Raw genomic sequence first — 144,179 nt, 5'->3', positions numbered from 1 at the left:
TAGGTGGGCTCTAAACCCAATGGCAGGTGTCATATAACAGACGGTAGAGGAGAGAACAGCGAGAAGAGAAGATCATGTGAAGACAAAGGCAGGGAGAGACTGGCATAGTGTAGCCACAGATAGTGCCAACATCCACAAGGAGCTGAAAGAGGCAAGGGATTCTCCCCTAGGGCCTCCAGAGGGAGCATGGCCTGGCCTTGATTTCAGACTTCTGGCCTCCAGAATTGTGAGAGAATTAATTTCTGTTGTTTTAAGCCACCCAGTTTGTGGTCATTAGTATGGTGGCTTCAAGAAACAAATACAGTCCTGGCTGGTATGGCTCAGTGGATTGAGCATCGGCTTGCAAACTGAAAGGTCGCTGGTTTGATTTCCAGTCAGGGCACATGCCTGGGTTGTGGGCCAGGTTCCCAGCTGGGGGTATGTGAGAGACAACTGATCCATGTATCTCTTGCACATTACTGTTTCTCCCCCTCTCTTCCTTCCTTCCTTACCCCTCTCTAAAAGTAAATAAATAAAATCTTAAAAAAAAAAGAAACAAATACGTCTTCAATGATTCATTCTGTAAGCAGCAACTTTCCTATATTAAAACCCCTGCTGCTTAAAATAGCTGGAGTGGTTTCTGTTTCTTGCACTGAACCCTGAGTGGTACAGCTCCTTTCTCATCCTCTAAATGGAAGACCAAGCAAGCCAGAAAGCATATTGTGAATAGGACTCAGGGACATACTCAGATTTGAGGTGCATAAACTGGTACCATACGTGGTTCTGCTGTCAACCTTACAGGCAGGTGCGTTTCTCACAGTTCGGCAGAAACCTTGATCCTGACAGAGTCTTATTCTCATTGCCAGTGTGGCAGCAAGAGTTTATTCTTACTTCAAATTATTCTTCAGCCAGCACCCCCAGCTCACCTCTGCCAAGAGCCCAGTACCTCTGCACTGTGGGAACATGGAGCCAGGCAGGACCCAGAGATGCCTGTCTCTCATTCTTTTATCCTGCAAAGTCCAAAAAAGAGCTGGAAACCACAAGACAAGATTGAGAGTCTTTATCCCAATACCAGCAAGAGGCTCTAGCCATAGTCACTTCTGAAAGTGCAGGTTGTCTTGGTTGGCTTTCTTTCTCCAAACCAAGACCCTAGGTTTTCATGGAGATGCAGGTGGTGTTTGTACAAGGGTGTCTCTGAATCTGTATGTCTGTGATTCTATGTGTGTGTCTGTGTGTGCATTTCTGGGAACTTGGGTTTGGTGTTTGGATGTGTATGTATTTCTGTGTGTGTGTGTGTGTGTGCGTGTGTTTAATTGTGCATGTGTATGTATATATGTGTGGAGAGAAGGTGTCAGCAGAAGTGAAGTGGCTGTGGTTACTATTAATACCATAAACTTGAGATATTGTCTTCATAAATAGGAGGCCGGAGATGGTCTCTTGCTGCTCTTACCACTGTGCTGTTGAAATTATATTGCTGTGGAAGAATCCTTCTTTCTTTCTGCAAGCATAACCACATCAACCAGGATGGGCGAATTCCACTCCACGGAAACCCAGGTGGGGCCTGCTTCTCCACGGAGTTCCTAAGCGTCAGTGCTATAGCACCCTGTGGCCTTTATGTTGAGGGTCAATATCAAAACCATGGAAATCTCTGCTAGTAAAGGTGACATCACTGCTGTGCTTCTCGATAAATCCCTGGTGGTGCCAGTGTTGATGGTTATTTATTAAGCATACCTTTTGTACCAGGAGATGTAAAGGCACTGGCTTTACTGAGAGAAGTCCATCCCCCTTCGGGCCTCAGGAAGATCTTGACCTGCTGTGGCGCGATCAACACTGGGCACAGCAGGGGACAGGGAGTCATGAAGCTGCTGGTGGCTCAGGCCAGTTCTGTCCCTCCTACCTTGAGCCCAGGTCTCTGGAAATGGGTCTTCGTGACCAAGCCCCTGCCTTGGGCATGTTCCCTAAAGGAATTTTGCTTCACCCTCTGGTTACTTTCAAAGGGACAGGAGGGTCACAGTGATGTCTGCATGCCTTCAGAATCCTGACCCTGAATCCCCCTCATTGGGCCTGGGACCCTGCTGGCACCTACCCTTCTTCATCCCCAGTGGCACACCCCTCCATCAGCTGGGCCACACCAGGCCCCCGATGTCTGCCCAACTGGTTCCCCCTGTACTTGCTGCTGAAGTGGCAGCTGGAAATGTCTGGAGCTTGGGGCCTGGCCACACTCACTGTCCCATCTGAATATTCCCAAGCCCTGGTTCTGAAAGCAGCAATGGCAGAATCTCATATAAAACTTCAGCCTTCCCTCAGACCCTTGCCCACTAGCCACACTGCTCCTGAAAGGGCAGTGATGCCTAAAAACCAGCCCCATGCCCCCTGAGCATTACCCAGGGTTGAGTAAGCACCGTGACCCTGGCGCTCAGGCAGGGGATGCAGCAAAGCCAGGGTTTCCAAGTGAGTCCAGAGGAACAAAAAGCAAAGAATAGAAGCCAAGGGCTGGAGTCGGGGCTGAGGAAGGTGGAGGGAGCACAGCTGGAGCACCCAATCCTCCAGAACCTCACATCCTGCGGGAGGGAAAATTAGCAGCAGTGGCTCTCGGTTGCTGAGTGCTCTCCACGTACTAAGTGGAGGATATGCCGCTTCTCACCAGGCCTCACAACAGCATGGATTATTCCTGCCTGTGAAGTGAGGAAACTGAGAAACACAGCTCGACTGACCTGCCCACCGTTAGAAATGTGGTCTGATTCCCACGTGTTCCCTTGGGCCACCGTGGCTGATACTCCGCTACAGATGTCTCCGACCCGCTGGTGGTGCAGGGCCCCTGCCTGAGTCTGGACTGGTGGAGCGTGGGGACAAACATAAATGGTTCTGTCCCTCCTCCAGGCTCAGCTCTGTCTCCCGTCACTGGCACCTGGGCTCTGGCCCCTTCTTCCCTCCCTCCTTGAGGCTCAGAGCATTAAGGTTGCCATCAGGGCCAGGGCTTCCGGCAGCCTCTGGGCTGATTCCTCTGTCATTCATCATGGGGGCTCTCTTGGACGTCTGTGCTGAGAAACAAATGTGCTCCCCCTTTAGTAAATCATGTGAAACATCACACACAGAGACAGCTGGTTAGAACACAAGCTACCACTTTCCTACAAGGTGAGGACATTGAAGACACAAAATGTATGCAGGGCTGCACACGGGCAGTGCCCAGCCTGCCAGCTCAGCACATCCTGGCTTCCCTGAAGGTGCCCCTCTGCCTCGGGCTCCAGGCCAGCTAGGCACCGTGTCTCCCTCCCCAGCCCTTGAGGAAACAAGGTCGTCTTTCCGGTTGGTTACCGGGACACAGGCAGGCCGGGCAGACACAGCTCCTCCAGGCACCTCCCCAACACCTCAGCTTGATTGGCCTTTCCTCTCCGCTCCTCGAAACCAGAAATCTCACCAATGTCGTTCCTCTGTCAGAAGGGAGGAGAGGGGAGAGGAGTAGTGGATAAAGCAACATTGGGCTGCGGACTAATCACGCTACTGGCCTCTTTTATAACCCCTGACCTTTGGGTGCTCTTTCTCTCCATCTTCAGGCTCCTAGACCCAGGCTCCCAGCCTAAGAAAACTTATTGTTTGGAATAAATCTCATGTTAGTTATTTACACCTTAGTATGACTTTAAGTCAATGAACTAATTCTATATCCCAGGAGGATTTGCATTTAAATCTTTCTGGGTGGAAATCATTATACAATAAGAGATTTTGACTTTTAATCCCATAGAGAGGCATTTTAGGGGTTACAATGTTTCCACAGACTAGAAATCCCACAACTTTATCCACCCATCTTGTTTCCAAACTGTCTAGCATAGGTCAGCTTCTTCCCTCTGTGCTCTCTTACTGTCTCCAACCTAAAGCGATCCTGGGGTTTGAGATTTTGTGTTGACTACCTTTATGATTCATCGAAGAATCATTAAGATTTCAGGTCTGGCAGGAGGTCGAAGATCAAATAGTGCAAGTTTTTAGATGAAGAAAGAGGAACTCAGAGAGAGAGAACAGTGAGATGCTCAAGATCCCAAAGCAAGTAACATCAAATATGGGAGCAGACCCCAGGTTTCCTGGCTCCTAGCAGTGTCTTGCGCTATGCCACACCAAGACTGATAAATAGCTCTCAACCAAATACCAGCACTGTTTGCAAAGTGAAGCCCAGGCAGAGGCACTTTGTTTTGCTAAACTACAGAGCATGGGCCTGGACCAGGGGTCTGGCCCTTCCAGCCTTAATGAACATTGTGTGTGGCTTACAAGGAACATTCCTAGAAGCATTTGATCTACAAAAGGAGGCTCATGGAGCTCCCCTTATTGCAGACAAGTGTAGAGGCTGAAGAGACCTGAGCGAAGTTCACTGTTTTCATTCAAACACCTCTTCTGAATTTTGCAACAAGAGGCTTTAGTTTTGTCTTCCAAACAACCTAAAGCCCCTCATCCTTCAAAAGCAAAGTCAGCCTTGGCCACACCCACCAAACCAACTTTCTTAGTTACTTCCCTCACCAGCCAGCACAAGGGCCTCTCACCTATTTGAGACCAGCCTTTGCCTAAATTTGACTTGAATTTATCTCAGAAGTATAGGCCAAAGGATAAGAACCAAAATCAATAAGTGTTCCAGTGGATTATCAGAAACAGAAACAGATTGCTTGGATTCAAATCTCATCTCTGCCACCTCCCAGCTCTGTGTCTTTGTGCTGTTCACTTAGCCTCTCCGTGCATCAGAACCCTCATTGTCAGGTAGGGAGAATTCGGACACCTGCCTCCAGGGCTGTGGTGACAGTTAAATTAAGTCTATACAAGAAAATCACTTGGAACTGTGCTGGCACATAGTAAGTGCTCATTTAAAGTTACTCATAATGCTGTTGGTGCCTCCTTTCAAAACCATGCATATGTCTCTTCACCTCTCCACCTGAAACTAAGCACTATGAGCTTTGGTTTAAAAAGGAGGATACATTAAAAGGACACTGTGTAGAAATTTCTGAACTTTATCTAAAAAACTGAAATATATTGGCCATATGCACTTTACCCTAACATCAAGCTAAACTAACCAAACAACAACAAAAAACCCAATAAGATAAACAGTCCTAATGAGATATGGAATGTGTGTGTGTGTTTGTGTGTCAGAGTTGTGGGGTTATCCTCCCTGCTTGAAATTAACATTATTCTATATCAGCTCATTATTCCATAATCTTTTTTGACATGTTCTTTGTTTCTAACATACAGGTTAGTGCTGAGAAATAAAATAATGAGGAAAAGAGGGTAGAATGCTCTGAGGGAGCCAATGCTACATAAATATTTTAACTTTCAAACAAACTTGAATTATGTGTACACCACTCTATTTATTCTCCCTTGTTTACACTATTATGCACTAAACCTGTGTAGCTCTGAACTGGCCACCCCAGCAGCTCAGAATCATCACCTTCTCCCCTTCTGCATCATCTGGGTACTGATTCTCAGTAATGGCTGGGGAACCACTGTGTGGAAGCTGCTGTCCAGGCTGCTTTAAGAGCCCCAGTGGCCACAGTTTGGTGTTTATGGGCTCAGGGTAGACAGAACAGCCAGCTGTCTGCAGCAGGAAAGTCCCTTGGCTGAAAACTATATCCCCTACTGGCCTGTGGTAAATGCCTGAAATTCCACCATTAGCAATGCATTCTTTTGGTTATGCCACGCCATTCTCAGGCCACAATTTTCAAGTGAAAATGCCCCTCAGGGGAGTGACACGTGAAGACCATGACACTTTTGATGAATGAGTGTTTCAGATCATTCCTGTGAGAGGAGGTAAGCATTGGCTGGGGACAGAGGAAGAGTATGACAGAAAGGGTGGAGGCATGGAGGGCCGAGGGCAAACTTGGACAGCTGGGCTGTTATGATACTTTTAAAACATGGCTTTAATTTTTTGACACTCTTTCCAATGAAAGATGGGATTTATGTCCTCACCCCTTAAAGCTGGGTGGGCTTATGACTGCTTCAACCAATGGAGGATAGATGAAGCACCTGGTGTCATCTCTGAGACTTTATGGTCATAGAAGGCCATGCAGCTTCCTCCTGCTTCTCCGTAACACTCACTTTTACTTTATTTTCATTTATTTATTTCTATTTTTAAATTGACTTTAGATAGAGGGAGAGAAAGAGATAGAGAGAAACATTGATTTGTTGGTCCACTTATTTATGCATTGGTTGATTCTTCTATGCACCCTGACTGGGGATTGAACTTATAACTTTGGCATACGGGGATGATGCTCTAACCAACTGAGCTACCTGGCCAGGGCTGTAACACTCACTTTTAGAGCTCTGGATCATCATGTGAGAAGACCAACTACTCTGAGACTACTTGCTGGAAAGACCACTCTGAAGCTCACCACCAGCCATCCCTGCCACAGTTCTAGATGAGTGAAGCCTCCAGAACGATTCATCTGCCATCTAAATATCACTGAGAGACCTCCCTCAATGTCTCAAGGTGCAGAAGAGTTGCACAGTCAAACCCTACCTGAGTTGCTGACCTATGAAATTGTAAAATATAATAGAACAGTTGTTTTAAGCCACTCAGGAATGGGGTAGTTTATTATGAAGAAATAGATGACTGGAACAGCCATGTGCCCAGAACTGGCCTGACAGAGTCAGTCTCAGAGACAGTGGATAGGGGTGCATCTGGGAATTGTATGTGAGGGAGAGTTTGTTCTCCCAGATAGAACAAGCTGATCCATAAGAAACCAACAAACTAACCTCAAGTGTCTGGAAATAATGCTCAGCCCACACTTGGGGTCTGCACCTCTGGCCCACTATGGGCCACTTACTGGTATCTGCCAGCCCACAGAATCTTGCATGCATCCACGGTTAGAAGTGGAATTTGGGGAATTATGCTCATCTTCCTTGACAGACAAGGATGCTGAGCTTCTGAGATGAAACTTCCAGCTCCCCTGTCCTGGTTCAGGACAGGGCCTGGTGTCTGGTTCTTCAGACCCCTAAAGGATCAGTGTCAGGGTCTAAAATGAGTCACCCGGAGCTCAAGAGAAATTTCTGCCCCAGCCTCCAACTACCTAGAAAAATTTGAAATAGAGGCTTTGCCCACAATAAGCTATTATCAGAGATAACTTCTTTTGACCTATCTATGGAGCAGGGCAAACTTCTATATACCAAAGTTATGCTTTTCTTATCATCCTGCAATGGCCCTTTGAAGCATTACCTCATCCCTAGCTCAGTAGGCCTTATATACCTCAATCCCCCTTTCTAGCCCTGAGCCTCTCCTGCATGTGGGGCCTTTGACTCTCTCGTGTATGTGGGGTTCCCATACATGTGTATGTATTAAATTTGGTTATTTTCTCTTGTTTTAACACTAAGAAATTGTAACCCACCCCACCATTCTTTGGACATTATTTCTGTAAGTGTGGACTCTGACTGATATGTAACTTTTAGATGAACAGTATGTTTATATAAGAATCCTAGGAACCAACTTCAAAAGCTACAGACCCTGACTGTCAAACATCCCAGCTCCAGGAGATTTGCTGACTGTCAGCCATGGAGCCAGGATGTTATGAAGCTGGGATAATGCGAAGCCAGGATGATTAAACCAGGATGATACACAATGGATCATCACGGTCCTTATCGCAATGGACTGTGCTGGTCTGCACGTAGAGAACTTTTCAACCACCACCCTTTATCTTTTTGTTCTGTTCCCCGCTCCCTCCCCTCGTTGTAAAAACCTTGGCCTCCACTGAGAGGTGGAGATGGGCTTCGTGACACGGGTTCCCCCCATCTTTCCAGGAGATGGGCTTTGAGATGGGAATCCCCCATCTTCGAGATGGCCGGCATCAGCAAATAAACCACTTCCCTTTACATCGGCACCTGCCTCTAGAGTATTGGCTTTCATAGCGGCAGCCAGCCCAACCTGCTTTTGGTTACATTGCCAGTCTGTCTCATGTCTCTTTAATTATTAGACCAGCAAGAAGAATGTTGAGGGTAGAGAAAAGTTTGTTTCTCTCCCACAGCAGTGTGAGGTTTGTGAGAAAAGCATGGGCATGAGCTCAGAAACCTAAAGGCCTGGGTTTAAGACCTGTCTTCCTCATCATTTGGCTTTGTTGGTTTTGGCCAAATGACTCAGTTTCCTCATCTGTGAAATAGGGACAACATCCCCATTCATAAGGTTGATGCCAGAGTTACATGAGGTGGTATACAGGACAGCCTTGCCACATACAAGTCACCTTCACCCCATCCCTCCTTCCCTCTCCATGGTCCTTTCCACCTCACCACGCAAGACCCTCAGCCTCCCTCTCTCATTCTTCCTTATCTCTGGGCTGTTGCTGTGGCAGGAAGATAGAATAAAGAGACCTGTGGGGAACACTGGAAATGAGGCTGAGTTACCCTTCTGAGTGTTTCCTGGGGTCCATCAGCTTCTCCTTGGTTATCTCCTAGCCCAGACCAGCTCCCTCAGAGCACCCTCTTATCAAGAGAGAGCCATGGGGTACAGGCTCCTTCTTTGCACAATCAACATGTTGTTTTAGACCTCGGGTTTTCCATTTCTCCCCTGGGTCACCTCTGAAACAGTTGTCAGATGGGGTTAGAACAAGAAATAAAGTAAAGAAATTAAAAGTCCTCCAAACTATCCACAGCCAATCCTGATGGTGGCCCTTTAAAACCTGTCCTCCAGATGGCTGAAGACCATGAATTGGCAAGGGCCCCTCTTGCATAAAGAATCTAAAAATTCCAAATCTATGAGAGGGTGAAGGGATAAAGAAGTAATGAAGGGCCTGAACCATAGGAAAGGCCCTGTCTCCCCAACCTGCCGGGTACCCACCAGTCCCAGGCCTTAGGCCCAGGGCGGGGACAGGGAGTCGGGTGGCGGCCAGCAGCACGTGGCAGGCAGCCAGTGACACTTTCCAGGCTGCCCTGGGCTGGGCTGGGCAGGGCAGGGCGGAGTTGGGTGGGCCCTCCGGAGGCCTCCTGCCATCAGGAAATCTTTTCACTTGGTTGAGTAAGTTCTGTTAGCATGCTGTTCCTGTTCTGGAAAAACAGAGATTGTTCATAAGGGAAAGAGGGTGGAGTTGGAAGGGGTTTTTGTTTGTTTGTTTGTTTGTTTTTAGAAGGAGACTTTGATAGACATAAACATAACACCTTTTTACCTCTGTGTAAGTTGTAGGCACCATGTTTACAGTTCTCCTGGGGTGTTTTCCAGTCTCTTCCTTTCCTCACTTCTCCAGATCTTATTTTCCATTTTGACTTAGTTTGGGGTCCCTCCAAAGCAGACTGTGAGATAAAAATCTGAGCTCAACTGGTTTATTTGGAGGAAAGGCAGTGGAGTAGGGAAGGTGAAATCAGGAAGGGATGGACGCATTATCAAAAAAGTTACCCTGCTGCAGCCACAGGGTTCAAGGTGCCTGCCTTAGCCTCCCACCTCGGGGCCAGGGAGCTGAGGTAACAAACTTTTAACTCCTGTGGTCTCCTGCTGAGCCTGGCCTGCACACAGGCATCTGGCAAGCCCTCCAGCAGAGGTCACCCAAGCTCACAGTTGGATTTCAGGGGCATACACAGAAGCTGGGAGCACCAGGGACACACCTGCGCCTGCTGCAGCTTCCTTCCTTCAGACCTGTCTCTCTGACTTCTCTCTCAGCTCTTTATTCACACAGATCAGATGAGGAGTCACTTGCCACAATCTCTGCATCCATTTCTCAAGAACCTCAAACTGAGCAAAAGTCACCGTAATCCCCTAGATTCTCCCTCTAAGTTACTGAGAAGAAAGGAATGGGATCAGCCTCCCTGCCTTGGAGAATGGCAATAACAGACTGTTCCCTCCTGTGTGTGAACAGGACTCCCCTTTCTCCCCCTTTCTGGCCTTTCAACGAGGCCGGCCCTGGCTGCAAGCTGCCCTTGGCTGTCTTTCCAGAACGGCCCGGCCCCATTCCGCGTTCTCCCTGCACGCCTTAGAGCCTGAGGGTGGGCTTGGCATGCCCTCAGCCTTCTCTTTGGCAGGCCCCAGACTTCACCTCGCTTTGTTAAGCCTCCACACTCTGCCGAGTTGGGCCCAGCTATCATTTCTGTGGCCAAGCCTTGACATGGAGAGGTGAGGTTTGTTTTTATTTTCCGTTTCTAAGGCTCCTTCTCTACCAGGAGCAGGAGGTGCTGGGGAAGCTGTAATTTGCTAAACAGGCATTAAACTTCACATCAATCCCAAGAGGCAGGTAGAGCTTTTCAGTCAAAACACACAGGGTTGTGATTAGATGAAGTTGGAAGGAGAATGCACAGGGATTTGTACATCCCCAGCCAAGTTTTGGCTTCCCAGGGGCAGAGCTGCCCGACTTCACCCTTGGGCTGTGGCCCACAGAGAACATTCTCTTTGCAGAAGGGCAGGAGAGCCAGGCGTCAAAGGCCATTCCACTGCTCTTTCAGCCCCCTCAGTGTCTCCCCAGCACTTCCTTCTTGGGCAGGGTCAAGAAAAACTGGCATGGCTTTAGAGGAATACTGACCTGCATTTGAATCATACTGTCACTTTTTTCCATTCAACGAATTGCAGTAGGCAGTTAAACAGACATGAGCAGAGCAAGGACTATGGGCCAGGTACAGAAACCCCTGGATGCCTAGCAATGGGCAAAACTGGGAAAACAAGGACCTGGCCCCAAGGATAACCTTTTTCTCCGCTAGCACATCGCAGGTTGTTCGGTTTAGACCCCCTGGCTTTTTATATTGTTGGTCATGCAGTTCAGACCCTCCCCCTGACCTTTCCTCCCCTGTCATATTGCTAGTCATGCAGGTTAGACCCCCTTAGAGAAGGAACAAACAAGGGGGCCAGAGAAGAGCCCTTAAACATTAAGCCTCAGGACAATGAGGTTCTGACCCACCTCAGATACATCTAGGCCTCAGTTGTGTTTCAGCTCCAGGCCCAGAAAAGCAGCAAAACCAGACAAGTGACATCATGACTGCCTCAGGACCAGCTGCAATGACTAATGACCCCCTGCCCTGGTACCAGCCAATCAGTGGAGACCAAGCCCTGAAAGGACACACCTGGAAAGATGATGCATAGTCTATTGGGATCCTCCCCTGGGTTCTCCCCTAAAATCACCACCCTTAAGAGCCCTTAGGATGGAGGGCCCAGGGTGCTCTCTGTCCCCGGAGCCAGAGCACACCCCCGTGCCTTTCACCTCTCCCTGCTCTTTTTCCCAAGCATGCTACCTTTACTTTTCTTTCTCCTAAGCTCCCAAGGTCTCTTCTTTTGCCTCTGTAACTTGTTTCCTGAGTCCATTTTTTCTACAATTCACTTCTTCTACCTCTGTGACTTTCTAAATAAACTGTCTCTTAACGGTTGAGTCTTGGCTCTGAATTCTTTCCTAGCTAGAACTTAAGTACTGAGGTTGCCGAACCAAGGTCCAGTCTGACCCCACCAGTCTAACACCTGGTGCCATTTTCACTGCCAACAAAATATGAATGAGTCCTTGTTATGTCCTGGCACTTTTTGGTTCTGAGATACGGTGAGAGATATTGAGGTTTCAAGAGAAACAGTTAATAACATTCTTTTCCTCTCCTCTCAATCAACTGAGAAGTGGACATAGAAGTCCAAAAGGTAGAGTTCACCAAGATGTCCTTTATTACCGAAAGGGTTATATTGGCGGATGTGGCTCAAGGTCTGTCACAACAATTTGCTTTTCTGACACTTTCCCTAGCATTGATCTGACCCACTCAGTTATAGGCTGAACTAAAGACCACAGGGAGCTGAGATGACATGCTTTTCCTAGGTAGGCTGCCTCCCAGAGTGGACCCAGAAGGGGCTGAGCTCCCTGGGACTGGATTCTTTGCCCCAACTCATCAATCAGATAAATCACCTGCTTCATTTGGGCCCCTAAAGGTAATCCCTGAGATAAGGATGTGAGTTCAAATGAAGTATTTGAGAAGGCACCCCAGGAAACATGTAGAGGGCATGTGGCATGACCAAGAGTCACAGAGTCTGTCACATACGAGGTGCTTAATAAACAATCTTTATCACTCACCCTTCAGTCTTTTGGCAGGTACAGGTGACCTCAGGATGTGGCAGTTTGGCTGCCCCACCATCCTGATGCTTGGGAGCGGGGACAGGTGATATTATTGGCAATAGAGATACTGGCACTTGGGTGCCCACATCCCTGATCAACAGTGACATGGCAATGAAGACTTCTGGTCAAGATGAAGGCATAGGTAAATACAGCTCAACTCCTTGCACAACCACAGCAAAAATTACAACTACACTACAAAACAATTATCACCCAGAACCATCAGAAAATGGAGCTGTACGGAAATCTGACAACCAAGGAATTAAAGAAGTCACACTCATTCAGAGGAGTGGGAGGGGTCGAGATGTGGAGGTGCAGAACAGGCCAGTCTCACACCCACATATGGTGGATAAAAATCAGAAGCAATATCTCAGGAGCAAGGGATCCCTGCCCCACACCAGACCACCCAGCCCAGGGTTCCAGTGCCAGGAGGATAAGTCTCCATAATTTCTGGCTGTAAAAACCAGTGGGTGTTGGGGTAACAGAAGAAACTGTGGGATTCTCAGGCATCTCATCTTAAAGGGCCCACAACAGACTTAGAGCTGATGCAATCTCACATCTTCTGGGCTCCAGCACTGAGACTGCAGCTTGAAACATACAGGGAGAGACTTCTGGACAAGATGGAGACATAGGTAGATGCACTTTGTCTCCTTGCACAACCAAAAAAAGGACAACAACAAATTTAAAAACAAAAAATAACCAGAACTACCAGAAAACTGAACTGCATGGAAGTCCGACAATCAAGGAATTAAAGAAGAAACACTCATCCAGATTGGTAGGAGGGGCAGAGGCAGGCAGCCAGGGTAGAGAGAACTCACGGCAAGGCGGCAGCTGGAGGACAGGGTGGTCCCACATTTGTGTGCAGATAAACCAGGAGGAACAGCTGGGGGGCAAGACAGACTGCGCAACCCAGGGTACCAGTGTGGGAAAAGAAAGCCTCAAAACCTCTGGCTATAAAAATCTGTGGGGGTTGCGGTGGTGGGAGAAACTCCCAGCCTCACAGGAGAGTTAGGTGGAGAGACCCACAGGGTCCTACAATGTACACAAACCTGCCCACCCAGGAATTGGCACCAGAAGGGCCAAATTTGCCTGTGGGTAGAAGGGGAAGTGACTGAAAGCCAGTTGAGAGCCCCACAAGTGGCACTGTTCCCTCTCACACCCTGCCCCCATATACAGCATCACAACGCAGCAACCTGGGTTGCCCTGCCCTGGCAAATACCTAAGGCTCTGTCCCTTCTAATGTAACAGGCACTGTTGAGACAAAGAAATATGTCCCAAATGAAAGAACAGATCAAAGCTCCAAAAATAGAACTAAGTGATGAACAGATAGCCAACCTATCAGATGCACAGTTCAAAACACTGGTAATCTGGATGTTCACTGAATTGGTGGAGTAGGGTCGCAAAAGAGAGGAAAAAGTGAAGGCTATGTAAAGTGAAATGAAGAAAAACATACAGGGAACCAACAGTAAAGGGAAGAAAACCACGACTCAAATCAACGATTTGGACCAAAAGGAAGAGATAAACATTAAACCAGAACAGAATGAAGAAACAAGAAGTCAAAAAAATGAGGAGAAGCTTAGGAGCCTCTGGGACAACTTTAAACATTCCAACATCTGAGTGATAGGGGTGCCAGAAGGAGAAGAAGAAGAGCGAGAAATTGAAAACTTATTTGAAGAAATAATGAAGGAGAACTTCCCCAATCCGGCAAAGGAAATAGACTTTCAGGAAGTCCAGGAAGTCAGAGAGTCCCAAAGAAGTTGGACCCAAGGAAGCACACACCAAGGAACATTTTAATTACATTCCCCAAGATTAAAGATAAGGAGAGAATCTTAAAAGCAGCAAGAGAAAAGGAGACAGTTACCTACAAAGGAGTTCCCATAAGACTAGCAGCTGATTTCTCAAAAGAAACCTTGCAGGCAAGAAGGGGCTGGAAAGAAGTATTCGAAGTCATGAAAGCCAAAGACCTACATCCAAGATGACTCTATCCAGCAAACCTATCACTTAGAATGGAAGGGCAGATTAAGCGCTTCCCAGATAAAGTCAAGTTAAAGGAGTTCATCATCACAAGCACTTATTCTATGAAATGTTAAAGGGACTTATCTAAGAAAAAGAAGAAGATAAAAAAAACTATGAACAGTTAAATGACAACAAACTCACAACTATAAAAACTGAACAAAAAAAAGCTAAATAAACAACTAGAACAGGAATAGAATAACAGAAATGGGGCTCACAGGGGAGGGGGAGGGGGATGAATGGGGGAAAAGGTACAGGGAATAAGAAGCATAAATAGTAGGTATAAAATAGACAAGGGGAGGTTAAGAATAGTATAGGAAATGGAGAAGCCAAAGAACTTGTATGTACAACTCATGGACATGAACTAAAGTTGGGGGGATGCTGGTGGGTGGGGAGGTGCAGGGCAGAGGGGAATAAAGGGGAGAAAAAAAATGGGACAACTGTAATAGCAGAATCAATAAAATATATATTAAAAAATTAAAAAAAACATAAGGGGAGAAACTGAAGTGTCTAGCATCAGAGCAAGTGCTTGGGAACAGCTTCCTCCTGGACAAAACTCCAGAGGCCAGGCAGCAGCCATTATCCCTTTTCTGAGCCCTCCCCCGCATGGAGCCACAGAGCAGTGGCATCATATCTCAGACTCCATCAACCTGGTTCACACGGGTTGCCCTGCCCTGGTGATTACCTAAGACTCCACCCCATCCAACTTACAGGTGAACTTTTCTACATTAGGCCATACTACTAAGACAGAAAATCAAAGCAGCTCTACCTTTGATACAAACAAACAAACACAGAAAGAAACAAACACAGAAAGGCTGCCAAAATTAGGAGACAAAGAAATATGTCCCAAATGAAAGAATAGATCAAAACTCCCGAAGAAGAACTAAACAAAATGGAGATAAGCAATCTATCAGATGCAGAGTTTAAAACACTGGTTATAAGGATGCTCAAGGACCGCATTGGGTATGTCAACAACATAAAAAAGATCCAGGCAGAAATGAAGTTTACACTAACAACAGGGACACAACAGTCGAGTGCATGAAGCCAGGAATCAAGTCAATGATTTGGAATACAAAGAAGATAAAAACATTCAATCAGAACAAGAAGAAAAAACAATCCAAAGAAATGAGGATAGGGTAAATAGCCTCTGGGACAACTTCAAATGTACCAACATTTAAATCATAGGGGTGCCAGAAAGAGAATAGAAAGAGCAAGAAATTGAAAACTTATTTGAAAATATATTGAAAGAAAACTTCTCTAATTGGGTGAAGGAAATAGACATACAAGTCCAGAAAGCACAGAGAGTCCCAAACAAGATGGATGCAAAGAGAACCCATTCCAAGACACATTATAATTAAAATGCCAAAGGTTAAAGATAAAGAGAGAATCTTAAAAGCAGTAAGAGAAAAGCATAAAGTTGCCTACAAAGGAGTTCCCATAAGACTGTCAGCTGATTTCTCAAAAGAAGCTTTGCAGACTAGAAGGGACTGGCAAGAAATATTCAAAGTGATGAAAAACAAGGACCTACAACCTAGATTGCTCTATCCAGCAAAGCTATCATTTAGAATCAAAGAGCAGATAAAGTGTTTCCCAGACAAGGTAAAGCTGAAAGAGTTCATCACCAAGCCATTTTTATATTAAATGTTAAAGAGATTTATTTAAGAAAAAGAAGAAAACCAAAACCATGAACATTAAAATGCCAATAAACTCACAACTATCAACAATTGAATCTAAAAAACAAACTAAGCAAACAAGCAGAACAGAAACAGAATCATAGATATGGAGATCATTTGGAGGGTTACCAGTTGGGAGTGAGAAGGGGGAGAATAGGGAAAGGTGCAGGGATTAAGAAGTATAAATTCGTAGGTACAGAATAGGCAAAGGGATGTTAAGAACAGTACAAGAAATGGAGTAGCCAAAGAATTTATATGCATGATCCATGAACATGAATTAAGCGGGGGACTGCTGGAGGAAATGGGAGGTACCACATGGAGGGGAGCAAAGGGGGAAAATTTGGACAACTGTAATAGCATAACCAATAAAATATATTTAAAAAAACAGTGTCATGGCAAAGATGAGGGTGGGAAGGACAAAGGTGAGGTGATCGGAAGAATGGAGCCCCTGCTTTTGACTTGAGGGGGAACTAGAGACACTAAATGCCTTGAGGACTCCGCATTCCAAAGTTTACCTCTAGCTCATAGACCTACAGACTTGACTGTGGTCCAAAATTAGTCTTCCCTCCGCACCAGAGATTTCATAGTGTAGGTGAAGTTTGTATATACACGTGCACACACAAGTATATGCAAATACAGACATGCAAACATATATATCTGCAAACAACAAGCAAATCATCCATATTCACACATATGCAACACATGTTCATATATACACAAACACACAGGCACATACAATCCCACATACACATAGTCACCCCCACAAACGCACTTCTGCTGGGTTCTGTGATCCCATCAGTTAGGAAAGGTCTTAAAGGACAGCCTTAGGAATGTGATTTCTTCAACAAGAATCAGCCTTTGTTGGTGTAATGGTTTCTACCCTCCCTTCTACCCACACACCCTACCCTCCAACCCCCAAGAGCTACTTCTGCCATTTCTGCCACAAATGCACAGCTCAGGAGGCATTCTAAGTGAGGGCGTCTCCCTGGAACGTGACCTGGTGGCCCAGCAGCTGTGGCATTCTTTTTTCCCTCAGTCAGGGGCTCTCCCCTTACAAGGGAAAGGTAAGAACAAGGCTCAAGGCCGGGCCTCTTCTGGGCTGGGCTGCTGTTCTGGGTTCCAGGCCAGTGCTCACCAACCATGTCTGCATTTAGTCATAGGACACTCAGAGGTAAACTTGTTTGCCCACCAGACATGGCCAGGGCCACTCCCTGTCCCTGCTACTGGACGGTGGCTGTAACTTCAGCACAGTCAAATGGCGCCAGGTATATACCCATCTTATCCAATGGGCAGGTCAGCCTTGCTCAGAAAGGACCTGGGCCCTATTGCCAATTTGGCTTCAGAAAAGAAATAGGCATTCTGGGGGCTGGCTAAAGGTCTAAGGGAGAGAGACAGATGCTGGTCATTCAGAAAAAGGGAGGCAAAGATCACTTGCTTTTGGGACCCCAAAAGCTGGTGTCTTATCATAAATGAGCATGGAAGAGGCCATTTTTTCTAGATCCAACTACTCTAGGTTTCCTTGACTTGGCTGGCTGCAGTGGGAGAGCACCTATGTTTTTCAGGCTGGCAGTTCATGGAGAGTGGAGATGGAGTCTAGAATGTGCTAGGCTAGGGCGCCTCAGGAAAATGTCCATCAGGCCGGCAAGAAGGGAAGCTACCAGCCTATGCACTGGTCCAATACCCAGTTGCCCCCCAGGGCAAGGGGTCTGCTCCATGGCTTGCATTAAACTCAACCCCTTGGGAGGCCACTCCATCCATTAAAATGAATTTACAATCTGAAGACTGACCTTAAATTAGAAACAAGAAGATCAAAGGTTTTTGAGTTCCTTTCGGTAGTCCCATCATGCAAAAGCCTCCAACAGGGGTGGAAAGTGAACTTAGCTTTGCCAGCAGAACATCAGGGTCAAAGTTGGGAACTGCTCTAGGCTGGGAATCAGCCAGACAGTAGAGCATGAGTAGCCCACCAGAAGCTCAGGTAGGGGCTACTCACAGGGAACACCAAAAGCTGGAACACTATGTCAGTTAACTTTCGTTGTGAAACAAATCACCCCAAAATGTAGTGGCATCTATCTAGCTCATGCTCTATGATTAGCTCAGCAGGGTCCCTCATGCACAATGAGGGACAAGTGAGAATGAGCGTTTACTGAGCACCTAGTATGAACCAGGCTCTGTGTGTCTTGGCCTGTGGACTTTCTCTGTCCTCCAGGGCCTGGGTTAGGCTACAGGTGAGTTGACAGCCCCACAGGAACATTCCTCAATCAAGGACCGAAGAAAGCTGGAAGATAACTAGGTGGTCCCTGTACCCATCAGGAGGATATCTCTGAAGCATGAAGTCTGCACTGTCCCTCAGTGGTCCCCAGTAGAATTAGGCTCCAGGTGTCCCCCAGTGGGGACCTGCTCATAAATGGTGTTTCCTTTATTGACTGCCCCCTATCCTGGCCCACAGCCCATGGTCATCCAGGAAGCTCTGTGTCTGGAGATCGGCTGGTGTAGGAAAGGGATAACTGGGCCACGGCTGTCATCCTCCAGCAGGCTGGCCTGAGTTTGTTCCTCTGGTGCCCGAAGATTCCCAAAGCAGCAAGTGGACTAACACCACCGCATAAGTGCTTTTCAAGCCTCAGTTTATCTTACATTTGTAACTTGCTAAAGCAAGTCCCTGGCTAAGTCCAAGGTCAGAGTGGGAGAACACGATCAAAGGGCAGGGAAGAATTTGGGGCAACTCTGCAATTCACCACAGGGAGTGTGACAGGTGTCACCACATAGCATAGTGAGGAGGGTCTACTAGCACAGTCTTTCTCCAGCCACACCTCTGAGCAAGCTGTGGGCTTATGCAGGACAGGGCTGTGTCACTCTTATGTCCCCAGCCCCAGATCTCAGCACAAGGTGGCCATGTCAAAAAGGCTTTTCTAGTCCATGTATAGAAATTGAATACACATCACTTCTGGCAGCAAGGTGGACAATAAGAAGATTTTAGCCTCATCCTGATTCTCCAAAGCTCTCTGTGGCCAAGTCGGGGGCAGCCTCATCAGGCGTCCTTGTTCCAGACCAGGGACACCCAGGGTTTGTGCCGACAAATGATTGCTTTCACCTCTCTCTTTTGAAAAATGGCCCATATTTAAGGATTCATAAAACTTAGGGAATGCATCACTGAGCCTATAATGCCGTGAGAGGCCCATGTAGAGAATGACTTAAAAAGAAAATTCATCAAACTAATTACTTCTCCCCCCACCTCTGCCCCCACCCCACCCCTCTGTCTGCTTGGCCTGCTCAGAAAGATGTACAGTCTTAAAGGCTGGGGCCTGTTTGTGTGGAAGAGGCATGGAACACTCTGGGCCTTCATCTTTCTCTGGATTTCTGGGCAGACAAGAGTTTTTTCTACTCATTCATCTATTCCATAGGCTGTGGCAAGGCCAGGGTACCCAAGGAGTGGGAAGAGAGAAGGAGGGGAAGGAAATATTGGGACACAGGAAGGCTGCCTGTCATGCATCTCTCTAGAGAAGTTTCTACACGACTCCATATGCTGTCTCATGCCGTGTCCCCTGGACTTACCTTTGGGTTCACCTACAGCCATGGTAGACCATTACTGAGCCTGCCGACTGCCCATGTAAAATGACTGCCTCTCCTTTTCTGGTTTCCTGCCTGAACCAGGGGCTTTCTGTGGATGCACAGTAACCAAGCTCAGTGCTAGGGTTTGACACCCAGCCAGTGAGGGATGAGAGTCTGTGCCAAAATACTTCAGCTTCACATCTGCCATGGATTGAATAGTGACCCTAACCATATCCATCCAGAATCTATGAATGAGACCTTATTTGGCATAATGGTCTTTCTAGACATAATCAAGTTAAGACTCTCGAGGTGGGATCATTCTGGATTATCCAAGTGGACCTTAAATCCAATGACAACTGTCCTTAGAAGAGAAGAGAGGAAGACACGGAGGTGACATGAAGACGGAGGCAAAGATTGGAATGGTGTGTCTATAAGCCAAGGAACACCAAGGATTGTCAACAGTCATAAGAAGCTGGGAGAGAGTCATGGAAAGTATTCTCCCTCAAAGTCTCCAGAAGGAAGCCACCCTGCCGACACCTGGATTTTAGACTTCCAGCCTCCAGATTTGTGAGGCAATACATTCTGTTGCTGTAAGCCACCAAGTGGGATGATTCTCAGATGTGTTCAAAACAGTTCCTAAAATGGTTCCCCAATGGGATTAAGCCCCACTTTCCTACAGGGGCAACCAGCTTATAAATCTTTATAGGCTTTCGCCCTTCCTTGTCTCACTTCCCCACTGCCCTACCTAGGTTCCCTGGGATCACCTCCAAGTAAACCACCTGCACCCAAGACCGTATCTGCTTTTGAGAACACCCAAACTAAGGGCCCACTGTTCCACACCACTCATTCCTTCACTAATTCATCCCATCACCATTTTATAAGGGAGACGGCACAGAGAGTGACTGTAGTAGAGTAAATGATGGACTCCAGAGATATTCTCATCTTAATTCTCAAAACTTGCAAGTGTTATCTTACATGGCAAAAGGGACTTTGCAGATGTAATGATGTTAAGGATCTTGAGATAGAGAAATAGTTTTGGCTTATTCAAGTGAGCCTGATATAATCACCAGGGTCTTTGTAAGAGAGAGTCAAGAGGTCAGAGTAGTAGGAGGTTATGTGGCCACAGAATCAGAGGTTGGAGAAATGCAGCCAGGAGTCAAAGAATGCCAACAGCCTCTAGAAACAGGAAGGAGCAAAGAATAGATTCTCCTTTGGAACCTCCAGAAGGAACCAGCTCTGCCAACACCTTGATTACAGCCCCATAAGGCTCATTTCAGACTCCTGACCTCCAGAACTATAAAATGATAAGTTTGTGTTGTTTTAAGCTACTAACTTTTGGTAATTTGTTATGGTAGCAATAGGAAATTCATACAGTGATTGAGAATACAAGTGTTGAGATTGGTCATCACCAAGCTGAAGTCTTGGTTCTGCCACTCATTGTTATGGACCTTGGACAAGTTACTTACCCTCTGTATGCATCAGTTTCCTCAGCTGTCAGATGAGAATAGTCATGATATAGCTCCCTGATCCTGCAGTTGTGTGCACCACAGGAGGCCATATGGCAGGTCAGTAGTCAAGTCCATGCTGATAAGTCCTTGAACAGTTACTATTAACCAGTCACTGTGCTCCACCTGTTGGAATATAAGGTCAAATATGATACAATCCTTGCCTTTGGTAAACAAAATGTGATGCTGCTCTTTAAAAAGATCACAGCCTAGAAGCATGAGTGAGACAACCAACGCCAGGGAAAAGGGGATTTCTGAGTCACTGCCCCCATTAGAACAAAGGTGGCTTGGGTTCCGGCAGTTAGAGCCTCAGAGGTGCAACTTCTCCACATTCTCCCCTCTCCCCCCCCCGTCACCCATTGGTATAAAGGCTCAGTAGTGATAATAGCCATAGTGCTAATAGTAGTAATAGTTACTACCATCACAGTTCTAACCTCACCAATGCCCCAACCCTTGCTCAGAAGCCCTCCTTGTTGTCCCAGAGTCACTCAGAATGGCAGCTATTTTGGGTCCCTGAACTCGATTTCAATGTTTGTGTATAAAGGGGTCCCCCACATCACCAACAAGTGATGTTCCAGTCACCAGCTGGGTGTCTTACAATTCAACTCAATTCTAACACTACCGGGAGACAGCATCACATCCCACAGGTGAAGGGATGGGTCCTACAAAGCTGCCCTCACCTCCTCACTTTAGGTGCCAGTTGTAAGCCCTGCACTTCTGACCAATAGCTATAAATCAGAGGTTCCCATGACCCTCTCATTCCTTGGGTTTGATTTATTTGCCTGAGCATCTCACAGAACTAAGAGGAACATTTTACTTATTAGATCATTGGTTTATTATAAAACGATATAAACTCAGAAACAGCCAAATGGAAGAGATGCATAGAACAAGGTGTGAAGAAATGACAAGGAGCCAGGTCTTCCCCAGGCACACCACTATCCTGAAATCTCCAGGCATTGAGCAACCCAGAACCTCTCTGAATCCTGTCCTTTTGGGTTTTAATGGAGGCTTCATTACACAGGCATGATTGATCAAATCATTGGCCACTGGCAATTGATTCAAGCTCCAGCCCCTCTCTCCTCCCCATTTGAAAGTTTCAGGTGGGACTTTCAACTCCTTGATGGTATGGTTGGTTTTCCTGGCAACCAACCCTCAAGATTAGGTTATCTAAGGGCTTTCAAAAAGTCACCTCATTAACATAACAAAAGGCACATTTTTCATCCTATAGAAGGAAATTCCCAGGATTGTAGGAACTCTGTGCCAAGAGCAATATCACAGTAGCCATGCTCACTGCAAAGAGTGGACTCCCTCAAGTCCTAGAAACTGTCTCAACTGGGGTAAATCCTGTATGTGGTGTGGGGTGTTCATAGAAGGTTCCAGATGGACTTTAGAGCTGCTCCTTCTCTCTCCTCTTTCCTTCTCTGAGTCAGACGCCCACCTCTTCCCGCCCAATGAGTCTGATGTGGCACCTTGGAAAGCTGGGCTTGGAAACTACAGGGCACACAGTGATACTTCCCTTTTGTAAATGAAATGCAGTCATTGCCTTAGGAGACCGATTAGCCTACAAACATGAATGAAACAACCTCACCAACGTGAAAAGTGGTTCCCAAGCTCCAGAGGGACCCCTTCTGTCTAGAATCAAGGAAGGAACCATGCACGAAGTAGCATTCACACTGGGAACATGCAGGAATGGTGGCAGGGGGATCCAAGGGTGAATCACAGGAAGAGGGGGAGACAGGATGGGATTTGCCGACACCCAAGAAGGAACTGTGTCAAGTGATCTCCCTGTGTCTGGTCACAGAAGGAGTCCACTTATTACCAATCCAAAGTCCATGTGCACAATGCTTCAAGAGGCAAAACTCAAAACGTCAGAATTTGGAATAAGAAAAGTTTTATTGATCAAGATATTGCCAATGAGAAGATAGGAACCCTAGTAATATGTCAAATCCATCTTACCAAAGTAGACAGTCCAGGCTTCTTTCATGTCAAGTGATGGGGAAATGAGAGGAGCAAGAGGTGATTGACCACCACACACTTCTGGGCACCAGCAGGGGTCCAAGGAACACTGTGCTACTTGAGGTGAGTCTGGTCACAAGTTTCCTGAAAATCTTTGATAAACAATACATACTCCTCTTATCTTCTCGAGCTGCAAGCAGAATTCCTTTAATGATTAGCCTGTCTACATGCAAGACTAAGCAGAAGCTATTAGCCTGAAGGCTGTGGGAACAAATGAGGCTTGGACAAGATGGAGTTAAATAGACTGAACATTTCACTCTGTTACACCCTGAGCTCATCCCCAATCCTGACCATGCATGTCCAAAGGCCTGGCCACACCCCACCAAGGCAGCAGGTACCCTCAAAAGACAATGGCCCAGACAGGCCAGCAACAGGTCTGGGAGACAAGTGGAGGGGAGCACCCCATGTAGCCCACTTCATTTTTCTTGGGGCTGGTCTGGCTTGCCAGCCATGGAGATCTTCAGGAAGGGGGTAAAGTGACTAGAGGACAGAGAGGAGACTTAAGTAGTGCCCGCTGTCGTTGATCTCTGCTCTTCAACCTGGTGGGATGGTATGTCCTCACAAGCTTTCTGAAGGGCAATTTCGCAATGGTTCAAAAGCTTTCAAATTGACCCAGCAATTGTCCAAAGTCCTCACAGTTGAGCTCATCACAATGTAGTTTATAATCATGAAAACTTGCAAATGACCTAAATGAACCATAAGAGGTACACTTAATAAGTGATAATGTTTTCATACAGTAGAACACTGGGCAGCCAACTCAATGTGGATTATTTTTATTGAGGAAAATACTCTCGATCCGTTATTAAGTAAATAATACAGTTTCTGAACTAGCTCATATGGCATACCCTAATTTTGTTTGAATAAATATGTCTATATGTATATTTGCATAGGTGAAAATTCAATGAGATTAAGGGGAGCACAGTTTGCCATGCCAAAACATGTCAGTTTGAGACATTGTGTTAAGTTGGTTAATTTAAGAAATAGGACCCTTTGTAAAGGACATTTACATTGTACAGGAACTCTCCATCTGTAAGGGTGTTTTCCTCACTATCCCAGGCCTGCCCTCACTATCAACGGAGAAGGCTTGGATTTAAATCTGCATAACAATCTTACCCTTGTTTACTGTGCTTTTCCTGGTCACCTCCCATAACTAACTTCCCACCCCCAGCATCTTTTGTCTTTAGCTGAAAGTGGTATTTAAGGCGATAACTTCCATCATTTTGGCAAGTTACTCAGTGTTCCTGAGTCTCTCCCATGTATACAGGATGTATACATATTATTAAACTTTATTTTTCCCCTGCTAATGTTTCATGTCAATTTGATTATTATGCCAGCCAGAAGAACTTAAAAAAATGGGAGAAAAATTACTTTAATGCCTCAACATTAATGGGTCATTATTAACATGTCATTAACATTATGTCATTTTAAAAGGCAAGGATTTCTACTGGTATTTCCTCACCTGTGATGGCATTTAGATTCTCCCACCTGGGCCTTCGTGAGCTCCCCCCAGGAAAAATGCCACAATGTGGACTCTGAGAGTCCTGGGTTGACACGGTGTGTGGTCAGGATGGCCCACAGAGGCCAAGGGACCAGAGTCCCAGCTGTAGTGAGGGACAATCATGATGGTCACTTTTGTCTGAGGGGCAAGAGCAGGCTGAAACAACACACAAATCACACTGACCAGCTAAAATTTGATTCTGCTCCCTTACAGCAGATCAGTGATTAATTTTACAGAGACAGCACTGAACATGTGCCACCCCTGTCCATCTGCACCCGGAACCAAAGTCTTGCCTCTCCCCATGGAACCGAAGGATCAGGACATGGTGGGAACTTGAACATCCTTTTGGAAGCAAAGGATCTGTTGTCCAGGAAGATCCAGTGCTGAAGCCCCTTGCCATAAATGGCCAAGTTCTAAGGTCCTGCAGTTAAAACTCAACCCGCCAGCACAACAACACAGCTGTTCCCCTAACTCCTTAAAACCCTCTGATTGCAAACCATCAGGGAGTTTGGATTTTAAGGCGTATAGCTTCCTGTTCTCGTTCCTTAGCACTCTGCAAATAAAGCAACTCTAATTTCTCCACTGCAGTACTCAGTGTTCAGTGTTTGGCTCTGCTGTTCATTGGGTGGGGCGCGGTGGCAGGGGTACAACAATGATGAACAACTATCTAGCCATTTGGTTACAAGGCCATAAACTCAGAGGGAGGTTGGAGGGCAGAAGGTAGAGGTTGGAAGGGAGGGCAAGGGGGCCCGAGGCTGTAACCAGCAGTGAGGGACAGAGGTCTCCATGTCCTGGCCAGGTCACTCAGGAGAGCCTGGGCCATCAAGCAGCCACACAAGCCTGGGCACAAAGAGCTGCTTCGTGCTGTTTGAGCTTGGCATCCTCAGTAACTCCAGAGTGACAAAAAAGGAATTAACATCAAGAATCTTCCGGTGGAAGCTGCTCAGAGTGCGAAGCTGCATTTGTGAAAAATGGGCTCAATTTGATATTTGGAGAGCAATGAAATTGAAATCATTTCAAATTTTAAATGCCCAACATATTGACTCCCACCCTCTGATAGATCTTCCAAATTAGTTTTCAAGCTCTCCATGCCTAGCTCCAGGAGGGGATTCACTTCTTTGCCAAAAATGTTCCTCTCCTTGAGTTGGAAAACAAGAGGCTCAGGGTTGGCGGGTCTCCCTGAGCCTGAGCCCTGGGTGTGCTACCAAGCGCCTTCTGCACGGGGCTGGAGGAGTGTGTTTTTCTTCTTCTCTTAGGTAATGAATTTGATCTAATGGGGCTGTCTAAATGCCCAGATACCATGGTGATAGGCACCCCGCAAACACAGAGATAAACAGGTAGAGAGATATATGGAGGTTAGCATAATATGCTTCTAAGTGCCTTTTCACTAGTATAAATACAGCAAGAAAATAAAGTTATTGGAGGCACTTGCAACACTAATGTAAAGAGGAAATTAAGTGCTAATTACAGCATTAAGGATAGATGAAAAGGCCCACCGTGTGTGTGTGTGTGTGTGTGTGTGTGTGTGTGTGTGTGTGTGTGTGTGTGTGTAGGGGGCAGAGATAGCAGAGGTGAGAGAAAAGGTACTGGGCTGGTGTAGCTGCACCCTTCTCCCAAGAGCTTCGCACCGGAAGTCATTTGCAAACAGTTTGTGGTTTCCTGTGGCCTCTCTGCCGGAAGGCATTCTCCAGGCCCACGGGGGCATGATTTGGTGGGTTGAGGAGTCAGGGGCAGGTTGGGTGTTAATGCCCCAGAAGTCTGGACCCACCCTCAGCCAATGAGGAACGCAAGTTGAAAGATAAATAACCCAATTTCCAGGACCTCTCGGTAGAAGGGTGATTCCAGTGTCTTCATAGCCCCTCAGAGGGCCCCCAGGAAGGATTGCACCCCAGGTGTTCATGGGGTAATTCACCCATTAACAGACCTGAGCTGACTTTCCCCACTTCCCTTTCTTTCTTCCCTACCCCTAACAACTTACCTACATCCTTGGTTTGAGGGAAACTCAAACCAAGACAGGCAGTCTCCCACCAGCTGACCAGTGAATTAGTTGGTCAGGATGTACAGCCTGAAGCCTGAGGAAAGCGTTGCAGAAGCACTGGGTTGGCTCTCAGAAGGGCCCCATGCTTGGTTTAATACTCTGCTGTCTCCATCTGGAAATTCTTCATAAATTTATCTTGAACCTGTGTTTTATAAGTGGCATCTGGTGGGACAACAGAGCATGCTCGTAAACAGCACAGATACATTGGGTGGCCACTCCGGCTCTGCAGACAGCACAGCCCAAGTGATTCCCTGGCAACTCAGGGCAAACACACACCCATGCCTGGGGTAGTCAGGGCACCGCAGAGCCCCAAGGCCCAGATTGGTTGTGATGATGGTGGCAGAAGTAGCAGCCAAGACAGAAGAGAGAGGAGCGGCTCTGCATGAGGTTAACGCTGGGACCACAGTGGGAGGTCAACTTGCCCATCAGTGCCTGGACCCCATCCCTGCGACATCTGCACAATTATTAACTCTCCAGCCTGAGCTCTGGGACAGAAACTGCTGGAGCCCAGACAGTAAACTTTGTCAGTAAATTATTTAAAAATCAAAGCATTCACATAGATGTTTCAACAAAGCATATCAGGGAGTTGGTAGAGCTTTTCAGCGTTAAGAATCTTGGGTTTTGAAAACCACAGCAACATTGCATGACAAATATCCACAGGCTTAGAAATAGAAATTAAATTTAAAGATCATCAAATTCAACTGAAAAGAACACTATTTTCATCGGAAGCTTCAGATGAACCAATTATTAACAACGAAGACAATTTTTTAAATTGATTTTTTCTTTGTGATTGAAGATACAGTAATAGAATGCATAAATGGGCATTTTGATTACATATAAATCATGAAGCCACTTTCAATTTCTTCTATGACCTCCCCAGTTACAGGAAATGTCAGAAAAAATATTTAAATGCCATTGTATAAATTTATGTTTAAAATTAAATTCAGACTTACATGAAACTGATCTTACAGTGAAGTTTTTTAATTGTTTTGTGAGAATCATCAGCTCCAGGTATGCTAACACCTTTAAATTTCAAAATATTAGAAATAATCTATTAAAAATTTATCACAATGTTGTCACAGCCTATAAAAATTCTCTTAACAGCTCTAGTAACAGTTGCGTCGGTAGAAAGAGCCTTTTCAAAATTAAACATTATCAAAGTTACCTGCAATCTTGCATTTGCCAAGAGTAACTGATGTCGCTTTCAATTTATATTGATTGAAAATGAAATTGCTAAAAGTGTAAATTTTGATGACCTAATAAATGAATTTGTAAATAAGTGAGCCAGAAAAAAATATGACCAATCAAGAAATCACATTAATAAAGTATTATTTATTGTAGTACCTAAAATTTTGATACCCAAAATAATTGTCTTGCAATTTATGTAAATTTCTATTGTTATTCCTGTATTACTATTGCTCCTATTGTGCTTACTATGTAATAAAACATTTTTAAAGGAAAAACATTTATACTTCAGTAACTTTAACAGTATTTTTTTTCCTGTTTTCTGAACAAGGTGCCCTGCATTTTCATTTTGCACTGAGCCCCACAAATTATGTAAGCAACCCTGACTGCTGAGCTTGCTTACCAACCAAGTTTTCCAACACAGCTAGGTTAGGCCTATGGCCTCCAGGCCTGACACTGACTGTCTTTTTAGTCTAGTTGCAGTACTCCTTCCATTCTTGCTCTCATACTTGGCAACAGTAATTAGAAGAGGTAAAGTATAAGGACTGCAGAGAAAGGAGTTCTTAATCCTGAGACCTTCTCTAACTTTTGTTTCACAAACTAGGTCTTTGTCATCCAGTCCTTGGCTGTAGGTTTCCCTTGGGAAGGAGCATAACTTTGAACAAGTAACTTCACTGTAGCTGAGGACAATTCCCATTAAGGGACATAGCTGTGAGCCATCCCCAGGTGGGAGCTGGTAGGTTGGCCCTGAAGAGGATCTGGGTAGAACACACAGTAAACACGGCACAAAACCTTATTGTTTTCCCTAATGTAATCAGCCCTCCTCTGAGAACCAAAATCTATAGATTCACATTATGGGGACCAGAAGCACAAACTCCCCAAGTAGATCAATGGGATCAATATTAACTGGGCCACTCTTACTTCTCCCTCTTTTTTCCTGGATACACACATCCTACTACCAGGGCTATAGCACCATATGATCATTGTTGTTTTAGAGTATGTACAATGTCCTAGCGAATAGTATCCCATCCTTACAGAATATTTTCTCCAAACTGATGCATCATTGGTACCATTAACAGGCCGTTTCTCCGCTTTATCATGCCAGCAGCTCCTGAGTGGTACAGCATGTGACAGAACCAGGGCATTCTGTGGTCGTGTGCTCAATGTCATGTCTCATTTGCTCTAAAGAGGATTTTTCTGTCTAAGGTGATGGTATGTAAGATCCCATGTTAGTGACGCAAGCGCTCTGTAAGCATTCAGAAAGTGGTGCTAGCTGAGGCTCAGTGGACAGGAAAGGTAAACCCATACTGTAAATATGTATTGATCCTAGTCAAGATGAACCATTTCCCTTTCCAAGGTGGAAATCAACTTGCTACCAAATGAACAACTGGTGTCCTTGAGGAATGGTGCCATATTTAGTTTAGCATTGGTCTCTATTAATGACAGGTTGGACATTCAACAGTGCCAGTAGTTAGGTCCGCCTTAATGAGGGGGAGCCCATGTGGTTGGGCTCATGGGTAACCTCCATTGCTGCTGCCATGACTACTTCATTCATATGTCTATTATGTCATTATGTCAGCATTGGGGTGACCAATGACAGAGGATAGCTGATATCAACTGGCAGAGTCATTTTGTCTACATGGTTGTTTAGTGCCTCTTCTGTGGTAGCTGCTCTCTGGTAGATATTTATGTCTGATACAAAGATCTTCATACTTTGTGCATACCCCCATAGGTCTCTCCACATTCCTCTTCCCCAGATCTGTTTGTTCCTGATCTTCTAATCTTCTGCTTCCTGGACTCTGATCAACCAGCCTGGCCATTTGCCACTGCTTATGAGTCTATATATTTTCTTACTTCAGGCTATTCTCTTTCTGTACAAGGTAAATTATCAGGTGCATCATCTATATCTCTGTTCATTGGGAGAATTTTTCCTCAGTCTTGTCTTTCAGAGCCACCATGGACTGAGGCTATAGTGTGGCAGCAATTCATTATTGACTTGCACCAGCACACCCAGTTGACCTATCTGTGATTCAAACTCAGCCTTCATCCTTATCCATCAGCTGGTCATGAGGGATCCCCCAAATGTGGCTATCTGAGATCAGATGAAGGAGAGATGCCTGTGCAACAGTGGCAGATGACATGTGCACCTAGGCCACCTGTTCATGCATTTTTTTACTTGTGCTCTCTGGTCCTACTTGCATCTAATCCAAGAGTACCATTTTCATCATCATACAATGAATGGGTTGCTTCTGGGCCTGCCCAAACTTATCATTTGGTATGTCTTACAGTCTTACCTTTTGATGTGCAGTTCTGGTAATATGGTCAGTTGATACCCCATATTTAGGCGCTCCATGTTGATCATGGCCCAGTAGCATGCAGGGAACTGCCTTCTGCATAGCATGGCATGGCCTTGCTCCAGAAGCTGGATACAAGCAGCTACACTGTTATTCTTCTATTCACATTGGGGCTTGCTATAAGCTCCATCCACCATCTTTTCTCACTACACTTATCTCAGGTAATAAGCCATATAGCCCAAGTCACAGGAATGCCAGCACCACAATCTGGACTTGCTACAGAGTTCTATTCTCCTCTGGGTCCCACTCAAAGCTGGCAGCTTTCTGTATCACCCAGTTAACAGGTATCTCCAAGTGCAGAGCATGCTGCCCAAGACCCTGAGGAGGCTTACCAAACATGCTCCTTTCTTAGTGGTGGAATTAAATGAAATAAGTTGTCTTTTACTTTGCAGGGGATGTCTCAACATGCCTCAGCCCACTGGGTCCCTCAGCCTTCACTGATGTGCTTGGGTCCTAATTTTCACAGGTTTATCTCCCATTCCTTGGAGCTCATGTGTCTTATCAAGACCTCCAATATATGTACCACTTCTTGCTCATCTGGTCAGATTAACATGACACCATCAACATGATGCATGCCTGTGATGTTTTACAGAATGTCCATAAGGTCAGAGCCCTTCAGCCCTTCATATTAGAGAGGGTAGGAAAGATAACATAGCCCTGGAGCAAGACCATCCATGTCTACCATTGTCCAGCCCACACAAATGCAAGCCATTAAAGATGGAAAAGAAAGTATTTGCCAGATCCATGGCCATGTACCTTGTGCCAGAAGCAAAGATACCACATTGGGCAAACAAGCTGCAAGTGGGGCTTTTGTTTAACTAAGTGATGTACTTTCATTCACCATGATCCATCCAGTTCTGTTAGGAGTCAGACTGGTAAATTAAATGGGAGTATGTCGGGGACCACCAACCCTGCATTCTTTACATCACTGAGGGTGGCCCAAATCTCTGCCACCCTCCCAGGATGTCATACTGCTTATGATTCACCCTCTTGGCTTGGTGTGTGAGGTGGGTATTTCAGAGGCTTCTACCTCATCTATTTCATTGTGGTACCACTTACTCCATAAGCCAAAGAACCAATGTAGATGGGGTTCTGCTAACCAGTAAGTATGTTCACCCCATTTAGACATTCAAGGACCAGAGAAATGACCACTTGGTAGATTCATGGACCCAATGGTACCACCACCATTTATTATCTGACCCACCCCTGTGCTTCCCATTCTAATAATGTGGTCCATGGTGGAATTTTGTATACCTGGTATCAATGTCTTTACTAACAATCCTTGAAAAGTCTGTGTAGTCTCATTTTTTGGTCTTTTTCAAAACAGCTTTATTGAAGTATAATTTAAATACCATACTTCCATCCATTTTAAATGTACAATTCAGTAAGTTTTTTTACTGCATTTAAAGAGTTGTGCAACCATCCTCACAATCCAGGTCTAGATTTTCATCTTCCCCTCTAAAAAAATCCTGTATTTATTAGCAATAATTCCCCATTTCCCCATCTCCCCAGCTCTAAGCAACTGCTGATCTACTTTTTAAAAAATACTTTTTTATTTTTCAATTATAGTTGATATACAATATTATATTAATTTTACATGTACAACACAGTTATTAAACATTTTATGTACCTTACAAAGTGATCATCCTGGTGGCACCATACATAGTAATTAGAATATTATTGACTAATCCACTTTTTGTCTCCATGAATTTTCCCATTCTGGACATTTCATATAATGGAAGCATATAGAATGTGCTCTTTTGTGTCTGGCTTTTTTCACATAGCATAAGGTTTTGAGGTTTATCCATGTTGCAGCATTTATCAGGACTTTGCTGCAAACATTGTCTTTATAGCATTGAAAGAGAAAGTATGAATGACTGATGAGAAAGCTTCTTTCTCGCTCTTCATCTTTAGAGGTTTCTCACTGAAAACCTTAGATAGTTGGATTATGGATGACATTTGGGGAAGGTAATATCAGGACTGTTAGATCTTCAGGAAAATTAATCAGGTCCTTTGTGGAAGTCCAGAAGTACCAGCACCCTTTACCAGTTTGTTGAAGGATATGATAAGGATATATGTGAACATTCAAATGGAAGAGATGCACAGGACAAGGTGTGAGGAAAGGATGCAGAGCTTCCATGCCCCCTCCTGATCTACCAGTCTCCCCGCATCTTACATGTTCACCAATCCAGATGCCCTAGTCTCATTTTCCTAAGGCTGTGTTACCCAAGTAAGTGGCTACAGGACTATTTGGAATAGGAAAGTGCCTCAACCAACAAGAGTTGAGAATTGAGCCCTAGCTGGTATGGCACAGTTGGTTGGGCATCGTCCTACAAACTGAAAGGTCACAGGTTCAGTTCCCCGTCAGGGCACGTGTCTGGGTTTAGGATTCGGTCCCCTGTCCAGGGATGCATGAAAGCAATCAATCAGTGTTTCTCTCTCACATCAATGATTCTCTCACTCTCTTTCTCCCTCCCTTCCCCTCTCTCTAAAATCAATAAGCATGTCCTTGAGTTAGGATAAAAAGTAAAATTTTTAAAAAAGAGTTAGGAATTGATAGCTAAGTACTCTAGCTTCCTTGTTTGTTTGGGAGAACAATTATGCTCCACACTGCTCCCAGAGATTCCCCAGTGAATTTGTGCCCATTACCCACAGATGTCGCCTGCTGTTTAGCTTACCTTTGATTGGTCTTCCTCCATACTCTGGCTCATTTTCCCAGTCCACCACCATGCTTCTTGGGACCTCTTTCCAAGTGAATGAGCTACTTGTACCCACATGCTTTGGGCCTCAGGGAACCCATATTAAGACAACAGTACAGAAATAAAATGACCTTAGGAGTCATGTCATCTCTTCTCAGTCTTTAGGCACTCCCAGCCTGCCTGCACAGCTATGCCTATGCAGAAAAGGTTCTAGCAGCCTCCATGGTGACCCAGTCTAACGTTCACTCCTCATTTTCATCCCTTTTCGTTTTTTTCTCTACCCTTAATTCCTCCTGTTGGAATGTAAAACTACTTCATCGCCTTCGATTTTTTTTCTTTTTCTGAGAGATGGGGAATAGCTGAGCACCAGCTTCAGTGTGAGAGCCCCTTATATACTTGAGGGTGGGTATTAATCTTTACTTCTCCAGGCCAAATAATCCAGAGTCTTCTAAAGAGTGCCCGTCCGTCCTATTTTCTGGGCTTTTAATCATCTTCACGGCTGTCAGCTGTCACCTACAGCTGCTCACCATGGACCAGCCTGCAGGCTTCTGGAGACCATCAGATGCATGTTTTAACCCAGAGAAGTTCACAGGAGGGGAGGTGCCCCGGGTGCTGTAAATCACCCCCTCCCTTGTCTCCTCCCCAAAGCCAGAGAACAAGTCCCAGCTTGCTGTTGAAGGCCATAAAACTTCTATTCTTTAAAGGGCCCCTTTGTCGGGCATGTTCATTGTAGTAGGCGTGCAAGTCCACCAAGGGCCCATAAAACTTGCCCAAGCTTTGTGCAAATGACCCCATGGGCCTATGCCTTAGGATCCCACCCTTAAGCCCACAATGAAACAGTTGCTGGGTTCACCCAGAAACAGACTGGACTCAATTTGCCTTGTGATTTGTTTGTTAGCTTTACAAATGGCTTTTGAGGCCAGACAACCCTTCCTAACCCTGACTACTTGATGGGTGGAAGCTCAGGGACTTCCCAAGGAACTGTGGGGGCTCTCAGGTCTCCATGGAGATTGCAAAAAAATTCACCTCAGGGGAAACACTGGTGCTGCCCTTGAAGGGTGAGCCAGTATTCAGATGGCGATGGGCTGTCCTGTCTCTGGTGGGCAAAGGTGTTTCATCTCTTGCCCTCACCAGCATGGTCCAGGGCCCATTCTCTAAGAAACCCCAAGGCCCTCACCTGGTCCCTGATGATGGATCCAGTCCAGGAATCCTACCAGCTTTGGTAAACAACATCCATGCAAAGTCAATCAGCAGAAGGATGATATTGATCTCACACGTAGAGTAGTAGTTAAGAGCACAGATTTAGAACAGCCCAAAAGGTCCTTCTGCAATAGAATGGATTACCATACAGTGGGATATAAAAGAACAAAACAGGAGAGTAGATCTTAAAAGTTCTCATTACAAGAAAAAAATTTTTTTAACTGTATGATGACAGATGTTAACTAGACTTAATGTGGTGATTATTTCACAAAATACACAAATATCAAATCATTATGTTGTACATCTGATATGTTATATGTCACTTATACCTCAATAAAAAAACTGAAATTTTTTTTAAAAAAACAAAGCATGGATACACACAATCACATGAGTGAATCACATAGACACTCTACCAAATGAAAGAAGCCAGACATATGAGTAAATACTACATGCTTCCACTTATATGAAGCTTTAAAACAGACAAAACTTAATCTACAGTAGTAAAAAAGTCATAGCAGTTACCTCTGGGAAGCTAAGGGGGTTAGTATTGACTGGAAAGGGACACAGGAGAGCTCTCTAGGGGAGATAGAAATGTTCCCTATCTTGATTTGAGTGCTGGTCATGTAGGTATATGAGGCCTGTCTAGAAAGTATCAAGCCATGTAACATGAAAAATAGAGATATTTATTGAAGAAGATATAAGATACAAGAAACATTGTACATAAGACAATGATGCCTCAGTCCCCTTCAAAGTTTTGACCTTCTTGAGGAAATCTGGTCCATCGGGAGCAGTTTGAATCAAGTCATTAGCAACTGCAGTATGATGTTCCTTCTGCTCTGGTAGAAGAAGCCACAGAACAAATTTTGCCACGATGCATTTCATGCCAAGATCCTGTGTCAAAATCTTGGACACTGTAGTTTTTGGAATCCCCAGATCAGCTTCTAGTCCTCACACTGTCAGTTGCTGATCTTTGTTGACTGCAGCCCATACACGTTCAACATTCTCAGATGTTCTGCTTATTGTAACCCTTCCAGAATGTGGATCACTTTCAACAGATTCTCAACCATCTCTGAAGCACTTGTGCCACACTTTTATTGGCACTGCACTCATTGCATCATCCCTGAAAACCTGGATCATCCAAATAATTTCCACAGAGGAATGTTCAAGCTTAACGCAAAATTTGACGCAGATTCGTTGCTCTACTCACTCAGTCATTTTGAATGCAACAGCCACACAGTACACATGCTCACTCAACAGTGTCTACTGCCCCCACTGACTAGTATAGTGAAGTCGTCATTGTCCATGCATGTGCATTGCAGTCCACCCTCCTTGGTTGCCAGGTTACATTGATGTAAGTTAATATAATGGCTTATATTATATGCAAACCATTCTCATTATATTAACAGTGGCTGGGCTTTTTCTGGACAGAACTTGTAAACACATAGAAAAAGTAATCAAGCTCCCTGCTAAGATCTGTGCTCTTTCCAGCCTGCAAATTATACACTAGCATAGTACTGGGGGGAAAGCCCCAATTTCTGACCTACAGAACTGTGAGCAATAAATGGCTGCTGTTTTAAGCTGTTAAATTTGTGGTAACCTGTTACACAGCCATAGAAAACTAGTACATTTTGGTTCTAACATTGGTCCTGCTTCTAGTTTACCGTGTAACCAAGGGTGTGTCACAACTTTTCTAAGCTTCAGCTGCCACAAACAATGAAAACAGTAACTCATTTCCTGCCTGCAGGATTAATGTGAAAATCAAATTAGTTAATATATGTGAAAGCACTTGGAAAGTTATAAAGCAGCTTATAAATGGAAAGTTTATTATTGTCATATTAAAAATAACCCCCCAGCTTTGACCACAAGAAATGATTTTGAATCAACCAACCCAGGGCTGATAAGCCTCTCTTTTGTTATAGGCCTTCAGCCATAACATCAGCTGGATGTGGGCTTGTTCAGCACTGGATCTGGCAAGCTTGGGGAATGAATGATGTCAAATGCACTCCTTCTGAACACTGCCACCTGCATACCATTTTGTCTCTGCCATGGATGTGACACAGGCAGATGCCTTCACATTTATTTACTACTACATTGTTTTTTTACTTTCCCAAAGTAAAAAGTATAAGAATTTTATTTTTCACTTGCTAGAAAGTTCTATGCCTTCTAGAACCCTGCAGCTCTCCCTCTGACAGAGAAATATTGCTTTATCCAAATGACTGTAAGCTAGCCCCAAATCCTATGATTGTTGCCCTCTTAAAATATTATCACTATATATTTTTTACAAGTTAAAATCTTTAAAGGACTAAAAATATCTTTCAATTATGATGATCAAATTAAAGCATAATACTTAATCCATCAATCTATTTTTTCCTTAAATTTTTCTCATTTCTCCTCTTGCTTTTTTAACATACCTGTGTGTTTCTCTCCCCATCCCCATGCTCCCAATAGTTATATTGTACTTTTGATTAGATTGCTATTCAGTGTTTATCTTACTAAATGCTTCAATGTTTTATAAATATTATTTTATACAGCTGATTCATGTTGCGAATTATGGTTATTTTTTTCTTGTACAACCTTCCTGGATTAATAGTTATTTTCCTTTTGGTATTTTTAGTTTTCTACACGCTAATCAGTAACACAACTGTAAACATTGCCAGATAGCTAAATCGCCTCTGAAGACATCCAGACATGTCAAGTATTCGATCAATTTCATCTTGTGGGAAATCTCTCTTCTGGAGACTCTCATCTGTCCCGTGTGGAGCAGCTACCCTCCAGGCGCAGTACACCCATGATTTAGGACTATGTATTGAGCCGTCATTCTGTGCCAGGCATTGTGATATTTGAGAATCACTACAGCCTTATGTTACATATTCCTATTCCCAGGATAGTAAGTTTCAAAAATGTTAAATAACCCAATTAAAAGACGGCTGATGAGTGGCAGAACCAGGATTTTAACCCATGATCATTTAACTCCAAAGCTCTGTATTAGTTGATTCGAAATCATTTCCTGTGCTCAAAATTGGGATTATTTTTAATATGACAATAATAAACTTTCCGTTTATAAGCCGCTTTATAACTTTCCACGTGTTTTCACATCTATTAACTAATTTAATTTTCACATTAATCCTGCAAGCAGAAAATGAGTTATTGGCCTTATTAAGTGTGGCAGTTAAAGTTCAGAGAGGTTAAGTGACACACCCTTAGTCACAGAGTAAACTGAAGGCAGGACCAATGTTAGAACCAAGATGTATTAGTTTTCTATGGCTGTGTAACAGATTACCACAAATTCAGCAGCTTAAACCACAGCCAATTTACTAGTTCATCGTTTTGTAGGTCAGAAGTTATGGCCTGTGTGGCTGGATTCTCAGCTCAGGTTCTCCCAAGGCTAAAATCAAGGTGTCAGCCAGGACTGCAATCTTACCTGGAGCTCAGTGTTCCTTTCAGGTTCATTCAGGTTGTTGGCAGGATTCAGTTTCTTGTTGTAGGACTGAGGAGCACATTTCTGCCTGTTGGGTAGGGGTCACTGTCAGCACCTAGAGGCCACTTTCCGGTCCTTGACACATGACTGCTATCATTGAAAGCCAGGAATGGAGAATCTCCCTGACACCCAATGTCTCTCAGGTGTTGGCTCTTTCTCATTAGGAGGAGCCCAGTCCCTTTTAAAGCCTGACCTGATTAGGTCAGGCCCATCCAGGGTAATCTTCCTTTCTTAAAGCTGACTGTGCAATACAGCATAACCTCATCATAGGAGTGTTATGTTGCCCTATGTGTAAGTCCCTCCCACTCTCAAGGACAAGGGATTCTATGGAGTATGGACCCCTGGGGTCCATCTCAGAACTCTGCCTACCACAGGAGAGGTACTGGAAATAGCATTTTCTTCAGTGTAGACAGGGCTCCCTTGACCACTCATTTTGAGAGCTCCATGCCCATCCTAGGTTATATAAAAAAAAGACATACCATTATAAAATCCACTTGTGCTCGTGCATTATAGTGAGTCTGTTGAGATTGTGGAGTGTGTCTGCTTCAGCTGATTACAATGAAGATTTGTAATATATTCTGGGGTCCTATCTGGTCATTGAAAATTTTGATAGCTCCTGAGTTTTTTTAAAGCATCATTCACCAGAAATAAGCCAGTAACAGAAAGACAAATACTGTATGATTCCACTTATATGAGGTATCTAGAGTAGCACAATTCACAGAAACAAGAAGTAGAATGGTGGTTGCCTGGGGTCGGGAAGAGAGGAGATGGGAAATTGTTGTTTAATGGGTATGAGTTTCAATTTTGCAAGATGAAAACGTTCTGGAGATCTGTTGCATAACAATGTGAATATACTTAGCACTACTGAACTGTACACTTAAAAATGGTTAAGATAGTAAACTTTATGTTACATGAGGTTTTTTTTACCACAGTTAAAAATAAAAATAAATTTAAAAAATTAAAAATGAATCACTCACCAAAGCTTTTCATGATCTGAAGTACTGAAGAGCTCTTCAAAGCAGCCTCAGGGGCAGGAAATTATTAGAATGTTGTAGTGGATGTGGAGGACTTGCTCTCTTAACATCTACCCCCTCCCCCCATTCTCTGTGCCTTCTTGTACTGCAGAGTATGGAAAGTTAGGGTTCTAAGTGTTAATTGGATTCTACCAATCAGATGCTCTTGTGTGTGATTCGGAGGGTGGGAGTGAGGCCAAGGCCACATGCCATTGACAAGAGTGGTTTCTGCAGCAGTTTGCCAACGCCCAACACCAGCCTCACGGGTGTCAATTGGCAGTTGCGGTAACAGCATTAATAGTCTTCCTGACCTTTGGATCACAGCTAAAGCAGCATGCTCTTGACACCACCAGTCCCCGTAGAAACTTCTAGTCTCATACCGTCCTGGTTAAGGTAGCGGTAAAGTAGGTAAATTACTTGGAAGGCAAGTAATTTCATGGTATCATTCAGAGAGTCATTCCTGGAGGGCCAGCCCAAAGCCTTGTTGTCCCATCCTTACAACAATTTTGCAAATACTCAATACATTGAATCAAATCCCTTTTTGCTTAAAGTAGGTGGACTGATTTCTTTCTCCTGAAACTGAACCCTCAGTGTTAGTCATACATGACAGTCAGGCCAGTGGATGCTTTGGAATTTGATCATTACATCATGATAGAAGCCAACATTCTTGACTTTTTCCGGGTCTGTGCTCAAGGCCTTCTTTGTAAATGGGGACTTTGGCAATTATTCCCATCTGCCGACTTTCATCCTGCTCACTTACATTGGGCTTCGCACCCAACTGGATCCCTACTGCCATTGGACAATGCTCCATCTCTTTCCCTTTCACAGCTATTAGAGAACTTTTTCCCTCTACTCAAGCTCCCACCCTGATTGCAGCAGACTCTAGGACTGTCTACCCAAAGCACCGCCCCCCACCACCTCTTTCATGTTAACAGAACTCAATTTTGTTTGGGCAGTAGGCAAAGATCTCTTCATTTTAGGTAGTATGTTATATGATGGGTTTATGACCCAGTCCTGGCTAATAAGGGGGTCTCCTGGGAAGCTTCTAATGAGATTCTTCTTCCTGAGAAGAGGTGAGCGTGGAGGACTTTTCTCATTGCCATGGCTTCCTCTCCTAAAACAAGTACTTGATACCTGGAACTACAGCAGCCATCCTGACACCATGAGGTGACAAGAATGGGAAGAAAAAGCCAATAGCAGGGCAGAGTGGCTGACACCACTGGGTCCTCCATGCAATTAATGAACCATGGACAAACCCTGGGACTGTCTTATCTCCAGACTTCTTGTTAGCTAAGCAGTAAATTTCCTTAAAATTTAAGCTACTATTAGTTGGATTTTTGAGTACTCAAAGTCAAAAGGCTTTCTAGCTGACACATCTAGCCCATTCCTGATAACTCTCTGCAGGTGCCCTTGCCTTCAGCTTTGCAAAGAAAATAGAGTCTGTTTCCTTCCCACATGACACACAAGCATGTTCTCTCCCTTCCTGCCTCATAGCTAAGGGCCTCTTACCTGATCTGAGGCTAATCTCTCCCTTGTGCTCCTGACACCAACCCTACCCTTCTTCTGCAGGGACCTCAGCAGTCATCTCTTTTCTCTTCTGCATCTTCCATCTCCTGCTCTTCAGTAGCCCCTTCCCAACTGTGGTCTTGAGTTAGCACCCAAGGCTGTGTGAACTGCACTGAATGGACATGTCTTGTCCTAACCACCAGGTAGCTGCTTCTCAGGAGCCCCTTCCTAGTGCCCTGGATGAGCCCCAGGAGGTAAAAGAAGCAAGAGGTTAAGGGCTTGGAACTGTTTCCTGATCCCAGAGTAAGTGGTTACCCAGGACTGTGTATGTACGGCGGGTACTCATGCCAAAGCCTGTTTTCCACTGCAAGGCTTATTTCCCTTCTGCTTTTTCTCTTTATTTTTTATTGAGGGCATATTTTCTTTATCTTTAAGCCTTTTATAGCTTTGTATCTGAGCCTCGTTTTAGTATATTCTGTTGTTATGATTTATGCTGCTTTCACTGGCTCTTTACTCTAGCACATAAACATGTTTAAGTTTGCCACAGGTTAAAAAAATAAAATAAAATAAAATAAAAAACCCTTCCTTGACCCTATGTTGTTGTTGAGTTTTGGCATTCTCTCTGTCTCTCCCTTCCCTTCATCCGGAGCTCTTTGGAAGTTGTCTGCACTCACAGTATTTCTTCACATCCCACTCAATCCTGAACTCTCCTCTCCAAGACCAGAAGCTCAGCCCAGCCTCGCTTAGCACAACAGGGTTTTATTGGCAGGATGCTGGGAATCTTGCCCGGCTGTGGGAAGCAAAGAAGAAAGGGATGCAGCTGGGCCACCAGGACCCTTGGGACTTTTGGGACTTTTTTCATGTGGCTCCCACACTCTCTCTTCTCCCAGCTTCTCTCTTTGGAGTGATGGCATTCTCCCTTCTACGTGAGTCCCAACTTCTCTAGATCCTTCCACCTGATATTCCACCCTAATCCAGTTTGAAACTGTAGGGAATAATTCTGATTGGTCCAGCCTGGGTCAAGTATCTTCCCATGGATCAATCAGCCATGGGCACAGGAGACAAAGTCAAAGAGCAAAGACAAAGCCTCAAGGAGGGGAGCCATGAGCCAGCTTCTCAGCTGGCTTCTTCCTCACCAACAGCACTTGCTTGAACCTCCCCTCATTCACCTGTTGGTGCCCCACCTCCACGTGGCTCAGGCCTGACCTCTTCCTGTGCATGGGCTTCTTCCTGCCTGAAGCCATGGAGCTTTGCTCTGCCCACAAATACAACTGGTCAGCAAAATTGAGAGACTGCAGTACCTCCAGTTGATGTCCAACCATGACCCTCAAGAGCATAAATAGATTAGCTCCCCCAGCCCTCAAGAGGGTGAGTGCAGTGGCCACAGAGATGTGCCTCCAGGTCCGTTCAAGGAGCAACTTGTTGCCTCAGGGTCAGCAGACAGCCTCCACCTGCTAAGAACCACCTTGCCCTGAGGTACTTCCCTCCCAGAGTAACCCACATCCAATGATTGGTCATTTCACTTACTGTGGGACAACTCTGACTGGCCACAGAGGCTTCAGTGTTCCTCAGGGGGCTGGTCCAGGCTTTGCCAGGTCAGCTTTGCAGTTCAAGGCTGTTCCCAATCCCACTTCTTCCCCCTCCTTCCACAGACATTGTTCGTAATAAGTATCTTATATGCCAAATGTCATTTTGGTTTCTGCCTCCAGAGAAGCTAACTTGCAATAGATACCCCTGAGCTGTGTGTCCTACACCATCTCCTAAGGCCCCTGTGGGACTGAGCACCAGTTGCCCATAGTGGAAGCCAGCTTGGTAATGCTCTCTTTATTGGCTGCCTTCCCTCCCCATCCCACTTCCCCACTCACCTTATTCTCTGAATCTACTAAAATCTACATGCTCTAATGTACTTCTCTTGGACACAACCCAAACTCAGATACCAGGATTGTGCGGGGAAGGAAAAAAGCTTCCTTTACCCCTCTAGGATCTTTTGGCTAGTCTAACAATTAGGTCTACATGACACAGATTAACAAGAGAAAAATGGCCAAATTTAATTACATAAGCACATATGGAAACCCCACATACATGAGAGTCAGAGACCTCACATACATGTGAGGTTCAGAGACAGAAGGGAAAATGGGGTATATATGATGTTCTGAGCTAAGATTGAGATAAGGCACCTTGGGGCATCAGAGGGGAGGAAGGGCACTCACAAGATGATAGAATAGCAGATGTTCAGTAATTAGATGTTTGCCCTGCCCTATAGACAGGTCATGAAAAATTATTTCTAGTAATAACTCTTATGACAGACAAGGGTCCCAATTTGAATTCTTTAAGAGAGAGGAGATATTTTCTCTTGAGCCCACACAATCTCAATAGCCTTCAGCTCAAAATAACCCACATGCCAAAGTGGCACATCTTGGGAAGGCCTGTTCTGAACCCTTTCAGTTGTGAGAGGGTTTTTTGGGTAAATCCAGAGCACCACCCGTTATCTGCAATGTGTACCACTGTGACCATGAGCTCTTCCTGAAATACTTTCCTCCCTCAACTAGCTGGGTTTCCTGCCTCCTCCTCACTGCCCACTACTTTACCTACCCTTCTCCTTCTGCCCATGCCCAGGATTATAGCTCAGCTTCCTCCTACACCCAACACATTCCAGGTGATCTCAGTCACTCCCCTGGAGTCCACCACCACTAAACAGGGATGATCCACACTGCCCAGCTCACTCTCTTGAACTCTGGACTCAGATATCCAACTGCCTCCTGGTCATTTCTATGTAGATCGGCCCACAGATGTTTCAAACCAACATGGCAGGGCTGAACTAACTCATAACCTTTTTCCAAACCAGCTTCTCCTACATTCACTTTCTCAGCAAATATGTTACTGAGAAAAACATACAAATAGGTTTTTGTCCCCAAAGCCAGCTCTTTGGGAGTTACCCAACCTCCTGCCCATCTTCCTACTGCCCCATTTAGAGCTTTCTTGTCCTGGTGCAAACTCACCCCCCACCCCCAAGAAGGTTCCCCACTCCAAGGCTCTGCCCTTTACTAACCATGTGACCTTGAATAACTCATCAAATCTCTCTTGGCCTCAGTTTCCACACCTAAAAATGGGTTATAAATAAAATTACCTGCTCTATAGACTTGCTGTGATGTTTAAAACATTTTGCACATGTAAAATGCTTAGAAAAGTATATGGCACATAGAAAGTACTCAATGATTGTTAGCTTTTTATCATTGTTTTTGTTGTTGTTTATCTTCACCCTTCTTAAGGCCTTCATCAATTTCTGCCTTGTACCATAGCTACTGAGATACCATCTTTAAATGCCGTACTGGTCTTCAGGATTCTTGAGGACAGTGCTTTATCTTATTCATCTATCTATCTGTCTATGACCAATGTCCTTCCATACCTACTTCCTATCAGCCATACTTCCATTCAGAAATGGCAGCATTGGAGTAGCTAGGGGAATTTTTTATATCCAGCTATGGGGAAGTTGAGTTCAGAACATATTTAATTTGGGTTTAGTGGGATATTTTGTGTGTGTTTGTAAGATGTTGCTAGGCACTATGCTAGTGTAAGAACAGCTTCCAGGAACACTCTCACCACCCACTGAGCTGACTCCCCAGGTGATGGAACATCAAGATTCAGGCTCAGAGGTTGTATCTCAATGTAAACACGACCTGTGGTGCCCAGAACCAGAAGTGTATGGGTAGTGGAGGAGAAATAAGGTTTGAAAGGTATGAAGTCAGAAGCTACTCTGTGGAAAATTCTTCCAATCACCAGACATGAAAAATTGTAAGCAGGGGATTTAGCTCTCATTCACCCTTAGACAAAGGAAATTCTCTGCTGTCAGGAATATATTCAGCAATACAATGTATACAATTATGGATGCACTATATATTTCTTTTTCCCTTTCATGGAATATATGTGGAGTAGAATTTATTAGAATTCCTGGTTTGTAGGGCACAAACCTATAGCAGTACAATAAATAGTGGGTCTGTGAAGTCATGCGTTTTACCCACCTCGGTGAATTGGACCATATCTTAGAGTATCGGATGCCTCTAGTTCTGATGAAGTGTGGCAGTTCCAGACAAAATGGCAGGCAAAATTGCCACTGACACAGCAAAATACCCTAAAGAAACATATTTATCAATGAGTCAATTTTTATCCCATAAGAGCAATTCAATTACATAATTATGTAGCCCAATACCATGTAGTGGCAATTTAAGAAGACATTTGAACTGCTCTTGTATGCCCTAATTTCAGATTAACTTTATATATTTTTTGGAATTATTAATCAAACCAAAAATCGATCACTGAGTATGCAGCCAAAAGTTTTAAGATAAAAAGTACTGTAGAGGCTGGTGTATCTCTCTACACCATGCCCCTGTCCTTTCTTGGAGAGTGAACAAAAACTTCACTCTCCACACTTTCTTTCTTCTCTTACTGAACTCTTTCACAGCCCGTGTTACTGACCACCCTAACATCTTGGTGGCCCATATGGGAACATTCTCTATTTCTCCCTCTCCTCTGGCCTCCTGAGACTTGCAACTAGCGGAGCAGTGGGCAGTGGAAGCTCCTCCCAGGCTAACTGCCTAACCCTGTCTCTGTGAGGTTCAGAGAGAGGATTCTAATCCTTCTCTGCCTCTCTGGACTCTGCAGACAGCTTCCTCCTCACCCATCTTAATGACCAGCAATCAGCCATGTCTCCTCAAATATATCCTTCAATGGACTATCCAGGCTTGGGAAATTAAATGGCCTCCAGCCACAGCTCTTGCTTTTTGGGCTGTCCAATCCCACCCTCTTCTCCTTAATGACCCACACCTGGACCCACAGGCAGGGACAGCTCTACAACCCTAGCCAACCGGAAGTAGTTACAGAAGAAGACACCTTCGTCCCTACTCCCCAAAACAAGAACTTGGCCAAGTCATTAAGAATAAACCCATTTTAAAACCAGAGAGGGGAATGAAAGAATAAAGTCAGCCCCATTTGCTATTGTGGCACCATTTGCCTAGCAGGCCTATGACCTTTTTAAACATGACTGCCATTTTACTCTTCTGAGCTTGTCCCCAGACTGGAAATTACTGGAAGCAAGAACAGAACTAACCACTCCCTACAGCCACAGGCAGAAGATAACATTGGAACAAACTGCAGCCTCATGTTACAACAGCCCCAGCTTCCCAGGGGCCACACAACAGCAACCCCCTCACCCTTTTTTATCCAATTATAATCCAATAAAAGCTCAAAGCCCCCAACCCTCAATGCTTGTGCATCTCTCCACACCATGCCCCTCTCCTCTCTTGGAGAGTGAATAAAAACTTTATTCTCTACCGAAAGAAAGTACTGTAGAGGTATGTTAGGCAGTTAAAAATATATATGTTACCTTGTCCATATTTTATGAGATTCAGGTATCTATCAACTCTAAAAATTTAGAATTTCTTGTGATTTCTCAAGTCACCAAACTTTGTACCTGTAATCTTCTTTTACTTAAACAGGGACCTCAAAATTGTGTAAGTTTCAGGCCCCACATGCCTGGAGCCTCCTCTGTTTTCACCCCATTACCCCATACAGGTGCATGCTTTCATCACCACTGTTCTGATATCCACTGCACTCCACAATTTCCTCACCTGGGCATGTTTAGGGGTGTCTCTTGACAAGGGGAAGAAAGGGCCAAGAAAAACGGCTATGGTTCTATCATGAAATAGAGTTGGGACTTGAAAACCACAGAGGTGAAATGATGGGGCAAATTCAGTCAGCAGACTCCCACCGTGGGGACTGAAACATGGAGATGTTTGGCAAATAGAAAAAGGAGGGGAGCTTCCTTTCCCATTTGAGGCAGGCATAATTGCTCCCGAAAAGAAGAGTGATGAGAAGAAGGACTGTTCTGCCATCAGCAAGGTAGTGACCAGACAATACGCCATCAACATCCACAAGCACATTCATGGAGTGGTTTTCAAGAAGCATGCCCCTCACGCACTCACAGAGATCCGGAAATTTGGATTTCCTCCATGAAGGAGTGAGAACTCCAGAGTATGCATTGATACCAGGCTCAACAAAGCTGTCTGGGCCAAAGGAATAAGAATATCCTATACCATATCCACATGCGGTTGTCCAGAACACATAATGAGGATGAAGATTCACCAAACATGCTCTGTACTGTTGGTTACTGACGTACCTGCCACCACTTTCAAAAATCTATAGTTAATGTGGATGAGAACTAACTGCTGGTTGTCAAATAAAGTTATTAAAAAAAAAAAAAAACGCGAGGGGGTGGGGAAGACCCAGAGTGGGCTACAGTTCTGTGTCTGACCACAAGATGGAGGTAAAAGAGTGGTCCCTCCAATTCAGTCAAAAACTCATTAAGAGCTAATCAAGGTAAAGAGGGTTTTTCCATGTTTCCTGCAGGTGCCTTCTCCCCTTTGCCAAGCCTCAGCGCACTTACTATTGTTCCATTCTTTTTGGTTAAAGTCATCACGAATCTGCACTTTTGTTTGTTAACTCAGCTGTAGCCCGCAGTTTGTCTTCTAGACAACTTTCTCTGCTTCTTATGGTTAAGGATTATGTTCTTATTAACTATTATTAGAAGAATTTTCTGACTCGGAAGTTTTGGGACTTAAAGCTAAAGTCTTAGCTCAATAATTGCCTGATTAGGTGCTGCTGTGCTTGAAACTTTCATTTCCTGGCTTCAATTTTGTGTGCATTTCTCCATACCCCCTCTCAGGACTCTGTAAAGAGCACTATCTGAGACACCATCTCCCATTCCCATCTGTCTGAGAGAGATATGGGTTCCTCTGGTTTTACTGGGGCCCTGTAAAGGCTGAATTACGCCTATATTAACCATAAGAAACTGTAGCACCTTGCCTAGGACAATAATCAAAATAGACAGAGTCAAGTTTCCTGGATCCAACCCTCCATTTTCCAGGCTGACATTGGACACTCTCACCCTCCTTCCCCCGAAAGATTTTGACAGGCCTTAAGCCCTTTAGGCCAACACCATTAGCTCAGAACACTTCACACTTAAAGCACAGGGCAGTGACCAGAGAATAGAGCAGGGACCTCTTCTGAGAGCTTTGCCATCACTGAGGGCCCTTGATCTGAACATGTACTCAGTATATTGGTGGGGGCTCTTGCAGGAAAGCCATGCTAACAATGAGGGAGCAAAGGACACAGCCCAAGAGGCACCTTGCTGCTATCCTGAGTGCTCAGATGCACTAGCTCCTTCCTCTCTAGCAGTGGAGACTAGTACTTGTCTTATGGTGATTACGCTGCTGGCTGACGTCAGAGATTGCGGTTGTGTAAGAGGACACGGCAAAGCTTGGTAGGCCATAGTCACAGCAGCTCTTGGCTCCTCCCGTCGTAAATCTCCCTTGTTTCTTGACTGCTCTGGGACTGACATATCCCATGGGACAATGGGTGGTTTTCAAAGTGGGTGAAGGGAGTAGAATCAGGAATATGGCCTGTTTCCCCTGCAAAGTGCCTCACTGGCTCCAGATCCTGGTTATTCTGTTTTGCTTTGTAGAATTGTCCTGCTCTGGACAGCAGCTTGTGTTCTCTTGTTGGGCAGAAAGGAAAGAAACAGTGATATGAGAGAGAATCATCAATCAGTTGCCTCCCATACATGTCCCAACTGGGATCAAACACGTAACCTAGTTATGCGCCCTGACTGGGAATTGACCCCACAATCTTCTGGTGTAAGGGATGATGCTCCAACTAACTGAGCCACCTGGCCAGGATGTAGGGTTGATGAGGTTTAAGCCTAAACTCAAAGGTTCTTGCTGGCCCTCATCTCTCATTTCTCCATAACTTAGGGTTAATGCTGTACCTGCCTCATAATGCAGGTGTAAGACTATAACAAGATAATGTCCCCAAAGCATCTGAGATGCCTGTAGTTTTTCCAAAAGCAATGTCTTTCTTACTGTCCTCCCAACCCTACCAGCAGTTAGCAACATCAGCCAGATTCAAGGCTCATAATGTCTGAAAGCATTACCAAAGACATCTTTATTTCCAGTTGCATGTGTGCACCTCGTACAAAGTCCTGACCAATTTTCTAATCCCAGTTAGGAAAGGAAGCATTTGGAGAAAGGTATAATACTACGTGTTCCTGTAGAATGTAAAACGTTTAATTAGATGCCAAGGATTGAAAATCTTGATTCAGAGCCCGAAATGGCTAATAAGGTTTTATTGTTGCTATTACTTAGAGTTTTTATAGAACTTTAGGCTGGCGGAGTGCTTTTCAATCACTTGAGAGAATCTAACTTTGTTAACAGCAAGATGAAAAAAATGTTCTATTCATCAGGAGAGACAACATACATAATATTTTAAGTATTTAAGAATTATGACCCTGCTGTGAGAACTACTGAAATTACCTTCTACGTGGATGTAAGAGTCTCATTACAGGCACAGGACATTAATGCAGACACCAATGTTATTACCCTGCTGAGTGTGCAGGGTGAACTCCTGCAAGTGAGAAAGAAGGGAAGTTTCTAAAACAAACATTAGCTGGCTCAAGCTACACAGATGGAGCTTTTTGTCCACACGTGATTTTTGAACATTTTTCTAAAGGAACTCTTAAGGTTTTATGGGTGATCGTATTATAAAACCATATGTAGTTCCAACACGGCTTAATTTATGACTGCTCTGGGTCACTGAAATCTCCCAGGATTCTGCTGTTGGGGCCGCTGCAATTGGAGACAAATTTGCACCAATTCTTCTATAAATATTATCAGTGGGCAGCATTGTCTAGAAAGCATGTGAAAAATGGATTTCTCTTCCCAAATCCACCGAAGGCAAACTCGGGCCCTCTAGCCTTTTGGACATATCAGTTAGTTTCTGCTGCAATTATGCTGCCTAACAACCAAGGCAAAGCTCAGTGGCATACAGCAATAAATACTTGGGTGTCTGGATGGTTAGCTAGGTGGCTCTGCTGATCTCAGCTGAACTCACTAATGGCTGGTAGGTGGCTGGCCTCGGCTCTGCTCTGCTCTGCTCCACACATCTCTCATGGTCCAGTAGGCTAGCCTGGCATATTATCGTGGAGATGGCAGATGTCCAAGAGAGAGCAAGCTCCAATGCACAAGCCATTTCCAGCCTCTGTGTTATGCCTACTAGTGGCCCATTGGCCAAAGCAAGTAACCTGGCTGAGCCAGCATCCACAGGTGGAGTAGATCAACCCACCCACTGTAGGAAGGCACTGCAAAGTCTCATGGTCAAGAGATTAAAGGAGGGGTGAGAATTGTGGCCATCTACCACAGATGACACTGCATAGAATACTTTTCTTGAAAAGGAAAGGGTAGGCAAAACACAATAGATGTCATCCATGTATGTACCATTTTGATGGAGAGAAAAGGTTTCCAACTGGCAACACCAAGCTAATGTCAACCCACTTCTTATCCTTACCTCTTAAAACAGCTCCTAGGCCAAAGGTCATGGGAAATTTTTAACTAAGGACTAATGGGCAAATTTTGACAGAGTGTGAAGCAAGAATGCTTTTCAGCCCTGGCTTGTGAGGCTCAGTGGATTGAGTGCCAGTCTGCAAACCAAAGGGTCGTTGGTTCGATTCCTAGTCAGGGCACATGCCTGAGTTGCGGACCAGGTCCCCAGTGGGAGGCGTGCAAGAGGCAACCACACATTGATGTTTCTCTCCTTCTCTTTCTCCCTCCTTTCCCCTCTCTCTAAAAATAAATAAAATCCTTTTTTAAAAAAAGAATGCTTTTCAAATGGACTGCTTTATAATCAACACATAGGTGAGCAGCCCACAGCACCCTCCTGCCTGTCTCCTTATGGTAACCTCCACTTACAGCTGGAAGCTGTGTGCAGAATTCCACCTCAGAAAGCAGAAAGACAGGAGTTATGGGCCCCTGTGGTTCCGCCTTGACCAGGTTTGGGTGGTGGCCACACATGCTGAGGAGAGACTGTGCTCTCTGCCATTAGGCCGAGCATCAGCTGGCTCCATGCCAGGCTAGCATTCGTGCCCATCTGTCAGGGTGGCACCTGGCCCTCTTCTAGAAGCAGATGGTTTCAATTGATCTTTCTTTGCCAGTCTTTCCTGCATTAACACTCCAAACCTGCCCTGCCTCATCCTGGAACTTAATGTAATCCTTGCATGCTGTAGTTTCCTGTATCTTTTCCCTGGTAGCCAAATTCTTTTTTTTTTTTTAAGTTTTTCATTTTCTGCAATAGTAAGGTTATAAGTGGATTCGTATATACAGAGGGAAAAACCAATAGCCTGCATTTTCTAGGACAAAATATAACCTACAAGCGCTGACAATTACCAAAAAAAACCTTTTCTTTCCATTTCACTGACCTTGACATACAGCTCACCTCATATTCCTAGACCAAAATGACTTTGGCCTTCCTGGATGTAGACTTGGCCTAACAAAACCTTTCAATGTGAGACAGAAAATATGAAGACCTGTACCTGCCACACATTGAGCCTCATGCTGACAATTTAGTGGCCCAGAGGACAATATGAATTTAAAAGTTATTTTTGTTTTTAAAGGAGAGGCATGTGTTAAGGCAGCTAAATGTTAGATATTCCAAAGGCAAGACCGCACCTCTGCCCTGAGGCTACAGCCAGCAAGGGAACAGGTGGTCCTAGTGATTTCTGATCCAAGGACAGCAGGGCCCCTCCCCGACCCCACCCTCATGCTCTGGCCTGCTGACCTCTGCCTGTGACCCAGCCCAAGGAGGTTTAGCTTTGGTCAGTGGGGCTGCCCAGCAGCACTCAGCAATATGAAATCACAGCTTTGGTTGGGTGTTTCTCCTACGAAATGCCTGAGATGGCACCATTTGGGTAAATAAAAGGAGTACGATCTATAAGCAAACACTTCAATACGTATGGAATAGCTCTGACCAATAGAAACATAGTAGGAGCTACAGATGTAATTCAAAATGTTCTACTTGCTGCATTTTTAAAAAGTAAGGAGAAACAGGTGAAATTAATTTTAATACGATATTTTATCTACCTGGACAGGCATCATTTGGTTAGAGCATCGTCCCAAGGTTGTGAGTTCCATTCCCCAGTCAGGGCACATGCAAGAATCAACCAATGGGTGTGTACGTAAGTGGAAAAACAAATCTCTCTTTCATTCTCTCTGTCTCTGTCTGCCTCTCTCTCTAAAAAATCAATAAGAAATTTTTTTAAAAGATATTTTATCTAACCCAATATATTAATATTGTATCATTTCGACATATAATCCATATTCTATAAATTCTATTTTGTGTATTAAGTCTTTGAAACCCAGTGTGTATGTTATACTTATAGCACATCTTAAGTCAGAATAGCTACATTTCAAATGTTCAATAACCACAGATAGCTAGTGGCCACCATATTGGACAGCGCAGATCAAAGGTATTTCCAGAAGGGGATTCTAGAAACAGTTAATAGGGGTTGCTTCTCAGAAAGAGAACTAAGGGACTGGGGATGGAGATGGCAACCTTACTTTTAACCACAAACCCTTTAGCCCTGGCTGGTGTGACTCAGTGGGTTGAGCACCAGCCTACGAAGAGAAAGGTTGCAGGTTCAATTCCCAGTCAGGGCACATCACTGGTTTGCGGGCCCAGTACCTGGGGGTGTGCGAGAGGCAACCAAACAATGTTTCTCTCCCTCTCTTTCTCCCTCCCTTCTCCTTCCTCTAAAAAATAAAATCTTTTTTAAAAAAGTAAAATAACCATAAACCTGTCTGTATTGCTTGAATTACATACCAAGGATATTGATTGCATATTTAAAAAAATAAAAAAGAAAGACCATAGCCCTGATTTTTTTTTTTGAGTGGTAATACTCAGTATTAGCAAGCAGAATGAAATAAGGTACACCCCTACACTGTTGGTGGAATTATATGGCCACAGCATTGTTCTTAGGGGTGGGGACCAGTGGGGGTTAGCACTATTCTATTGTATTAGTCAGGCTTCTCCAGAGAAACAGAACCAATAGGAGAGTATTCCTTCAAATTACATTTAATTTTTTTTTTTACTATATTAGCACCATGCTAATTGCTTTTGATGTTCACAAAAACCTCAAGGTGGAAAATGTTGTGGATTCCATTTTACAATGTGAGAACCACAACTCTGAGAGGTTAAGAAACTGGACAGTTAGTAAGAAGCGGGACTTGAGTTTGAGCTTTCTGACTCCAAAGCTAGCAGATAAAGATAAGAAGAATGAACACAGATGGTCCAATAAAAAAGATTTATTATAAGGAACTGGTTCCTGTGACTCTGGAGGCTAAGTCTCATGACCTGCTATGTGCAAAGCGGGGATTCAGGGGAGCTGGTGGTGTAAGTCCTAATCCCAGAGCAGAAAAGGGATGGTCCAACCCAACAGTCAGGCAGAGAGCAGAGTCTTTGTTTCCTTGGCTTCTTGTTCTACTCAGGCCCTCAACAGATTGGATGAGGCCCGCCCACATTGAAGGCAGACAATATGCTTTACTCGTCCAGGGATTCAAATGCTAATCTCATTTGGAAACACCCTCACAGACAAAATAAGAAATCATGTTTAACCAAATAGCTGGGCATCCACAGCCCATCAAGTTGACCCATAAGATTGACCATCACATCTACTTCTAGAAATCTATCCTAGAGAAGTAACTGGACAAGAGGGTAGTGTGTCATGGACAAGAATGTTCATTTCAGTATCTTTGTTCTTACTGGAAAATTGAAAACATCCTAAATATTATAAACAGATGTGCAGTGAAACTGCACCCTCTGGAGGGGGTGGCTTCTAAAAACAGGCAATAAAAGGAAATCACCAACAGCCAAATCACCCTTGAAAATAACTTGGACAGCAACATATTGGAAGCTCAGCACTAAATCCTACCCAGCGAGGTCACTGTTTCTCAGGGTGAGCCCGATGGAATAATTTACTTGCACGCAGGGGTCATGTTGTGTGAAAAATATGTGCCCTAGATACTAATATCACTTGGCAAGATGGGAGAGATGCATCTGAACTAAGAGCAACTGAGGCATAGGAGATTTGTGGTTTCCATCTCATGCTCACTCTTTGAATAAACTAGTGGACAGAATCACCAGTTACTTAAATTGCTTTCTCTTGCTCTGTGAAGTGTATATGTTTCAATCGACAATTGACATACTTTAAAGGGGTATATGGTGTGATTCTGCTGCATATTGGCAAGTGCATATAAAAAATAAGTATATAAGGGTATGCCCCAAAATGTTATATCTTTATCTGTAGTCAGGATAACAGATTACTTTTTTTCTTTTGTCCTCCTTTCTTGCGTTTGCGTGCAAGCATGTGTGTTTAATCTGTATTTTTACATTTTTCTCCAATGGATAGCCTCAAGGTGGATTTTGCATTATTTCTGTAAGAGAAATAATAATAATTTTTTTAAAGCCAGTGCTAGCCCACCATGAGGTGACTTACCCAAGCCAGAAAAGTTGCAGGTTCTTAGAAAGGGGCAATACTGTGCTCCACTTCAAGCACAGGTGCATGCACTGCCCACCACACTGAAAGTGGTTAGGAAGGCATTAGACTTGGTGCTCGTGCTTACAGAAAACCGATGTCCTGCTGGGGCCCCCTGAGGACAGCAGCTCCTCCAGACAGCTCCCTTGCCCTAACTCCCTGACACTACCCTCCTGGGGCTCAAAAAATATGAGAAATGTCTCCTGCAGCAATGGCTTCCCACTGGGGGACCCAGCTTCCCCGCCCCTTTCCTTCAGGGCTGTGGTGGGACTACTGCGGCCACCCTGTAGATTGGCACACCACACACTGAGCTAGCACAGGTGAATTACTAGCCTTGGCACAGCAGGAAGGACTCCAGCAGACACAGGACACAGTGCAGAGGGACAAGCGTGGCCTGGCAGCCCTCAGTGAGGCGCAGGTTTAAAGCACGAAACAATCCCTTGCAGCAACTTGCTGTCATTTCCAGTCAGCAAGCTCCAGCCTGTAAACATACTAATGAGAATCACTCCCCTGTCCTGGCTGCTCACCCCAGACATGACTGTACAGACAGGTCTCATTTCATCCACATCACAAGCCTCCAGAAAGGCGTTGTTACAGCAACTGCACAGATGAAGGAAGCCAGACACGGGGAAGCGAATTAACTCACTTAAGTGTTGCGCGTTGGGGTCCTGGGAAGACTTCAAGGCAGAGGTGAGCACTCAGAGGGTTTATTAAGTCCCCTTGGAAAAGAGGAGAGGAAGCAGGGGTGGAAAGGCAGAGGATCAAGTTAGCCATGAAGCATGCCCAGTGACAGCCTCAGCCACTCCCACAGGAAGCTCTGGAGCGAGAATGGCCCTTCAGAGTTGTCCTGAGTTGCACTTAGATGGCCAGATTTTCGTACTCCTGCAGCTATCGGTCAATGGATAGGGCCCAACCCTGAAGGCCGTGACCTGGGTGAGGTGCCCTCTGGAGCCACCTGAAGGGGCTGAGAGCTGAGGGCTGTCTGCCAATCGCACTGCTGAGAGCATCACACTTTCCTGCATCTTGCAGTCAGGCAAGTGCATGTGATCTGTTCTACCCACTGAGTTGCGAGCCGAAATGACAGGTGTCACTCCCCAGCCCAGAGTCAATGTGAGAGGGACTACACAAGTGTATAAACACAGGGAGTAAGGATCATTAGGCATCACCAGATAGCAGCCTACCACAATGGTCAAACAATCAGTCATTTATTTCAGGCATTCATTCACTCATTCATCAAATCCTTTTTGAGCACCTTGCATGAGCCCAGCACTGTGCTAGGGTCCAGTGATTAAAATATGAATAATCAGGGTCATTACCCTCAGGGTGTTCTATATGTCACAGGGGTGGTAAGTGCAAGTAAGTAATTGCCATATATTGTTTTCATTTCTATAGGAGAGGAGAGCACTTGTCTGGAGGAGTCCAGAGAAGCTTCCTAGAGGAGATGATGTTAGCTAGCTCTTAAAAGGCAAGTAAGTGATTACCAAGCAGACGGGGCAAAAGAGATTTTCAGGCAGAGGAAGCCACACCTCCCAGGACACCAAATGTTGCAGTGTTTGTGGAGAGAGGTTGAGAGAGGCTGGAGAATAGTGTTTGTGGAATGCAAATGCCAAACGAAGGCTTTTTGATTTGATGATGAAACCTGGGGAACCAAAGAAAGTTTTCCAGCAAAGAAGTAGTGTCAGATAAAATCTTTCTTGGAGAATAATTCCAGTGGGAGGGTGGAAGATGAAGTAGTAGGGGAAAGATTGGAGGTAAGCCAGATAGGAGGCCACTGCAGGAGTCCTGGAATGGGACAATGAGGCTCAAACCAAGGCACAGGGGTGAGGATGGAGGCAAGAAGCCAGAGTCAAACAATTTCTGGGGTAAAAGGGATGGGGGCCTGAGGATGACTCATTCTGGATGATTGGCCTGAGTTCTTTAGACAGAAGCCTGGAGTGAAGAACACCAGTCTATTAGGCCTCTGTAGCTTGATGGAAATTTGTTTGTTCTAATTCTCTGCTTAATGAACAGTTTTCTGGCCTATAGTTTGATCTATGAAGAAGATCGACTCTCCCGGAAGAATGTCCTGCGCAGATCAAAGGCTTATGTTCAGAACCCAGAGAGAAACATCTAGTAAAAAACACAGGCTGTTATTACCTCTTACTCTGTTGCTAAGGAATTAAGCCTCAATTTCACATTTTGGCTGATGTTCTTCCTTCTGAAACAGATTGGTACATTTTCTCTTCTACCTACAGGATATAAGCATGGAGGTTACATAATTAGCTGATAGACTGAATGTAGGATATGAGTGAAAGAGCAAAAGCGAAGATTACACTGGGCTTTGGGTCTGAGCAATTAGAAAAATGGAGTTACCATTTACTGAGATGGAAAAGGCTGGCAAAGAAGCAGGTTGGGGGAGGTAGGAGTTTAGTTTTGGACTTACTATAGGTGACATGCTATTAGGCATGCAGGTGGAAAAATGGAGAAAGTGGTTGAGTATATTAATATAAAGTTCTAAGACATTACCCAAAATGCAGCAAAGAAAGAGAGATAAAAAATATAAAAGAGGGATTCATAGACATGGATGATAGAATGAGACAGTCTAATAAATGTTTGATTGACATCTCAGAAGGAAAAAAATGGAAAGGAAATATTTGAAAAGATAATGGTTGAAACAATTGTCCAAAATTAATGAAATATATGAATCTTCAGATCCAGAGCCTAACAAATTCAAATAGGATAAAAAGAAATCCACACTGAGACACATCACAGTGAAACTATAGAAAACAAAGAAAAAGACTCTAAAGCAGCCTGGGGGCAAGGGGAAGACAATTACTTATAAAAGAATGACAACTAGAATGTTTATATAGCCCTGGCTGGTGTGGCTCAGTGGATTGAGCACCGGCCTATAAACTTGGGGGTCACCAGTTTGATTCCTGGTCAGGGCACATGCCTTCTCTCCTCTTTCTCCCTCCCTTCCCCTCTCTAAAAATACATTAAATCTTTATAAAAAAAGATGTCAATTTAGTTTCCAACAGCAATAGTAGAAACCCAGAGACAGATAAATGCTCTATTAAAATAATAATCATGATAATAATATACACACCATGCAATTAAGTGGCTTTTTGTATATTCACACAGTTGTGCAACATCACCGCTATCTAATTCTGGAATATTTTCATCACCCCAAAACACTGCCCATTGGCAGTCACTCCCTATTCTCCTCTTCCCCTGGCAAGCACTAACCTACTTTCTATTTCTATAGATCTACCCATTCTGAACATTTCATATAAATGGAAGCATACAATATGTGGTCTTTGTGTCTGGCTTCTTTCACTTACCATAATGTTTTCTAGGTTCATCCTCACCATTCCACGTATCAGTGCTTCATTCCTTTTTATGGCCAAATGATATTACATTGTATGGATATACTACCTTTTATTTATCTATTTGTCAGTTGGAGGGCATTTGGGTTGTTTCTATATTTTGACTATTATGAATAATGCTGCCATAATCATTCATGTGCAAGTTTTTGTGGACATATGTTTTTATTTCTCTTGGGTATATACCTAGGAGTGGAGTTCGTGGGTCATATAGTAACTCTATGTTTAACATTTTGAGGAACTGCCAAACTGATTTCCAGGGCAGGTGCACCATTTTACATTCTCACCAGCAATGTATGATGGTTCCAATTTCTCCACATCCTGTGAACATGTAGTATTATCTTTCTATTTTATAATAGCCATCCTAGTGTGTGTGAAGTAACATCTTATTGTGGCTTTGACTTGCATTTCCCTGGCGGCTGATGATGTTGAATATCTTTTCATTTGCTTACTGGCCATTTGTATATGTTCTTTGGAGAAATGTCTAATCAAATCCTTTGCCTATCTCTTTTAAATTATTTTTTTTTATTTTTTAATTATATGTTACATTTATGCTATTACAGTTGTCCCAGTTTTGCCCCTTTGCACCCCTCCACATAGCCTCCTGCACACATTCAGGCAATCTCCATACCAATGTCCATGTCTATGGATCATACATATAAGTTCTTGTGGCTACTTTATTCCCTATGTTGTACTTTACACCCCCATGACTATTCTGTAACCACCTATTTGTACTAATTCCCTCACGTAGTCACCCATTCCCCCACACACCTCTCCCATCTAGCAACCATCAAAATTCTCTCTGTATCTGATTCTTTTTCTGTTATGCTTGTTTATTTATTGTTTTAGATTCAGTTGTTGATAGATATGTATTTATTGCCATTTTATTGTTCATATTTTTAATCTTCTAATTCTTCTTCTTAAAGAAGACCTTTTAAAATTTCATATAATGCTGATTTAGTGATGAAGAACTCCTTTAGCTTTTTCTTGCCTGGGAAGCTCTTTATCTGTCCTTTGACTCTAAATGATAGCTTTGCTGGGTAGAATAATGTTGGTTGTAGGTTCTTGCTTTTCATCATTTTAAATATTTCTTGCTAATCCCTTCTAGCCTGCAAGGTTCCTTTTGAGAAATCAGCTGACAATCTTATGGGAGCTCCCTTGTAGGTAACTAACCACTTTTCTCTTGCTGCTTTTAAAATTCTCTTTGTAGTTAACCTTTGGCATTTTAATTATGATGTGAACTCTTTGGGTTCATGTTGTGTTTGGGACTCTGTGCTTCCTGGACTTGTATGCCCATTTCCTTCACCAAATTAGGGAAGTTTTCCATCATTATTTTTCAAATAGGTTTCCAATTTCTTGCTCTCTCTCTTCTCCTTCCAGCACCTCCATGATGTGAATACTGGTATGCTTGAAGTTGTCCTACAGGATCCTTACACTATCCTCATTTTTTTTTCTCCTTGCTGTTCTGATTGGTTGTTTTTTGCTCCCTTATATTCCAAGTTGCTGATTTGATTTTGATTCCTGGCTTCATCCACCCTACTGTTGATTCCCTGTAAATTCTTCTTTATTTTAATTAGTGTATCCTTCATTTCTGACTGGAACATTTTTATGCTGTTGAGGTTATCACTAAGTTCATCGAGCATCCTTATAACCAGTGTTTGGAACTCTGCACCTAGTAGATTGCTTGTCTCCATTTTTTTTTTTTTTTTTTAGTTTTTTTTCTGGAATTTTGTTCTGTTCTTTCATTTGGGATATATTTGTCTTCTCATTTTGGCTGGCTCCCTGTGTTTGTGTCTATATATTAGGCAGAGCTGCTATGTCTTTCCCAGGCTTGGTAGAGAGGCTTACTGTAGTAGGTGTTCTATAAGGCCCAGTGACACAGCCTTCTCTATTACCCGTGCTGGGTATTCAAGGTGCACCCACCATGTGGGCTGTGTATGCTTTCCTTTTGTAGTTGAACCTTGATTGCTGTTGGCACATCCAAGGTCAACCACCACCTGTGTTCTGTCCAGGGTCACACTGAATAAGCTGCAAAATGATTGCAGATAGCTGCTACTTGTACTGGGTTGGAGGTGCCCAGGTGAGGCCAAGCTCTGAATCAAGGCCTTCTGCTGCCAGTGCCAGGCCTGGGGTCACTTAGCAAGAGGTATAGGGCTTGCTGAAGCCAGATGTTGCTTGGTTGAGAGAATTTAGGGAAATCTGAAGCATGGCCAAAACAAACCATTAGTATGGAAAAACCACTGGAAACAGCTTGGGTAGGCCCAAAAGTTGGGTGGGGCAGGGCCTCAGGGAAATACCAGGGTCAGGCAAACAGTGTGAAGCAGGTTGATGCAGTCTCAGATATGGTACCCTCCTGTCAGCTCTGTGGCTCTGTTGGGGGAAGGCTCAGAAAAGGAAAAATGGCCTCTGCCAGCAGTTCTGTCTGGGAGAAATCTGCCTCCCAGCTCTTGTCCTGATGCCAGACAAGGTGGTTTCTCCTGTATGTCTCTGATGCCTTTTAATCTGCTGCCACCATGCTGGAGCTCAGAGGGAGTGAGTCCAAGTAAGTCTGTGTGCAGGCCCTTTAAGAGGAATTGCCTGGGACTCAAGAAGTCTCTGTCTTCCACAGCCTTAATCCCTACTAGTATTTATAGCCAGAAATTATGGAGACTTACCTTTCTGGCACTGGAACCCTGGAAGGCGGGCCTGATGTGGGGCTGGGACCCCAAACTCCTGAGATTTTCTTCCCAACTTTTATCTGCCACATGTGGGTATGGGACCAGCCCGTTCTGCATCTCCACCCCTCTTACCAGTCTCAGTGTTGTTTCTTTTCTAATTTCTGTAGCTGTAGGACTTCCATTCAGCTCAATTTCTGATGGTTCTGAATGATGGGTGTTCTATAGTTTAGTTGTAATTTTGATGTGCTTGTGCGAGGAGGCAAGCTGTATTTACCTGCACTGCTATTTTAACTAGAACTCCTTTGCTCATTTTTAATTGGGTTGCCTTTTTATTATTGAGTTGTAAGTGTTCTTTATATATGCTTAATACTAGACCCTTATCAGGTATATGTTTCTCAGATATTTTATCCCATTCTATATGTTGGGTTTTTTACCTCATTGATAGTGTTCTTTGAACCAAAAGAATTTTTTTAAGATTTTATTTATTTATTTTTATTTATTTTTATTTATTTTTAGAGAGAGGGGAAGGTAGGGAGAAAGAGAGGGAGAGAAACATCAATGTGTGGTTGTTTCCTGCACACCCCACACTTGGGACCTGGCCTGCAACCCAGGCATGTGCCCCAACCGGGAATAGAACCAGTGACCCTTTTATTTGCAGGCTGGTGCTCAATCCACTGAGCCACAGCAGCCAAGGCAGAATTTCTAGTTTTGATAAATTTTTTTATATGGTTGAAGGAAGGAGTCCAACTTCATTCTTCTGCATGTTGATACACAGTTGTCCTAACACTATTTGTTGAAAAGACTATTCTTCCCATCACTGAATTGTCTTGGCACCAAATGCTATCTTTAAAGTGCTGAGAGAAAATAACCATCAACTTAGCGTTTCATGCCAAGATTAACTATATTTCAATAAAGAGTGAGAACAACATTTTCAGAAAACGAAAACTGAGTGAGTGGTTTTTACCAGCAACTGACCCTCACTTAAGGAACTCCTTAAGGGGTGTACTTCCAGAAGAAAGAAGAACATTCTGAGATGCAAGAAGGAGCATTTCAGTAGCAGCATCTATCTATCATGCTAAAAGAGCAACCCAGGTCAGCAGCCACATCATCCTGCAGCCTGCCAGGCAGTCATCCCATGAGTCGGATTCTCTGTGGCAAGGTGAAGGTTCTCTGTCTTTAGGCTTCACATATTCCTGGGTAATAACAGAAAATTCAGATGACCGTTGGCTAGCACACTAAGGGATCAAGGGGAGAATGGCATGCAGAGGAAGCCTACCAAAAACCATCTAGCAAAGCCCACATCTCCTGGGAGTCAAGAGAAACAGATCAATCAGAAGCCTATAATCAGAGATCAATGGTGGGTGGCCTGTCCTCCCATGCAAGCACACCCTGTGAGCCTTAAGTAGTTGTAAGGCAAGATGGGGCATCTCTCGCTTCTCCAAGATGCCTTGGTGTGCTTAGAATTGAGACTGCTTCCATTTCTGGGTGGTGAGACCGTGTCAGGCATAAGCCATGTGTCTGTCACTCTCTCTAAATCCCTTCCTCCTTGTCTTCCTGTTTTCTTCATTGTTTAGTGTTCATACAACAGTAAATCTACTGTAATTGACCACAGACTTATTCACACATCTTTAAAAAATATCTTCCACAAAATCCAATGGTATTTAACACCAGTAGAATGGACCTTAGGTACCATGATCACAAATCAGGCAAAACCATGTGAGATTTCCAGATTTCAGTTGAATATCATTTTAATATATGGAAGTATTGAGTTGTCCTGAGACCATGAAAAAAATGCAGAATTCCTATAAAGTTCAAAGTTCTTTAGACCTAGGCAGGAAGATATGTACATATCTTTTAAGAGTCAAAAAAAATAAAGAATTAATTGTCTGAAAGGAGACTAGGCTTGGGATGGTGAGCATGCAATAGAGTATACAGGTGTATTATAAAGTTGTACAACTGAAATGTATATAATGTAATTCACCAATATGACCCCAATAAATTCTTTAAAAGAATGGCTAAAATAGACAACCAAGTAGGCCCAGTTGTCGCGTGCACCATGTCTGGTTCCTCAAGTGTCACCGCTATGAAGAAAGTGGTTCAGCAGCTCCGGCTGGAGGCCAGGCTCAACCGCGTGAAGGTTTCCCAGGCAACTGCAGATTTGAAACAATTCTGTCTCCAGAATGCCCAACATGACCCCCTGCTAACTGGAGTATCTTCAAGTACCAATCCCTTCAGACCCCAGAAAGTTTGTTCCTTCTTGTAATGAAATGAATCTTTGAAGAAACCCTGCGATGTGTCTGCTTAATTGAAAGTATTTTATAAACTGCCATTTAGATGGATGCTGTAAAATACAAGATGTACTGCTGTTCAAAAAAATAAAAAACTATTGTTCTTTGACACTTAAAAAAAAAAAGAATGGCTAAAATAAAAATTTAAGAAGTAAAAAAAAAAGAATCAATTGGCTTTCTCAGCCTGGAATGGGGGCTTGCAGACTTAAATGAGAAGACTGAAAAATTAGATACAATGTCAGGGGCCCATGATCACCTCTTGAAGTTATAGAAGCATTGATGTAGCAACTCTAAATGTCAATGCTATTCTTTTTGCAAACTCAAGCTTACTGGGAAGATGATATAGTGGTTTTCCTAGCAAAAGTGAGAGGAATTGCCCAGCTCTCTGCATCTCCAGAACTCATGTGTGGCCAAAATTTCTGGTCAAAAGTAACTGAATTTCACTGGGATGATAACCACATTCCTTAGCAGGTAACATCTTTTGACTCAGGGAAGGCTTCTGATAAAATTTAGAAATGTTTAGAATAGCCCATATTTTCTTGAAAAGAATCTGAGTAGCCCTGGCTGGTGTGGCTCAGTGGATTGAGTGCTGGCCTGCAAACCAAAGGGTTGCCAGTTTGATTCCCAGTCAGGGCACATGCCTGGGTTGTGAGCCAGGTCTCCAGTAGGGGGCACGTGAGAGGCAACCACACATGGATGTTTCTCTCCCTCTCTTTCTACTTCCCTTCCTCTCTCTCTAAAAATAAATAAATAAAATCTTTTAAAAAAAAGAATCTGAGCAAATTGGGCATTCCATACACTTGTAATGTTTAAGAAGATTTAGCCTATTTGAGTACGTAATAGTAATGTGACACTAACTTAAAGTATGTAATTGATATAGAGTTAGAATTTTAAGTTTAAATTGTACTGCCTATGTATGGTACCAAAATATTCAAGAGAATTTTAAGTTCACTGGATTTAAAAGTGTAATTTATTCAGTCATGTTATTTAATAAAGTTATTAATATTTGAGAGTTTTGTTCCTACAAACAGATGAAGAACTTTAAAAAGAAAGGGACTATATTGCATTTTGATGCATGTGGTAATCTCTCGAGTGGCAGCCTATGACAGACATTACTGGTCCCTTACTCAATCCATTCTCTCACTTACAAAACAGAGATTTATTCAGTTATGGAGGGGCCTTGTGACTCAGGAGAAGCTGGGCCCCTCCCCAGCCAAGGGGGGAATGCTGATGAATCAAAGCCAAGGGCTATAATTCCGTTCCCCTTGCTAATGATTGGTTCGGGAAAGGAAATGAGATGACACTTTGACCAAAGATCAAGATGAAGAAGTCTGCTAGGAGGCTTCCAGGAAGGTTAGTAAGGTTTTCCACTGAAAAAGGAGTACAAGGAAAGCGATGTGACTCCTCCCTTCTGACCCTGGGATGTAGTGTGAGGATGTGATGCCTGGAGCTGATGCAGCCATTTTGTGAGCATGAATGGAGGCAATAACAACTGAGGATGGCAAAGCATAAATGTAAAAAGAAACTGGGTCACTGAGCCTCTGAATTAGTGTGTTTACATAATACATTCTCCTGATTGCTTTTAAAAAATGTTTCCGACAATCCATCTTGTAGTACTCCTCTCCTTATTTTAAGGATTCCTCTTTGATCATCATTAATCTTGCATCTTCCCCTTCGTAGATAAAATATTTGCTTATTCTTGTTGATTTATGTGAAATAAAGGATATTTTCAAATCTACAAAAGGATAGAGTTATTTGGGCTATTTGTCCTTGTTACTTTTCAATTCTACTTTCTAATTTCAGATTCTTTTTGAAGGCTAAGTCTTGGTTAATTTTCATAAAGTTTGAATAGAATGTATATTCTCTGTTGGGTATAACATCCTATATATTTTCTATTAAAGACTGGGGCTAGGGACATCTTGAAGGCTTATTCACTTATATGTCCAATGCCTGGGCTGACAAGACTCAACACAGCTGGCAGCTGGTATTGCTGGGCTCGTTGGTATCCCTCTATCCCTATATGGTCCCTCTATATGATGGCTTCAGGGTAACCAGGCTTCTTATATGAGGGCCCAGGGCTCTAAAGACATGTGTTCCAAAAGGGATAGAGTCAGGAAGAAGCCATACGACCTATTGTGATCTAGTCCTGAAAGTCTCACAGCATCACTTTGGCCAAATTCTATTCATTACAAGCACATCTCTAAGTCCATCCCATGTCCAAAGGGAGAGGAATTAGACTCCATCTTCAATGTGTCAAACGACTTGCAAACCTGTTTTAAAATCACCATACCTTCCTAACATGTCTATAGAACATAAAAAACATGGGCATGTGTTTATGTCCCCACCTTTAGTCCCTTGGCTTTTCTTTGAAATCCCTACTTTCCAACATCACTCAGGCTACCATGTCACTTCCGTAGCCTACTCTGCGCTCATTCTGAAATTTTGTCCCTTTCTAGTCATGCTTGTATTCTCTAACCCTCCTATTCACTCCCTTTTGCTGAGTCCTGTTAAAATGAGGGATAATAAAACAATGATTATTGTCATTTTAAATCACAAAGTTTTGAGATGATTTGAAAGGCAGCAATGTCATTAAAAACCACTGCCTTATTTTGAAGACTAATTTTCTAGTGCAAAGATCAGAGTGGAGATGTTATCCTGGTCATTCTAAAGGGATAAAGTCCCAAGTTTGTGTGTGTGTGGTTGAGATAGGGGGTTTGGAAAGGATGTCTAGGAAAGACAATACATAGGTTTTTGAGAACACTCTAGTGAATGCCAAGCACCAGTGTACCTTCCTTACTGAGAGCCATATTGGGGTTATTATACCGTAGGGGTGTAAAAACATTTTTTACTCCCCTGCATTTTCTTCTAGCTGGGCTAATAATCAAATTAACAGAGACAATTAACAGGAGAATTTGTACAAAGTTTATTGCAGATGTACATACCAGGAATGTCATAAGATATGAGACCCAAGGTACATTTGACAGTTCAGGCTTATATGCCTTTCTGGACAAAGGAGAAGGGGGCAGGGGTTCAAGATTTCAAATGGGGAAATAGGCAACTCACAGGTAGATGAGAAAGAGTGAAACATGTGTGGCAAACAAATTCCTATAAGACAATCCAGAAACAACAGGACAGTGGGGAGGAAACAGACTTTGCTAGACTTCTTCCTGTCTGTCTCATAGGTACTGAAGTGAATATGCTAAGGTGATTATGCTGTTTCCCTTCTTGAAGCAGGTTTTTAAATCTGAATCCTTTAGGTAGCAAAACGGGAATGTCAACGTTTCTTTCTGAGTCTTGTTCCTTTTTTCTTTTTAAAATATGTGTATTGATGGGAAGCAGGGAGAGAGAGAGAAACATTGATCTGCCACCTCCTGCACACACCGCAACTGGGAATCGAACCGGTAATCCGGATATGTGCCCTGACCGGAATCAAACGGGTGACCTTTTGCTTTGTAGGACAACGCCCAAGCAACTGAGCCACACCAGTCAGGGCTAGAATTTCTTTATCTTACATAACTGCAACTTTATACCCATTGATGAGCAACTCCCCATTTCCCCCCGCCCCCTAAGGTTTAGCCTTAATTAATTTTTTTAGTTAACAAAACATGGGAGAAAAATATATCCCCATTTTATGTTTAAGGTGTATCTAATCTTCTCAAAAATAAGTCAGCCAAAAATATAAACTTCACATATCTTATTAAGAAATCCTTGAAGTGCCCTGGCCAGTGTGGCTCAGTTGATTAGAGAATTGTCCCATAAACTGAATGGTTGTGGGTTCGATTCCTGGTCAGGGCACATGCCCAGGTTAGGGCTTCAGTCCCAAGTGGGTGCCTGCAAGAGACAACTACTCAATGTTTGCCTCTCACATTGATATTTCTCTTCCTCTCTCTCCCCTCCTTTCCCTTCTCTCTAAAAAAAATCAATAAGCATGTCCTGGGGTGAGGATCTAACTAACTAACTAACTAACTAACTAACTAACTAACTAAATAAATAAATAAATAAATCTAGCTAACCTTAAAAAAAATCCTTGAAGTTTAAGACTATACAATACCAAAAATATATGCTAAATAATAAATTTTCAGCATGAATTCTTCTGGATATCCGTTATTATTGGAAAGGAGACCCTGAATATAAGTTAAATCACAAAAAAAGATGGCAAATTCTAACTAATTTCAAAGTTCTCTTAGAAAACTAAGGACATCAGAAAATATTGAATATGTTTTTAAAATAGGACAAATTACAAAATTATAGATTTTGTAATAATATTGCCTCTCACACACCTTTACTAATCAAGGCATTCATATTCAATAAATAGTCTTTGAGTAGCTAATTTTAATAATCATTTCTGAGTCTTTTATATATCAGGTGCCTTATTATATGATCACGTCTAATCCTTTTAACAGCATTTAGGGTATATTATTTTCTTTACTCCTATTATACAGGTGAGGAAACTGAGGCAGAGAGAAGCTGAGTAACTTGCCCAGTTACTAAGTGACCATACCCAGATGTGAGCTCCAGGCATTGTGTCCAGTACTCTTCCTTTTAACCACTATCCTCTGCTGCCTCCATGTGCCCAGCAAGAAACTCAGGCGCTGAGACAGAGATGTTTAAGACAAGTTCTTTACTTCAGGGAGTTGATGCTAGAGTTGAAGAGATCAAGGAGCCCAGGAACAAATACTATACAAAGGGTGGAGCAAAAGTAGATTTACAGCTGTGAGTATGTAAAACACAGACTTTATTCTTGTATTATCATTTAATAATTATTGTATTATTTTCCATAGGAACAACTGTAAACCTACTTTTGCCCCACCCTGTACATCTTTCTAGGACAAATTTTACTAGTTTGGGGTTAAATAAACTCATGTGGCCTTTTTTTTTTTAACATTTAACATTTTTAAACTTACACAAAAGGAGGGTAGTATAATGAACCCCCATGTACCCACCACCCAGTGTAACTAATATCAATTTATGGCCCATATCAGTTCATCTATGCCCCACCTACTTTTTCCTTCCCCTACTTCCTCCCTTTTCACTTTTTTTAAACAAATGCCAACCATCACATTCTTTTATGCACAAATACTTCAGTATGTATCTTTTAAAGAGAAGAAATCCTTGTAAACATAACTATATAACAAATATCATCCCCAAAATAATCAACAATGATACCTTAATATCACTTGGTCTGTAGAGGAGGAAAAATAATTTTCCCTCTACACTTCTAGGTTATAGGCTGAGACAACCCCCACCCCGATAACAACAGACAGATAACAGGAGAAAAACAAAAAGAAGTTTAATAGCATGTATATATTCTATATGCATGGGAGAGACCCAGGAAAACTGAGTAACTTCCCCAAATGGCTGAAGCCATCACTTTAAAAACCATCTGCAGCTAAAAACAAAAGAAAATGCTGGGGGTGGGGAGGCAGTTTTGGGAGGCTATCAGGCAAAGCGCAGTAAACAAGGCTTTGGTTGTTATGCAAATTTAGGTCAAAGCCTTCTCCACCAGGAAAGAGTTTCTAGAAATGTAGTCATCCTCCTCTTCCTGCTATACTCCGGGAGACACCCTTACAAATGGAGATTTTCCTTATATATGTAAAAGTCTCTTTCAGAAGGGTAACTACTACTCTGTTTTCAGTTTTTCCTGTCTGCTGTTTTTTAAAAATAACCAGCCTAAAATAAGCCTTATGCCAAAGAGACATATTTTGGGGTGGCAAATTCTGCTCCCCTTCAAGTCTCTTATATTCAAATGAACTGCTTGAGGGTCCTCGAGATTAATGAATAGCCCAGTTTCTCTCTTGGGGTCCCTCTGCAGGTAAGTTATCCAGGACGCCAGTCCAATTCCATCCCAGTCCTGCTTCCAAACACCCGAAAAAGAAAGAACTAGAGAACCTGGGCAGTCCTCCAACAGGGGCACCCTCTTTTTTGCTGCCATGGCCTCCCCCAAGTTTTGCTGATGAATACCAGTGGTCTTTTTCAGTCTGACCGTCCTAATTCACCCCTAGTCCAGCTCCTGTCCAGGCCCCAGTGTCTCTCTGGGGAAGGCCGGCCTCTTTCCTCTGGGGAGTCCCGGATGAGCTGCCAAGGGCTGGATCCCAAGTGTATCGCTGTACTTTGTCTTGAAACAGCCGTTGTTTCTACAGTACACCCGGGGTTTCGCAGGCCCAGCTCCTCCCCTGGCCAGAATCCACCTTCCTTAACAGTCAGAAGCAAGGTGTTGAGTCAAGCTTCTTATTTCTTGGTGCATTTTCCCAAGGGTTCCATGTCCCATCTCTGGCCAGCAGACACCCACAGAGACCCTCTCAACTGGTCAGAGAAGGGAGACTCCTCAAAACTGAAGGACTCGGGTTTAGTTCCCTGTAATCTCAGGAATCTCTTGAGCACAGATTTCCCCTGAGACAGTCACTGCATACCAAGGCCTACTGGGAGAGGCAGGCCACATTCAGCCACAAAAGGTCATTGTTATACCCCTCCCCTGGGCTGTCTGTCACTGTGCATTTACATAGCTAGGAGAGGTGGCCCAAGCATCTCTTAGAATCAATGTTTCTTACATCGATGCCCTACCTCCCTTCCTTCCTTTCTCTCTAAAATCAGTGAACATATCCCCAGGTGAAGATTGAAAAAAAAAACAAAACCCTCAAAACAAGAGCCCAGCCTGCGCTCTCTGTTCCCCGCAGCTTTCCCTTTCCCCTTCCCCTCTTCTTCCCCACAAGTGTGCAGCTCCCAGACTCCAAGGGACTCCGCAAGACTTGCAGCCAGGGGAGCAATGGGCAGTGGCAGCTTGTCCTGGGCCAACCCTCTGAACTTGCCTCCAAGGCCCCCTTTTCTCTGACTCTCCAGTGAGCTGAGAGCAACCCCACCTTGGCTCACTTCTTTACCCCTAAATTTTCTAGAAAGCCAAAGCAGCCCCGCCTAGTCTCTCTCTTATTGCTTCCTCTATCCTAGGCCCTTCCTTGTTTCACTGTGCCCAGCTGTCATAAACATACTCTGAAAATCACCTGGACTCATGTTACTAGATCTTTCCTGCACAAAGCCGAGAACCCACACACTACCTGCCCGCCTGAGGCAGATCGGCTCCAGGCCGGTCCCTCTCCGTAACAGTTGTTTGCAATGCTTTCCAATTACAAATAACACTGCACTAGATAAACTCATAAAACAAGACCCAGACAGCTTTTAACAAGCAACTTCTCTTGCCTACAAATTAAAATTCCAACTAAGGAGGCACCCTGCTGTAGAAGATAAAAAATGATAAAATACTCTGGAGAATCAGAAAAGATAGAACTTACTTTGGGCTGGCTGGGAGCCGGGGAGAAGAGATGTGTGGAGTGGGAAAGACTGAATCTGCAGGAGGGAAAATCACACATGAATTCGTTTAGAAAAAAATTAAGTTACATTGAACTATGTATAGGATGTTAGGGGGGAGGGGGAAGTTATTTCAATTAAAAAAAAACTCTATCTTAAAACTCCAGTATTAAAATGACATTATATATACTGCTTGCCTAGGAATGTAAATATCAGGCACTCCAAAATACATTACAGACATAATGCAAAATCTGACCCAGTTCTTAGGAATACAGACTATAAAACACTATAATGAAGGCAAAATCCACATCAAAATCTCCATTGTCTCAGAAGATGAAATTTAAAGTTTATTCAGTGGTATTAGAATTATACTCTCCCTGCCCTTTGTTATTAATATATGCTTGCCAGTTCTTAGCAAATGTCTCTGGTTTGCTTTTTGGTTGGTGGGTGAAAGGTGACTATAGTGTAGTTAACGTAGCAAATTTTCCCACAAACAGGCAATGCAGACATAATGTCTTTCCACACTGCACTCAACACTCTGAATTATTAATTATGACATTAAATATATTGCTCAGTGCATGAGGTTATATTTAACTTTATATACTGACAATCTGATCTTGGCACCTTCCTGGGTTTGAAAATTAGATTGTAACAACAGTATTTCTTATGTTTATTCAGAAAGTCATACCTGTAACAAGGGTGGAGAATCATTTTAATCTGACCCCAAGATGTGAAAAGTCAATTGAGGTCTGGTGTGGAATCCCCAATCAAAGAGAAGCTGGAAAAAGGGCAACATTCACAATTAACTCCAGGCACTTTGACTCCCAGGTTCAATCTTTCCAAAAATTCTGTCTAGAAGTATTGGGGAAGACATGGACTCTGGCCTTAACCAGACTTGGATTCAGATCTAGATTCTGCTAAAACCTAAAATACAAAAATAAGGGATTAGATTAATAAATTAGGGTGCATCCACACAATGAAATACTATGCAATTATTAAAAGGATTCATGCAAACATTCTGTGAAATGGATGGTACTGCAGCATTTCTTGTAAAGGCAAAACATTAGAAGCATTTTAAATGTTGAAACAGGTTTGGAAAGTTAAATTATGATAATACTGTGAACTGACAAAGGCCAATTTATTTGATCAGGCTCTTTTTTTAAAGATTTTATTTATTTATTTTTAGACAGAGGGGAAGGGAGGGAGAAAGGAAGGGAGAGAAATATCAATGTGTGGTTGCCTCTTGCACACCGCACCCCCCATTGGGGACCTGGCCTGCAACCCAGGCATATGCACTGACTGGGAATCGAACCAGGAACCCTTTGGTTTGCAGGCCGGCGCTTAATCCACTGAGCCACACCAGCCAGGGTTAGTCAGCCTCTTACAAGGTTCTCTGGTAGCCACCATTGGTCCCAGGTAGATGGAGCCTACTTATTCCCCACCTTGCTTCCAGGTTACAATGAAAGCAGATCCCAGGTCCAAATTAGCCAGCCATATATTAACAAGCAGGCCTAGCAAGAGTGGTACGACCTCTTCCATGCACTCACTGAACTCTGTCCTTGCATGCAAGGTTCATTTGAGGTGAAGGCTACAGTACTCTAGATGCAAGATCCCATTAGCCCTGTAGGAAGCAACCAGGCAGACGGTATCAGGCAATGAGAACGTCCAAATTTATGGCTGGACAAAGCCCCACTAAAGATGTAGCTGCAGGTGCCACTGAGTGCAGGTCACATATCTGTCCAGAGGTCAATCATTCTGTTTGTACAAGTGTGAGAAACGTCTCTAAAATAGTTCAGCCAATCCATATACCTTGAATACTTCTCAATTCAACAATATGAGCCCATTTCTAATATCATTGTGCAGATTCAGTTGAACAATCATTTTGCTAATTAGCAAAACATCTGATGTTGACTGAAGATAAAGCACTTGGAGCAGCTGACAGCTCCTAGAGTGTGAATTCCTAAAAAGGGCAACTGACGGGACTGAAAGTGTACCTTAAACTAAATAACATACACATTTCTAACACACTGCCCATCTCTAAAGTAAATTACAGGCATAATAAGACAAACAATAGAATACTATGCCCCTATTAAAAAGAGTATGACAAATCTCTACCACCTGTCATGGCAAGATAGCAGAGCCATTTTAAAGTAAAATGAGCAAGAATATATAACATGATTTATTTTTATTAAAAATAAAACACAATCATGTGCATGATTGAACAGATATATGTAGAGGAAAGTCTAGACAGATACAGAACTCATTGTTACCCCTAGAGGGTCTGATTAGAAGAAAGAAAAGGGAAGATCTACATTTACTTTATGCATTTCTGTATTTTGAAATTTTTAACAATGAGTATGCATTATTTTGATAACATAAACTTTTAAAATTAACACTTTCTATAAAAGATTTTTATTTCTTTTTAGAGAGAAGGGAAGGAAGGGAGGAAAAAAGGGAACCATGGATGTAAGAAAGAAACATTGATCAAAGCCCTGTTCCGTCCCCCCCACCCCCATACATGCCCCAATTAGGGACCAAACTCACAACCCAGCTATGCCCCTTGACCAGGAATAGAACTGGTGAGGCCCCCACTCCATGGGACGATGCCCAACCAACTAAGTCACACCGATCGGGGCTAAAAATTAACACTTTATAAAAGGATGTTGCAGAAGAATAATTATGTGAAAAATGTCTACAATATATTCTTGGGTAAAAATATATTCTTTGGTAAACTATACTCGATGGTATTATATTAGATAGGTTAATCATTGTCTCCTCGTCTGTATGAAAGCCCCCTGTGGCAGAATGCATTTTCCAAAGATGGCCGCTCTAATAAATATCCCACCTTAAGGCTCTTCTTCCAAAGTGACTTTGGCAGGCCTCCATTGACAGACTGTGGGGGAGGTGTCTATGTTCCTTCCTCTTAAACCTGGGCAGAACTTTCTACCTGCCTTGATCAAGCAAGTGATGTGATGAGCAAGTGAGCAAGGAAGGGATGCTCAGTGATCTTCTCGGGCTAGGTCATAAAGAGCTATATGGCTTCCACCTGACTTTCTCTCTTGGACACACACTGGGGCCTTTGGAGTCCGGAGCCACCGTGTAACATGTCCGGTCACCCTAAAGCCGCCATGCTAGACTGTACATGTGGAGATACCATGTAGAAATATATACATACATACAGAGATGCCCTCTATGTCTCAGCTGTTTGAGTATTCTCAACCTAGTTACCAGATAAGTGCAGAAGCCTTTGAGACGGTGCCACCTCCAGCCACCACCTGACTGCAGTGCCATGAGCGACCGCAAGCCAGAACCTCCCAGATGAGCTGCTCCCCAATTCCTGACACAAAGAAACCCTGAGAGATAATAAATGATTCTTGTTGTTTGAAGCCACTAAGTACTGGGGTGATTTGTGGTACCACAATAGATAACTACTACATTCTCTTTTGAGAGAACCTGCTGCTTCCTCAGCCAGAGACGGGAAGCCCTTCGAATCACTGGCTCCACACGAGCACCCACACATACCAACAGTGATGGGATCCCTGAAGGTTGCCTGACTCAGGGGGGCTTCTGTGTTTCTCTCTTCCAAAAATTTGGAATGTGAACACTAACGGTGAATCTCCTAGTGCGGGAGCACTAGACACTTCAGCTTCATTTTCTACTGTGTCCCTGCCTGCAGAGAACAGAGGAAGGAATCAGACACTCAAGAGAAAAACAGTAAAGAGAGAGACCCCATAGCCTTAAAAGAGAATGAGGGGAAACTCCTTTGCTATTTTCCCCTCCTGTTACTGATGCTCTTCCTACCCCTTAGTTCTTCCTTGAGATACCCTTATAAACATCATCATCATCATCATCATCATCATCACCATCATCATCATCACCACAGCTAAGGATAACTGAGCACTCACTATGCCAAACACTGTTCTAAGTGCTCTCTGTGTATTAACTTTAACTCTTACATGACCTATGGGGTTGACCCCTCTATTATCATTATCTCCATTTCACAGACAAAGAAACTGTGCCCTGAAAGGTAAAGTAAATTTTCCAAGGTCACACATTTAGCTGGATAACAGAGTCAGCGCTCTAAAGAGCTCTTTTGCCAACACTTTTGTTATATACCCTTAGGTCCTGCCAATAAAGGACCCCTGTTTTTGTTAAGGTCTTAAGGTGAGCGAATGAGTTACTTGCAACCAAATTATTTCCAATTAAGCCAAGTATATATAGAACTATTCCATTTTTGAGAAATGGATACAAATAGACTAAACAATACAAGAGGGAATAATGCAATGGTTGCAGGAAACACTGTGATAGCTCCAGGTAGAAGTATCGAGTCAAAACTGCAGGTCACTGCAGCTTCTAGGGTTGATAGGCTCACCTGTTGGTGTTGCCATTGCCGCTGTAGAGCTGAGGTGGAGGAGGGGAGGGGCCTCAGGCAGAGAGCATCATGCCCAGACCAAGGCAAGTTCAGGAGCAGCAGAAGGAAGGAAATGAATCAAAATTACAGCTGGATTAGGTAAAAATTGAGGGAATCTGAATAAAGTATGGGCTTTAGTTAATAATAATGCATTAGTAAAAATAATAGTAATATATCACTATTGGTTCATTCATTGTGACAAATATACCATGCAAACATAAGATGTGAACAATAGAGGTAACTGGGTACGGGTATGTGGGAACTCCCTGTACTGTCTTTGCAACTTGTCTGTAAACCTAAAACTATTCTAAACTAAAAACTGTACTCCAACAAGCAAACGACCTGAAAGTGGAAGGCTGACCTAGGTGCCAAGATACAGCCTGACAATGAACAAAGGACAGAACAAACGTCAGACCAGAAGTCCAAATACTGGGTGAGTTAGGAACAAGAGGCTGAGTCTGATCCCCACTTCTCTCCCCAACCCTAGGTACCACACCTAGCGCACATTGGAAACTCAAGACATGGTCAGGGCCATTGTGTGAGGCCAACAACAGTGCGAAGCCAGGCTCAGATGCTCCTCTCTGACTCTCTTGGCTCTCTTGGCTCCTCTCTTGGCTCTCACTAATCTGACTAATGGCAGAGAGTGAATCAGTGCAAGGCACCCCTGCAGGCTGCTGTGCGCAGGGTTCCTGGTGTAGTGGAGGGAAGGTATCTGGAGATGAGATATTTTGTATTCATAAGTCATCGCCTTCATAAAGAAGGGGAAGTATCTGCCAGAAGTGATGAGAGCAGAGGGAGTAGATTTGGTTTCCTGCTACTGGTAATGGATCGATAATAACCAATTCAGCTCCTGAGTCTAGACTTTTTCCCCTTATGGTCAGCAAGATGGATGCGCAACAGCCGGCTGAAGCTCGGTGTGTGGTCTCCCAAAGGGGTTGGGAGGCTGCTAGGGGCTTGAAGATGTTGCTGGAAACTTTAAATAGTTGTGGGGGCAGGGAAGGAAGGGAGGAGGCAGTGACTAGGTCAGGAGAAAGGATGGTCAGAAAGGTTTAAGGACCCAGCTGAGAGTCAACTGTAGGGTAGACGAGTTTCCAAAAAAGCAATCGGCAGCCCATTATAGGAAGAGAAGTTGGATAGCCATATGGTTGCAGGATTTGGGTTTTGTCCAGTAGTTCCAGGAGAAGACCTAAGAGGAAAGTGAATCAGGATATGGTTAAGAGAAAGAGTGAGGAGGGGCAGGCCATGGGTCCAAAACAGGATGGGGAAGGCAGAAAAGACAGAAGGGGAACTGATGGGGTGCGGGGAACAGAGGACCAAGGGCCTGTTCTGGTGAATGTCTTTAAAACAGTTGCGGTTGAGAAGGATAGTCTTGCTTTGTTCTTGCCTTTGTAATTATCTGGAAATTGAAATTATTGTGATCACTTCACTATCAGATTCCCTTCATTTCATTCCCCATGTATATATATAGAAGCCATCATTTGTTAATTTGTTCATTCATTCATGTAACCAGTGTATGTTTACATTGTACCGTGTGATCACAGATCCCTACTAACTTGGAGATGGACCACATGACAAGTTTTCCCCTCTTTCCCCCTTCAAGTGGGACGTCAATTCTCAGCAATTTCTCTAAGGTCCAGCTCCAAGTTATCAGAACTCAGAGCACATTGCAAACACACAACACTGGATACATGAATGAATGAATGAATGAATGAATGAATGAGTCAGTGAGTGAACACACTAAACACATAATAGCTTCTGTTCATGTTAAAATATGCTCATTCACTAGGAGCAAGTTGAGAAAACTCAACTTTTAAAACTTCCTAGATGGAATTTGTGCATGGTAAAATGCATGAATCTTAAGGAAACAGCTTATTGTGTTTTCATCTATGTATATCGCCCACATAACCACCATTCAGATCACAATACAGAACATTTCCATCACCCCAGAAAGTTCCCTTTTGCCTCTTCTCAGTTTATGTCCCTGACCCTCAGAAATAACAAATATTTTGACTTCTGTTATCATAGATTCAGGGAATATCATGCTTTTGATTAGGTTTTTCTGGGGAGTTGGAGAGAACTACCCCAAAGTGACAGAAGTCAGTATCCAGTTGCTCAATGAGATCAAGTGTCCACTAAAACTTAGAAATGAGATCGCCCTCTGCATCACTCAGGGTTTAACCAGGAAAACAAACATGATAGGGGCCAGGGAAGCAGGTGGGAAGCTCTCGTGAATGGAGAAATATGGTCTGTGTAGTCACCCCAAAAAGGTGGCTTATTGCTGTGCTCTGTCAGTCTGATACAAATATCCAGCCTGCCTAGGGGATGGAGGGTGTGGCAGCGGGTAGTTTGGGCTGTGGGGATGGGTACCACAGAGCATAATTAAGATGATTTTGAGTAAGTAGGATGCCTGTGTCACTTGCATTTTAGGAAAGAATACATTAACCAGATTGACATGAATATGCAGACTACCATATACTTATATGAGCTATATAATTAACAAATTATATGAGGAAATTAACAAAATGCTCTTTGCAACAGCAAAATCTTATGAGTGCATTGTTTTGGGTCAATGTCGCAGAGTCAGAGTCACTCTGGGGCATTGATGGACCCGGGCTTCTCAGGCTGGAAGGCTGAGGCCTGGATCGTGCCCTGCGGTGAATCCCCATGGGAGCTACCATCTCCGAGATCTCTCGGAAGACAGATGCCAACATGCCAACCACAATACTGGCCTTTCTTTCGAAATTTCCACACTCACTGAAGACATGTTTGTAAACATTAAGATTCTCCAAACATAAATGGAAATCACCAACAAGTAATTCCTGCTAAGTCAAAGGGAGATGCACCTTTTCAAGATTCAAACTAGATTTTTAAAAACCTTTTTATTGTAAAATATAACACACATCCAACATCAGTGTTCAGAATATGGGTATATGAAATGAACACTAGTGTAACAACCACCACTTACATTAAGAAATAACAAGCATCCTAAATCTTTCTACATGTCCCTTTCAGACACATCCTCCTTTCTACCACCCTGCAGGTGACTACTCTCTAGATTTTTACGGTAACAATATCCTTGCTTTTCTTTAGACTTTGACCACCTATGTTTGTCCCTAGCAGTATAGTTTCTTTTTGCCTGGTTTTGAACATTATATAAATGGAATCGTATTTTTCATTTCTTATTTATACTTATGTAACATGTGATACATGTGATACACAATATATGTGATATATATTATTTATGTTTATTCCTTTTGTGTCATGGTATCATATTGTATGAAATATACCACAATTTATTATACATCCCATTGTTAATGGACATTTAAATTGCTTCCAGTTTTAGGCTATTATGAACAGCACTATTATGAACATTCTATTACATGCATTCTGGTACATGTAAGTGCATATTCCTGCAGTATTTATTTCAAGGAATGGACGAATGGAATTGCTGGGTTATAAGATATGTATATCTTTTTCTTTCTTTCTTTCTTTCTTTTTTTTTTTAGGAGAGAAGGGAAGGGAGGGAGAAGGAGAGGAGAGAAACATCGATGTGAGAAACACTGATAGGTTGCCTCTCGTACACATTCCTTGTGGGGACTGAGCCTGCAACCTAGGCATGTGCCCTGACTAGGAATTGATCCAGCAACCTTTCGCTTTTTGGGATAATGCCCAACCGAGACGCACCATTCAAAGCAGGGTATGTATATCTTAATCTTTAGGTGTAATTTGCGTATGGTAAAATGCATGAATCTTAAGTGAACAGCTTGTTGTATTTTCGTCTCTTGATAACCCCTCATGTAACCACCATCAAGATCAAAATACGGAACATTTAAGAGATAAAGAATGTTTTCAGAAATCATTGCACCATTTATATTCCTGTTAGCATATTATGAGAGTTTCAGCTGATTCACATCCTTGCCTACAGCTGGCATGGTCAGACTTCTTAACTCAGACTTGTTAAATTTTGCCAATCTAGTTGTGTGTTGTGGTACCTCAGGGTTTCAAATTTGCATTCCCCAGCAACTAATGAAGTTAAGCATCTTTTTTGTATATTTACTGGCCCTTTGGATTTCCTTTTATATAAAGTACTTGCTCACGTCTGCCATCCATTTTCTATCAGGTTGTCTTTTTTGTTGTTGATTTGTTGGAATGATTTCCATATTCTGAATACAACTTACCGCTTTCCATTTTGTGACTTGTATTTTCACTTTATGGTATTTTTTAATTGACTGTTTTTAGAATAGTTTTAGATTTACAGAAAAATAGAGAAAATAGTACAGAGAGTTCCCAAATACCTCACATCCAGTTTTGTCTATTATTAACATCTTACATTAGTATGGCACATTTGTCACTGTTAATGAACCAATATTGATACATTGTAATTAACTAGAATCCATACTTTATTCAGATTTCCTTTTTCTGTTGCAGGATCCCATATTACACTTAGTTGTCATGTCTCCTTAGGCTCCTCTTGGTTGTGACAGTTTCTCAGACTTTCCTTGTTTTTGATGACCTTGATCGTTTTAAGGAGTACTGGTCAGGTATTTTGTAGGATGCACCTCAAGTGGAACCTGTCTGATGTTTTTCTCATGATTAGACTGGGGTTATGGGTTTGGGGAGGAAAACCACAGAGGTAAAGTGCCATTTTCATCACATCATATCCAGGGAACATAGTGTCAACATGGTTTGTCACTGTTGATGTTGACCTTGATCACATAGCTGAGGTAGTTTGTCAGGTTTCGCCACTGTGAAGTTACTCTCTCCCTCCCCCTTACTTTTTCATTCTGTATGTGGTATCTTTTGAGAAGGAATTCTTTTTCTTTTAAAGGTTTTATTTGATTTTTAGAGAGGGGGAAGGGAGGGAGAAAGAGGGAGAGTAACATCGATGCATCGATTGGCTGCCTTTTGCATGCTCCAACTGGGGACCTGGCCCACAACCCAGGCATGTGCCCTGACTGGGAATCAAACTGGCGACCCTTTGGTTCGCAGTCTGGTGCTCAACCTACTAAGCCACACCAGCCAGGGCTGAAAAGAAATTCTTGATTTTAATTGAGCGGGCGGCTGCATGGTCTTGGGGCATGACACAATCTTGGCCTCCACAGGGCTCCCTGATGACTGATTTGCAGGAACCAGGCCCTCTTACCATGGGATCACTCAAAATTTATTGCTGGAATTAACAGGTTGCAGGGGTGGGGGTGGGGAGGTAGTTAGGAAAGCAAACTGAATTATGTACATATTCTTTCAAATCTATAGTTGTACCTCTCCTTTTGAAACTCAAGAGCCAAGAGTTTGACATTTTTGTTTGCTGATTCTTCTGAGAGCCCTCCCCTCAGGGCAATGGATGGCTGGAGTCTTGGCTGTTTGGCCTGGGAGGGAAGATGTGGCGAGGGAGGAGGCTTTTAGTCAAACATATGTGTCATTCCTTCAAATAGCATCCTGACACTCACATATCCACTTCTAAACGCTTCAAAGGAAATGTTAACCACACATCACCAGTTGTTTACTGAGCGCTAAAGATTGAATCCAAAGGGCTGCATTCACAAAGCAGAACTAGTGATGATTCAGAATGTGACCTTGAGTACACATGTCCTCCCCCAGGTTTCAATCTGTTAATCTATGAAACAAGGAGAAGGTTTCCTACAGTGTTTATCTTACTGGATTCTAAAGCTGTAAGAAGCAGCACTGCCCCTTTAAGACTTCAGAGGAAAAAGGGCCTAGGGTGTATGGATAAACGATTTGCCTTTAGCTTAGAAAGGGGTATTATTTCTCAAGACATAAATTAAGTACAAAAGCTTCTAAGATTTTGAATTTTTCTTGGGGAAGGGGGAAGTGGAGGGATTTGTTTTACTCCAGTCTATTTACAAGACTTTGGTCTTCTTCAAAATAAAAGATATACGAATGTCCTAGAACTCTTTCAAGAACAGAAAAATTCACACGTTCTCCTGTTTCTTTAGGCTGGATGAAAGTGCAGGAGCTCTGCTCCACTTTTAGCTGATTATGCCCATAAGGAAGGTTTATTTAGACAAGCTCTTTCAGAGCTTTTGGTCTAGAACCTGTTCTAAGTTATGCAGCAAGGTGAACAGAGAATGAAATTTTAGTTGATGTGAAAAGAAATGGCTCCATCATGCCAAAAAATGAATTTTTAAAAACGATTAAATTCTTATTGACATTTATTTTTTCAAGGCAGTGACTTTAGAGTTGATGTTTTGGAAATTAGCTACTTTAGACATTTTTGGTAATCCAATAAATTCACATTTCTAATGGGAAAATATCCCCTCGAACCTTTCAGATGTCTTTAAAGTTACATCTGTGCAAATTCTCCTCTGAAAGAATGCAAATTTGAGAGTCAAGAGTTTCCTGCAGTTGACTGAGAAAATCCAGATTTCATTTGCTGAACTGAGAATGGCTTTGGTGAGCATAGTCTGGTCTAGAAAGTTCAAACCAGAGGGTTTGGGAAGTGTTCTTCTGATTCCAGTTTTCATTTGGGCCAATTTTTCATAGGGTAGGTCTGCTCCCTGAGAAACTCTTGGGGCAAGTTTTCTACCCACTTTCCTTTTTTTCTCCTGAAAATGGAGACTGGAACCAGGGTATTCTTTCCCCAACAAGTGTGTCTCACATTGGTACACTGAACAATGCTCAAACACCTTCAGTGGCCCCCACCTCCTACCAAATGAAGTGTATTAATTGAGTGGGGGGCGCTGCATGATCTTGGGGCATGACATGATCTTGGCCTCCACAGGGCTCCCTGATGGTTGATTTGCAGGGACCAGGCCCCCTTACCTTGGGATCACTCAGAATTTATTGCTGGAATTAACAGGTTGCACAGATGTTGACTTTTACATAAAAGTCAACATCTTCAATAAATGTCCCTGACTGATATTTTCCCCTTTATGTGCTTCCTCCCCTATACATCTCTTCTTTTGTTAAATGTTCAGTTAATGCTCAACCTGACAAGGCTTTCTCCCTGCCACTTCCTACGGTGTTTGCTACCTGGAGTAACCTCCCCATCATATATAAATATAAATATAAATATAAATATAAATATAAATATAAATATAAATATAAATATAAATAATGAGCTGTGGGAAGGGAGGAGCCTGGTCTAATGAATATATCTAGCATTCACATAACACTGGGTGAATGGACGATGATAGTAATTAATATTCCTGTAACATCACTCCTGGTAGATCAGAAAGTCTTAGGAGGTAGGGTTACCAGATTCAGCAAATCAAAACACAGGACGCCCAGGTGTGTTTGAATTTCAAACAGACGAGTTTTTTGTTGTTGTTTTAGTATAAGTACGTGCCATGAAATATTCACGACATATTTATACTAAAAATTATTCGTCGTGCCCTACTTTGAGGACGGGTTCCTAGGGGCGCCTAGCTTCCTCCCAGCTGGTACTCAGCATCTGTGCAAACCAGCCACGCAGCTTCCACTACTACACCCGTATCAGGGCGGAGCCACGCGACCAGGAAGGACAGACACCCCGGTTGGAAACCGTCACCCCACACTGGCCAAGGGGTCCGCACCCGAGAGGAAGCCTCATACCGTGAGCTCTCTGGACCCCTCGACAGGAGCTGCTTCTCCCGTCCTACGATCGTCCGCCCTACCCCCCATCTCGTGACCGGTTGTCACGGGCCAGGGGGCGGGACTGCCCGGCTCTGCAATTGCCGTCAACCATTAGAAGGGCCTTCCGTCCGTCACGTTAGACTCGCCCATCACACTGACGTTAGCCCGGCTACGCCTCTCCCGCAGGTCGCGGCGTCTCTGGCGATTGGTGGAGAAAGCGGCAGCCGGCCTAGCGGAGGCAACGACGGGGCGGTCTCAGGGACTCGGGTCGAGCTGGATCTCGTCACCCGGTGGTGCTGCCGTGGTCACTCGCGTTCTCTTGGCCGGTTCCGTTCCCGTACACGGCTGCAGCCTTCGCGGAACCATGGCTGTGCTCGTCGTGCTTCTGTCCTTGTTGGTGGCGGGTGAGGACCTGGGGGCGCGCGGGGCGCGCTCCGGGCGGCTCTAGAGCCTCAGGGGTCGGGAGCGGCCACCGGTGTGCAGCAGTGGGGCGGGTGCCGCAGTGCGGGCAAGGGGCGGCAGCTTTGCCCCAGCCTCCTTACTGTGTCGGCGCGGCTAAGGGTCGGGGGTGGTGGTGTGCCGGGGCCGGGCTGGGCTGCGTGGGGGGCGTCTGAGTTGGCCCCACCCTCCGCCTCTTCGTGGAAGGCGCGTCCGCCTGTCTTGTCTCGAGGCTCAGGTCATTCCGGCCTCTTCCGGCTCGGGAGGCGCTTCGGAAGATGGCAATGCATTTCTCAATCAAATGTTGAACCGCAGTCCTCTGCGAAGAAGGGAAGGGCGACTTCTTAGCTGTCATCAGCTGCTGCATTTCTTTGCGTTTTTCTGATGGTTTCATTTCTAGCAGTTATCAGTTATTGTTTCAGGATACAAAAGTTGGAGGTGGAGTAATTGCTTCTATATGATTATTTTTAAAGGCGAATTCAGAGTGCCTCTTAATAGTTTGTCGCAGTTACCAATTTTAGGGATTTGGAAACTAAGATGTGAATCACGTTCTTAGGGTCACATGTCAAATAATGGTAGCTTTCTGAGTGGTACCTAGGTTCCCTAGAATTAAGCAAAGGGCCTGCAAGTCAGCTAACATTTGACCTCTTCCTGTGCATCATGTAATTCATTTAATTTTTCAACAATCCTTAATCGTTTTATAGAGTGCTTACGCCTAAATAAATTACCCAACATCACACAAGTAGTAAGCAGCAAAGCTGGAGTTGAACCCAGATCAGCTGGATCCAAAACGGGGGCCCTTTTCCATGACATGTGTTGTGGCACAGGTGGCGGGAATGCTGCTACTCTGAGAATGTAGGAATGATGGGAGCTGAACTGGGGTGCAGACAGCGGCCAACAAGAGTCCAAGTTGAAAGCAATTTGGAGGAATTGGGTACTGTTGTTACCCGTTGTATTGGTTAAAAATCTATAGGAAGCCTGTGTCTCTGCTTTGTGAGGTGCTGGGACATCCCACTTTTGGAACGGTGGTTTAATTGTGAATGGGGGTATAGACCACTGATGTTCTTGAAATCTGCAGGTCATCGTCTTCCCTGGAGTGCCTCCTGTTGGGTTGATGTAGTTACACTTACTTTCATAGGCCCCAAATTTTAGGGTGGTTTTGTTCTTGTGTCTGTCTCTGGAAAGTCATTCTGATCTATCTAGTAAGTTACTGTGGTGGAATTTTTTAGTTTTTGAAACTTAAACATCTCTTTGATACTATGATTTATCTGAACATCTTCTAATTCCATGTTTACTGTCTTAAGTGATATTACTTTGATTCAGTGAGATTTGGGAGAGGGGTTGTTTGTTTTTGGTTTGGGACCTAGTTTGAACATGTTTTCCTAACTAGAATAGTCTAGTTCATACAGACCAAGAATCTGACCTTGTCAGCTTTTGCATTGCTTGGTCTCGTCAGCTGAGGTTAAATTACTTTTTTCCACAATGACTAAATGTGACTTAATGGAAAACATCTTTAAGAGATCAGACTTCCCTATTTGAGGGAAAAAAATGTCCTTTAAAATGGTTTTACCAAATCAGAGAGAGACTAGAGGAAGGGAATTAGGGTTATAAACACAATGTATTAAGGAGTATTTGAAAAAATTCAGATGTTTAGCCTGGAGAGGAAAGGCCAAGAGTAAGAAATACATGGAAGTTGACGAGATGTCCTTTCGAAGAGGGATTTGATTTGGTCACTGATGTCCTAGAGGTGAAAAGTAGGACCTATTTATTTCTTTCACTTATGGATTCCATCGACCATTCATAGATCACAGCATAGTATTGTGAGAGTTTCCAAAGGGCATAGGGCTTAGCCTCTAGCTCGGGGCTCAGAGGACAAATGTGAAAGGTTAGGGTGGAAAGAAAAGGCATTTCCAACAGAACAGCATGTGTAAAAAGCACAGAGGTACGAGAGCAAATAGTAAATAGTTTGGTGGGGCTGGAATGTGTAGAGGTTAAGGGGTTGAGAGATCTTAGAAGTAATGTCAGTGAGGTGCCCTTAGGTGTTATGTTTTGCATTTTTGTCTCAAAGGCTCTGGGCGGTGAGTGAAAGTGGTTTAGCTGAAGGACAAATGAACAGATGGGTATTTTGATAGGAAGACAGGTCATAAGGTGGCCGGTTCCAGCAAGCCTGGTGAGTGCCTGGAGAGTGGGCACTGGACACGGAGGGGAAAGGATTCGTGGGATAACCAGAGAAAAAAATAGAATTCGGTGGTTGATGAGCTGCAGTGCTGAGGAAGGATTTAAAGGCGACCCCTTTGAGCCGCTTGGTGGAAGGTGGCGTCATCCATAGATACAGAGAATACAGGAGGAACACGTGGAAAGATGGTGAATTCAGTTCTGAACCTGTTGATTTGGAAGTACTCATGGGACTTACTTAGAAGGAAATGCTCAGCAGACTGTTGGGTGTATAGGTCTAAGGGGCAAGAGAAATGTAGGCTGAAAATCAAAATGTGGGAGCCATCAAGGTGTTTTGGTGTTTTCAGCCTTAGGAGAGAGACTAGGAAAGCGGTGAAGGTCAGAGTTGGAGTCCTCAGCTCTCCAAGCTGGAGTATGCTAGTTGATCTACTGGGATGCCAGAAGAATGTACTAGAATGTCCATTTATATTTATTTTTTATCTCTCTCTCTCTCTCTCTCTCTCTCTCTCTCTCTTTGGTATAGTAATGGTCAGATATTCTGTAAAATGTCCCTCAATTTGAGTTTGTCTGATATTTTCTCATGATTAAATTGGGAAGAAGACTACACAGGTATCTCCTTTTTAAAAATTTCCATTTTTGTGCGCTTTGGAATATATTATGAATATATCATCTATTATACTACAAGTGTATACTTTGTAAATAAATACACACTTACATACTTTCAAATTTTGTACCGAAAGGGTTGAAAACTAAAAAAGTCTGAACATCTCAGCTTTCAAGGATGGAAAGGGAAAGGAACTGAGGAGAAGCAGCCAGAGGGATTGGAATTAAAACCAGGGCCCAGGCTTAGAAGCCAAGGTGGGAGATTTTCAAGGAGGGAGTTGCTGGTATCTGATGATTTGGGAAGTTAAGTAAATGAAGGGCTGAAAATTGTCCTTTGGATTTGGTGAGTCGTTTCAGTGGCGTGGTGGGGTGAGAGCTGTGGAGTAGGTAGCACATGTGAGATGAAGACGTAGAGAAGCAAACATAGCTGGCTGCTCTGCCAGGATTCCTCCTCCGAAGGGAAGCAGAGGCTGGTGGAGGCTGGGAGGACCAAAGGAGGTTTTTTGTGGTTTTATTTTTAGAATGGGAGCCGCCCTCAGTGTGTTTTTATGCTGAAGTGAAAGAGCGACTTGATATGGGAAAATTGGTAGTGTAAAGTGTGGCTTCATTCGTTAACTCAACAAGTATTTTTTGCGCACCGATGTATCAGGCACTGTTCTTAGCCCTGGGGATGTTGTGTGAATAAGACAAACTGAAATCCCTGCCCTTGTGGAGCTTCCATTCTATGGGGCCAGCTTTTTATTCCTGCAACTATATACGCATCTAACTCCTGATACACTGTCCCAGAATAGTGGCTTAATCAACACTGAATGAATAATTTAATAGGTGAATGAATGAAGCTCCCTAAGGAGACTGAGCCACAGGGTTACCGGTATTTTAGACTGGGAGAGGGACATCCCCGCCAGCATCTGGAAGGAGAGGAGATAAGGATAGGGGCTCACAGCAGACAAATTTGTGGTGGTGAGAGGAAGCAGGTAGCTGGAGGAATTCCTCTGCTTTCTCTTGAAGTTGGAGATAAGGTTATCTGATGAGACCCAGTCAGGAGTGATCAAAGGTGAAAGAAGTGAGGAAGTCCATTTCAGATCAGTAAAACAGGAAACATTTTAAAGGACTAGACTGTCGGGACAATGGAAATGATTGCTGGCAAGCTAATAGAGTTTGTAAGATGATATGGTGACCCCCTTCAGGTAGAGGACTTGCGACTTTCTGTCAGGTATTCAGTATCCAGAGATACCTGCATTAAGCAGCAGTTTGTTGGTATAGGACTAAGGTTTTCTAAAGCTTAGGGTTCTGAAGGACTGTTGATCAGGCACAGACGTAGAATCTAACCAACTGTAAATTTGAGGTGAAGTAATTTAGCATAACTTTGTTGGGGTTGAGTGAGTAGGGCCACATTTTAAAACAGGGCTATCTTCAGATCTAATATGGTTTTTTAAAATGTGTGTGTTACTGCCCTGGCTCGTGTGGCTCAGTGGACTGAGCACCAACTTGGGAACCAAAGGGTCACCAGTTCAGTTCCCAGTCAGGGCACATAACTGGGTTGTAGGCCAGGTCCCCAGTTGGGAGTGTGCCAGAGGCAACCAACTCATCATGTATCTCTTGCAAATCGATGTTTCTCTCCCTCTCTTTCTCCTTCCATTCCCCTCTCTCTAAATAAATAAACAAAATCTTTAAAATGTGCATGTTACTTTGAAAGTATGGGTCTCTTGCTGCCCCATTTTTCTTAGAGTTTGCAGTAAGTACTACTTTAGTGAACTAAGATGTTTATCAGTTACAAATGGCCATTCCATTTTGTTTTGTTTTGTTTTGTTTTGTTTTGGTCTGCCTCAAGCTAGAACAATTTGGAAATTTCTGCTCTGGTAGTTGCATTGAATCGAAACTCATAACTCCCTATGTTGTATCAGCACCATCCTGAGGCCTTTTATTTACTGTCAATACTGCAACACCAAAACATTTACTCTTGCTTCCAACTTTATTCCCATACTCTATAAGTGATACTTTCCTTAGGTCAAGAGAATAACAATAATGCTTTATTAAAGTCTCATTTCCCATGCTAGGCATGAACAAGATTTGTTTTGGACTTGGAGCTAGTCTTTTCATAGGAACCCAAAAGGTCCCATTAGCTTCTGGGCCTTGTGTAAGCTCGACATCATTGGGTTAACACAGGATGGGTTAGGAGGCCAGATACCTCATCCTCAGCCTCGGAGGGCCTATAAATTAGTCCTTTTGTTCTCCTTTGCCTTTTATTTTATTTATTTTCAGAGAGGGGAAGGGAGGGAGAAAGAGGAGAGAAATCCCAATGTGTGGTTACCTCTTGCACACCCCCTATTGGGGACCTGGCCTGCAACCTAGGCATGAGCCCTAACTGGGAATCGAACCAGCGACCCTTTAGTTTGCAGGTCGGCGCTCAGTCCATTGAGCCACACCAGCCAGGGCTCATCTTCACCTTTTAATCACTGGCCCCATACCCTTAGACTAGCTGACTTTATTATTACAGAATACCTTTTCTCACCTTGATACGTCCATTGGAAATAATATTTTCTGTATTTTGTTTCCAAAGTCTGAAGTGTTTTATATTCTGACTAGTAACATGTACCCCCGATTGACAGTCCTCATTTCACTAGGTTTGTCTGTGAGATTAAAGGAAAGATATAATCTTTGCTAAGATATACTGACCTGCTATAGTTTTAGGGTGAAATGCTTGGAATTTTATGAATTTGCATTTTGAAGAGAGGGTCAGTGATAGAAATAATTTTAGAGATTTAACTTTCCTTTCTTCCGTGTTAGTCTGTGCTGGGATTTTGTTTTTCGTTTCTTAAATTCTGGAGAAGTGCCACTGATTTCTAATTCTTGACAAATGCAACATGCCCCTGTTTCAGGGCCATTTGAAGGAAGGCATCTAGATCATTAAGAGAATCTGGTTTCATAGTTGTACCTTTGTTACAGCAGAGTGTGTGGACTTAAATTCTTAGAGTGATACCTTGAAAAAGAATTCAATGATATTTATTTAGGATTCAGCATTTTGTCCGATCATAACTTAGTATGCTAAGTCAAAGGAAGAGGGAAGCATTTAATAATCTTCAACATGGATGCAAAAGATTTATGATGCTGATCATTCATTGACTAATCTGTTTTCTTCTCAGGTGTTTTGGGGAACGAGTTTAGTATATTAAGATCACCAGGGTCTGTTGTTTTCCGCGATGGAAAGTGGCCTATTCCCGGAGAGCGAATCCCAGATGTGGCTGCATTATCCATGGGCTTCTCTGTGAAAGAAGTATGTGAGTTTTTAAAAAGTATTTGGAGCTGCTTCTGAAAGTACTTTTACTGATTTCTGCTAATAGCCCAAGAAAGTAACAAACAAACATAGGTTTATTTGGTATAGATTGCAAAAGTAAAAAAGCTCATTTGTAGTTGGGGAGATTTTGGATAAGTACCAAGCTTGGCTTACGAACCCAAATCCTTATAAATCATTAACCAGGTAATAGTTTATTCATAGTAGTGACATTCTTTGTATATAAGAGAATGCATCTGTCCTACTAGTAATTGGATGTATAATTTTATTTTTTCAGTACACATGATAGATTTGTGTCTTAATTCAGGCTGCAGTTACAAAATACCATAGACTAGGTGGCTGATAAACAACAGACATTTCTTACTGTTCTGAGGCTGGAAGTCTGAGATAGGTGCCAGCATGGTCAAGTTGTAGTGAGGGCCCTCCTTCCAGGTTGCAGACTGTAGACTTTTTGTTGTATTCACACATAGTGCAGAGAGGGTGAGAGAGCTGCCTGGAGTCCCTTTTATAAGACTCCACTCTTTAGTGTTCCAACCTCATGACCTAATTACCTCTCTAAGGCCCCGCCTCCAAAAACCATCACTTTAGGGGTTAGGATTGCAGCATATGAATTTGGGGTGGGAGACTCAAACATTCAGTCTGTTACATTTGTCATAAATGATAAAATGTGTATGTGCCCTGCCTGATTTTAGGAAAGTAGTGTTGTCAGTAGTTAAGGAATAGCCGGGGGCCATGGTTTCCTACAATTAAACTGTAACATGTTGTATTAACTGGCTGCTTACGTGATGTAGCACAGGAGACCTAGATCCAGTCAGTATGAGAAATCTAAAGCTGTGGGCTAGAAGGAAAGGAATTCTGTTTGCCCTGTCTTCCTGTCATTATCTCCTCACATTTTACAAGTTTGGTGCTTTGATGTGGTGTCTAGATACCATCAGTCACTCAAAGGAATGTCCCTCCTAGGTCTTGAGTGCTCTGGAAACCTGAAGCAGCACTTGGGGACTCTCTCTGCCAGGCCTCCGGGAGGAGCTCCTGAGCTCCTACCGTGAACGTGTCTGGTGGTTTACATTTAAGGATGAAATTTCTAGTTCGTTCTTTAACGACTTTTACTTCAAATGGCGATTAAAATAACCCTTAGAAATAATTATTAGTAAACTAATATGAATTCCTTTCAGCAGGAATTTTCTTTTATTTATAAAGAACTTAGGCTAATGAGAACGTTTTAATGATAGTCTTGTCATGTATGTCCCTGAAAGAGACAAGTGATGCTGCAGGTAAGGACAGACAATAATGGGGGGAAGAAAATGTCCATGGTTATATGAAGACAAGACTATTTGTAACCTGGAATTTGAAAAGCACCTATGTTTTGTTGACTGGCCTGCTGTTTTCCATCAAAGGTTTGAGGTGACTTACTACTAAACTTTATTGTTCAAATTTGTAGAAGTTTTTAAGAAAATAAAGAACACAGAAATCCACATCCTTGATGAGGAAATTGTAACTACTGCCCTAAATAAAACACTTGCTCTCCCTGTGAATTTTCATTTACAGTATCTGCCCGGAAACCCTTAACTCTGTTTATTAAATGTTCCTGGGGCATGGTTTTCTGAGTTGATAATTAAGTACTATTTCATCCTTTTCCACATTTAGGACCTTTCTTGGCCGGGACTTGCCGTTGGTAACCTATTCCATCGCCCTCAGGCTACTGTTATGGTGATGGTGAAGGGAGTGGACAGACTGGCTCTACCCCCAGGCAGTGTCATTTCGTACCCTTTGGAGAATGTGAGTATTCATTATAAAAAAGTAAAAGGGTGCATTTTTTTTATTTCATCTTGTCAGCTATTGTTATGAATTGGGTTCTAAGCACACTTATCTGTGTGTGTGTGTACTGATTGGTAAGTAAAGCAATTTCTTTTTAAAAAATTACATAGTGGTTATAAATTTATTGAGACTTGTCTGTTTCCTATGGATGGGAGTACTAAGATAAAAGGTAGAGAAACTGCCCCACTCTCAGAATAGTTAGAGGCTTGAAAAACTGAAACCAGTTAGGGGGGATATCCTGCCGACACTATTGTGGGCATTATGTCGCCCTTTCCCTTCAGAATTTTACTTCATTTTTGTGTGAGGAGGAGACTGAAGGCTGTTTGGCTCACTTAACTCCTTCACTAATCTTTGAAGCAGTACGGCTGACCGAGCTGCTGTGAGAGGCCCTCCTTCCACTACAAGTGTACAGAAGTCACCAAAACATTTTTCTGTGCATAACTAAACTGAAAGCAAGTAAGGGACACACACAGGTGTCACGTTTGAACAGAAAACTCAAAAGCCGCAGTGGTAAGCAGGAGTTGAAGCTAGAATGTGTTCTGTGCAGAAAGCCAGGGTCTGCAGAATGCTGTCTCATTCTTGAAAGCAAGTGAAACGCCAGCTGCTCCAGGGCTGCCATAGAGGAGCTGCTCGCCACCCTTAGCTGTGGGAGCCTTAGAGTTCCCTAAGAGAAGTCGGAACTGCAGGATGGGGCTATGCTCCAAATTCACGCAACCCGCCCCATACAGACACCTCCACAGCCTGGGGCTCCTTTGGGGAAAAAAAATTAAAGATGAGTTGAATTTACAAAGCACTGGGAGGAAAAAAATGCCATGAGAGAGTCAGCAGGTGCAACAAACAATTCATCCCCAATAGACTAGTCTCAAAGAGATTTGAAAATACACACATTAAAACTGTGAGAGTTAAAGGAAGGGATAGAAACTGTGAGGCAGTGATAAGACACGTGGTGCTTTCATTGATATTCACTCCTAAATATTTCAAAATTTATACTGTGATTTATTTAACCCATAGTTATTTCGAAGTGTTTAATGTGCGAGTTCTTTTAAAATCATTTTTAATTTCTCAATTTCTAATTTCATTACATTGTGAGACTGGTCTGTATGATGATGATTTTTTGGAAAGTTTTTTCAGACTTTCCCGTGGTCTGATATAGATTATTTCCAAGCACACATGACATTCTTACAAAAAACAACCATGTACTAGGTCATAAGGCAGATCTCAACAAATATATAATCAGTATCATATAAACCACCCTCTCTGACCACAGTGCAGTTAAATCTGAAAACAGTAACAAAATGATACCTTAAGAATCTATTTGGGAATGGTAAAAACAAATAAAAGATGTGACTTTTCAGGTTTAAAGTGCACTGAACACCCAGTAGGCTGAAGCCAAATCAACACCTAGACATAATGAAATTGAAGAACCATCAAGAATACTGAAAATCTTAAAAGCTTTAGAGAAAAGACATAGTCATTACGAAGGAATGAGAATAGAATGATAGCAGATTTCTTATCTGTTGCCATTAGGGACCAGAAGAGCAAGAACGGAAAAGCAGTTATTTGTGTAGTATAAGGCTAGTCATAATAATGAAATGATATTGATCCAGTGAAAATTATGATGGAACTATTGGGAGGGCGGAGAGATAGAAACAGAGTACATGGATGTGGCAGGGCGTGCTGCTGTGGTTGGCGATGTGAGAGAGCTAAATTCTCATTTTTTATAATGAGTGAAAAATAGATAATGCCTAAAATTGAAAAATCAAAATGTAATATATTATTTAGAGATGGTGGTAAAAGGAAAAGGAAACAAAGGATTTGAAAATGAGGGCCTCAGAGGAATGGAAAATGAGGGGAGGGGGAAACTTACGTTACCATAAAAAGTCTTATAAAGCTATTTGTCTCCTTAAACAATTTGTACATATGACCTTTTTTCTGTATAATGCATGAGATTTTTAAAAAGTCAACAAAGATAGGAAAGTTGGAATAGATGCACTCCTGAATAATTTGTGGATTGAGGAGCAAATAACAGAGTTTCAGAATTATTTGGAAATCAATATCAATGAATGTACCACATATTTAAAAATTGTGGGATGCAGCTAAAGTGGTAAGAAAAGGAAAATTTATAGCTTTAAGTGCACATGGTAGACAATTAAAAGATTGGAAATTAATGAACTAAAGAAACCAGAATTTCAGAGTAATGGAAGGACGGGAACAATAAAACTCAAAAGGCACAAGTATTATTTATTAAGTACATGATTCTGTGATTTCTGTGAAAATCATTGTGAAAGACCCCTTTAAAATAAGTGTATGAAAATTCAAGATGCTATCAAGATTTTCATTAGCATACAATCCAAAACTAAACATTTTAAAAAGACTAACCTCATTTTACATGAGTAGAAGATGTGAAATGAGCCCGTATTAGTCCTTGACCCTGATTGACTGCTTCTAATACTTTTCCTGGCAGTAGGTGGTAAATGAGATGTAAGGCTCAGAGGGCAAAACCCACAAAATAGATTTAAAAAAAAATAGAATGTCTTAGAATCCCACTTAAAGAAGTTTCTATTTGATTAGCTAGCTATTTTCATTAGAATTTCAATTCATACAGATATAGAAGTTGCATTTTCTCCAGGACAGACAACGCCTATCCTTATAATACAGTGGAAGAAAGTAATCACTATATTTTAAGCAGCCAAGCTTTTTCCTTTTGAGCTTAGCGGTCCATATAATTTTTTCTTTTCCTTCACAGTTTGGTGATCATCTGACTCAGCAGCTTCTCTAGTCTGATTGCTAGGGATGTGTTACCTTTAATCTTCAACTTTTTATTTCACTAGGTGAAATGAGGCTAGAGAAATTGTTACATGTTCTGGTATTCCCTCCAAAGTCTGAGGAGGTGAACTGTGTGATTGGAAAGGGAGAGCTCGCTTGAGGCCAACTCAAGGAGCTGGTGGCAATATACTTTTGCAAGTTTGAACTTCTCCTTTCTTCAACTGCTTATTAACTCAATTTTAAGAGAATTTTGGAAAGAGTTATGCATCTTGAGGAAGAGAAGAAAATGATTTTGTTCCACAAGATCATGAAATGGAGAAAATTTTAATGGTGGGATTTGATCAGTAAGATTTATATAACCACATTAATTTTTCTGTACCATGTTAACATTAATTTGCTGCTTATAAACATGAACCTTTTAATAGTAAAGGGAATTACTGAAAAAAAATTACTGTAAGAAATCTCCATTAAAACAAAACCACGACTACTATACTGCTTGTTTTAATACCATAACATTGAGAATAATTATTTTGAGGGGAAAAATATCCATAATTTATTGTTAAAAATAATGGGCAAAAACAGGTCTATGGGGGTAGTGGTCAGAATTTGGTTACCCTTTGAGGGGGGGTGGAGGAAATGCGTGGGGCGGCCTCTAGGGTGCCGATAATGTTCTGTCTTGATCTGGTTGGATTATATGAATGCATCTATTTGTAAATATTCCTTGAGCTTTTACCCTAAGGTTTGTGCACCATATTATATGTATATTACACTTCAATAAAAAAAATTCAAGGACAAAAAGTAGATTTTAGCACACTTGGTTATTTCAATTTAATATCATGTAGTTGTAAGATAAAGGACATAGGAAATTTTGTGACATACTTTATGCCTTGTCTAAGAGTCTTCAGTATATCTGAAGACAAACCCTAAATCTTAATAAAATATTTTTTAAATTTTGAAATGAAAAATGAGAGCTATTTCTCTTTCAATTCAATTCAATTCAAATTCTTCTGACCTCTTGAATGAAAGTTACTACTTTGTTATAGAATATACATTCTTTGTGACACGTTTGTTTAATACTGAAAGCAAGCATATTGCTGCTTCAAATACACAAATGACCACCAGGAAACTGTGGTTTGTGCAAGATAGTGTTGCTTCCTTTGTGTTTACGAGTTATTTTCTATTTAGGCACATTGGGAGACAGACTTGTTGGCCCACTAGGAGGCTGTTTGATTTTCTCTGCCCTGAAAAGGGCTCTTTGTGTTTGGATATGATTTGGGTCTTTTGAATTTCCATAGAAAATGCTGATGCTTTTTTTCTTTTTAAAGCTCCTTTTTTAATGCCATCTGAATGATTTTTCTTCCCACTTTGATTCAGGTAATAATTAAGGTCTTGCTCTTAAATTTCAGGCAGTTCCTTTTAGTCTTGACAGTGTTGCAAATTCCATTCACTCCTTATTTTCTGAAGAAACTCCTGTAGTTTTGCAGTTGGCTCCCAGCGAGGAAGTAAGTGATACAATTTTTATTTAAGACGCTTTAAAAAATTAGCTTTCATTATTTAATGAAAATTTAAAACCAGTTTTAATGAACAGTGCTGTCAGACCTCTGTATACTGGAATTGATCTGTAGAACAAACTTAAAATTTTGGATTCCTCTTGCAGAGAGTGTATATGGTGGGGAAGGCAAACTCAGTTTTTGAAGATCTTTCGGTAACATTACGACAGCTCCGCAATCGCCTGTTTCAAGAAAACTCTGTTCTCAATTCACTTCCCCTCAATTCTCTGAGTAGGAACAATGAAGTAAGTACAGTTACTGAATGAATTAATTAATATCATTACTGATTTCCCATTTCTTTTGCTCCTGACTTTAGAGCAAACTTCACATGTAAGAAAATGAAAAGTTTTGCAAATTTACAGCTGGCATAGATTCTTCTTTCCTTTAGTGTAATTTTTTTTCTTATGAATCTCATGAAGAAACTCCTTTTGAGAGTTGAGCTGTAGTAGTAAAATGGTATTACATTTTTACTAATACGAGGGTTGCCACAGATTAATCCAGACAAACCAGAAATCACAGAATTTACTTGGTGGCTGATAGAGTTGTGTCAGTCTGGTATGTGGGCGCCACCATTCACTGCCATTTCTGATGTGTTGGCCTAATTTTTCTACTTCATTCTTGACAGTGCAGTGGAGGGAGCCACCCTTACTTATAATTCCTGTCAGTTTCACCACCTGTTCATGCACCCTCTTAACCACATGGAATGCCACCTTGCGGGCACCCTCCCCTCTACCTACTATGGTTGACCAGGACCACCATCTTTTATTCTCCAGTATAGAATATATTTAAGTGATGTGAGCAAACTGGGCCACTGGCAGGATCTTGCTGCAGTGTGCAAGAATATTCTGGTGCCCTGAGGGGAAACTGAAGTGTTTAGATGCTTTATCAGAAATATGGCTATTGAGTGGAAGTCACTGTGCTGGGGAATGACTGTCAACCTTTCTGTTGGGAAGTAATGCTTTATATGCATCTTCAATGGAAATGAACCTACCAAGTGGAGGATAGCTGTTGCATAAATTCACTTAAGTGCTTAACATTTCTAATACCCGTGCCTTCCTTGATAAATGGCAAATATAGATCTCTGATGCATATTTAAAGTACTTCTTACTTCTTTCGGCTCTCTGCAGGTTGATCTGCTCTTTCTCTCTGAACTACAAGTTCTGCATGATATTTCAAGTTTGGTAAGTAAGCTGCTCTAAGTTTTCAGTTCCATTTATTTTGGTTCCAGGAGACATTTCGAGAGAATCTTCGAATGATAGTGAAACCAATAGAAAAGTTCGATCAAGTATGCCTTGGATTGATTTATGGTGCCGTGAAAGTTGAGGAATTGGTGGTGGTGGGAATTTTTATCTCATCTCATGTTAGTCGAATTATGTTGGAGTTCCACACTTAGGAGACAGTGAATATATCCTCCAGGAATACAAGACTTGGGTGGGCCACCCTAACTGCAGCCCTGACTTGGCTGTTGATTTCTTGTCAGACATTAAGACTTAAATCCTGTATCTAAAATAGAAATAACAATTTGGACTAACAATGCTGTCAACCAAGTCAGGAAGAGAATAAATCTACCTACAGGGTATTTTCCGCTTTTTGGTGAATGATGTAAAAAAAATCCTCCTGTGATTGAAATAGAAAAACTTACGTGTTTGCTACCGACTGAGGTGGTTGCCCAAACTTTGTCAGTGGGGTCGGTTCCAGGAGTCTGGAAGCACAGAGCTGGGGGCTGGCGAGGTGGTCTGGGAGGGCGCGTGGGAAGTGTGCTCTCTGAGCATCGACGGTTCGTGCTCTCCTGGGATGAGACTGGTCCAACCATCTGTTCTTTCACATCTGAACTTTTTAAACTAGGGAATTTGTGGAAGAGCTTTTAATACTTAGGTAGTCTGTAACTGCTCTTAAAAATCAGATTTATGTTGGATTTGTTTTATTGGAAACTTCCATTTAAACCAGTTCCATTTGCCACCATTTCAGACTGTTTGTATATGGTGGCACACTGGTGTGGTGTGGTTCTCTTCAGCCTGCTTTAGTTAGGCATAGAACGCCAACTGGCTATGTTTGACATTACTTTTGCTTATTCTCCTCAGTTGTCTCGACATAAGCATCTAGCCAGAGATCATTCTCCTGATTTATATTCACTGGAGCTGGCAGGTTTGGACGAAATTGGGAAACATTATGGAGAAGATTCTGAACAATTCAGAGATGCTTCTAAGATCCTTGTTGATGCTTTACAAAAGGTAAATTATCAATGGGGTATGAGAGGTTAGAGGATGACCATTTCACTTTTAGCCTCTTAATGGAAAAGTCTGCTTAGTGAATAATGTTGATTGAAATCTTAGCTTCTTTAGGGGACCTCTAATTTTAGTGACCAAGGATGGAATAGGTCAAAGATATGTGTTGGGATGTTTCAAATGCTGGCAGAGGAAGCATAGGAAATGATGGCTAACTCCAGAATAATACTTTTTTCTTTGCATAATGCTAAGATAGACGTATCATTGCCCTGGCTGGTGTGGCTCAGTGGATTGAGCTCCGGCCTACGGACTGAAAGGTTGCTGGTTTGATTCCCAGTCAGGGCACATGCCTGGGTTGCGAGCCAGGTCCCCAGTTGGGGGCCTGTGAGAGGCAACCAGTCAGTATGTCTGACACATTGATGTTTCTCTCCCTTTTTCTCCCTCCCTTCCCCTCTCTCGAAAAGTAAATAAAATCTTTAAAGAAGTTAAAAAAATACACTTAACATAAAACTTACTACTTTAACCATTTTTAAGTGTAGAGTTCTGTGTCATTAAGTACAATACATTCACATTGTTGTGCAACCACCACCACTATCCATTGCTAGAACTTTCGTCTTTCGTAACTGAAACTCTGTACTCATTAAATGTTAAAAATTGGAGGAACACCAGCATAGTACCAGACATTTAGTAGATATGTAATAAATGCCAGTGTTCTCTTGCCCTTGAAATTACTTACCTGTAACTCTTCAGTGAGGTTTCACATTTAAGTTTTCATAGATGTTTGCAATTAACCAGAGACCATTTAGGAAGATTTCTTCATATCCCCTTCCTACTTCCCTTTTTCCAATTTATATGCCAACAAATGCAGGTTCTTAAAGTTATTTTGAACATTCGAATGTATGTTTAAGCTTAATAGTTTTCTGAATATTTTAACATAATCAAAACCTTTAAGAATTGCCTATGTTCAGGCAGTATATTTTAGGAGCCAATAGGTAAGTGTATATTGTTCTTGTAAGGTACACAGAAGTTGTACAAATAATTTAAATAAATATGTATTTAAGATTTATAGTAATGTCAATAACTCTTCAGTTTGCAGATGACATGTATAGTCTTTATGGTGGGAATGCAGTGGTAGAGCTAGTGACTGTCAGATCATTCGACACATCCCCTGTGAGGAAGACAAGGGCTATCCTTGAGGCAAAACAAGAGGTGAGTACATTTTTTGCCCTGGCTGGCATGGCTCAGTGGATTGAGTACCGGCCTGCAAACCAAAAGGTTGCCAGTTCAATTCCCAGTCACCACATGCTGGGGCTGCGGGCCATGTCCCTAGTTAGGGACATGCAAAAGGCCAGTGTTTCTCTTCCTCTCTCCCTCCGTTCTCCTCTCTCAAAAATAAGTAAAATCTTAAAAAAACAAAACAGTAGTTGAGTACATTTTTAGATCCTGCTTTAAAATTGTGAAATTAATTTTTTAAAAACCCCACTAAATCTTATATCACCTATGGCAGCATGAATGAGCAGTCAGTAAATCTGAAAACCAATCTCAAAACAGGTTTCTTATCCACATAGGTATGTTTGTTTTGTCAGTAATGCACATGTCTTTGGGGTATAATCAGATAATGCAGGAGTTGGAGTTAGGGATAAAAGTAAGTCTGTCAAATCCGGTAAGATAATTCCAGTATTGGTATTACAAGGAGACCATCACAAGTTAATGTGAGGGAGTGATGTGGCTCTCTCGGCCTGCTTTTCCAGGAGGTAGGCACATTGTCTCTGTGGTACAGCCCCCTCATTTTCCAAATCCACGATGTATCCACCCTTTATAATTTGATTTATTTCTATAGTTTTTTGCATGAACTTTGATTTTAAGCATTTAGAGAGTCATAAGCAATGGTGCTGACCATAGTTCAATGTGTGCATGTGTGTGTACATGCACATACAAAGATCAGCAGTGTGGATACCCCAAAACATCATGACATCAAGAACATTATACGTCATTGGCCTCATCTCTTGGAGCGGACTCCCACTCATTTTCCCTTTTGGACCCATTTGTAGCCCCCCACCCTGCTCAGTTTTACTGATCGCCGTGCGGAACTTAAGAGTGAGATGGTCAAAGGTAATGCCTGTTTGAGATTGTTTTACTCTAAATTGGAGTGGAAGGACCATGTCAGGCTAGACAACCTGAAAATTTTTTCCTATTGTAGAGCATCCAGAAATGTGGAGCATAAAGAAAGAAACACCATTTTGAGTGCATAGCTTATCTCTCAAGAAAGTAAGGGAAATTCATGAGAAAATAAAGAGGAACTTGAAAACTGTGTACTAAGCAGGCAGGACCTTTTTATGGACGTTTCTAGTTGGATTACCAAGAGAGGGGAAATCAGGTCTTTGGTCCCTGAATGTGGGACAGGGGAGCAAGAGGGGGTGGAAATGACACTTCCATGGAAAGCTGAGACCCTGAAAGGACTGTGCCCTCAGTAAAAGTGGCCTAGAAAACAATCTGCCCTCCAGCAAAGGGAGACAGAAAGGCTGGTGGGCTCTATGTAGTCATCGTAGGTACTAGGGGTGGGGATGTCTCCTAGGGAATTCTTAAGGACAGGTCCACCTTCGTGTGGGTTGGAGTTCAATTTTAAATTACCTGCAAGTCCGAGGAAGCCCCAGGCTAAAAAATTTACACATAGGCTCATACCCTGGTCCCAGGCTAATAAGACCTGTAGTGCTCAGCAGAATTAAATGTAAAACCTCTCTGGCAGGACACATGCCCCCCACCACAAGTCAGGATGGAGCGGGGCGGGGGGCGGGGGGGCCCGCCACAGTTACTCTCTCCAAATGTGAGCGTAGAACCTTGTAAAACATGGGTGTAGCCAGTCTACCATGAGTGCATGGTAACTAAAGCATCAAATGGAAGAATTAGACTCCGAAGAATGTCAGGTAATAGCATATGGGTATAGACCATAAAGTAAACTTTTAAACTGACTGAAAATAAAAGAGGAGTCAAATGAGGAAAAAGAACAAGATGCTTTTTTAAAAAGCAGATTTGAATTTTATTTTTATATTTTTGTTTAAGAATATTTATTTATTTTTAGAGAGAAGGGAAGGGAGGGAGAAAGGGAGAGAAACATCGATCAGTTGCCTCCCACACCGCAAGTCCCCAGCTGGGGACCTGGCTCACAACCCAGGCATGTACCCTGACCAGGAACCGAATTAGCAACCACCACTGGTTCACAGGCCAGGGCTCAATCCACTGAGCCACACCAGCCAGGGCAGAGTAGAGCTTTAATGGGAGACTTAAATACTAGATTCTTTGAACATTGACCACTTTAGGCCTGGTGGTTTAGGTGAAGTGACTGCAGAGAAGAATGCAGCTGTTTTAAGAAGGTACCCTTCTTTTAGGAGTTTGACAAACCAGTTTTGCAGGACTGGAATAAATTTTTCTCGGCGATGTCAGATTGAATTTATGAATCAGCTGCTTTAATGAACAAGTTGAGTTTATTAGAAAGTAGTTTCTGAAATTATTGTGTATGTGGTGAGGGGTGAGATTCATGTGATGTCATTGGATTTTCTTTATCTACAATGTAGTAAATGAACGCTTTACATATATAATCTAAAATTTAAGGTTTATTTTTTGGTAAACATAAGAGACTGAAATGAACACTCCAAAATGGAAGGTTGGTATCAAATACCCCTTGGATTCCATTCTGCCTGTACCTCCAGTCTCTGATGCACTACCTGTTGTCAGCTTTCATCCTTCTCCTCTATCCATGTCTGCCTCTCAGCTCTGTACTGACAGTCTCTCCCACTTCATGGAGAAAAAGAGGCCTTCCGCTTGAGCTTCTGTTGTAGGGTGATGAAATCTAAAATTAGATTGTGGTGATGACTGCAACTCTGTAAATATACTAAAATTTACTGAATGTACATTTAAAGTAAGTGTGAAAAAGATCTCATTTATCAAAAAAAAAAAAAGAAGAAGAAGTCTTCCAGTGTGAAATCCTCTGTTTGTTCCACTCTAAGCTCCCTGCATGTAAATGCACATGTCTGTGTGGCCATCCTTTCCTCCAGTTTAAATCACTGTCTTCCTTACAGCCAGGTGCTGGGGCTGTGGGGTTATAGTCCCTTCTTCATACTTGCTGCCCTAACCCCTGCCCTCATTTGCCCCACTTCACTACCTCGGCTTCCTGCTTCCCAGCCTGCTCTTCCCAGATCCCTCCTACACGTGGTCACCAAAGGTTTCTTTTGAAGACAAACCTGATCATGTTACTTCCTCTACTATCAGCCCTTCTGCCACTTAGGAATAAATGTTTGTTAGATAAATGAATCATAGCTACTACACTGGGATAGTTTCCTATCTTAAAATTCTTCACTCTTGATTTTGTTTCTTTTCTTCATTGTAGAATAACCCATCAAGTCCCTATAATCTTGCATATAAGTATAATTTTGAGTATTCAGTGGTTTTCAACATGGTACTTTGGATAATGATCGGCTTGGCCTTGGCTGTGATCATCACCTCTTATAATATTTGGAACATGGATCCTGGATACGATAGCATCATTTATAGAATGACAAACCAGAAGATTCGAATGGATTGAACTTTCCTTAAGCCAAACTGAGAAAAGGAGTTTGGAAATTGGCTGTTTTGTGAAAATAAATCTCTTAGTATGGACAGTATACTTTAGATTTTTAAAAAAAGCAAATTTTGTTCCTTATTTTGTGTGTACCTGTGAGGTTGTTTTAGAGTGAATTGTAGTATTGCTGTGAATTGATTTGTGTGATAGATTACATAACATGCTCAACTATTACAATATAACCATTAATTATAATTTCATTCCATTTAGTATTTGAAAATAATGCACTGAAATAAATGTAAAAACATTTAGAATAGCTTGTGTTATTTATGTTGAGAAAATGCACTGAATTTATTAGATTTTGAATGTTTAACTTCCTTATACAGAGTAGGTGAAAATTATATTTGGGTTGTTAGTAGTATGAACCGTTGTAAATGTCTTAATTTGATGTAAATATCTCTGAAACAAGAGAAAAGGTTTTTAACTTTAGAGCAGCCCTAAACTATGCATGTGCATATACAGTTGCTTAGATTTGGACCTGCACCTGATTTCTGTTAACCTCTTGAAAGTTTGGTGATCCAGATGGTCTAGTGTAGGTATTAAAAATGCTACATTGATTTATGAAGAAACTAGCTTTGTGGAGTTATAAATTCTCATTATTATACAAAAACAAATATTTGGGGGATATTTTGGGGCATGAATATAAAAATCTTTTTACTCCAGTAACTTCCTTCTGTGTAAGTTACTATGGTTTATAGTACAACATCATTATAGAAGAGTAAGTATAAGTAGATGCTCCCTACTTTTTATGTGGAAGTGGACCAATGTCTATAAAGAGTGACAAATAAAGTTAATGATTCCAAATTTGTGTCATTTCAATACTAAATCTATTTTATATTGTAAAACCCTAACTAAACAGGATTTTATTTAATCAGAACTGGCAATTTTGTTGTACAGAGTCATGCTTTTTTTTTTTTTAACATTTGTTTATTCTCACTGCCTGTTGAGATTGTAGAAGGTAGACACTTTAATTACCTCTCCTGTTATACAGTTTATATGGAATATATGATAAGTTCACACTAGACTTTAGGTAGGAAAGGCTTAGATTTCCCCATAGCATTTTAAAAGACTAATAAGCAACTAATTAGTTAGAATATGAAGGATTATCTAAGGTAGAGACGTAAAAGCAATAATTTCCTTAAAAGACATATTAGAATTTAAAATTTCATGATGATGTAGCTAACTTATTTTAGTGTGAGAGGTGCACTTCTGTGCCCCTGGGAACCTTACTTGGGTTTAGTATTAGCTGTTCCTGCCTTTTCTTTGGAAAGATCATTAAATCGTTTATAAATAACATTGAGCATTGGCAGATTTGAGAAGATGGGAGTTTATTTAGTTGTGTTGTCTACCACTTACTGCAAGGTACCTTTGACAACTGCAGTGTTTTAGCATCCACAGAATAGAGGAAATTTTGTTTTCTTTTTGTCTCTCATTAAACTATAAATTACAGAGAAGGTGATCACTCCACAAAGAAGAACAACAGTGTTCTAAAGTCATTCAAGTCTTCTCCACTGCCACCCACTTCCAAGTTTATGGGGTGAGGGTTTTTTACCTGCCTAGCCCCGAAACACTGAACCCCATGGAATCCAAAAGGGCCTATGTTTGGGGAACAGATATCTATAATGCCACAGTGATTAAAATTCATTTTTCTTTCACAAGTTGCTTCTATAAACAGCACACAGAAGTTGGATTATGATTAAATATGAAGTAAACCAATGCCTTTATAATTTAAAACTGATGAGACTTTAAGTTCTGGGGGAAGAAAAAATATTAATTACATGACAGCACTAATCCTTATAGGGTAAATGGCATCAGCACCCTTCTATCTATGTTAGATAGAAAGCAATTAATTAAAATAAATGTTCTGCCAAGATTATTATACCTGTTGCTGATGATTTGCTCTTAAATTAAGTCTAATTTGTTCAGGAACATAAATCACAGTGTGTGAGAGTCAGGAAAGCCAGAATCATGGCCGACTGACTGTTCCACTGGCATTGAGGGAGAAAACCCAGTCACTTGATTCCTAATTGGTAGAATATTCTGGGTTTATAAAACATCTGAAATTTTACATGTGGTAGATACTGCTTATGGTCTAATTCTATTAGGAATAATATAGAATCAATTTTATTTTCTTCTATGTCTTTTTTGAAGGAATGATATTCTCAATCCATTTTCATTGGTACCAAATATTATGGAAGCTATAAAGTTAAAAAAAATTGTATCAGAAAACTAAAAAAATATTGCATGTCTTACTACTTAAACAAGGGTATTCATGAACAGGGAGAATCTTCATAAACAGTTTTACAAATGAAGGACTCAGATGGCACCCCTCTGGTAGAGGGGTTCCAGCCCCGCTCCAGTCAGCTCCACCTGACTCAGATAAACTCAGGACACAGTGGGAGATGGGCCAAATGCAGCTGTTAGGTGTATTTTTCCTGCAAGGGGCAAAAATCCCCCAAGTGATCCCAACACCCACCTCTTTCTACTCCTAAAATTCATGCATTTGTAAGATCACTCCTCAGAACAGGTCAGTAGTGAAGCTCTGATTAAAAAAGATGTAAAAACAACACATTTGGCCCCTTCAGACCATGGGATACACAAAACACTCCAAAGACCTCCCGCCCCCCAACTACCATGAGCACACACTGCTTGCAGAGGCCAGTGCAGCCCAGCTAGCTGCTCTCCTGGCTGTTGTCACACCACTGTTGTCTTAACTGTCAGTAACAATATAAAGGTACATGCTACATCCACATCCAGCCAGAAGCTTGGCCCCTAAACCTTTGTTTCGTGCCACAGTACTGAGGGGCAAATCTGTTCCCCCAATGAGAAGGCACCTACCTGTACTTCAGTGAGCTTCCCAGGAAACACTCCTCGCCCTTGACCTTCCTCCCTCAGGTGGCTGTCAGTTTTCTAATGATAGGCATCTGTCCTTCAGCTCCTGCCTGCCAATGTCCACCCCAAAAGTTCAGCTGTCTGCTGTTGGAGGTAGAGTTAGTCCTCCAGGCCCAAGTTCAACACTCAATGAGCAGCTGTTCTCAGCTGTACAGCTTCTTGATGATTTGGAAGCTGGTGCTCAGCATCAGGGACTGGCTGCAGGGAGCGCTGGTGGAGCTAAACAGTCCCTGGATCTTGGACAAGAGGCCTGAGTCCAGGCACAGCATGAGGGTCAGCTGGAAGGTGGGCACCCGGCTGGGGTCTAGGGCCAGCTGGCTGACACTGGCAGCTCTTGCCCTGTTTGACACAGGCATCTACCAGCGCCCCCTGCAGGCCACACGGCTCGCTGTAGACCAGGCACAGTAGTTCTTTGCCCACCTGTCTCACCAGCTGGCCTGGCATCAGCAGGCGCACAGGGCCCCATGAGCCCACTCATGCCTGGGCCAGGCTCTCCTGCAGCAGATGTATCAGGATCGCACACAGGTGCTCGTCCTCAGGGCAGCTCGAAGTCAGGCAGGGGCACCTCATCCAAGTATGCCGTCTTCCTCTGGCCCAGAGCCACTGTTGCTTCTGTCCAGAGACTCGCAGTCTGAGCTCTCTAGGCTCAAGCAGCAGCCAAGCACCTCTTTTTGGGCTGCCGACCCCCAGGGAGAGGGCTGTGGTTGATCTGGGATGGGAGTTGGGAACAAGGACAAAGAGGAAGAAGACAATGAGAAGCAATCCCAAGGGCTAGGCATGGTGAGAAATACCACCAGGATGTTTGCAGATGAGCTCAGGGTGCAGGAGTACAGAAGACGGAGCTAGCGTGATCAGCAAGAACTGCTGGGACAAGTGCCACTTGAACGGGTGCGTGAACTGGTGCCACCTCCCGAGCATTGCCCAGACTTGTCCCTCTACCCACCCTCACCTCCCCCTGGACTGCCATGGTCCATACACTTTTTAATAGATGATCAACAATGTCCAAAGTACATAGGTGTCAATGACCATTCTATAAGTCATGCAGTGGCATCAAGCCTTCTAACCTTAGACTTAGGCAAAGTTTCTTTCTAACCTTGTGACAGAATGACTATGGAATGATTTCTTGGGAAAAATAGAATTGTTGAAGAATGCTGTTAGTAAGAAGCATTATAATTAAAACGCACGAGTCATACAGATGAATTCAGTTCATCACTTACTGGCTGAGTTATCTTGGGCAAAAGCCTTAATCTCTCTGAATCAAAGTTTTTAATATGTACAAATGGATGGAGTGGTAATAGTCTAGGTTTGTAAAAATTAGCTTTCAGTGGGATAACATGTTCTAAGATTTGTGAATGCTTAATACAAACTATAACAACATAACTAAATTCAAGGAACTCGGCTTGGACCCATCATTGTACCATGGATATACACTAGTCAGTTTCTTGGTTGCAAACACGAGTAACAAACTGGTTAAATTATTTTAATGGGCCTACTAATGATCTTTTACTGGATCAAGATCCAATTCAGGAACACACACCCATTTAGTTGTCCTATCTCCTTAGTCTCCTTTATTTTGGGACAGGTCACTTAAAAAATTTTTTTATAAACTGAAAACAACAAATGAACAAACACCACAAACAAAAACTCATAAACACAGATAACAGTATGGTTGGACAGTTCACTTTTGAAGATTAATGGCCCCTTATTTTATGGAATGTCCCTCAGTTTGGGTTTGCCTGATATTTGCTCATGATGAAATTCAGGTTACGAGTTGTTGGAAAGAATACGACAGAAGTGGTGTGTCCATCTCGGTGCATCCTTATCAGGAGGCATATGATGTCAATGTCTCATTTTGGTAATGGTAACTGGTTAAGGTGGTACATGCCAAGTGTCTCCCCTATGAAGTTACTTTTTTCTTTTATTCTTAGACACTTTAAGACTATGTTTATATCCCATTTTTTATCCAACTTTCACTCATTCATTTTAGCATCCATTGATGATTCTTCCCTGAAATAATTATTACTGTGGTGTTTGCCAAGTAACAATTTTCTCAATCCATTATTTCTTCTATATTTATTATTTGGAATTATGTAAAGGAGAGCTTTCCCTTTTCTCCCATTAATTTATCTATTCCATTTATAATCACACAAATTCATGGATTTTTTTTTTGCCTCTGTGTTATAATCCATTACCATCATTTATTTTGTTGCTCTGTTGTCCCAGATTTCGGCAATGGGAGCCCCTTTCATTGGCTCCTGTGTCCTTTTGACATGTCATTATTTTTTGAGCAGTTGTTTACTTTCTGGCACCACATGATATTTATGGACTAAATTTCCAAGTAATCCACCTTTATGTGATAGGGAGAAAGATGGGCGGGACAAGTAAGGAAAGAAAAAGTGGTATCATTTAGAATATATAAACATAATACAGGACAAAATGAGGAAGGAATTAGGGGGTAGATGTTCTTGTCACTTCAAAAGATAATGAGGTAACGGTTGGCTTTTATGAGTTTTTTTAATCTACTACTCCATCAATGTTCCCTGTACCTTCAGCTCTCTCTGAAGATCCAAGGAGTCTTCCAGTAACTTGCCAGTGGGCCAAGTGGGCTGATCAAAATGGCCCACAGACTGATACTGGTTTCAGCTACTATCAGTTTGCGATGTGGTAAGTACAAAAACTGGTATCAGTGTTGAGAAATTTTTATAACAATTTGACATTATGTGATAACCAAACACATGATCAATAGACTCATCTCATTGCACAAGGTACAGACTAGTTTGGGCACTATAAAGCTTGCATGGTGACTCATATAGGACAGGATGTGTCCTAGTCATGCACAATGAAACCATGCCATAATGGAAGATAGTTTAAGGTTAGCCTGCCAGCTGTTACCCAAAAGTATATAAAATTCAGAATTTATATTTAACTCTAACTTTTACATCATAAATTGTTAGAACTGGATGAAGATTTGAAGACATTTTAGGAATATATCATCACTTGCTTTTATTTTGGATGAAAATTAAAAATGAATATCCTGAGCTTTCTGAATTACTTTAAAATATCTTCTTCCTTTCCTGTCAACATAGCTCTGTGAGACTAGTTTCTCTACTATAAATGTTAAGACCAAAGATAGAAATAGTTTAGCTATATATCATCCCCTACATGTAGCACTGTCAACAATCCAACCTCAATTAGATAGGTTAACAAGCAACCAAACTTATCTGTCACATTTAAAACTTTTAAATACTAATATACATGGTTTTTGTTCAAAGTGTGCATATAGGCATTGAAAGCAGGGGAACTGCTTTGACCCATACCTTTTAATTTAGTTACAATTGTGGAATAATAAAGTTATGAATATGTAGTGATTATTAATTGCCTATATGTTCACTTTCAATGAATGCATCATGTTTGCGAATTTTTCTTGTTTCTTTTGATTATATTGATTTAAAATGCAATTTTAACTGTTAAACATAATACAACAATTGGGCTTGTATTTTTATCATTAAAAATTCATTTTCATTGTATTTTATAACAATACTGGCTCACAACGGATTTGAAATTAAAAATTAAAAATTTAGCCCTGGCCGGTGTGGCTCAGTGGATTGACTACTAGTCTGCGAACCAAAGGGTCACCAATTCGATTCCCAGTCAGGGCACAAGCCCGGGTTGCAGGCCAGGTCCTTAGTGCGGGGCGTGCCATAGGCAACCACACATTGCTGTTTCTCTCCCTCTCTTTCTCCCTCCCTTCCCCTTTCTCTAAAAGTAAATAAATAAAATCTTTAAAAATTAAAAATTTAAAGCTGGTCCTTTACCACAGCACAGAAGTAGTGCCCCAGTGGAGCCCCTGACTGTCCATCTACTCCCCTCCCACCTTATGTGGTAACAACCCTATGTGTTCTTTGAGAGGAAGAAAAAGGTGCTCTTAAGCTAGGTAGGAGCTCTGTCCACAAAATGCCTGGGAGTAGGAAAAAAAATTAATTCAATGCAAAACTATTTTAACATGAAAACAGAAAAAATCAGTTAATAAAAATTCTCTCTCTAAAAGCCAACTGTGATAAATACAAACTGAAATAAATACACTTAAAACATGTTTTACAATATAGAAAATCCTAAAATCAGAAATGTAAAAACTAAGAATGGAAATAGGCAGGTAGAAATAAATGCAAGAGAGTTGACTGAACTCAGGAAAGAAATGAAATTGAAGTCGAAGTAAAAGACAACCATCTCAAATGAATAAATTACAAGGCACCCAAGGAGGAATAGACTCAAATGAAACTTTAATAAAGGATACTGCATAAAGATGGAGAAAAAAACAAGAAAATGAAAAGCAGGTATATAAGTAAAAAGGGTCAGGAAAAAAATGGTTGAAATGCAAAATATATAAGAAAACTCCAACATAGATATAATTTGAGTCCTTGAAGAAAAACAACAATGGAAGAGAGCTAATTTTTCAAAACTGTCATCCAAGAAAACTTTCCAGAAACAAGAAAAATCTACATATTGGAAGGACCGACCACATACTTGGGAAAATTGACGTGAGTCTATCAGCTCTGAGATGTATCTTAATAAAATTTTGGACTTCAGAGACAAAGATCTTAAGAGCTTCCAGGTAAAAGGTCAAATTACTAATATAAAAAAGAAAATTTGCCTGACATCAGACCTCAAGAGTAATACACAGAGTACTGCAAGAGTGGAACAGCATTTTCAAGAAACCCAAGAAAAGAAAATGCAAGCCAAGAATTTTACATCTAGCCTGGCTGCCATTTAAGAAATTATGTATATAGAAAACACTTTTCAATTTTGAAACACTCTTGAAACACACAAAAATAGGTTTGACAAATGAAAAGACATCTTTTTGAAGATAGAGGAGTAGGTAAACACACCTCAGCTCTGTGCACAACTATAGCAAAAAATACGACTACAAAACAAATTTCACCCAGAATTGTCAGAAAATCAAACTGTGTGGAAGTCCAACAACCAAGGATTTAAAGAGGCCACATTCACCCAGACAAGTAGGAGGGGAGGAGATGCAGAAAGGCTTGAAGATGAGTGGCAGAGAGGGGCATGGAGAGGGGAATGGGCGGTCCCACATCCATGTGTGGTGGATAAAAAACAGGAAGGATACCTAGGGAGTGCGGGGACCCAGCCCATCCATCCCAGGGTCCCAGCGCCAGGAAGATAACTCCCCATAACTTCTGGTCGTAAAATCCAGTGAGGTTTGGGGAGGCAGAAGAAACTGCATCCTCTTAAAGGGCCTGCCACAGATTTAGCACTCATGCGGACCCACCTCCTCTGGAATTCAGCACCAGGCCAACAGCTGGAAGGGCACCAGTAGCGTAAGGGAAGAAAGTGAAATGCGAGTTGGGAGACAGCTTCCTCCTGGGCAAAAACTCCAGAGGCTAGGCAGTGGCATTGTCCTCTCTGTGAGCCCTTCCCCACAGAGAGCCACAGAGTAGTGACAGAGGTTACCCCACCCTGGCAATTACTGAAGGCTCTGCCCCATACAACTTAACAGGTGTGCTAAGATAGAGAGTCAAAGCAGCTCTATCTAATACATAGGGGAAACAAACAAACAAACCACAGGGAGCCGGCCAAATGAGGATACAAAGAAATATGGCCCAAATGAAAAAACAGAACAAAACTCCAGAAAAGGAACTAAATGAAATGGAGATAAGTAACCTATTAGATGCACAGTTCAAAACAGTGGTTATCAGGATGCTCCAGGGATTCATTGGATACTTCAATGGCATAAAAAATATCCAGGCAGAAATGAAAGCTGCCTTAAAGTGAAATAAAGAAAAATCTACAGGGAGCCAACAAGTGGAAGGGATGAAGCCGAGCGAGATTCAAATCAACGGTGTGGAACACAAGGAAGGAAAAAGCATTCAATCAGAAGAGCAAGAAGAAAAAAGAATTAAAAAAAAAAACAAAAAACGAGGATAGAATAAGGAGCCTCTGGGACATCTTCAAATGTACCAACATCTGAATCATAGGGGTGGCCAGAAGGAGAAGAGGAAGGGCTAGAAATTGAAAACTTATTTGAAAAAATAATGAAAGAAAACTTACCTAATTTGGTGAAGGAAATAGACATAGAAATCCAGGAAGCACAGAGAGTCCCAAATAATTTGGAGCCAAAAAGGACCACACCAAGACACACCAGAATGAAAATGCCGAAGGTTAAAGATAAAGAGAGAATCTTAAAAGCAGCAAGAGAAAAGCATAGTTACCTACAAAGGCGTTCCCATAAGACTATCAGCTGATTTCTCAAAAGAAACTTTGCAGGCAAGAAGGGACTGGCAAGAAGTATTCAAAGTGATGAAAAGAAGGACCTACAACCTAAATTACTGTATCCAGCAAATCTGTCATTTAGAATGGAAGGGGAGATAAAGTGCTTCCCAGACAAGGAAAAGTTAAAAAAGAGTTCATCATCACCATGCAATTATTCTATGAAATGCTGAAAGGAATTATATAAGAAAAAGAAGATCAAAACAATGAACGTTAAAATGGCAATAAATTCACAACTATCAATAATTGAATCCAAATAAGAATCTAAGCAAAAAAAGCAGAACAGGAACACAATCACAGATACGGAGATCATTTGGAGGGTTGTTAGTTGGGAGTGGGAAGGGGGAGAATGAGGGAAAAGGTGCAGGGATTAAGAAGAACAAATTAGTAGGTACAAAATAGACAGGGGAATGATAAGAACAGTATAGGTAATGAAGTAGCTCAAAGAACTTACATGCATGAACCATGGACATGAACTAAGGGTTGGGATTGCTGCAGATAATGGGAGTGTCAGGTGGAGGGGGGGTAAAGGGGAAAAATGGGAAAACTATAATAGCATAATTAATAACATTTTTAAAAAAGACATCTTTTTAAAAAAGATTTTATTTATTTACTGTTAGAGAGAGGGGAAGGGAGGGAGAAAGGAAGAGAGGAGAGAAACAGCAATGTGTGCTTGCTTCTCAAGTGCCCCCCACTGGGGACCTGGCCCGCAACCCAGGCATGTGCCCTGACTGGGAATGGAACCAGTGCCCCTTTGGTTCACAGGCTGGTGCTCAATCTACTGAGCCACGCCAGCCAGGGCAAAACATCTTTTTGAAGAGGAAAACAGCATGTACATGAGTCAGCATGCTCCAGAGAATATATAATACGTGTGTGTGTGTGTGTGTGTGTGTGTGTGTGTGTGTGTGTGTGTGTACACACACAGAGATTTCTTTTAAGGAACTGGTTCATGTGGTTGTGGAGGCAGGCTAGCAAGCTGGAAACTCAGGTAGTATTTCTGTGAAAGTCTTGAGGCAAAATTCCTCTTACAAGAACACTCATATTGGATTAAGGGCCCACCCTAGTCCAGTATGGCCTCATTTTAACTACATAATTACATCTGCATCAACTCTATTCCCAATTAAGGTCACTGTCTGTGATACCAGGGGTTAGAACTTCCGCATATCTTTCTGGTGGACGAAGTTCAACCTACAACATCATAAGAATATCAGTTCTCCCTAGGTTAATTAACAAATTTAATGTAATCCCAATGAAAATGAAAATGTTTTTTATGAAGCTAGATAAGTTGATCCTAAAGTTTATATATGGAAAACTGAAAACTATGAAAACACTGAAAAAGGGAAGTTACATAGGTGAACTAGCCTTGCCAGATATTAAAACAAAGCCTATCTGATTAAACATAGTACAGTGCTGGTGCATTAAAAAACAGACAAACCAATGGCATAGAATAGGTAGTCCACAGATAGATGGGAAGTTCATATGGAAATTTAGTATATGATAATGGTGGCATCTTTTTAATAAATAATGTGAGGGCAAGAGGATACCCATTTTGGAAATGATAAAACTAGATTCACACCTCCCAGAACACACAAGAGTAAACTTCAAATTGATGAGAGATCTAAATTTTAAAGAGAGAAAGAAACCATACAAATACCAGGAAAAAACCAGTGAATTATTTTATAGTCTGTGTGTAGGGAACAGCTTTTCTAACTTGACTCAAAATCCAGATGCAATAAAATAAAATGCTGATAAATTTGACCATCTGAAATTTTAAAGTTTTAAATAAGTTTGTTGAACTATATTTTAGATATCACATAACATATCTCTTTCAGTGATACTTTAGTAAATTTACCAAGTTGTGCAAGATCACCATAAATCAATTTAGAACATTCTCATCGCCCCAATAAGATCCCTTATGCATGTTTACTGTTAACCCTATGTCCCACATGAGCCCCCGCCCCTGGCAACCATTCCTCTACTTTCTGTCTCTACAAATATGCCTTTTCTGGACATTTTATATAAATGACATCATACAGTGTGAGGTCTCTTGTATATGTCTTTCACTGGGCATGTTTTTGAGGTTCCTTTATTTCATAGCATGTATCCATAGTTCATTCATTTTTATTGTCGTCTAGTATTCCTTGTATGGATATACCACATTTTGTCTATCTCTTCACAATGTGGAACTATTATCAGTAATGATGCTAAAACCACCATAAAAATATCAAAAGACAAATGACAACTAGGAGAAAATATCTACAACATACATCACAGATAAAGTACTATCTCTAATACTTAAAGAACTTTCAAAATTTGAAAGAAGTCCAAAATTCCTATTTAGAAATGAGCCAAAGACATGAATAGACAATTCTCCTAAAAGGATATCAAAATGGCTCTTAAACACATGAAAAGATGTTCAAATTCACGTATAATGGGAATGCAAAGAAGGGAGGGGGGTATAAAGGGACTAAATGGCAATGGAAAAAAATACAATAAAGATTTTTCTTAAAAGAATGCAAAAGACCAAATGAAGACAAAAAATTTAAAGAAAACAAAAATAAATGAAAATAAACAGAAAACCCAAACCAAACCACACAAAAAATGCAAATTAAAACTATACTGAGAGCCCTGGCTGGTGTAGCTCAGTTGTTTGGGTGTCACCTCACAAAGTCAGAGGTTGCCGGTTCACTTCCCGGTCAGGGCACGTGCCTGGGCTGTAGGTTTGGTTCCCAGGTGGGGCGCTTATGGAAGGCAACCAATCGATGTTCTTCTCTCTCACATCGATGTTTCTCTCCCTCCCTTCCCCTCTCTCTCTCTCAAAAACAACAACAACAAACTATACTGAGAATACCAATCATTACAATAAAAAAGACAGAAAATGCTCTGGCCAGGCAGCTCAGCTGGTAAGAGTATCATCCTGATACGCCAAGGTTGCAGGTTTGATCCTGGTCAGGGCACATACAAGAATCAACCAATGAATACATAAATAAGTGGAACAACAAATTGATGTCCCTTTGTTTTTATGTCCAAGATTTCTCTCAAATCAAGAAATTTTAAAACAATAAAAAATAACAAGTGTTAGTGAGGATGTGCAGAAATTGGGAGCCTCATACATTGCTGGTAGGAATGTATAATGTTGCAGCCATTTTGGAAGACAGTCTGGCAGTTCCTCAAATGATTAAGTGTAGAATTACATGTGGCCCATCCATTCCACACCTAGGTAGCTACCTGAGAGAAATGAAAACATACATCTACACAAAAATATGTTAATTGCAGCAATATTTATAATAGCCAAAAATGGAAACAACCTAAATGTCTGTCAACTGGTGAATGGATAAATAATATGTGGTGTATCTACGTAGTGTAATAGTAGTCTACTATAAAAGGAAGTACTACTACATGCTACAACATGAATGAACCTTGAAAATATGCTATGTTAAAGAAGCCAGACAGAAAATGTGACATTGTATGATTTCATTTATATGAAATGTCCAGAAGAGGCAACTCTTTAGCGTCAGGAAGTAGTTTGGAGACTGCCAGGGGCTTCGGAGAGGGGAGAATGAGGTACAGGGTTTCTACTACTAAGGGCACAGGGTTTCTTTTGGGGGTGATAAAAAATGTTGTAGAATTGGTTGCAGTGATGGTTGCACAGCTCCGTGAAAATACTAAGAAACCACTGGATTGTATACTTTAAACGGGTAAATTGTATGGTATGTGAATTATACCTTGCTACAGCTGTTATTTTAAAAAATAACTACAGTGAGATACCATTTCTTATCAGATTAGCAAACTAGCTATAAAAAAAGAGAAGGTGGAAGATCTCTATGAGGTGAAATGGGGTGGTTTCCAGGATACATTATGAAGTGAAAAAGAGTACAAATAGTCTGTTCCCTTTTGTGCAAGAAAGGGGAAATAAATAAAAAGGCATATATTTCTTTATTTTTGCAAAAGGAAACACAGGAAGGATGAACCAGCAAACAACTAAGTTAACTGCCTGTAAGGTGTGTGTGTGTTGGGGGAGGCAGGTGGAAAGCATGAGATAAATCGAGGAGGAACTGGCTCTTGCAGGGTATGTCGTTTTGTGTAGTTTAATACCGAAAGGTCAGAGGAGATAGCTTCAAGGGGTCCTACTGTCCAAACATGGGCCAACTGGATCATCAAAACTAAGAGGACAGTAAAGGATTATAACCCACTGAATACAATAGGAATCTATGAGACCACATAATAATAAATAGGTAAGTATATCAATGAGGGGACAAGAGAGGTTCTTCCTTACAGCAATGCTGACTGACATATATACGGAAGGACTGGTAGAACTGGGAAATTGTCCCTTTGCATCCATCACAGTAAATATTGATTTGGACATGAATCATTAATGATGCTAAATCTACAGGAGAGTAAGCGTGATAAGGAGTAGGATATTTACATAGTCTTAAAGTATCTACGTACTAATCATTTATTAGCTGCCATGGGCAGAGTTGTAACTACAGTAGAGAAGCTGGACAATGCCTCAAGTAGGTGATCCAAATGTACATTACCAAAGAAGGATGGAGAGATGTGTGGTCTTCAGAGAAGGACACTGATCACTTTGAGAGCGTAGTGGCTGAGAAACTCTAACCCGAGTCTAATTATGAGGAAACATCAGGCAAACTCCAGCTGAGGAACACTGTATAAAATAACTGGCCTGTACTCTTCAAAAATGTCAGTATCATGAAAAACAAAGGAAAGCTGAGAATCTGTCCCAGATGAAAGGGAACTATGAAATCATACTGGACTGGAACCTGTACTAAAGAAAAAAAATGCTATAAAGGACATTCCTGGGACAACTGACGAAACTAAAATATGGACTATATAATTACATAAAGTATGATATATAATGTTACATCACTTATTACTGTAATTACATCAGAGTATATCTTTGTTCTTAGGAAATACACACTGAAGTATTAAGGAGTAAAGTAGAAGAATGTCTGCAACCTACTCTCAAATGGTTCAGATATAATAGTAATAAATTGTATATGTTTGGAAATATTGTGGGTTCAGCTCTAGACTACTGCAATAAAACAAGTATTGTAAAAGTGAGTCACACAAATTTTTTGGTTTCCTGGTATGTAGTTTACGCTATACTGCAATCTACTAAATGCGCAATATCATTATGTCTTTAAAAAAATGTACGTACCTTAATTAAGAAAATGCTTTTATTGTTAAAAAAAAATGCTATCACCTCAGCCTTCAGCAAGTTGGAATCTTTTTGCTGGAGGAAGGTCTTACCTTCTACTTGTAAAAACGCAGTGTCTTGCCCTGACTAGCGTGGCTCAGTCGGTTGAGCATTATCCCACAAAGCAAAAGGCTGCTAGTTCTATTCCCAGTTAGGGCACATGCCTGAGTTGCAGGTTCCGTCCTCGGTCGGGGCATGTGTGACAGGCAATTGATTGATGTTTCTCTCCCTCTCTTTCTTCCTCCCTTCCCCTCTCTCTAAAAATAAATAAATAAAATCTTTTAAAAAATTGAAAGAGTGCAGTGTCTGTGAAGTGCAATAAAGTGAAGCATCATAAAACAAGGTGTGCTTGTATATTACATAAATATAGATACATACACATATATTGCATATATAGACATATACATATACATACATGCATACATACATACACTTAAAATCTATAAAGAGAATAAAATAAGCATGGCAAAGTTTAAAATGGGCTGCAGTTGTTTGTACTGTGTCAGCCTGACTGAACCGGAATCATGTTTCCCAGAGTCGCCTTCCCCACATGGCTCCAGGTAAGAGCTGGCTCAGAGGCTACTGTAAGAGATTTGGCATATGGAAGTAAAACATGACTCTCAGAAGGTAGTTGGCAGGAAATGCAGTGCAAAACAAACAGATGCAGAGGTATTGTCAAATTCCAGCTCTTCCTGACTGACTGCTGGTCTACTGCTCCCTTCCCTAGTCCATCACCAGGCTACTGGCTGCGGGCATCTCCAAGGCAACAGCCACCCCTCCCCCACCTCTCTGCCATCCTCCCTTGGGCCCCTGGCCCTATTCTGGAGGTTGAATGGGCTTGGCTCTTTAAACTGACTTGTTGGTGACTCTTCTCATCTTCCAGCTCCCCTTTCACACATCATCACCTCCCCAGCACCCTCCACAGCTCTCTCTGTTCCCTCGATTCCCTGTTACAAATTCTCACTCACAGTGGCCCTTCTTCCCTGACAAAACGCTGACATTGGGGGATCTGAGTAAAGGGTATACAAGAGTTCTCTGTATTCTTGCAACTTTTTTGCAAGTGTGAAATAGTTTCAAAATAAAGTTTTAAAAAGACAAAGTACTACTTTTTAAATATCTTTTTTATCATTTAAAATATTGAATGATCCTCTCACTAAAAGGTTAAAAAAAGTTTTTTATTTCTGATACAAAAACTAAGTATGTGGACTAGGCACCTATTTCCCATGACATGACCCCCTCCAAATGAGGCCCTGGCAAGAAAGCAGGTGGAGGAAGGCTCTGCAGCCTTCTGCTTGTTTCACCATTGACCTGATCTGAGGACATATGAATAAGGCAGAAATAAACAAAAGACTGGGACAAAGCAGTGGGTCACTGGGGGCTGGACCCAACCGATCAGTTTCTGCCACCTGATTGCACTGAGGGACTCAGACCAGATTACTACACAAGGGGCATTTTATTGCTAGAGAAAATGAGATAGAACACAAATTTAACTGACATTCTGGTAGCTGCTGGAAGATGCTGGATAACTACCCAGCCTTCAGCCATTGTATTCACGGGGGGAAAAACAGCGTAAGAAGGCAGAAGATTAGAATCAGAGCCACAGATGGCTCTAAAATTACTTTCAGCAGTAACTGAAAATAGCAGAGCCAATATATCCGCCTATTGTTTTATTCATCCAGCTTCTCTTGAGGCACTATGCTATTTATTCCCTTTGGTAGAATTTAAGGACAAATATTCCAAGGAAATCAGCATAGGATGTGGCAAAAAATTCATAAAATACCTAAATCCTAAATGTTCAGTTTTCACAGCCATAATTCAGGAATAGTCTTATGCTTTGTAAATGTTGGCCAGCATTCCAGGGCAATTTTGATGAAATACATTTCTGACTTTTAAGCCACAAGACATAAAATCATTAAAAAAATAAAATCTTGGCTAGGGAATATAGTCAGTGGTATTGTAATAACTGTGTATGGTGCCAGGGGGGTATTGAAAGTATAGGGGAGGAACACTTTGTAAAGTATATGGTTATCTAACCACTATGCTGTATACAAACTAATACAAAATGATATTGAATGTAAACTGTAATTGAAAAATTAAAAAACAAAATAAATAAATAAATACATTGTTGCCATGATCAGAGTAAGACTTGATTCAGGCAAGAATCATCAATGTATGCTAAATCTAGTAGGTTAAAGGTTAGGTGAGGAAATGAATATTTACATAGTCTCAAAGTATCTTCTGACAAATTACTTATTGACTACAAAGGCAGAAGTATTGACTTCACAATGGAGAAATCCGGTGAACATCATCTTAATATAACTAGTAGCCAGACACACAGCATCACATCCCTCCTAATGCAATGCACTGTGGACAGAATACCACTTCTGTGGATTTCCTGCCCAAAATGAACATCTGAAGGTAGTCACAAGGAAACATCAAATGAATCCAAATTGAGGGACATTCTATCGAAGAGCTGGCCTGTACTCTTACAATGTCAATGTCATGAATGCCAAAGAAAGGCAGACCTGTTGTAGATTAAAAGAGGCTAAAGAGACATCACAGTTAAATGCAATGTGCGATCCTGGTCTGGGTCCTGGACTAGAAAAACAAAATTATTATACAAGACATTATTGGGACAATTGGCAAAATTTGAATAAAACTTATAGATTATGGTATTACATCAATGTTAAGTGCCTTGATTTTGATGGGTGTATTGTGGTAATGTAAAAGAGAGTCCATGGATGTCCATATACTTAGGAAATACTGAAGTTCTTAAGAAATACCCTTAGGGTAGAAAAAGCAATATAGTGTGGCAAAATATTGATAAATCTGGGTGAAGGATATATGGAAGTTCTTTTGACACTTCTTGTTTTGTTATTCTTTTTTTAAACTATTTTCATTTTTCTGCAAGTTTGAAATTATTTCAACATAAAAAGTTGAAAAGAACAATTCAAATTAAAAGATGCACCCTGTACAGTCCATTGTATTGAAACTCAATGAGAAGTCATGTAGGTTCAGCGCTGTTAATATCAAGCAGGATATCATAGGACCTGTGACCTGGAATCTTGGTTAGAAGAAAGTGTGTGTGGCACCTTTTCAATAGACTGAGATCTTATCTTTGTATTTCCTTGTCTTCCCCCATCCTTTTCCTTTGAAAGATGATGGTGAACTTGCTGACCATGTTCATGTTAGTGTCTCTGGGTTGAGTCACACAGTCAGTCCTGACAGCTTTATGTTAAAGAGGAAGCACAGCGAGTAGAAATGCCACTTCCAATAATATTAAAAGAAATATTAGTTAAAGTAACAAAAAACCTTTAGCTGTTTAGCCTCATCTTTTAAAATGCAGTGAAATATACACCAGTACTAATTTACCTGTGATGAAGGGTAGTCACAGGATACCACTACTGCTGTTCCCTAATCCCAAAACTCTTTTGTCACTCTTTGCTTCAGCCGCAGTACTCTCTACAGCTCTGCTCATTTCTCGCCCTGTATCTTTCTTCAAGTGCTGGTCAAGTTCTATTACAATATCTTACTCTCTGTTTGGGCTGTTTATTGCTACTGTAACAACCAAAGAATATCTACTAGGCACAAACTTACAGAAAGCTATATTTAGCTGGCATCCAGCAGTCTGGAATTCACCACGAAAGCCACTTACATGTTGTCTATACCTCCATTTCTCTAGCTATAAAATGCCCCTCTGAGCAGGCAGATCTTGTCTTGTTCAATTTGGACCATGTCCAGTCAACATATCAGAAAAGCTTGTCGGGAGAAGGAATATTTCATTTGGTGATACTCTCCCTGGCCTAAGGAAACTTACAACATAATTGGAAGGACAGAAACACATCAGACGTTAAAGTGATCTGTGCAGAGGACTTATGTGAGAGATAGGAAACCTTAATCCTGGTCTACCATGAATTCACTGCGTAACCATGGCAAATAACATGATCTCTTAAGGCTTTATGCCTTATTTGTAAAATGAGGCAGTTGGATAGGATGATAATAGCTGAAATTCACTCAGCACTTATTATATAACAGGTCCAATGCTCAGCACTGAACAAAGGTTAACATATTGAAACCTCACAATACAGTTGGGAAGTACATACGACTATCACCCCCATTTGACAGATAGTCTGTGAGATCCTTTTCAACTCCAATGTTCTATAATTACATGATTTAAAGGTAAGTAATATGGTAAACTGAATTTTCCAAAAGTGGCCATGATATTTCCCATCTCATATGTTCTTTCTAAAGTGTGACTTTGACACTCCTGCCTTTGAATGTAGGTCTATGTCCCCTCTCATTGAATTTGGGTAGTCTTGTGACTAGAGAAAATGAGTGATACTATGTGACTTCAGGCTAGATCATAAAAGCCAACAGAGCTGATATTAATTTTCTATTGCTGCACAACAGATTACCACAAATTTAGTGGCTTTAAACAATACCCAAATTTATTAGCTCACAGTCTGTAGGTCAGAATTCTGGGTAGAGCATGGCTGGATTCTGTGCTCAGGGTTTCATGAGATCAGAATGAAGGTGTTGGCTGAACTGAGTTCTCAGGGTCATTGGGGACTATCTTAGAATTCTGTCTACCACATAGCTTCAGTCTGATTCTCTTGTTTTCTTGTTCTTAGTGTTTAGCCACTATGCTGTGAGGAAGCACAAGCAGCTTATGGAGAGGAACTGAGGCCTGCCCACCAATAGTCTCAGCTGAGCTCCCAGCCAACAACCAGTATCAACTTGCCAGCCATGTAGTGAGCCATTTTGAAAGTGAATCTTTCAGCCTCAAGCTGAGCTGCCCAGCTGGCAGTCCATGGAGCAGATGAGCTGTCCCAATTGAGTCCAGCCCAAATTGCAAATTTGTGAGTAAAATAAGGGAATGTTGTTCTAAGCCACTAAGTTTTGGGGTGACTTGTTATGCAGCAATAGATCATTGGAACCAAGTAACAACCCAAGTGAGATGATCTACAAGTACTAGAAGCTTCTGCGGACAAGGAATGATAATGCACATTTCTTTTAGGACATTGGAGCATCTGGCAGTGTAGGCCTACAATGTCATTCAATTCATGCTTGATGATTTATTAATTCAAACTTACAGTGAACTGATTTATACCAGTATACCAGTCATCTATATTTGGAAGCTTAGCAAAAAGTGTGCCCCTTTCCCTATATATTTTATATTAAGACTTTATTTGTGAAATATTTGGGATGTAAATGAACATAGTAACTTTTTTTTGTAATCCCCACCAGAGGATGTGTATTTTAAAAAATTGATTTGAGAGAAAGCGGAAGGAGAAAAAGAAACTTCGATGTGAGAGAGAAACATCGATCTGTTGCCTCCTGTATGTGCCTGACCCAGGATCAAATCCACAACCTAGGTATGTGCCCCAACCAGGTACTAAACTCGCGACCTTTTCATGTCTGGGACGATGCTCCAACTAACTGAGCCACCCAGCCAGGGCTAAATGGAATAACTTTTAAAGGTATAATGGGCTTGTTTATAAATCAGTACTTAAAATATTAATATTTCAAGGTATACTTAACTACTTTTCAACAATTATTATTTTTATTGGGAAAAGGTAGAAAATACTGGGAAAATAATAATCAGTTTTGTCATTAAGAATTTTTATCAATGGATATAAAGTATTAGATGAAAGACTATTGGAGACTAGAATACCTATACACTCTCAAAGAAGATCCCCCTGGTTTATTTGTTGATTACAGAGGGGGAAAGGGGCCTTTGCAATGCAGGAACCTGTCAGACAACTCCTTAACCAAATGACCAAACTTAATATCACCAGTGATGGAACAAATGACATCATGTGCCTGCCACTGTGATGCATTAAGGACACAATGTGTAGTATTCTAGCCAAAAAATGTTTAACCTAAATCTAATTATGATAAAACAGACAAATCCAAATTAAGAACATCCTGAAAAAGCACTGACTTGTACTCTTCAAAAATACCAAAGCCACTAAAGACAAAGAACACTGCAAAACTATTTTAGATTAAAGGAGATTACCCTAAAAGAAATGATAACTACATGTGAATCTTGATTGGGTCCTGGGTCTCCCCTACTCCAGCAAAAAGAAAAAAAAACCCCATAAAGTTCTAAAACTTAAATATATACTGCATGTTACATATCAGTAGTGTACTAAATGTTAAGTATGTGACTGGATTATTGCATTGTGGTTAAATTAGGAGAATGCCCTTGTTAGGAGCCAGACGCTGGAATATTTAGGGGTAAACTGTCACTCTGTCTGCAAATAACACTCTGGCAAATTGTGTAAGGCCTAAAATTCTTTACCTGGTTGAAGAATTTTGTATCAGCATCTAGTCAATAGTGTCCATAGATCGAAGACAACAAGCAAAGTTTCCCTTCATATAGCTAAAGAGAAGCAGGCAGCCGAACCCTCATCTTCCTGGGTAGTAATCTTGAGAGCTTTATGGTGGCCGTAGCATGATGGGTGCAAATGATGAGGCTGTGCTTCTGCCTTTGCTAGAGGGGCACACACAGAAATGCATGCACACACATGCATTCCACAGATTTCAAGTGCTCACCAGAAGGAAGGCACATGCAACTATGGTAGGTGCTGTGCGACGCACTTTACGGCATTGCTGTGCGTGCACCAGATAGCAGCACGTGCTGTCTGGCGCACTTTACAGCAGCCAATCTAAGGCGCGAGGCCGTGCGTTTGACGCCGTGTCCCGGTTGCTATGGTATCACGTCTCTACGCCCCACATCATTGTGAGCTGGCTGTTCATCCGTTGGCGTTCTTATGGCTCTGTGATCATGGCGGCGATAGCGGCACTGTGCCGGAAGGCAAAGGACTACGTGAAGACCAAGGAGTTCCGGGATTATGTGACCAGCACACACTTTTGGGGTCCCATGGCCAACTGGGGCCTACCGCTGGCTGCCTTTAGGGACATGAAGGAGTCTCCGGACATCATCAGCGGCCGCATGACGACAGCGCTCATCCTCTACTCGATGGCCTTCATGCGCTTTGCTTACCGCGTACAGCCTCGCAACTTGCTGCTGATGGCCTGTCACGGCACCAACGTGGTGGCGCAGAGTATGCAGGCGAGCCGCTACCTCATCTACTATTACGGCGGGGGCGCTGAGAAGACCACTGCTGTTGCCACCCCGGCTGCCACCACCGACACCGCCGACACCGCCGTCGCTGTCACCACCGCCATCGACGACGACACCACAGCCTGTGAGTGACTAGGTGGCCACCGGCCCCAATCTGCAGTTCCTGTAATGAGATTAATGGCTGAGATGGCCTTATCTAATCTTTGCAGCTTTGCAAGCACTGAACTTTTTCTTCCTAAAGACCAGTGAAAAGTTTGGTTTTGACTCTAGAACAGTGCAAATCTCATTTAAACCTGCAGTTTGGTTAATAAACAAAATACAAAGTAGCATAGAACTGAAACCGAGTGTCGCCTCTTTCTTGACCTGGAAATAAACTTTTATAGAAGGTAAGGAAGGTAGATTGCTTGGTTTTTTTATTCATGGGACCCACAACTCGAGGGTTAATTTTAGTTTATATGGGGAAGAAAGAGTGTTTGAATGAAAGGTATTTCAAATTATATAACTCGTTGTTGTTTTATTAATTTTCTTAAAGCTCTCTTGGGAACATGTTTTGTTACTTGCTTTGTGTATCCAGGCCAAATAAGGATGCTTAGCACACATGACTTTTAAACCTTGGTAGAGTCACAAATCTCTTTACACCAAAAAGAAAAAGTCTGGGGGCTATTTCTCTTGATGGAAATACTTGGAACTGAGTTTAAATGATCTCTGTGAAATCCACTTTAGAGTTTTAAGGAGTACTTACTTATTAAGAGAATCTAGAATTTCTCAGTGACTGAGAGCAATTATAGAATCTTCCATGGAAACAGAATAAATAACTCTGAGGTCAATTACTGTCAACCCTGAGCTCTAGGTAACTAAGAAATAAAAATGACAAAATCATAATCCTTTCCTGTTTTCCTCATGCCTAAAAATGGAGAAATGGCAGTTTGTAAAATTGTTTGACTTATCGCCTAGCTATGGTTGGGGATGAGGGCCTGTGGTCAACAGTATTAGCCCAGAGTATCCACCTTCGCCTCTGCTGCCAGAATCTCATAAATGCTGAGTTTTCTTAAACCAGGAAGGACAGAAAAGAGAAGGGTGGGACAGTGGGTATGAAGCCATTCTGCAGCAGAGGCTACCCTCTAGGATTTAACCTCAAGTCTCCCCCTACCTTTGGAGGATGCAGGAAGTTCCAGAGTGGTCTACTGCGGAACCTCAACGAATGTGTTTAGGACTGCTTTTGTTTAATGTTTCAAATGCAAAGAAATTTAAAACAGCCATCTGAAAGGTTATGAAATTACCAGGTTTGGATTAAGACAGGCACATTAGTGGAACTCTTGGAAGATTCCCTTTTATCTTTTGTGGCATCTAAGCACAAGTCCTCTTTGTAGGCAGTTTCTGCATTACACTTTCTACATGCAGGGGGGAAAAACAAACTCTGGAAAATTATAATGTATTAGTTATCTATTGTTGTGTAACAAATCACTCCCAAACTTAGCTTTAAACAACAAATATTTAAAATTTTAAAAAACAACAAATATTATCTTACAATTTCTGAGGGTCAGGAATGGGAATGGCTTAGCTGGGTGTTTGCTGCTGGCTCAGGGTCTCTTAGCTGTCCACTGTGGCTGCAGTCTCTGAAGACTTGCCTGGGGCTAGAGAATCCCACTTTCAAACTCACAGTTTAAAGGAGGCTTCAGTTCCCTGTCATGTGGCCACAGGGCTGCTTACAACACGCTTCACCCACAGCAGGTGTTCCAAAAGAAAGAAAACCCAAGATGGAAGCTATCTTTTTTTTTTTTCAAACACATTTGTCTCTGCCTCCCCCCCCCCCCCGCCTCCCTCAATCCTTCCCCACTTTGGCTTTGTCCACGAGTCCTTGCTATATGTTCCTTGACTTGCTTCTTCCCCTCCTTTTCCCTGGCCCACCCCTCCCTCCTTCCCTCTTGTCTCTGCTGGTTTCTTTTCCTTTCAGTGTTGCTGGTCGTATTTTCCTTGCATCTTTGCATTGTTGGTCAGGTTCCGCTTATAGGTGAGATCATATGGTATTTGTCTTTCGCCCCCTGGCTTATTTCGCTTACCATGATGCTCTCCAGTTCCATCCATGCTGTCGCGAAGCTTAGTAGTTCTTTTTTTCTTTCTGCTGCGTAGTATTCCATTGTGTAAATGTACCATAATTTTTTGATCCAATCATCTACTGATGGGCATTTAGGTTGGGAAGCTATCTTTTTTTATAGCTTAATCTGGGAAGTGATATACCATCACTTCAGCTGTGTTCTATTGGTCACATGGAACAATCCTGGCACACTGTGGAAGGACAGTACTAGGGTGGAAATACCAGGAGGCAGGCATCATTGGGGGCTATTTTCTAGGCTGGCTACCACACACACGGCTCTAAAATAAAAATTCCCATGCAGTAATAAAAAGCTGTTCTTAAAGTTCTCAAATGAATCATAACCTTTTATCAAGATTTTTATTAAAACTTTGAAGGATTTCCCCCTTTACTATTACACGAGTAGAAATTAATAGATTTTTAGATTTGTCTTATAAAATGTATTTTGTAATTTGGGTATTATATTTCAATAAAAGACCACTGTCTGTTGAACACATTTCAGACCAGGTGGGTTTCTAATTAACCTGGTAAGGAAAAAGGAGGCACTCTTTGCTGATAATTTCCTAGTGGGCAAAAAAGTTAGAGAAAACATTCAGATGATTACAACACCTCTACTCTAATGCAGTGCTACACTTACAGGATCCAATTCGTAGTATGGCCACCCAACTAAAAGATCTAACCCTTTGTTGCCTAGGATATTCATGCTTAAAGCCATAACATGTGATTAATATTTTAATAAAAATGAAACTTTCAAATCATTACAGTAACAATCATATCATAACCCCCCCAAACTCTCAAACATAAATAATCCTTTCTGACCTTTGAAATTTAACTTAAACTGTCTACAGATCTCTACCAGTACTTTATGAAGCCAATAACATTGTCTGAATTGGCAGTTATTTTTCCAGAAGTTTTGTTACTGACACACGTTTGTAATGTCCCAAAATTTGTTTTTATATTGAGTTTAGTTAGGTCATAACTTCCTCCTTAGGTCCTCTGAGCTTCCCAGCAAAGCACAGGCTAAAATCTAAAGAACTGCCTTATCTTTGCAACTATGATGCAAAAACCATTTTTCTCCTCTAAGTCTTTCAAAACATAAACCACATATTGTGTTCCAGGGACAGGCTGAGAGCAAATCATATTGCTGGATGAAAACAAGGCACTCTGAGATGAAACAAAGCCTTGTGCAGAAAGGAAAGCACTTCCTGGGGGGCTTCTGATCTTGACAACTCACAAATCTCCCCAGAGGTGGAGCTGATCTCCACAAAAATGGACGCTACAACGTATTACAGGAAATGTGACACATAACTCTTACAGTCTGAATTTATATTGTTTGTATCTCTTTATTTTGAAAATAAAAATTTTAAGTAAAAATTTCAAAATACACAAGTGCATGTTTGTTGTAAAATTTTCACAGAGTAGAAAAGCCACATTTCTTCAAACCACTCTTCTCAACCCCAGTTCCTCTCACAGAAGTAACAGCAAAAAATCTTGGGGAAAAAAAAACTTTCCAGACATGTTATTTTAAAATACAACAGTTTATAGCATTCTGTTAAATTGTTAAACTTTCTGCTTTTCTATTTAATGTCTTAGAGATTGTCCCACATTACTGCATTGCAGCATTTCCTCATTTTTTTTTTACCAGTTGTATAGTACTCTGTAGCATGGCTGCGCTGTGACCTATTTAACCAGTCCTCTCCTGATGGCTGGCTGCCAACTCTGCTGTGAACACTCCTTGGTGCCCACATGCATAGGTCTATAGATGAAAGGCCCACAGGCTGATGTCCCTGAACACACCACATTCGCTTTTAAGCCCTCTCTGGGAATGTCTTCCTTTCTTTGTTTCAATTTCAATGTAATTAAACACTGCCATTATACTTTTCTGAATATTTTTAATTTATCAAAGTAGACATTAAATCCAATAAGATGAAAGCTCATAGACCACCATCCATACCTTTAAAATCCTCACATTTGCATTTACGTTAGTGCCTGGCACATGGTTGACACTTACTAAGTGTTCGAAAGATAAGGAAAAACTAACTAGATACAAGAGGTATGAAAATTAAGTGATCCTAATCCCATTGGAAATAAGGTTTTAAATTGGTTAGTGAATTAAGATTTAATTTGATGCCAAGTTTTGACTCATATCTAGAAGATAGGAAATATTACAAAGTTTCTTAGTTTGGGAGAGTTGTATGCTGAATGAAAATTCTTCTTCCTTCACTATTGAAGTCATCTCAAGAAACTCCATGAAATGAAGGGGGAAAGAAAACGTTAAGATTAAAGGCCAAATAGTAACAGGAAAGATTAAAGCAGGAAGTTACAGGCACATCTGCATTCATCCAGGTTTTACAAAATTACATTAAATGCCTTTTAATGTAAAAATATACCTCAACCCTCGGCCCATCCTCTACAGATCACATTCTTCATGGGCAGCTGAGGAAGCAAAAGAGCTTGGTTTTTCACTGGGGCTATTCCTCCAGGCAGCAGGGAACGTGGCAATTCTGTCCCTGAAGGTTCAGAGGCAACGTGGCCCAGTTAAGCACCATTGCATACAATGGGACAGGGGTTTCACAGTTCAGGAAACAAACAGAACAAAGACAGAAGTGAATGGCTTTTTGGGTAAAAGGAATAGAGGAAGTATGAATGAATGCATGAATCTGTTGAAAGAAAATGATGTCTTTGAATTCCCATTAAGGATGTTGAAATTTCATTCTTAAATCTTCCAAGGAAGGACCAGGCTTAGATAACAGTATAACTAACATTTACATTTATATATGAATACTCCTAAGCTATCTGCTGACCCTTCAGTCAAAAAAATATTCATTGAGCACAGCAGGGCCAGCGCCTGTGCTTAGCACTTGGGATCTAGCTGAACAGAAAGAGCTGTGACTGCCAAGGGAGTTTACCTTTCCTAAGTGCCATGAACAAGCCAGCAACTGCAGAGCTTTCCCCAACATCCCTGTTTGTGATGCTGGCCTAAGGCCCCCTGCCCCCTCTTTGGTCAGTCAAGTCACTGTGTTCCCCAGCCCCTCCCCCACCAGCCCGGACCCACTTCCTTGTCCTACTGCCTCAGGGTACCAGAAACGGTTGCAATAGTTCTATAACTAATTGGAAATGGCTAGAAAATGGCCTTTCAGGCAATTTTTTTCTTACCTTCTTCCAAAAAGGAAGGATTTATATCTTGACTCTTACATTACAGTTCACCCCTTGGGCATCCTCATGAATGAGACTTTCAGGAAGGAGGGGGTGGGGTGAGGCAGGACTTGTCTGCCAGTGGGCAGAGAACTCTGCATGACCCCTCACACAGGCCTGGCCAAACACAGCCTTTACTGTGCTAAGCAGCTAGAGTTTAGGACCAGAAAAGAATCTTACCTTTTAAATAAGTAACAAAACAAAAGAAAAAACACCCAAAAACCCTGAATAACAGTTTTGGCATAAGAGTAATATTTTTTGGTCAGTATAAATCGCACAACACCAAGCTTATGAATAAAAAAACAAAAACAAAAATACCTCCCAAAGAGTCAAAGGAAAAGTCCAGGAAAAGACAACAAAAATTCCTTTTTGGTTTGGTAGAGTAGTCTGGCAAGCTTTTCCTTTTGCACAGAAAAGGATGGCTGAGACGGAAGCCATGCTGACTTTCACAGACCATGTCTGATTTTTGTCAAAGGGCAACCTAAAATAAAAGAAAATACTTAATTTTATTTGGGGGGAAAAAAGTAAAATACTGAAGACAGTTATTTATTTTAACAAGTTTTACTTATGGAAATTAACAAATTGCTATTAATACCACAGCTAAGAGCCAGTCATCACTGGTATCACTTTAAGGCTGCCATGCTCTTTGATTATGTTATAAAGTTGAATCACTTAAGACCAGACCAATGACTTGAGGTATATTTCACTAAACCAAGTTGGCAGGGAGTTTTTGTTGAATTACTTCCCATATGAAAACTATCAACTAGAAAGAGCACAAAGCCCAGTGTCCTTTCTCTCAAATATTAAGGACATAGGGAAACTTCAGATGAGACTAAATGTGTGTTCATTATGACCTTACATAAAAGAACAGACATCAAAGAGATGAGGCTATTCTATCCTTATTTAACATCAAATGCCTAAATTTACCTCAGGCCTCCCCTTCAGGAGCCTGTGCCCCAGGTTCCTTTGAATCCACTTTCTGATGCTGTAGATAGAGGCTGTCTAGCTTCTGCATATCTTCTGTAAGACCATTTCTAAGATCTTCATTGTTTCTTAGAAATTCTTTTACCACCTCCAGCTGATTTAAGAGCTGCAAAAAGAAACCATACAATTCACAGCTGAGATCATTTTACAGCAGCCTTGTACTTCAGGTGAAAACTTATTAGCTCCAAGACTGGCTCCTGCCCATGTATGGACCAAGAGACAGAAACCTTGGCTACAGGCACCTGTCCATAAACAGGTTAAGGTTTGAAAAACAAAACGAAACAAACCCTTTAAAACAAAGCACCCTCTACTCAAACAAAGTAAGACCCAGGCTAGCTGGTTCTGGGCCACTCACAGGGATGTTTGCTTGCCTCCTCAAATTTTTAAAAAAACTTTCTACATTTGTACGAACACACACAGATGATCCTCAACTTACAATGGGGTTACATCCTGATAAGCCGATTGTACGTTGAAAATGTAACTCAAAAATGCATTTAGTGCAACCTAACCTCCCAAACATCACAGCTTAGTCTAACCCACCTTAAATGTGCTCAGAACACCTACATTAGCCTACAATTGGGCAAAGTCATCTCACTGCCATTCCCAAAACCACAAGAGATTATCATATTGCATATCGCTAGCCCAGAAAAAGATCAAAATGCAAAGTATGGTTTCTATTGAAATATGTTATCTGTGTTGCACCATTGTAAAGCTGAAAAATGGTAAGTAAAATCATTGTAACACACACATACATACATATACACATATGTACATGTATACAAAAATAAAATGAAGCCCTTTCATTTTGAATTTTGTAACTGTACGTGCATTAGTATTAAATGTATATATCCATACATATACATATGTATATGGTTATCCATATACATGCATATGTATAGATCTGTTTATATATATTTAATAGTAATAATATGTACAGGTAAAAACTTCAAGATGAGCACAAGAGTACAATGTAAATAATTAGTCCTCTTCTAAATGCTTGTCCTCAGTTACCTAGCTCCTTCCCTCAGAGGTGACCACAATGAAATTTCTTGTGTTTCTTCCAGAGATAGTCTATGCATTTCCATGTGAGCATGTGTATATTGTATACACATTAAAAAAAATACAAATAGCAGCATGCTAGACATTGTTCTTCAACTGATCTTTCCTGTTTCCTACATCAGATTATAAAGAGTGGCCTTGTTATCTTTTTTAATGGCTGAATATTTCAGTTATGGATGTTTCACATTTTAACATATTATTTCAAACCTTCTGTTAGGACCAATAATGCTGTATATGTGTAATTTTGCATAAAAGACAAGTCCATTTGTAGGATGTTTTTAGAAGTGAAATGCAGTTCTAATTCTGATGGAGTTTTTTGTTTTATTAATAGATTTTGCCAAAGTTTCCATTTACTGAGGTTGTACCAATTTAAACTGCCACCAGTAATGTACTACCTGATATTTAAACTAATAAAAGTACTCTCAGAACAGTATCATGGAAATGTATCAAGGGCTTATCCCAGGACACCCTTACTGGTCACTATATTTATTACAAAGATGAGAGTTACTCATATTTTTGGGTGTGATGAATTTTTCTAATGGGGGACTTCCAACTTCAAGCTAAGTCAAGGTGATCTACATCTAATGAGGAAAAGTGGTGGAGTACCCTATCCCTAGCAGAACGGTGGTTCTTAAACTTCAGAGTATACATGATTGATTCTGATGCACTAGGTCTAGGGTGGAAACTAAGCAAGCACTCAGGTGATTGTGATGTCAGCAAATGAAACAGCCAGAGATGCTGGATGATGTTTGCTAGTGATGCAAGGGAGGCAGGGGAGGGCTGGCTGTGGCTTGTCACGAGGGTAAACAGGGAGAAGGGAGGGCCAGGGAGGTCCTCAGATTGTCTAGTAAGTATGTAGGGACATGCCCTTCACCTGGAGCTGCTTGTTACTGGCTGGAAACAAGCCTACAATTCCTAAAATACCCCTGGGTTTTAAATAATAAATCCAGAAATCATAAACATGTAAAGTGAAGATTACACCAATGACATTATTCACAGCATACACAGTACACTGTGGGCACTGCACTGTTAGCATTTATTGCCGCTGCCTGGTGCTCTAGAAGCACTCCCCAGGGTCCTTCCCATGGTGCCTGTGACCGCGCTGGCTGGCACTGTGCACCGCACACACGCTCCAAGATGGAGTGGGGTCCTCCCTCCCCGTTTGGGGACCTTCTCATTTGATGACCTGGGAGCTGTGCTCCTTTGTCCTGTCATCTCCTGATCCTCTCTGTCCTTCAAATGTGCTTAAGAGGGGCAATTATTTTATTTTGGTTAGGTGGGGAGAGGGGGAGAAAAAGTCAAAAGAAGTTGTTGTTTTTTTCATTACTAATTATATGTAAATGGAGAAGAGAAAGTAGAAATGGAAAAACTGAAGTACTAGAAAAAATGAAGGAACATAGACAGATCTGGATATTGAAGCCCTACTTTGTCACTTAATCACCTTGTGACTTTGGGCAAGATACTTGACCTCTCTGAACTTATGTCCATGTTTGCAAATAAAGGAAGATGATACCAACCCCACTTAGAATTCTTGTGAGGATTAAAATAACCCACTAAAAGCATTTAGCATTGTGTCTGGTACGTACGTTCCTTCCTTCCCATATTCATGTAACAAATATTGAGTGAGAGTCGGTCTACCATGTGCCAGAGACTACTACTGGCAAAAGATGCTTAGCACCTCATTCTTCTAGTCCCTTAAGCCAAAACTCTTGGATTTGTCTTTGATGCCTCTTTCTCTCACATGCCACATCTGCCCACCTCACCACCTGTACACTTCCACCCTGGTCCGACCACCATCTCTTTTACCTGGTAACTGCAGCAGCCTCTTAATGAGTCTTCCGGCTTTTATCTTTAACCACCCCACCCCCTCCCAGTATCCTCAACATAGCGGCCAGTTGTGTTCCCTTTGTCATTCTGCTGCTGGGACCGCTGCCGCCAGCTCCCATCTCAGAAGGAAGAGCCTAGGTCTTTCTCAGTGGCTCTACAGAGCCCAAAGTGACCTGCCCTCTCTATCTTCACTCTCTTACTTCCTCACCCACTATTCTTTCCCTCACCTCACTCGAGCCACCCTGGCTCAACTTTTTGCTCTTCCTTCTGCCTGAACGCTCTCGCTCCAAATATACACATGGCTAGTCCTCACCTCCTCCAAGGTGTTGCTAAGTCCTTCTCAATAAGGCCATCCCGACCACCCTACTGTAACCTGATACTCGTCCCCACTCTACCTTTCCAGATTCCCCATACTCTCCTCAACACAGTACTTCTTCTAAGGCACATCATTTACTTATTATGTTGACTTTACTGTCTGTCTCCTCCTACAGGGATCTTTTTTTGTTCATTGATGCACACCAAGCTTCTAGAACTGTGCCTGCAACACAGTACGTGCTTGCTCAGGAAATATTTGTGGAATATAACAGTGTCATTTCGATCTTTTCTCTGACTGCCTTGAGTACATTCTGTCACTGTCCGGTCTCCCCAGGCTTCCCCACGGATCTCTGCGGAGGTGGTTCCCTCAGCAGGGCTTACGAAATCAGTGATGAGTTTCAAGAATGTGTAAGTTCTTTACATGTTTGTTTCTTTTAGCCACTTACTGTACTCATTTAGCTGAAATTTTTTGAACTCCCAGGTCTGAACAGAGCACGAAGGGCCAGCAGGGCTACATGAAAGGCTCTTGGGTGGCAGCTAAATTCTGTTGTAGCTGGGCCCTTGGTGGACACATTCCACGTATGTCCCAAGGGACCTGACCAGCTGCTGCTCCCATGTGGCTCTGAAGCGGAATGCATTTTACAATCACTTCCACATAGTGTATTTTCATGGGAGCCCCTTTTACAACGTTGTTTACCATTAGGGCTCATCACTCAAGCAGAGAAGAATGGTGATGATGAGCTCTCTCTGCTATGTGCTCCTTGGCACTCACTCTCATGCTCCATGATGCATTTTTGGGAACCGTCACACTCAATTACCAGCATTAAGCATTTTTTTCTCAACTTGGCTTTCCAATACCACTCCTACTGTTTTAATGAATACCAGAAACAGGTCTTGTTAAATATTTACAAAAAAAAGTCCTGTGGTCATAATATAATCACTCTTTTTCTTAATTCCTGGATGCATGTTTTTTTTCCTTCATATTTTAACATCTCAAATGAGAATGCATCTTACCACTGATAGTGTCTTACAATAAACTGGCATTTTCTTTCTTAGAAGTAAATGAATTAATGGTGTGTCTTACAACTGATGCCATGTTAGAGTCACTGAAATTTGGTTTATCAAATCATCTGACTTTGGAGACTAACCCTAAAGTACATGGATAACCATATCTAGTACTGAACTTAAAAATGAGGTCAAGTTCCGTACACCATGGAAAGCCGACCTTCAACTTCTTAGAGATAACATGCCAATCAATTTGAATTTACATTTTGATCAATTGAAATATCAAGAGAAATGCCATGGTCTACTGAATGAAAGCATGCAAAATGAGAACTTATCAACTCTATCTAGAGACTTGGGGACCCAGAGAACAAGCCAATTAACCCCAATTTCCTCTCTGTAAAACAGAGATAATGAGGGCTTGAAATTTACAGTTGCTCGCTCTTTGGTGATACAAGATGCAGTGAGGCATGTGGAAAGACACAGGACCAGAGCGAGGAGACCCAGAGCCAGCCCTCAGACCCCAGCCGGTGGCCTTACATCTGACAACACCTGCTCCTTGGGGTTGCTATCTCATGCATAAAGCAGGGGCTATGATGAGATGACTGTCAGGTTCCCTTCCAGCTCACAACTCACGTAGGCTTCTGGCTTGTGTTCCTACTGATGTGTTTTGCTCTTTGTTTACAAACAGGAAAGAACTGTAGCTCCCTCAAGAGAGAAGAGGTAACCATGAACAACTCAGGGGCCGTGAGCCCGATCCTCCGGTTGCCTTTTCTTGTTCAACTCTGCTTCTAAAAGCAACAGCAGCAGAAAGAGAATTGGGGCTGGCTCTAACGGCATTTTAAAATAAAGCAAGATGAAACACATGGATTTAGAAAACAGAAGATTTAACAGTCTTATTCCTCATTTTAAGTATCTATGGTGCGCCAGGGAGGGCACACCCAAAAACTGGCAGTACGCAATCCCTGTGCTAAAGGAGCTCACCAAGTTGAATGAAATATCTGGGTCAAGGTCAGACCAGTTCACACAGCACATGGACTAGTAAGGAGCAGAGCTTGGTGAATGGGATACACACTCTGTAGTACAAGAACATCTTCTCTGTGTTTAATGTGGCAATCAGCAAAACTACTTTCCTCGGACAAGGTGGAATGGAGAGGTAAAACAAAATTTGTCTAAGATCTGGTGATCTAGAATTCTAATGTAGGAAGTACCGGAATACTTCGGAAACTTACTAGAATACAATTCGCTGTTCATTTTGAAGATTTTTATTTATTTATTTTTAGAGAGAAGGGAAGGGAGGGAGAAAGAGAGGGAGAGAAACATCAATGTGTGGTTGCCTCCTGCGCGCCCCCCACTGGGGACCTGGCCCACAACTCAGGCATGTGCCCTGACTAGGAATTGAACCGGCGACCCTTTGGCTCACAGGCCAGTGCTCAATCCACTGAGCCACACCAGCCGGGGCCCACTGTTCATTTCTTAAAAAAAAAAAAAAATTATAGCTTACATGGAACAAAGGAGATTCATTTCTCCTGTACTCCCAATTAGGACTTGAACTCGTCCTTACCTTGCAGTGTCCTAAACTAGAAATCTCGTCGATCTTCAACTCCCTCCTTCCAGGGCCATGCCATGCTCCAAGTAAGCTAACCAGCGACTACAGCCACTAGCTCTACACAAGCAATGTCTCCCGAATCTGGCTCTTCCACCTCATCTTTAGTTTCTACCTCTCCTCCTCTCACCCTTCCCAAGACTGCAAGAGCCTATTAGCAAGTCTCCAACTCCAACTGCCACAAGATTTAGCTTTCTAAAAGCTGTATCTGCCCTATTTCATTTACTCTTTCTTGCTTAAAAAAAAAAAAAGTCCTGGCTGGTGTGGCTCAGTAGATTGAGTGCTGGCCTGCAAACCAAAGGGTCACCAGTTTGATTCCCGGTCAGGGCACATGCCTGCAGTGCAGGCCAGGTCCTCAGTGGGGGGCGCATGAGAGGCAACCACACACTGACGTTTCTCTCCTTCTCTTTCTCCCTCCCTTCCCCTCTCTCAAAAAATAAATAAAATAAAAAAAAATCTGTTGGCTCCCTACCACTTTCTGGAAATAAGGTCCAAACTTCTTGGTGTAGCACAGAAAACCTTTCAAAACATGGCTTCAACCTACCTGACCACCTCACATCTGACCATGAGTCATGCCTCCTATGCTCGCTGCCCAGGCCCAAGCTGTTCTTTCATGCCTTGGCAGGTGCTGTTCCTTCTGCCAAGAATGCCTTTCTCCTCTTGCCAATTTGCCAAACTCTGATTTGATTCCATTAGTCCCAGTTCAACAGCACCTTCTGAGCAAAGCCCCCCCCCTTTTTTTGCACCCCCTCCCTGACCTGCAGAGAATCTCTTGAACCTTTGTTCAGAATTCTGTGGTAGCCCTTACTGTGCTGTTCCACTGTGTGGCACATATTAGGCATTCAAATGATTGCTGATGAAGTGAAAATAATTATTTAAAGGTAATGTTAATCTGTGCCAAAAGAATACCCATTTCTGAAAATGATTTGTCTTATAAGTCAGAAACATAACTGGCAATATGTTAAAATGAAAGACTCCTCCTCCCTGGAGTTTTTCTTTGTTTTGTTTACTCACACAGAGGGTATGATACTTTTTTTTTTTTTTTTACCTCTTCTGGCAGCACCTCTTGCTCTTTTGCTTGAAGATAAATCTCTTGAAGTTTTTCCTTTAGAAATTCCATTTCTATTTCATTTACTTGGCTCTCACTCAGGTAAATGCCTGTTTCGTATTCACCCCCATCGCAATGATCTTCCTCAGGGATGTAAACAGCCCAGTCAGATGTCAACAGCTGTTGGATTACCAAGCAAATATATGAACTGATTGAATGGAAAAGACATGCACTGGATTACTCAAAGAAGTTATAATTAAATATCACTGACTGGATCCATTTTAATAACATCCTGTGACCACAGAAAAGCCTCTCAGCCCAGCACTCTAGATTTCATATCAACATGTTTTTTCCCTGTTTACATGCTAAAATTTCAATTAAAACTAATAAACTTCAAATTCAAATGAGTAACTGTGGTTCCTTTTTTCCCCTTAGTTTTTTATGTCAGAGCTGTTCAATCTAATTTTTACCTGTTCTATTCTGGAGTACACCTCCACAATCTCTGGGATATTCTGGAATTCCTCCAGAAAATTTTGGATCTTGATCTGGAAATCTCGAAGCCATGTAGAAGATACTTTCATCTCCGAAGAGTGCATGATTTCATTACGACACTTAATTACCTACAGAAAGACAAAAAAAGATAAAAGGTTTCAAAGTCAAACAGTGGAGTAAACTAAGATTTCATAGTTCCAAAGAAAAGTTGCCGGAAGGTTTTCTGTTAGTTACAAAAATGTTCAACCCCCTGCCATTTTAATAAATTCATCAGGGTAAGAAATACAAACAAACCTACAACTATCCTTAGCTCTTGAAATCTTGTGACTGGCTGGGTATCTCTTACAATCCCCTATATCTCTGAACTGAAAACCACCTGCCAAAGAGCAGTATTGGCTACCAGTTCCACATAAACCCACAGAAAATGCAAAAATCCTTTAAATATTGTTGGAGATCCAAGAAGCTGGGCCAAGGGAGTTTCTTGTTGCAGAAACCAAGATGAAAAGATGACCAACTTTTGCCTGTATTTTAGGACAAATGGTGCTGTCTAATCATATATTAATTAATTCATGTAAAGTCTTCCACATCTTTGTTAAGAGATATCACAGGACTCTGTACTGTGGTAATTTTTGTCTCTGCTGCTGTCACAGAGGATTCTCAGTCCTTTCAGCCACTGGCAACCTTGCAAAATATACATGCATTTTCTCTACATATTATACATAATCCATTCAAATATACTCTTTTCAATGACCCTCAGAGTAATAAATGTGCCAGAGCTGTTCTCTGGTGAAACAGTGAAAGTCTAAATCTCCAGAGGAAATCTGACATAACAATCTATTCTGACCTTATTTATTCACTAGTGTTTCTATTTTCTCCAGTTATATGTAACTTGGTCAATGAAATTTATAAGGACGGGATTCAAATGCTGGCATACAATGAACAGAATGATATATTGCTCTGTGTGTATATGTATGTGCGTGTGTGTGTATATATACATATATATATATATTTTTAAAGATTTTACTTATTTACTTTTAGACAAAGGGGAAAGGAGGGAGAAAGAGAGGGAGAGAAGCACCAATGTGAGGTTGCCTCTGACATGCCCCTTACTGAGGACCTGGCCTGCAATCCGGGCATGTGCCCTGACTGGGAATCGAACCAGTGACCCTTTGGTTCGCATGCTGGCGCTGAATCCACTGACCCACACCAGCCAGGGCTCTGTATATATACTTTTTAACAACGAAAATAACTGCTTCTGTTTATTGCAGAGCAGAGAAGAGAAATTTGAGGTTCACCTAGTTTAGCAGTGAAAGGTATTAACACGTTGTCAGGAAGCTTTAATTAGGAAGAACCGAAGGGCTGACTGTATTTGTACTGGGGTTCTTAGACATCACAGAAGGTACATGGGATGTGAGCCCCACTAAGCGATGCCAACTTTGAAGCAAAGTCTAAGTTTCTTTGCACATCACTGTTTTGGGGAGACCGTGTGCTACATCTACACATTGCTTTAGCATCACAAGGTGTGTTCTTCGGCTGGTGTTCACAGTACCTACAGGACTGACTCCCACTGTATGGTTTGAAATCTGACAGCTCTTACCTCTGTGACTTTCTTTCGATTGACCACGAAGTGATCGCAGGAGTTGATGAGACTTAAAAGAGCAACTGCATCACATTCCTCAGGTCCTGTTTTGTCTGCCAGTCCTCGGGGCATGAAGGCCTGCAGGAGGGGAGGCACAACGGGCACCTGATTCTCCTCCAACCCTATGAGCTACTGGGGCCAATGAGTTGGGAAACTTATCTGTTTCCCAAATGTTGACCAAAATTCTCTTCCTGAAGCTTCAAGTTAGAGCCTCATGAGTCCAAATCCAAGTCAGGAAGCAGTTAACCCTCGGCAGTAACTAAAGATTTGCTCTATCTGTCTCTCTGCTCTTAGAGACACTTAAAACTTTTTTTTTTGTCCTCCCCTGAGGACATTTTCTCATTGCTTTTAGAGAGAAAAGGGAGACAGGATTTTTAGAGAGGGGAAGGGAGGGAGGTAGAGAGGGAGAGAAACATCAATATGAAAGAGAAACACATGTCGACTGGATGCCTCTCACAGGCGCCCCGACTGGGGACTGAACCCGCAACCCAGGCATGTGTTCTGACTGGGAATTGGACCAGCAACCTTTTGGTCCACAGAATGACACCCAACCGAGCCACACCAGCTAGGATGACATTTAAACATTTGACATAACTGGTTTTCTGTCCTTTCCTCATGGCATATAAGCAAGAAGCATGAGTAGAAAGCACCTTATTTCTTTCCCTTACTGAAATGTCAGTGGCTGAGTTGTTAAAGATTTAAAATTTAAAAATAATAGTTCCTCCAAAGTGGACACTAAAATGACTTGAGAAAGTTCAGTATGGTAGTATAAAGTTAAGAACCTGGGCTTTGGAGTGTGTGCAACAGGGCTGGGTTCAAATCCCAGCTCTGTCACTTGCAAGCTGTGTGACCCTGGGCAAGCTACTTACCCTTAGATCCCTCATCAGTAAATAGGGATAACCATTCTCATCTACCTCGAAGTATGTTGCAAGAATTAAATAAATTAATGCAAGCAAAGCACTTGTTTGGTGTCTGGTGCATGCCATAAATGTTGGCAATTATCATGTTGATGGTGCAGGGTGAGTAGGACCTCCACAGAGTTACAGATGGAATCCAGGGTTTGAGGCACTAGATTATACCAGAAGGGCCTCGTTTTAGCACAATCTTGCCTTTCATAGCATTTTCTGGCACAAATCCCCAAAATGATGTTGTAGCAAGGCTTGGGTATATTTCTTTCCTGAGATATTTCCAAATTTACATCTGAAGGCAACAACTTTACCAAGCTAATAAGCTCAAGAGTACATTCCTGCCAAGGGACTAGAAAAGATGGTATATGAAACATTACGTGCAATGAGAACTCTAAATAAAGAGTTCCCTTGAAAACAAACACATTTCAGTAGGCAACCGACCACCATACAGTGCTGCTTGGAATGGCATTCCAAACAAGGCTTGGCGGGGCAGGGGTGCCAAAAAGTCCCACGGAGAGTCAGGGTCCTGTTCCTGATGGTGATGGAATCCTACACCTGAACCTCATGTAATTAAGAAAACTTCTGTGTCTCCTGCATGGCTCCTATCAAAAGGCACGGTAGCTGGGATCATAGCTGTCTTTCTATGTCTTAAGAGCCACTGACATGCCAGGCCTCTGAAGGAAGCCTCTTACGAATGCTACAAATGCTAACAAAGAAGTTAGCGCCTGTATCACAGGCAAACTAATTCAACAAAAAGGAAGAAAAGAAGGAACTCTGCTTACTCCAGCTGTTGCTCAGAGGAAAACACAAAGTAAGAGGGGCCTTAGTTGTCTCAAAACCAGGCATACTTTTTTTTTTCATTACAAAGTATGTTCTGTCTGGCATTTTTTCACCAATATAAACCTGTCTCTTCCACATTAAAGTTTTATTCTAGTAATTTTTCCCTTTCTTTAGAAATAGAAGCAGACAAGGAGGCTCTGCTGCCTCCTTGCCTCTGAAAGCTATTTCTTAAAATTGTGCCACATACCATTGTGTTCCATGTGTCAAATGCAGCTCTGGGAAACACACCTATTACCTCTCACTATTGTCTGCTGTCTCTGCACTGAGTAAAAGGAGATGAGGTTGGAGAAATAAATGGGGGCCAGATCACGCTGGGCCTTACTGGCTCTGCACAGGAGTTTGGAATTTATTCTAAGGACATCAGGAAGCCATCCAAGGGTTTTAGGCAAGGGAATAAAAGGATCTAATTCCCACTTGAAAACCACACAACGTGCTGGGTGAAGAACTGACCAGAGGTGACTGGCTAGGTGGGAGGCTGCAGCCAGAGACCAGGAAGGAGAGGCTGAGAGTTGTGACGTGGAGATGGACAGGAGGAGGACTCCATAACCATTTGGCAGGTACAAAGAGGGAAGTGAAGTTCAGAAAGAGATGAAGCAAAAATGACTGTAGGTAGTTGGTGGTGGGGCATGGGCATAGGTTTGGAGGGCAGAGATGAAGAATCCTGCTTGGGAAGTCAATACAAAGCATCCAGGAGGTAATGAAGTGGAGGGGTCAAGTAGGCAGTGAGAGATGGGCACCTGGAGCTCAGAAGAGGAAGCAGGGCTAGTAATACATATCTGCATAAAGGTAGTATTTAATATTTAATTCTATGGACCTGGGCAGTATCACCAGAGGAGAAGAATGGGACAGGAGAGGCCTGAGAAAAGCCAACACTCAGAAAGAGGCCAAGGAGGAACCAGGGAGATAGGAGAAACCACAGGGGAAAATAATGTCACACAGCGAGGAGTGATAAGAGACACACTTCTTCTGTAGCGGAAAGAAGATGATGGACATAGAGGTAGGGAGGCAGGTTGGTAGGTCTTGTAAAGATGAAAAAGCATGTATCTGGGGGTATTCAACAACTCCAACAAGCATGAGCAAGGTTAACAGCTGGAATTGAGGGCGGAGGAACACAAGTGGTGGCTTGACAAAGGAAAGGCAGCAACAATTGTCTTTGGGAACACAAGTCTATAGAGAGATGTGGTCATATGACTGGGGCTCATGAGCCACAACTGAAAGTGACAAGATTTCATTTTTTTAATTGTTGAATAATATTCCATTGTGTATGTGTGTGTATGCATACACACTCATATGTATTCTTTATCCATTCATCAGCCAGGATACCTAGGCTGCTTCTGTATCTTAGCTATTACTAGTAATGCTAGAATGAGTATAGGAGGGCATATACCTTTTTGAATTAGTGTTTCTGTTTTCTTCTTGCCATTTGTGACAACATGGATAGATGTAGAGGGTACTATGCTAAGTGAAATAAGTCAGATAGAAAAATATAAATGCCATATGATTTCACGTATATGTGGCATCTAGGAAAACAAATGAATAAACAAAACAAAATAGAAATGCGCCCACACAAATCGAAAACAAGCTGATGGTTCCTAAAGGGAAGGGGGTGGGGGAATGGGCTAAGAAAATAAATTGCTCATTTAAAAAAAAAAGAAGAAAGAAAAACTAACAATAAAACCAGTCAGCTGCCTTGTGTGCTTCTTCCCCTGAGTAGAAGCAGGTGATGATGTCATGAGGGCTGGAGTTGGTCCAGGCAAGTTCAGAGAAAGGAGAAAAAAGGAGAAAGGGGTCGGAAGAGAATATTAACACAGGGTTGGAATGGAGAAGGTCTGTAGGCGACAGCAACAAAACAGGTGGCCTGTGCTTCAAGAGGATTCTGAGTGGGAAAGCGGCAATGGAGACCAAACAGGTGAGGGACAGTCACAGTAAAAGGTAGAGTTTTAAGTTGTATTGTTTTCTAGGTAAAAGAAGTTGGTAATTCTATAGCATCTTTAAAAAATGGAGAAAAGGGTGCAGCTGTGGTGGGTATACTGGTCCATGACAGCCAAAAATCTGGGGGTCCCTGATAGTCCAATTTCATTTTTGAGGTTAGAGAACAGAGGCTGACCAATGTCACACCACAGCAGCTGAGCTGGGACTCTGATTTCCGCTTCCCAGGTACCAAGCCTGTGCCTGCTGCTCACTGGCATGGAAGCTGACTCCAAAAGCTATTTTGTGTTAGGAGGCCACTTTGACTGCCCCTCCCCTCCCCCTAGCTGGCTTCTGACAAACATCAAAAAGGTAAAAAAAAATCGCCCCCCCCCCAAACTGGCCCAACTAGTCATGTTGCAGAAATCTAAAAACAGGCCTTATGGTATCCTTCTATCTGGCTGCCCGCCCCATCTCCAAAGTTTTATTCCTTACACGGACACTTAAAGTCCTTCACAATTTAGCCTTTTCTTTCCTTACCGCATTTTGTCATACTCATGGTGTCCTAGAACCAAATGCAGCTACTAAGGGAGCTTACCCTCAAAAATGCATTTCATGTTTCTCCCTCTGTGCCTGTGCTCATGATGCTCCCGCTTGCCCCAGCATCTCTTGTTGAAACCTTTCCTATAGCTTTGCAAACAGGGGTAGCAAAACTCAAAATGCCTTCAGGAAGTAGACAGAAGCTTCTACTTCACTAAGCTGGGTTTGGTCCAATATAACAGCCCTGAACCGCCTAGACACCGGACCTTAAACATCCAATTTCTCTGAATCTGTTTATGAGGTCCCAGGCTCCAGTTGACTCCTACCTGGTGTAACCTCCCTCCAACCCTACAGCCTGAGGTGCTTACCTTGGCCACCTCCCAAGCGTCCACAGGCCAGCGTCCCGGCCGGCAGTTTCCCCAGTAGATGTCTCCATTTCTGTTCGTGTGATGTTTCAAAATCTCCCGTTTCCACTCTGTGCACACCTGACACTGAGGATAAAACTACAGGGGGCGGAGGTGAGGGGGGGCCCAGGAGGAAGGGGCATTTGGGCACCTGAGCCCCGTGTCTTGTGGTTGACCCACCCACCACCAGGGAGGGCACGGGACGCTGCACTCTGGACGGGTACGGGGACAGGGACGGGGACGGGGACAGGGTCAGGAGGCGCTGATCAAGGCCCTCGGCCAGGCGCTCACCTGGCGGGCGTGTGGGCTGCAACGCGAGCCGCTACGGCAGGTGGCGCTGGGGCCCAGGCCGGGGGCGGAGGCAAGCAGGCTGCGATGGAAGGCTAGTATCTCCCGGCCGACGAAGCCCTGCAGGCAGCCACGCAGCATCAGCAGGCAGTGGCCCGCCTTCACCCAGTTCTTATACTCCACGCAGTTGAGGCGAACTGCCAGCTCAGACAACACCATGCTTCCGCTCCTACCCTGGAGGCCACGGGGCGAGGGGCGGAGCGGGCAGCAGTGCGCAGGCGCAGAATCCTGGGCGGTGCCGGATTCAGCTTGGCCCCGCCTTTACCCTGTCCCCAAGTGCTGAACGCCATTCTGGCTTCTGGGGCACATCGGCCCCACCCTAGTCTTAGGTGACCCATACGTAAAAATAGTTTGGTGCTTGCCCAGAAAGCCTCGACCTGAATGAAACTCTTACGCCTTTTTCTGTTACTCCAAACTGAGACCACCCCCCCACTCACCAGCCCCGGATTCTCCTCTCCCCTGATTGTCCGTGGTCCTGTTTTTTTCGTAGGGATGTAGGTGCTTAAAGCACACTTCTTGAATTACATGTTCCTTGCGTCATACGATTCCAAGAAGTTTACTTAACTGGTTCCTAAACCCACAGCTACGCTGTAGCAAATCAGGGCATTAGTGACATGTGACCATGTATCCTATTATGCATTTGCGGTGTGCCAAGGTGACACAAAGCTCCAAAGCATCCGCCATTGGGCCACCTAGGAGAGGCAAAGTAGGCAACACATCACCTGGATTCTGGAAGGCGGCACTGCCAGATAAGGGCTTCTTCTTTGGTCCTGAAGCATTAAATTTAGATGATTGTTTTGTACTCTTAATTATAATGATAATTAGTACTCCTCCTATCAGGGAGTCTGTGGTTCCAAATAATTGTGCCATGAGGGTCAGAATGCAATAAATCAACTTCAAACGACAAGAGGTCATCTGTTTTAGTTAGGTTTGGTCAGCTTATTGAGCTTTGAAAACACATTAAAATTGTGTGTAGTCACGAAAGGCTCTGAGGTTGAGTCTAAACACTGAAGTTTGCCCCTGACTTCCTATTTCACATCAAAGTGGCAGTGTTCAAAACTAGATCTGGACTCAAATGGCCTCTTCTTAGCTGTTTGATCTTAAGCAGTCTTAAATTTGATCTCAGCAAGTTATTTCATTTCTCTAGGACTCAGTTCACTCATCTGTAAAAGGAAGCTATTAATATCTACCCCATTTGGGCTGTTGTGAGGATTATATATACACAGAAATTCTTGGAATAGTGCCTGGAAATAGTAAACTCTCAGTAAATATTAGCTATTATTTTATATTGACCTAAATGTACTCTTTCATCAATCAGATATCTGGGCAAGGTATTTTAGCAAATCACAGCCACTAGGAAGTGGAGGCAATTTCTAGAAAATTGTGAGCAGATCATGGTGTACTGGAGTTGTGCAGTAAAATGCTGGTTGGCCTCTGCTAACTTTTTCCTTAACAATCTCAGTATTAAACCTATACTAAATAAATTTCAAACCATTCCCTTAATGGACACACTGTCCATTCCCATCAAACCAAATGCAACAAAATTCCACAAGAAACAATGAAATATACATTAACATCTGCCCTTTCTGTCCCTTAAGTTCCCTAACTGTAAGTTCTCTTAAAACTTTTGGTATATTGATTTTACATCAAGAACACTTGGGTAATAAATAAATATTAAAGGAAAATGTAGTAGGTATTTCTTTGGGGGGAGGGGAATCATGAAAGAAACTTTTTATGTCGAAATTGGATCTGAATTTAGAGTAGTAAAATTATGCTTCTCAAAGTTATCAAATTACCTATAGTCCAAAGAATGACCAACAAACTATTAGTATCCTGTGGCTGAACAGGTTACTGTGTTAATTATTAGTGGTATTCAAATTCAAAATCATGTATGTTTTAGTTTATACCTGCACTTAACACCCTCAGAGTTAATTTTCAAATATAAGGTTCAGCCCATTATTAATAATCTGACGTATTTTGTTGAAGTTTTCACTTTTTTCCTAATTCTGAAAGTACTTCTATATATTCTGAAACAGCATTTTAATAGATAGAAAAAAGGTGGCAAATCAGAACCAATTTCTTCTTTCAGGTTAAATTATTACTAAACCATACTACTACCCAAACATCTTCATGAAAATTAACTAGAGAGTTGGTAGTTCTCTGAAACTTCTGTAAATTTTATTACTAAAATCACATTGAAAACATCTTAAAGACCCAAACCCCATAAAAGAAAAAAATCTCTATGGGCATCCAGTCCCTTTGATTGAAACTGGGTAACAAAAGAAGCAAAA

The 144,179-nt window shown here is 42.2% G+C and overlaps 4 protein-coding genes and 1 pseudogene across 6 annotated transcripts; 3 read left to right on the top strand and 2 right to left on the bottom strand.

Moving 5' to 3' along the window:
• Positions 1-61,200: 61,200 nt before the first annotated feature.
• On the top strand, positions 61,201-61,534 carry LOC129065166 (guanine nucleotide-binding protein G(I)/G(S)/G(O) subunit gamma-5-like). Its single transcript, XM_054566401.1, has one exon. It carries the CDS (start codon positions 61,201-61,203, stop codon positions 61,405-61,407), a length of 207 nt encoding a protein of 68 aa, XP_054422376.1. The 3' UTR covers positions 61,408-61,534.
• A 19,389-nt stretch (positions 61,535-80,923) lies between these two features.
• Positions 80,924-100,970, top strand: ATP6AP2 (ATPase H+ transporting accessory protein 2). Its single transcript, XM_054566549.1, has 9 exons — positions 80,924-81,118; positions 87,074-87,204; positions 88,867-88,998; positions 93,210-93,305; positions 93,461-93,598; positions 94,481-94,534; positions 95,435-95,584; positions 96,668-96,787; positions 99,963-100,970. The coding sequence occupies exons 1-9, from the start codon at positions 81,079-81,081 to the stop codon at positions 100,155-100,157; spliced, it is 1,056 nt and encodes a 351-aa protein (XP_054422524.1). The 5' UTR covers positions 80,924-81,078; the 3' UTR covers positions 100,158-100,970.
• A 2,234-nt stretch (positions 100,971-103,204) lies between these two features.
• On the bottom strand, positions 103,205-103,864 carry LOC129065165 (DNA damage-inducible transcript 4 protein-like; annotated as a pseudogene).
• A 17,517-nt stretch (positions 103,865-121,381) lies between these two features.
• MPC1L (mitochondrial pyruvate carrier 1 like) lies at positions 121,382-121,813 on the top strand. The gene has a single exon (XM_054566333.1). The coding sequence runs from the start codon at positions 121,382-121,384 to the stop codon at positions 121,811-121,813; it is 432 nt and encodes a 143-aa protein (XP_054422308.1).
• CUNHXorf38 (chromosome unknown CXorf38 homolog) lies at positions 121,750-142,072 on the bottom strand. Of its 3 annotated transcripts, XR_008528557.1 has the most exons (8): positions 141,832-142,072; positions 141,505-141,639; positions 136,899-137,018; positions 135,280-135,429; positions 134,810-134,989; positions 127,896-128,058; positions 127,287-127,449; positions 121,750-121,844 (listed from the first exon to the last, which is right to left on the bottom strand). XR_008528557.1 is itself a non-coding variant. In XM_054566547.1 (7 exons), the coding sequence occupies exons 1-6, from the start codon at positions 142,045-142,047 to the stop codon at positions 127,897-127,899; spliced, it is 963 nt and encodes a 320-aa protein (XP_054422522.1). In that variant the 5' UTR covers positions 142,048-142,072; the 3' UTR covers positions 126,820-127,449; position 127,896. The 3 variants fall into 3 exon arrangements, 2 of the variants coding, with proteins under 2 accessions (XP_054422522.1, XP_054422523.1); XM_054566547.1 differs by lacking the exon at positions 121,750-121,844 and having other exon boundaries at positions 126,820-127,449; XM_054566548.1 differs by lacking the exons at positions 121,750-121,844; positions 136,899-137,018 and having other exon boundaries at positions 126,820-127,449.
• Between the last annotated feature and the right edge of the window lie 2,107 nt (positions 142,073-144,179).

Source organism: Pteronotus mesoamericanus, unplaced genomic scaffold (assembly GCF_021234165.1).
Source record: "Pteronotus mesoamericanus isolate MK-2021 breed Mesoamerican mustached bat unplaced genomic scaffold, CSHL_Meso_final contig_173, whole genome shotgun sequence".
Classification (NCBI taxonomy): Eukaryota; Metazoa; Chordata; class Mammalia; order Chiroptera; family Mormoopidae; genus Pteronotus; species Pteronotus mesoamericanus.
This window is presented reverse-complemented; position numbering and strand designations above follow the sequence as displayed.

Excerpts from the sequence above, each read along its gene's own strand:
- ATP6AP2 (XM_054566549.1), top strand. The coding sequence starts at position 81,079 with ATGGCTGTGCTCGTCGTGCTTCTGTCCTTGTTGGTGGCGG. Across the intron at positions 88,999-93,209 it reads TTTCGTACCCTTTGGAGAAT|GCAGTTCCTTTTAGTCTTGA; the intron begins GTGAGTATTCAT and ends CTTAAATTTCAG. Across the intron at positions 93,306-93,460 it reads AGTTGGCTCCCAGCGAGGAA|AGAGTGTATATGGTGGGGAA; the intron begins GTAAGTGATACA and ends TTCCTCTTGCAG.
- CUNHXorf38 (XM_054566547.1), bottom strand. The coding sequence starts at position 142,047 with ATGGTGTTGTCTGAGCTGGCAGTTCGCCTCAACTGCGTGGAGTATAAG. Across the intron at positions 141,640-141,831 it reads GCAGCCCACACGCCCGCCAG|TTTTATCCTCAGTGTCAGGT; the intron begins GTGAGCGCCTGG and ends CGCCCCCTGTAG. Across the intron at positions 128,059-134,809 it reads AAGAGGTGCTGCCAGAAGAG|CTCTTAAATCAGCTGGAGGT; the intron begins GTAAAAAAAAAA and ends TTCTTTTTGCAG.
- MPC1L (XM_054566333.1), top strand. The coding sequence starts at position 121,382 with ATGGCGGCGATAGCGGCACTGTGCCGGAAGGCAAAGGACTACGTGAAG.
- LOC129065166 (XM_054566401.1), top strand. The coding sequence starts at position 61,201 with ATGTCTGGTTCCTCAAGTGTCACCGCTATGAAGAAAGTGGTTCAGCAG.